General features: G+C 45.4%; 2 protein-coding genes and 1 pseudogene across 5 annotated transcripts; 1 reads left to right on the top strand and 2 right to left on the bottom strand.

Annotated features, from left to right (window-relative positions):
- Positions 1 to 5,378: 5,378 nt before the first annotated feature.
- SCRN1 (secernin 1) lies at positions 5,379 to 41,597 on the top strand (the record flags this gene model as incomplete). The annotated part of the gene is made up of 7 exons (XM_080932458.1): positions 5,379 to 5,537; positions 15,728 to 15,909; positions 24,743 to 24,945; positions 27,397 to 27,591; positions 29,855 to 30,020; positions 37,790 to 37,970; positions 41,439 to 41,597. 7 exons carry the CDS (start codon positions 5,379 to 5,381, stop codon positions 41,595 to 41,597), a joined length of 1,245 nt encoding a protein of 414 aa, XP_080788584.1.
- Positions 41,598 to 47,044: 5,447 nt separating this feature from the next.
- On the bottom strand, positions 47,045 to 112,645 carry WIPF3 (WAS/WASL interacting protein family member 3). 3 transcript variants are annotated; one of them, XM_080932234.1, is made up of 9 exons: positions 112,505 to 112,645; positions 94,292 to 94,498; positions 67,328 to 67,460; positions 65,578 to 65,715; positions 63,741 to 64,499; positions 61,459 to 61,569; positions 60,404 to 60,505; positions 54,332 to 54,408; positions 47,045 to 49,898 (listed from the first exon to the last, which is right to left on the bottom strand). In XM_080932234.1, the coding sequence occupies exons 2-9, from the start codon at positions 94,439 to 94,441 to the stop codon at positions 49,875 to 49,877; spliced, it is 1,494 nt and encodes a 497-aa protein (XP_080788360.1). In that variant the 5' UTR covers positions 94,442 to 94,498; positions 112,505 to 112,645; the 3' UTR covers positions 47,045 to 49,874. The 3 variants fall into 3 exon arrangements, with proteins under 3 accessions (XP_080788360.1, XP_080788361.1, XP_080788362.1); XM_080932235.1 differs by having other exon boundaries at positions 112,522 to 112,618; XM_080932236.1 differs by lacking the exon at positions 60,404 to 60,505.
- On the bottom strand, positions 92,254 to 93,116 carry LOC308432481 (prohibitin 1-like; annotated as a pseudogene). Its single transcript has one exon. The product of its transcript is annotated as a prohibitin 1-like (transcript).
- Positions 112,646 to 144,179: the final 31,534 nt, after the last annotated feature.

A 144,179-nucleotide genomic window follows, 5' to 3' on the forward strand; every position in this document is an offset into this window, starting at 1 on the left:
ACTACTCATGGCCCAGACAGAGGCTTCCAACTGCTCAGAAAGCAGTAAGTGGACAGAAAGCTGCTGGCTTCCTGGTAGGGAGTGTGAGTGGGAGAAGACAGACCGGATATTTTTTCAAACTGTGTCAGCTAAGAAACAATCAGACTTCCTTTCTCTACCTGTCACAAGGCATTTGCATATTTCTGAATGAGATACTTATCCCTGCTTCCTCTCTTTTAATGGCCCCTCTCCTCCAGTGTATGGCCAGCCACTAAATAATTAAAGATTTTTTTTTTTTAGGGAACCTAGAGAGCACAAATGCACTTTAAAATGTTCCCAGAGTAGACTTGGGAAATGCCTGTTTAGCATCACCATTGATGGGAGTTAAATTAGAGTGTTCCATTAATTAGAACTGAATTGCTAAGCTGGCAAGCGTCCTAATTAGCTTGTGCCACAAAGCAGCCGAATTCACAGGCTTACCCCTGGGCCTGCTGCTTTTAAGGCTTTTTTTTCCTTAACACCCACAGTGAATGTGGAATGCTGTGTCAATCCAGTATCCACACGAATGTCTCTGTGTGGATATATACAGCCCAACTTTGCCTATGGCGGTAGTGACCCTTACTCTGTGAGATGCACACGTTCCACTCTGTCACCCACAAGAGAACTGAAGCCATGGGTTTGGAGAGTGCTGCCTTGGTGGTAATGTCTCTACCACCAATGAGTGTCCCCTACCCCATCATCATCACACAAGCACACAACTTTTCATTCTTTTGAGATTATAATTAGAATGTTTCTCCCTTCCCTTTCCTCCCTCCAATCCTGATCCTCCCCATGTAGTCCTCCTTGCTCCTCTTCAAAGTCATGGCCTCTGTTTTCACTAATTGATATTGTGTGTGTATATGTATATATATATACATATATATATTATACATACATATATATTCCTAAATATGGCCTGTTGAGCCCATGTAATGTTACTTTATGTATGTTTTCAGGGCTGATAACTTGGCACTGGACAGCCTGTTGGTGTTCTCTTCCCTGGAGGACCATCTCTCCTGCTCCCAGCTTTGCTCAGTTGCTACAGGAGACTTCATGGGTCCCCTCACCCCCGTGCCCCACGTGCCTCCCCCTCCCGCCCTACGTGCCTCCCCCCTCCCTCCACCATGCCCTTTAAACTCTGGGCTAGGAAGCCATGCCTGCTCGGGGGAGATGAGTGGAAGCTGGAAGGAAAAAAAAAAGGAAGGCATCAAAGATTTCCAGAGAGAAGAAGTAAGAAAGACATTCCAGGTTAAGATGATACTGCCTTCCTGGTGGATTCTGCCTTACCACCATGATACTCACATCTAATTAAAAAGAATGCAGATTTGGAATGTCAGCTTTGGTGCCTTCCTCAGAGCTCCTGTAACCAGGCCAGTTTCTATAAGCATCCTGTTCATCTTTGCTAATGTTAGGGGTTTTGTTGTTGTTTTTCTTTATTTGTTTGTTTCGCTTTGTTTGGAAACAGAGTTTCACTCTCTGGTCCTGGCTGACTTAGAATTTCTTACATAGATGACACTGGCCATCAACTCATAGAGTTCCTCCTTGCTTCAGCGTGCTAGGGCTAACGGGGTGGCTGCTATGGCACCCTACAACTGGTAACTAGTTCAGTTTGGGTGGCTGATTAAATATCGAGTCACTAGGCTAAATGGGCATGTCCCCAAAGCACTTGGGAATTAGCAGGAACCTTGATGTAGAAATCTTCATTTCCACCTTTCTTTGAGAAATGCTACGGCCACTCCACCCAGCAGAGTTCCTAGACGCCACATATGGCAACTGAAATGTCAATTGTTAAGCTTTTGCTCTTTTTAAAAACAGAGCTGACGGTTCAGTTCTGTGGCCAAACTGAGCATGCTCCAGTGGCCGCATAAGGCGAGCGGTTACCACGCTAGAGTGAGGAGACGTGACATTTCCATCATCAGCTGGTCCAGGAGTCTTGCTGAGTTATCTCTGAGGCTTGTGGATGGGACTCACGCAAATTAAGTTGACGCTTACTTCAGCTGATGGTTGTGAGGTAGTTTACTCATTCTTCCAGTGCACACGCAGGCACACACATGGCGGGGGTTGGGAGTGAAAGAGAACTATTGGGTGATTGATTCCACCACCGTCGAGCATTTCTGCTTATCCACAAAACCCAATGAAAAGGCCAGAGTCACTGATTTCTCCCTGGGCTTCTCTTGTCTGTGCTCTCTTCATGTTTACTTGACCGAGCAACCCAACTGACTTGCTGAGCAGGCAGAAGCCCTGGCTGAAAACTAGGTGCGTCCTAAAAAACACCTCGGGTCTTGTGTATTCTGCAAATACCTCTCATAAATGTAAGGCCTGTACTTGGCTTAGCCTGCGCACGGACTTGGTAAGGAAGTTTCTAAACATGGCTGACTCTGAGACTTGACAGCTGCTGACGGTGTGAATGAAGCTAGCCAACTTTGACTGGCGGGGGGGGGGGGCGGCGCGGGGGAGTTTGCTCTATTTCAAAAGTCAACCCCAAGTTATCTTCTACTTACACAGCCTCCAACATGTATAAAATATGTCTTCTGGGTCATTTAATTTGCCACTTGTAAGGGGAAGTGTGTGGGCAAAGACAAAGTATCTGTGAAGAGACTGGGGGTGGTAGAGGGCCTTGCCTGTGGTCATACAGCTGGTAGCTGGCAGAGCTGAGCTTTGAGTCAGCCTAGAGCAGTGGCTCTTTACCTTCCTAATGCTGTGGCCCTTCAAGACAGTTCCTCATGTTATGGTGGCTCTCAACCGTAAAATTATTTCCAATACTAGTTTATATCTATAATTTTGCTATTTTATGAATCATAATGTAAATCTGTGTTTTCCCATAGCCTTAGGTGACGTCTGTGAAAAGGTCATTTGATGTCTAAAGGGGTCATGACCCACAGATTCAGAACCACTGCTGTAGAAAGTGGACTCTGAGTGTTTTTAATGCTGGACTTGGAGAAGGGGCCATTGTAGTTGGGTGGCATGGGACCTGCCCTCAAGGGCTTACTGGCTTGCTTATTTGCTTCCTTTCTTTTTTTTTTCTTTGTTTCCTTCATTCCTTCTTTCTTCCTTCCTTCTTTTTCCCTTTCTTTCTTTCTTTTTTTCTTTCTTTCTTCCTTCCTTCTTTCCTTCCTTTCTTCCTTTCTTCCTTTCTTCCTTCCTTCCTTTCTTTCTTTCTTTCTTTCTTTCTTTCTTTCTTTCTTTCTTTCTTTCTTTCTGTCTTTCTTGGAAGCAGATGAAGATATATAGTTGCAAGCAACCATGTGTGTTATTCTAGACCAATGCATTAGTGCTCATGGATACTGAATAGCTGGCGGGGTCCTTTCCAGTTCTCCAACATCCTGGGGCTTTGCTCCACCCCTCCCTCCACCCCTACTCTGCCCCTGCTTCTGCTCAAGTTCAAAGAGAGTTCCAACTCAAGAATGATGGTAAAAGCCTGTCCTCTGCTTTTGAAGGACAAGTACAGTCTGACCTCCATAATCCCCTCTTGTCAACAGCTTTGAATCAGATCACAATATGCCAAAAGACTAAGGCTCTCAGGGCAGGTGCAGGGGTCACAGCAAAGGAGACACTTGTAGATAGAAACTTCAGTTCGTAGAATGTTAGAAAACAAGATGATGCTTGTCTTTTGAAAACACACTGTGCATAAGCTATGGTGCGGATCCAGGTTCCCAGTGGTGTGCTAAGGAGACTGGATCCACACAGTTACCTTGTGGGGTCTTTGGATGGGGAGACTATTGAATTTTGGTATTGGGATGATTACAGAGGTGTTTCAGACTGTGGCTGTCACTTCAAAAGCCAAGGATGGGCTTTTATGAGAGGTGTAACATGGTCACACAAGCTGAAGGGTGTTGGAACTCGAGCGGAAGCTGTTAGAGTTACAGCTACACAGAAAGCAGGGAGGGAATTGTGGTGGAGGTGAGAGCGGAGCTAAGCCTAGGGTGTGGGAGAACTGGGAAGAGGCCTGTGTGCTGCTTCCGGTGAAGGGGTGAGTAGGGTTGGGTGTAGCTGAGGCAGGGAGACACAGGCTGATTAGACGTCATTTACCACGCCTTTGTTTTAAGCTGTCCTCAGCTTTAAAAGTGTTTAAAGCAGAGATTACGTTATTGAATGCATTCTTTAAAAAAAAAAAGGTTGTTATGGCAGCAGTGTGGAGAATGTTTCGAAGCAGGAAATGGGGTTTTTAGAAGTTCTTGGCTAGAAATGGTGGTACACAGGGGCAACAGTTGGGATGAAAGGGAAGGCTAAGTCCCAGAGGGTTGTAGGAGATGGTGAAGCAGCCAGTAAGGACAGCTTCTGAATGCTTCTGCTTTAATGGGATGGATGGTAGAGCTAGCCTTGAGGTCTGGAACTATGAGAAATGGCTCATCTTGAGAAAGTTCAACCCTGGACATCAGACAGGTAGCAGGGTAGAGGGCTTGGAGACTCAAGTTGAGAACTGAGCTAGGCTTAGCTGTCAAAGGTATTGGTGTACAGAATCCCTGGGTATATGTGAATCCTACCCCTGCTCAGGGAGAAGAGAGCAAGCCAGCCCAGAAACCAACAGAGAGGTTGAGGAACATCCAAAGTACTGGCATATTATGCCACTGTGACTGAGTGAAAATTATTTTAAAAGATTGGCCCATCCTTTATACCTCTAAATCATTTTCCATATAATGCCCAAATCGATTAAGTGGTGGCCCCCATCCATCTATGGTCCAAGGGACAGTGGCTCACAGCATCATTGCTGGTTAGAGATGTATAGCTTCAGACAACTGAGTGTCAGAAATCACACGTGGGAATTACATTTAAACCAAACACACATGGGCTATTTTATCTTGTTATTCCCCAAACAATATAATATATGCATTATTTATGCAGGATTTACATGGGGTTAGTCATTCGAAACAATCTAGAGATGATTTCTATATACAAGAAATGTGTATAGGATACAAACAAATACTTTTATGGGAGGGTCTGAGGATTCAGCAGGGTCCTGGTATCAATCCCCTGTGAATACCAAAGGATGCCATTTATTCATGTCATTGTGGTGTGTGTGTGTGTGTGTGTGTGTGTGTGTGTGCGGTGTATTGTGATATCAGCAACAGCAACCTCTTTTCCTCTCTCCTATGTCACTGCCCCCCTTTGACTGCCACTATGGCCAGCTGCTAATTTGGGTTTCCTTAACCCAGGAAGGACTGAGCCTGTGCGGTCTCCACAACTGTCCAGTTCTACATCAGCATCTCCAGACTGATGCTAGCGGGTACTGTTCTGAGTTAACCACACGCGGTTCACTAGTTAGCCCGCATCGGCGGCTGCTGTGTGAGTCAAGCACCAATAGCTGACGTGCGTCCTGTCTAACCTGCTGCCGTGTCCCTCGCTGCTGTTCTTGTTACAGGATGTCTGGCGCTCCTCCAAGTTACTCTTTTGTGGCTTTGCCACCTCGAGCCAAGGATGGTTTGGTGGTATTTGGGAAAAATTCAGCTCGGCCCCGAGATGAAGTACAGGAGGTTGTGTATTTCCCAGCCATTGAGCATGAAGCCGAGAGCAAAGTTGAGGTAAGTGGTAAGATGTGGTCCCTTTGTTCCTTCCAGTGTCTTCTTCCGGCTTCATCTCTAACCACAGACTTCTTCCCTGGAAGCCTGCTTACCTTTCAGCTGGTCCTGCCATTTTGACTTCTTCTGTCTTTTCATGCAGATGTGCTCAGAGCCTTAACAACAAGGGCACCTGGAGAATTCCGTATTCACAATTGTCTTATGGTTAAGGAAGACACTTAACATAATTCCACAGGCAAATCTGGAAAATAAGAGAGATCCATCCAAGTCTATCTTGCCTTCTTACTCTTTTCTCTCCATAAGAAACCTTGAATGCAGGGCCTCCTGGGTGCTGGGATTATGGGGTTACATGAGTCCACCACTACAGCTGGGCTAACCCTAACCCTCTTCTGACTTCTACGGCACCAGGGTCACATATGATACACAAGCACACGATGGCAAAACACCCGTGTGCGTAAAATAAAAATGAACCTAAAATTTATCTTTTATATCACCATTTAATAAAATCAACATCTCGCCCATCTCATGCTAGTTAAGGACATGAATCCTGAAGTTTCTAAGCACACGGGATCCTGAAGTTTGCTTAGAAACACCCACGAGGGTGTTAAAATGGCCTCTTGCCTTGTTTGCTAATGCCTCCTCCATGATGCCTGGCCTTGTTTGTCCACCTGTCCTTCTGTCTCCCCAGCCATCCTTCCTCTCCCCTGCAGTCTTCCCCATTTACCTGTCCCTGGGCTTAGGATGCTATGAAGAAGAAATGGGTTCCACAGCACAAAATTCTCAGTTCTAAATTTACACTGAACATCTCTGTGTATGCATAATGTCTGCAGACACACATTTATTCTTATATGGGCAGACTTTCTATTTAGGAAAGCATTGTACCAACATTAGAATACTGTTTCATTAAAAAATGAGTTTTTAGTAAAGTCCATACTTATATGTGGTTCATACCTATATTTATTTATATTAACAATGAATGTTAATAGCAAAGTTAGATTCAACACCTAATACATCCTGAAAGGATCTAGTGCTGCTTGATAATGAATCTCAGTCTCCGGAACTTTGCTGTTTCTGGTTTCCCTGGTTTATTTTTTGAAGACCCATTTTCATTTATGTGCATTTTTTAAACGTGGAGTACTTGCAAGGCACAGTAGCCTCAGTGAGGCTATTTAACCTCCATGATTTGGGATGAGCTTTTGGTAAATTGTTTCTCTTCCTTCCCCAGAGAAAATATTTATGAGAAGAGCAGACATTTTTAAAAAATGGATGGTAACTCGTGTATTGTTAGGAAATTTGTTTAGATGGAGATCGTAATTTCTGTTAGGTGTGTGGATGCAAAAAACACAGCTCTCATCTTAAAGGGAACAAGAGACAGTTTATCCTGGAGCCAAAAATCTGAATGACATGACCCGGGAAGCCCCAAATTCCATGTTCCAATGTTTTATAGTTTCATGAAGTTTTATAGTTTCACATAAAAAAGAAAGTCATGAATCAAGGCAAGTTTAAAATACATTGGTGGGTGCATCAGAGAGGTGCTTGCAGCAAGATGGAGAAGCTTTTCTGTAGTCTCAGGATGCTATGTGATGACATTCTTAACTTTTGGATTGGTGGAAGCTAGGGGCCTGCTAAGCTAATAGAGTCTAAAAGGTAGCTATGGGTTATTTACAAGATGTTAGTTCCAACTCAGAGGTGGGCAAGAGATGGCTGTTCTGGAAGGCAAGAACTAGCCCAAGATCAGGTAATTAGTCTCTGGATCTGCAACATTCCAACCTCTCCACAGTGCTGAAGTTCTCATAGTCAGTTAATCTCTGCAGACATAGCTTCATTCCAGGAATTCTCTTTAGCAGGTGTGTGTGTGTGTGTGTGTGTGTGTGTGTGTGTGTGTGTGTGTGTGTAGAAGTATGAATTTTAATTTTGTAGGTAATTTTTTACAACAGGTGAACACGGTTCATTGCAGCATTAGACTAACTGGACAGAGTTTCATGGCCACTGACTTTCATGTCTTTGTGTTTCCTTCTCTGCAGCTGTAAGACCAAGGCCAGCTCTGAGTTGTCATGGCTTTGACAGCACGTCCTAGTTGAGGGCTTCTTGCTGGCATGCTTCCCTTCCCAAACCCAGTCCTGAGGCCAGGCTTCCACACCGACAATCCCAGAGATCTGTCACAGTTTCAGGGAAATGCCAGACAGTTCTGAAATGCGACCAAGAGTGTTCCTCTGTGCCCTTAGTACCTTCTTTAGAACCCTTGATAAGTCAAATAGCAGATGTGACTCTGGGCTAAAACCAGCCCCTGCCCTAAGCCTCGGGATCAGGATAATGCTGCTTTCCAGAGGCAAGCCTCTTCGTGTCCTTTCACAAGCAGGCCAGCCTGTCTCCATCCTTTTCTCTCCTGCCCCTAGAGTCGGGCTGACTCATCAGCTCTTTCACAAAGGTCCTCCCTGGTGGTGTCAGGGCTATCGTCCCTATCTGAGTACAGTAGGGTAGATACAATGGTTGCATTTCACAAGCTGAAATGCCTATTGTGTGAGTCTGCGTTGGCCTTTCTCTGGGTGATGTCCAGAAATAGCGTGCTCTGGAGCGTGGGTGGCGTAGGCACCCATGAAGCTGGGCTTGGCTTTCAGTTTTCATCCAGACCCATAGGACAGTGGAGGGCTTGCTCTACACAGGGGTGGTGTCTGTCATTGTATGGGGTTTACTGAAGGCCTATTTTCTCTGCCCCCCCTTCAGGTGTCCCCCTGAAACCACGTAAAAGAATGAGACCTCAGGAAAGGCAAGTGTTGACAGGCAACGGAAAGTGTCCTATTCTTGTGGCTTTGGCACCAGAAGTCACACTTACTGGCAGACTGTTTAATGGAAGGCAGGGGAGGTAGGGCTGTGGAACAAGCTGTTCATTCCTTTCCTTAGATTCTTCTAAGTGGTGTAAACTTTTCTTTTGTGTGTGCGTGTATTCATGTGTATGCAGTGTGTGTGTGTGTGTGTGTGTGTGTGTGCGAGTGTGTGTGCACATGTGTATGTGTGTATGCATGTGCACATGTGTATGTGTGTGCATGTACACATGTGTATGTATGTGTATGTGTGTACATGTGCACATGTGTATGTGTGTGCATGTGCACATGTGTATGTATATGTGTGCATGTGCACATGTGTATGCGTGTGCATGTGCACATGTGTATGTGTGTGCATGTGCATATGTGTATGTGTGTGTATGTGCACACGTGTATGTGTGTGAATGTGCACATGTGTATGTGTGTGTATGTGTGTACATGTGCACATGCATATGTGTGTGCATGTGCACATGTGTATGTATGTATATTTGTGTACATGTGCACATTCGTATGTGTGTGCATGTGCACATGTGTTTGTATGTGTATGTGTGTACATGTGTATGTGTGTGCATGTGCACATGTGGACACTTGGGGTTGGTGTCAGGTGCTTCCACTTAAGTGTTGGAGACAGGGTTTCTCACTGAACCTGGAGCCTACCAGTTGGACAAGACTAGCAGGCGTCCCCTTGTTTCTCCCTCACCAGTATTGGTGTTACACGTGTGCTCTGTTGCAGAGACTTTCCCTGGTGCTGAGGATAGACTCACATCCTCACACTTGAGAGGCAAACAATGTTCTGAGACCTCTCCCTACCCTCTGACCTTTTTGCTCTCCTCGCTGCTTGTTTTACTGTAGATTTAATTAGGAATTTTGTCTTGGGGCACTCTCTTGTCTCGATCTGTTTTCCTTGCTGGGGGTTGGGAGGAGCCTCTGTAGCTCACTTCTGCCTCTTCTTCCCCTTACTGATTCTAGCATAGTTGCCAAGGTCCATGGATTTTATTTATAAAACACAACTTCTTCAGAGCCTAAGTTCTAGATGGCTGGCTGCGGAGAGTCTAGCTAATCCCATCTGTTGTGAGTGGCCCTTGTTTTGTGAGATTCACTTTCCCACTGGCACAGTGAAGAAACAAGCTGTGTGAGTTTGTGATGTTCACTCCTTCCCAGCTCTGCTCCATCCTCAGAAGTGCTTGTGATTAGCTGTGTCTAACTGACAGTGAGGCAGAGGGTCCTTGTCAGGTCAGGGCTCCTGTGGCCTGTGACAAAGAGGACTCTGGAGACACGGGTTACAGGCTCCTGGAGGCTCCCCTATGGGGTGGATTTGGGGCACTCGGAAGGAGTTGATTCAACCCATCTGGCCACTTGGGGATCCCGTTCCTTCCTCACCATGTTAATTTGGCCTGCACAGTGTCGGGTTGGCTGCATGGATTTTTAATTCCCACAAACACCATCTGGTCCTTCTGATTCAGTGTGGGACACACTTACCATTCAGCCCTTTCTGAGCCCTTGCAGTTCTGGGCTGTGGTGTGACACAGAAGCTTCTGTCACTCCGCTGAGGGGGTCTTCTTGAACCTTGGACATATGAGGAACATAGGGTTTTCTGTTCTCAGTTCTACATGAAATCTCTGCTGCTCAGACCACTTTAAGATGACTTCAAATGTCCCACACTTGGCCAGGTCAGCTAGATGCATTCTCTCTTATACTCTCTGAGACCTTTCTTCTCTCTCTCTCTCTCTCTCTCTCTCTCTCTCTCTGAAAAAAATTCATTGACAGGTCTGGAGAGATAACTCAGAGTTACGCACTTGCTGCTCTAATAGAGGACCTGGGTTCAGTTCCCAGCACCCACATGATGGCTTACAACCATCTATAACTCCAGTGGCAGGGGATCGGACACCTTCTGCTGGCACATACATGCCTGTGGACAAAAGAGTCATGCACATTAAATAAAAATAAATCCTTAGAAAAAGCTCTTTGATGATTACTAAGTCCAACCTTAGGATGTGTTAATATGCTAGGCAACAGAGACATCTTTACTAATGGAACTGACATCCTCGCTGAGGGAGGCAACATCTGTGTAAATTGCACATATAATTAAAACATCACTTATACGGAACAGAATAGGGACCATGGTAAAGCTGGTCACAAGGTACCTGTGTGTATGAAAGGCCACTGTGACATGTCCTGAAGTCATCCTGATGGTGTTCACCCTCTTTGCATGTTCCTTCTTCCCAGTCACAGAGCAGGGACTGGCCTCCATGATGTCATCCAATAGTCATCCATATGATGTAAATGCTCTTGAGGCAGGACAGAAATGAAAAACTAAAGGCAATATGGGGAGGGATTCTAGTTGAAGCCTCTTGCCAACCGAAAGTCAGAAATTCCAGTGTAATTGATGTAATTCGCTGTAAAGGCAGTCTACATGGCGACAATACTCCACATATGGATACATTTCAAATATACAGATAAGATAGCAATGGGTCATGTTTGAGGACCACAATAGTTAATATCAATTCTCAAACTTGAAAGGATCTAGAATCACCCAGGAGACAACCATCTGCCCATGCCTGTGAGGAAATATCTAGAGAGTACCTAGGTTGGGTTAGCCTCTGACCATGCCTGTGAGAGAATACCTAGGTTGGGTTAGCCGCTTGCGAGAGAGTATCTAAGTTCATTTAGCCTCTGACCATGGATTATCTGCATTGGGTTAGCCTCTGACTATGCCTGTGACAGGTTATCTGGATTAGATGAGTGGGCAGAATGCCCCAGGTCTGCGGTTCTCTGATTTCCAACTGTGGACGCAGTGTAAGCAGTGGCCTCTGGCGTCTGAACCAGGACTTTCCTGCTGGGACGGACTGGACCTTATAACTGTGAGTCCAGATAAACCCTTTGTTTATTTGTCTCCAAAGTTGCTTTTTTGTCAGGATACAAAGTTGCTTTTGTTGGTCAGGATACTCTGTCACAGGGATGAAAAACTAAGGCAAAGAGCAAGATGAACACCTCTGGCTTGAGCAAAGCTGTTCCTCTGCGGCCCACTGCAATCTGCGGTTTCCAGGGACGCGCAGTGCCGGTGTCTCTTAGCCTCCTTGAGCGGCTCATGAGATCGGGTTTTACCTTTCAGGCTGACATCCTCTGCTACACACCCGAGACACCCTATAATCCCACTTAGAGGAAATAGGAAGGAAACAAATGCTTCTTAGCAGCCTTTTGAGATGCACCTTGACAGCAACACAGTGCTCCATCTGGCTCCTGATGTAGGAGTCTCCCTGGAGAATCTAAACCCCACACTTGAGTATGTCTTCAGTTCTCCACGAGCACTTCTATACTAACCTCTTAAGTCTCTGCTAAGATCTCTCCATTAACTCCAGCTCTGCTGTAACCTGATTTGTCCTGAAATTCTTTTCCGTCCTCAAATCAAGAAATCCCCTGCATAGAGGTCACTGGAAAGAACTCCCTGGGTCTCTGGCCCATGCCCCACTGCTGCTGGCTCTGTCTCTGAGAGTCCTGGGTGCTCTGTAAATAGTTGGAAACAAGTGTGTAAAAATCAACCGAGGACAAACTAATAAAATCATTTTATATTTTGACTTTTCGTCTGTCTCAAAAAAAAAAAAAAGCAATGACTCTGTGTAATTAAGATGTCATGGCTCCCTCCAGACGCACTCATTCTTTTCAAGATAAAATTTGTCACTGTGTGTGTGTTTGGGGAAGGAGTTGTGAGGAGTCTGGGCCAGTGCCTGAGTTAGTCAGGCTTTAATCAGCAAAAAGCTGCTCCAGGTAGGTAAGCTTTCCAGGGAAGAGATCTATTCTTGCTCCCAGTTTGGCCTTCCAGTTGTGACTGTTGGGTCTGTGGGAAGGCATCCCATCAAGGCGAAAGTGTATGGTTGAGAAACACCTACATCAAGACCCAGGGATCAAGGTAGAAAGAGGCCAGAGTCTATAGTCACCCTGAGAACACCTCTGAGGATCCAAAGCTCTTACAAGGTTGCACTGCTTAGGGACTCCATGACAAGTTTGGAAGCTCTTGCTACAAAATGTCAACTCCTCTTCTGGACCCACAAGCACCAAAAGCAGAAGAGAGACCTTTGCCTTGTTTTCATATCTGCCTTTTTACTTTGTGTCAGATGCCTGCCTAGGAGGAGAGAGACCTTTGTCTTGGTCTCTCTGTCTTTCCACTTGGTGTCAGATTCCAATGCACATTGGCCTGGCCTGTCAGTCACTCCAGGTGTGTCTGTCGGTGGGGGTGCCACCAACAGCCCCAGCTCAGGTACTGCTGGTACTGGACTCTGCCATACAAAGGAGTTTCAGGATGAGCCAGAGTAAGGCAGAGTTAGGAAGTTTAGTAGGCATTTGGGCAGGGATTTGTCCAGGAAATGGGTAGGTAGTGCCTAGTGGCCACAGAGAACACAGGGAGACATTAGATGCTCTGGAACTGGAGTTACAAACAGGTGTGGGCTGGTGGTGAGCCACGATGTGGGTGCTGGGAATTGAGTCCGGGGCCTTTGGAAGAGAGGCGGGTGCTCTTAACCGCAGAGCTGCTTCTACCCTCTCATTTGTCATCTTGCAAATTCTTGTTTGAGATGCATCTTGGAATGTACACAGGTAATTTTGGCCTTACCAGTTATGTTGAAGTTTCTGGGCTCTCACAAGGCAAATCAATCCCAGAGTGAGGGGCTTTTCCCATTCTCCTCTCTATCTAAGTTTCTCTGCCTTTCTATTTTGCCTAGTGCTGCTTAGCCTATCTTAATTCCTGACAAGGATGAGTGCACAGAGGCCATTTATTGTCTTAAACCTGCAGTCACTTTGAATTCCAGGAACAGCAGCACTTCACTGGATGGCCACCTCCCAGAAGAAGGCAGTGCTGAAGCCTTGGACAGAAGTGATCATTTCCTGAGAACCAACTTGTCCCATAAGCAACAAGGCTTTCCTAGAGCACCATCCAGAATCAGCTCAGACAGTGACCAGCAGACTGTACCTCGACTTTGTGTGTACCCTATGCTCATGTACCCGGACCATCTCCCTCTTCCTTCCCTAGAGCTCATCACTGGTAACCTGAAGACAAAGTTAGGTCACTGCACTCTTCCTGATGCCTACTAGCTCCCTGTCATTCTCTTTCACCGTGGCTGCTCTTTCTAATTGGCACATTGCATAGGCAGCCTAGTCTGCTGGGGGGCCTGGCACTGGGGACACTACCCTAAGTGTCTGGTGACAGATCCACCATCTCCCAGTAAAACCACTCTGGGGATCAAGCTTTAAACACATGGGTACCAGGGGACATTCCGCATGAAGCCATGGTGATACAGAACTGCTTGTTTTGTGCACTGTAGTAAATACATTTTGAAGATGGAGATTTCAGTTCCATTTAGAGAGGCATGGAGAGATATAGTTGTGAGCCCTGCTGGGTCAGCTTTTTGTTCTGCAAGAATTCTTTACAAAAAAAAAAAAAAAGGTTTTCAGCAAGTCAATCAGGGAAAACATTTCAAGAGTGTTTTATTGTCAGTTGAATACACACACATGAATACACCTTAAGGGTTTCTTGGCAACCTCTGGGATTAATTAACTTTCAGTTTCCAAAGATGTATCAGGCGAAATAATAATTATCCCAGTGCTGAGAAACACCTGGTGCAGAGGCTGAAGCCATGGCTGCAGCAATGGAGTGCGGGTACCGCCTGTGTTTCTAGACCAGACAGATCTAGGGACCACAGGGAGTCAGTGCAGAATGACTATATGGGCTGCAGCTATCTCAGGCTGTCTCAGGCTGTCTCAGGCTGTCTCAGACTGTCTCAGGCTGTCTAAGACTGTCTCAGGCTGTCTAAGACTGTCTCAGGCTGTCTCAGGCTGTCTCAGGCTGTCTCAGGCTGTCTCAGACGGTCTCAGGCTGTCTAAGACTGTCTCAGGCTGTCTCAGGCTGTCTCAGGCTGTCTAAAACTGTCTCAGGCTGTCTAAGACTGTCTCAGGCTGTCTCAGACTGTCTCAGGCTGTCTAAGACTGTCGCAGGCTGTCTCAGGCTGTCTCAGGCTGTCTAAAACTGTCTCAGGCTGTCTAAGACTGTCTCAGGCTGTCTCAGGCTGTCTCAGGCTGTCTCAGGCTGTTTCAGGCTGTCTTAGGCTGTCTCAGGCTGTCTCAGGCTGTCTAAGACTGTCTCAGGCTGTCTCAAGCTATCTCAGGGTGTCTCAGGCTGTCTCAGGCTGCCTTGGATCCAGTGCTTTCAGCCTCCCAATTTGAAATGTAGATGGAGCCCAAAGCTATCTTAGTGCTTCCACACCACAGACACCATACAAAGGGCACATTATGGGCTTACAGAAGGCAATCATGAGGCTCTATGGATAACTGAGTGCCACAGCCCAGTACCCTGAGTGGAGGTATAGGATGGAGTGTGGCATGATGCGGGAAGAGGGAAGGAATGTTTTTTCACATCCAGTGACCCCCACCATGGTCTCATGCCCCTTCTCACTTCTGTTGGACCAACTCTATTGTGTTCTCCTTTTTGTGCAACTCTTTGAAGAAAAGATGCTTTATTTTTGTTGCTGTTTTGCTTATTAATTTACTTACTGAAGCAGAGTCTCGCATAGCCCAAGCTGGCCTTGAACTTACAATGTAGCCAAGGCTGGCTTTGAACTTCAGATCCTCTCCCTCCACCTCCCAAGTGCCACTTACCCATCGAGCCCATGGCAGAAGGATACCTTACAAGTTGTTGATTAGGGTCAGGTTCTTGGAGTAGTGGGAACTGTGGCTCTGTCAATGGTGAAGGACACCTCTCCAGAAAGTTTTTCTGTTGGTGGCTTCACTAGTAGGCAGGAGATCGAGTGTGTGAGAGGAATCCTTGTCACAGGGAAACACAATGGTAGCACGGTTCCAAGCTCCCCTTAACTACACTTCGGAGAGCATAGGTTGTCAAATGTTCCACAAATCCCAGGGAGGGATTGTCTTAAGGGGCCCAGAAGTCCTGTTTCAGTTTGCTTTAGACAAAGCATCTGCTTACCTGCTTTCTGGGCCAGGTTTCTGGGTAAAGTTTCATTTGAAGCTAGAGATCCGTGATTTCTATCTAGAAAGCTTGAAAACCACTGAGATAGCTGGGGTTTTGAATGTGAGGAGGAGGTTTTTCTAGGGGCCACATGGGTCTGTGAGCAGAGAAGGGAGGTACAGTGGTCAGCTCGACACCTGGCTGAGGGTGATGCTGTGGGAGAGAGCAAATCTCCCTAAATAAAGCACAGTGGTGCCCACCACAGGAGCCCTGGGCTGCCCCGGGGTATCTGGAGGCTGTATTTCAGGTCTTTTGCTCTCTGCTCTGTAACTAATACGATGGTTCAACGTAGGTACCAAGGTGGAAACTAAGAGGTTTCTGACAGATGACAGCACCTTCTTGCTCGTTTTCTTTTGCAGTGCACTTACATCTCAATTGACCAAGTTCCCAGGACCCACGCCATAGTGATAAGCAGACCTGCCTGGCTCTGGGGGGCTGAAATGGGAGCCAATGAACATGGAGTCTGCATAGCCAATGAAGCCATCAATGCCAGAGAACCGGCTGCTGAGACGGAAGCCTTACTGGGGATGGATCTGGTCAGGTACAGAATGGTGATTCTTTAAAACAGCTGTCAATGGAAGTGGGGGCTAATGCTTTCCTGTTCCTGGTGTACTGTAAGAAGTTATATTTAATAGAATTCTAAAATGATGGGGGGAGAAAGAAGAGATAGTAACAAACTATTATTTGCCAATAAAAAATAATTAAATACTGCTGTGTGTTACTTATAGGATCTTGAGAGCTTGATAAATGCTAAGTGAAAGACATCGGGTACAAAAGCCACTTGAGTGAGTCATAGAAGTTACAGAGGCAGAAAGCAGAGAAATGCTTCTCTGGGGTTGGGATAGGGTTTGGGGAGTGGGTAGGAAGGTGTCTTTGTGGATAATAAAAATGTTTTGGGTTTAGGCTGTGGTAGTGGTTATACAACTTTTTGATTTAAACTGTTTTAATAGAGACCCTGAAAATGAACAATGATATCTTTAAAACATGTCTTAAAAATTCCTCACTTATAAGCTCATGTTTTGCACCATTATAAATAATATTTTAAATAGAGTTCTAGAGTTAGAAATTATAATAACATAAAAGAAAACAATAAATATAATGCATAAAATATTAAAAGAACAAAGAACACAGATGGAGCACTCCCTCTTCTGTCCGCCCCTTGGTGGTCTTTCCCCCTCTATTCTCAAATACACGGACCAGAAGACCCTAGATGTGGAGCTGGGATCTTGGTATCTGCTTACCCCTGTGGCACAGGTACAGGGGAGTGGGCCTGGCACATGAGGGTGATAGGTAGCTGAGTGCTGAGTGGATGAGGAGAACAGAGTGTGGGAGAGGACAGGACGCCTCTGAAATGGAATCGTAATGAAGGAAGGAAAGAAGGAAGGAAGGAAGGAAGGAAGGAAGGAAGGGAGGAAGGAAGATGGGGCTGGGGGTGTGGCTTTCAGGGGGAGTAGATAGAGGGCGTGACTTTCAGGGGGAGTGGATGGAAAGACCTAGTAATGTTCTCTGTGCTAAGTCTCTTCTGGCTTTCAATAAGGGGCCTATCCTTCCTAAAGCTAATTTCCTAAGAAAAATAGTTGAGGTTTGGACAATTTTTTTGTCTAGAGAAAAATTGCTCATTTACCCAGAAGCTCCTATGACCCATGGCTTCTGCCAACCCCAAGTAGATCTGCTAGGGACAGCCCTGGGGAAGCGTTTCTGGGTCATGTTCTTTTCTTTTGTTGTTTTCTTTCCCTCCCTCCCTCCTTCCCTCCCTCCATCCCTCTCTCCCTCTCCCTCTTCCTCCCTTCTCCCTCCCTCTCTTCCTTGGAGTAACCCATGCCTCGCAGGCCCAGTACTGATGACCCATCCTGTCTCAGCCTCCTGAGTGCTGAGATGTTAGTCTGGGTGAAATAAACGTTTTATATGTTCAATCAGTTTTTCTCTCCAGCAGACATGAGGAAACCAAGTTTTGGGTTTGTTTTTTGCAGCTCCCTTAGTAGATTTTTTATTTTTAAATAAACCTCTACATTTAGTAGAAACCCCAAAATGAAGAATCAGCAACAAAAATCACCCCTAAACCCCTTGACTATGGCTTTTCGATAGTTTTGCAGTTTGGGACCTAGGGAGTTGGCAGAAATCTTAATCCTAAGAAGTTAACTTTTGAGTGTTGGCAGAGAGCACCTTCCTCCCTGAGAGTGCCTCATCTTCCGGAGATTCTCCACCCTGTGGGCAGTGTAGCCTGATCAGTATCAGTGTGGCCTTCACTCTGCTGCACATGAGAAGCTCATAGCTACAAAGCGATTATAGTCTGCTTACCAGGAGAGGATAGCAAACTGGACAGCGCAGGTTCTTATACAAAACCAAATCAACTCAAGAGAAACAATTATTTTTAAAGCTTTATTACAAAAAGCTTTGCAAATAAATAATAATACCACACACACACACACACACACACACACACACACACACACACACACAGTTTAATCTGACCAAACATCTATAAAACCTAAGGAATGTATATACCAGTTGTTCTGAAGCTTCTTAATGCTGAGACCCTTTGATACAGTTCTTCATGTTGTGATGGACCCCTCCTCCCACCATAAAATTATTTTAGTTACTACTTCATAACTGCAATGTTGCTATTGTTATAAAATTTGATGCAGATATCTTATATGCAGGATATTTGAAAGGGCCATTTGACCTCAGAGGGATCGAGGTTGAAAACCACTGCTATATTGTTAGGAATAAGTTATAAATGAGAACATCCATCTGTTTTATTTCAGTTATGATTCTTCCATGGATTGTTTCTGGTTTCTGGTTTCGGTGGTGGACCAGTGTGTAAAATATAAACAATACTGAAAGCGTAAAATTTAATAGGAAGGGTCATAGCATCCATTTGAATGTCAATTTTAACTGAACGGCACAAACCTAAGGGCGACTGAGGTGACAGAGAGGAAGCAGAGAGATCTGGGATATGATGGCACAGAAGTGGTACAAAATTCCAGAGCTAGCCCTCCACAGACAGGGCAGGGTGTGGATTCCAGAGCTAGCTCTCCAAAACACTAGCATTCCATAGACCCTGGCCTGGGGCACTTGAGATGTTCAGGGGAGATGTGTTCCAGGTAGGTGTACAGGACTAAAGGGTAGGGACAGAGAAGCTATATTTGGTGGCTTAATTATTGCTGTGAGAGTCATCAAGGTCTGGGATAATAGCAAATGCGGGAGAAGATAATGACTGATCCTAAGCCATCTCTTTGCCGTCTGCCCTGGCTCACACATGGGTAACTATTGCAATAAGACTGCTATGACAAGTCCTGTGACCCTGGCCATTTCTTGGCGGGGCACACAGTCTGTACCTAGAGTAGACTTCTAAGTTCAGGGTCAAGTTCGGAGTCTGGTCCCAGCTTTAGACTGGCTAAACCTAATCTTTCATACCAAGTAAGTCCTAGGCATGACTCCCAAGCCTCACTGGTAACAGGGAAGCTGTGGGTACTGCAGATCAAACCCACAGCTCTGCACGGTTCTAGAGCAGCAGTTCTCAAAGCATGGCCTCCACAGAAACACTGCCCAGGAGCCTTCTGGAGAGGCAAATTTCACCCCCATCACACTTGCACACGCGCGCACACACACACACACACACACACAAACACACACACACACACTGTACATGGGGTTGGCCCTCAGCAAGGTAGGAGGAGCAAATAGCAAGAATAGGCTACTGCACAGCTAGAGATGGCCTTGCTCACGGTGCGCTGGCTCTTCCAGCGGTTAGCAGCATCATGTCATTTCTTGCGCTGTCCTTGCTTGTCCTCTGTGCTTGGCTGCCAGCTTCTGGAAGAGCAGGCTATCCTATTTATATTTCACATGCTACCTCAAGTGTCTGAAAGACTGTGGCTGATTGTTCAGAGAATAGAGCTGCTCCCCATCTGCATACTCCCCTCCTCTGTGCCTTCCATCCACACGTCAGCTCTAGGGACATAGCTGAGTGACAGCCTCCGTTTAATAGGCACTGTCTTCAGGGTAAAGGTATAATTTGTCTGTGCTTCTTAGAGGAGTGCAAGCATTAAGCAACATTTGTTATAATTCATTCTTAGTGGTAAAAGCCAAGCTTGGTCTCTTCCCTTGCCTCTTCTCCTCCCTCTCTCCTCTTTCCTTTCCTTTCCTTTCCTTTCCTTTCCTTTCCTTTCCTTTCCTTTCCTTTCCTTTCCTTTCCTTTCCTTTCCTTTTCTTTCCTTTCCTTTCCTTTCCTTTCCCTCCCTTTCCTTTCCTTTCCTTTCCCTCCCTTTCCTTTCTTTTCCTTTCCTTTCCTTTCCTTCCTTTCTTCCTTATGTTTCTCTGAATAGTCCTCATCACAGTACTCCCAACACCAAGAAACACACACACACACACACACACACACACACACACACACACACACACCTAGTTTTGCTTCTTAGTGACTGTGGATCCAAGTACCAAACAGCTGGCAGAAGCTAACATTAAAATAAGGGATCATTTTTGGAAGTCAAGGTGTCTCTTACCCCTGGAGTCCATTAATTCTGAGGTCTATTTGTCCTGATGATGCCTCTTGGCCTCTATCATGATGAGGCCCAAGAGGCATTTGGATCCCATTAATTAGACAGAGTAGGCTGGGAATACCTAATAATCACCTAGAAGTGGGGCTGAGGTGGCAGCCCTAAATTGTGGCTTTCCCAACACCCGTGGTATAAAGAAAATGAAGGATTAGCTGCTAGCTCAAAAATCCAGCAAGTTTAACCTCTGTCCTCAGAGTAGCTGGGTCGGGAGAGCTCTTCTTTCTAGTTATGTGCTGTGTCTGACCCTTACCCTCAGGTTTCATTCTCTTCTTTTTCTGCAGACTCCCCTGCCCTTCCTTTCATGTGTCTGTGTGCACAGTGTGCTTGCATGTGGAGGCCCAAGGTCCAGAATTTCCCTATATTCCTATGGTCCCTCATTCTTTTAGGGAGGGTCTCTCAACAAGATCCAGAGCTCTCTGGAATAGCTATCCTTACCAGCCAGCTTGCTCTGGCTGCTCCTCTGTCTCTGAATTCCCGGGGAGCTGAAATCATTGGTGAGCAGCCAGCACTATATGGTATCTGAACTCTGGTCTTCTGTGACATCATCCTGCAGATGGACTTTTCCTACTTTTAATTGAGTTGGGCATTGGCACTAAACCTGGCCCGTCTCATTGTTTCCAAGCATCTTGTCATTCTAAACATAAAACCTCATCATGCCATAAGTTCCTCATGTGGAAGTCTCAGATCTTGAAAGAAAATTGAGGAAAAGGTGTGTGGATATTTACTTTTTCGGGGGGGGGGACTGGTAGGTTCTTAGTGAACATGGGAGATCACAGATAATGGGTACAGTTAAAGTCATTATTTCCCTAACTGTCTCAGGAAACTGGCTGTATATGTGCTATTTCATTGAACACTCATAACAACCCAAAGTGCTAGGTTTGCTAATTCCTTATGGTAGTTGAGCAAACTGGAAATTAGGGAAGTTAAGTGGCTTGCCTAACACCCTAGGGCTAGAAGGTGGCTGAAATCGGAATACTGGGGTACCACTTCTCTCCAGATTAAATCCTGCTTTACAGTGAGACAGAAGATTGAAATGGAAATGAGTCAAAAGGTCTCAAATCCCTCTCCCCTGTTAGAAGGTGATGACAGCACATTCAGTTTTAGACTGAGTTGGCGTTTGTTCGTGATGCAGGATCCCGGGCAGCCTTCACTCTGCAAAGCAGAAAGCTCCCAGCAGGCAAGAGTGGGCCCCTAGCTTTCACAGAGTGAAGATGGAGAAACAGAATAACGCAGGGAAGAAAAAAAAAAAAGAAACCCATTAGCATTAGGTGTCTTCAGGTTACTTTTCTGTAAGGGTTATAGCTACAAGGACGTTCTTATCCTGACTTGGGCAGACTAGAATCTATTGGTCATTAGAGAGCAGTAAAAGAGGAATATTACTGTCCCTAGAAATTCCAGTTATTCGATCTTTAGCATATACAACTCCAGTTTAGTCTGGGCTGGTCAGCTGAGGCCTGTTGCAGGAGCTCGAAACAAAACAGCGACCTTCCATAAATTTTAAAGTTCAAGCCTACACAGCACATAATGTCTACTTACTACTTTTTTTAGTCCATGTGGAATTCTGTAACAAAGTCATTACAGCCCGGAAGGTTTAAATGACATATATTTTATAATGCAGTTCTAGAGGTCTGGAAGCTTGAGATCACGGTGCCAACAGGTCCCATCTGAGGCACAGAAGGCCAGAGCAGAGAGAACAACCTCTTGTGTCTCTTCTCTAAGGACCCTGATCTCATCACAGACTCCACCCCCATGGTCTAACCACTTCCCAAAGCTCTAGTTGCCCACACAGGGGAAGTGGCTTCAGCACTTGAAAACGGGCACAAATTTTCTGTTCTTAGCATCATCCTGAGTAGTCCAGCCCTTGCCAAAGGCTGAGAATCTTTTGAATCTCCAAAAGACTACAAACCAGAGGGACCATGAGAATGTGCTGGTAGGAAGTGGTAGGGTAATTTGCAAGAGAGTCCTCTGAGAACAGAGTCCTCTAGGGTTGGTCTATCAGTGGTTTCCAGTACTGCTCCACAGAGCAGTGGTTTTCCAAACTTGATCCAGTTTCCACCTAGGTTTTCTTATTTGGGGTGTAGACGGGGGCCTCTTATAATCTACAGAGTCACAGATACAGCAAGGCTAAGCGGTCAGATTTCTAAACCAAAGTGTGGGTGCTGTCTGACGAGGTCTTCCAGGCCACAAGCCTCATTTTTTCCCCCTCTCACAAGACCAAGAATTGAATTCAGGAGCATCTAACTCTCAGAGCCACAACAACTTATTCAAAGCACTTGGGAAGGTTGTAGATGTTTGAATGAGACTAACTTGGGTCCTTCCAACACATCTCTGTCCTGGTCTTTATTAGGCTAAGGCACAGCCACTAAGTCAACTCAGTCATTGGGTCAGAGACATTCTCTTTTCATCTGGAAAATGTGTACCGAATCCATCCAGGATGTGAGAATGGGCAGGGATGGCTGGAAAGTGTGCCTTAGGATGCTGAGTGATGTCCTTCTGCCCATGACTTGGGATTCATCTGTACCTTGTGAGCTCAGGAGGAGTATGTGAAGTCCCAGTGTCCTTGCCTGCCTCTGTACTGTGGGGTATGCAATTCTAGCCTCACCCCATGGCCAGGAGGTCAGCTGGGAGTGGTCATGTTAAACGCACAGATAGCATTTAACCTGTAATGCTGATCTGAGGAGCAGTGAAGTCAGAATCCTACCTGCATTTCTGAATGGAGGAAAAGAATAGAGCTTGGGTGGGATGCCAGCAGTCACAAACACTAGAATCTACAGAACAGGAGTTCTCCAAAGATCACTGCACCAGCCACTGTCCCATGCTTCTGAAATACGCTCCTGTGGGTCAGTTTAGGCCTGCAGAGGCCTGGGGTCACATGAGGCAAAGACCAAAGACCCTGCAAAAGACTTAGCTCCAAATCTTTGATGTGTTCCTTCTTTTAGGAAGTGGCGGCTTTGGCACAAGGAAATCTACCTAGTGTAGATTTCAACGAGAATATTCTCTTTATTCATGCTCGAGCCTTTGAGAGAGGGTGTTCTTAGAAAATAGTTTGAAGCCCAGTCACACCGTTTGTGAATTTCCATGGCTCGGGATTTTCCTCTTACTACTCTTTTAAGGCTCAATGTTATAAATTATGGCTCTGTTAATAAGCCTAAAAGGGCCCTGTCAAGTGAATTGGTATATGATGCTCTGACCGTGAACATAAGCTAATTACGGGGCTCAGTCTACAGCTTACAGTTGTATTATCCTTTCTTCTCCGTGACAGCACAGTGGGACATGCCTAAAGACACATTCAGTTAAGAGGTTTTTAACAGTCACTATTTCTCAAGTCGTGAATTTATCAAGGACAGGTTACATCTCCACCTAAGTAGCTTTGTCGCCTGCTCTAAGATGTGAGCGCCTATGAGCACAGTCCAACTGAAAGGATGAAGACACGAATGACATGCAACTCATGTGCCATCTTCTGTCCCCTCAGCTTGAGGAGGTGGTAGTGCATGCATATTGCCAGGATGAGGACAAACAGCTATAAAGGTCACGTGACGGAGGTCATATTGCCCTTGAGAAGCATAAGAGGAGCTGGAGTTAGGTCCCCTGCTCTCTGAGTTTCTGGGCCACAGCATTCCGTCTGCTGAAGATGATGTTCAATAGCATGGCTCCATCATTTAGGGGTGTGTGTTTTCATGTGTATTATCTTATAACACCCTGGTGACCTTGACACTTCTTATAGATGGTAAAAAGCTGAAGTTCACATCTATTGTGCACACTGTCCAAGGTCATGCAGAAGGAAGTGTCTGTGCTCTCCTTGGCAGGCTTATTTGCTGATAACCTGGGGAAAGAAGATGTTTGGCTCACTTTAGTCGGAGTCTATGTTCTTTTGATAGTTATGCTGTAAAGAGCAACAGTGGATACAACCTGATGTATAGGAGGGAGATACATAGGAAAGGAATCAGTCGTATATAACCTGTTCCTAATGAGATCTCTGAGCAAATTATATGCCCAGAGGACAATGGCTGGCAACCGGACACTTAGAACCAGTTTTCTCAGTATACTACAGAATGCTGTAACAAAACACTTTAAATAGAAGCATTATAAACAACAGAAATGTATGTGCATAGTGTTTGAAATAAGGAAGTCCAAGATCAAGGTACCAGTATTCAATGTCTAATGTGGATACATTCTGATTCATACATTGTACCTATTTACTATGTCCCCCAATGGTGGAAGGAGGTAAGGAAGCTCTCCAAGGCGGCCCCTTTTATAAAGAATACAATTGGCACTCATGAAGGTGCCACTCCCACAACTTCATCATCTTCCAGAAGACCCACCGCCTAATAGCATCTCATTGGTGCTAGGTTTTCAACGTGAACTTCGAAGACACACAAATTAGGCTATAACAAAATACCCACTGTAGAATAACCATTGATCCAAGCTAGGGAGATTTTCTTTTCTTAGGGCAGTAGTCAGGAGGAAAAATCCAAGCTAGAGCTGAGCTGGACAGTTATATGGGACATATAGTCAGCCAAGAGCAAGAAGGGGCTGAAACTACAGAGAGTGCAGCCCCTGGCTCCTGGCATTTCTATTCTTATGAAAGGCGATCAAATCTAAAGACGGAAGAACACATCTCTCCACTTTTTAATTGGATGTGTCAAGAGAGGCATGCTGAGTTAAAGTACTCTTAAGTAGTTCGTATATTGGTCTGAATATTTAACATGTTTGCACATATTGGCATGTTACCCGACTTAACCTTGTCCCAGCCTTCCTTTGCTATGGTAATGACCACGTGTCCTGAAATGGCAGAGCTGTCCTTATGGTTTCCTTCAGGCTTGGTTTAGAACGAGGGACAACAGCTAAAGAAGCCTTAGACATCATCGTCTCCTTACTGGATGAGCACGGACAAGGTGGGAATTATTATGAAGACGCGCTCTCCTGCCACAGCTTCCAAAGCGCATATCTGCTGGTGGATCGAGATGAGGCCTGGGTGCTGGAGACCGTGGGGAAGTATTGGGCTGCTGAGAGAATCACAGGTGAGGGGGTGCAGGGTATGGAGTTTTGATGATAGCACTGGCAGAGGTGACGCTGGTCAGATATGCTGGGCTGACCCAGAAGAGCTGAGCTGCTATGTGGCACTCTCTGTGCACCCCCCTTCCGGCTTAGGCATGCCTTTCACTTCCAGGCATCCTAATTTATTTTACACCTCCTGTTTGCTTTTTGGACATATCTAGTTGTAACTGTAAAGTATGACTATGGGTTAGGCAAGAGAATGAGGAAGTCTTAGATTATAATAAGTCAACAAAAATCCCTTGTCACTCCCATAGCTGCTTAAGCTTAGACTCATTCCTCTAAAATAGAAATTTGCGTCTGTGAGGACTATTGAGTGCCACTGGATGCCAACCCGGTCACATGTCTGAGACTCCATTCCTAGGAGGGCATCAAGGACGTGGCCATCTACGTGAAAAGTGTCCCTCTAGTTCATGCTGCCTCTTTGCTCAGTGCCAAGGCAGTGTACTTACTACCTCTCCAGGGCTCTCCCTCGACTTCCAATGGGATTGAGTCCTAGAACTGGTTAAAGGGCTTCTAAAAGTCAAAAGAAAACTGGCCATTGGCGGTCCCCTCGCTTTCCTTTCGGGAAGATAATAAATACATACCACGTGCATCAACATCCTCCCTTACCAAATTCCAGACATGTCCGGCTAATGGATCAATATATTGCCATCTTCTTGAACCTTTACACCTCTGCATGCTTTTGTTCATCTGAGGTTACTATGAAGTTTTTAACCAGCTAATTATAAATGACCTTAAGTATGCAATCTGTTTGCTACCCCAGTTTTTAGATAATCAGAGCTAAATCTGACCTTAGCTAGATCTTGACAGTCACTGGGAGTCACACCTGGTTTTGTGCACAGCTTCCAGTGACAAAGGCTAAACCATGATTAGTGCATGCTCCATGCACAAAGTTACCCTGCCGAGAACAAGAGGGTGGGCCAGTTCTCTGTGAGCATGAAGATTGTGTCCTCTTCTGCTCACATGCTGTTGCAGAGGCTGGCAGAGCCATCAGGGGGTTTCCCTACCTCCACTTGCCCAGTGTATATCTCTCAGGGTCTGTGTACAATCTGATCTTAGAGTGTCTGCAGAACACAAGGTTCCCCCCTCCCCACCCTCAGACACCCAGCTCCCCTTCTCCTACAGGAACTTGAAACTCCTTTACACAAACCCTCCTGAGATAAAGTGATGCCATCAAATGGCACTGTCAGGAAAGCAGATGGGCCGGTGCTTCAAAGCAGCCCAGCTGCTTTAAAGTAGACTCGAAGACCCTTTGATCTGTAACCGCATTCAGAATCAGGGCTTCCTTCAAAGCATCCCTTGTGAAGGTCCATCTCTACAAAACGAGGACTGTTTTCCACTAGACGTTTTCTTTTCAGACAACCATTGGTTCAACGCCCCCCCCCCCCCATGGCTCTCGTGTTCTCTGACCCCAGCCGCACTAGACTGATGGCGGTGGGAATTACTGAACTCCATCCTCTTCGTTCTGATTCTTAAAGAACAAGTGTCTACTATAAACCAGCCCTCTCGGAAAACAACCTCTGGAATGCTCAAGAACGTTTCTCTCTTTGAATGGCTTAGTATGAATGGTCGCCACATCACCTTTTTGGGATCTTAACTGTTTTCTATTGCTTAATTAGAATTTTACATTAGCGATACTCTATGGGGTTGGGGGTGGGGAAGAATGGTTGATGACCAGAGACTCTCCTCTCAGTCAGGAGTGCATAGTTTGGAGGTATAAATCATCAAAGCAAGGCATCCTGGGAAAACGGTCCAGCTGACCTGGTTTCAAGACACCCAGATTCAGGCCGAAAGGGCTCGACTGTAGTGGGATTTAGGCACTAAGAGCTCTAAGGTAGTTTTTCTTACATTGTTCTTTAAAAATTTGGAAGCTCAACATGCTCCTTGGGAGCCACCTCTGTGAACAGTCCTTTTGAGTTTGCAACAGTAACCTAGCCTGTGCAGTCAAGACGACATCTTGAAGCTTAGGGACCAAGTTGCCCTTTGTATGCCTGGTTGTATGGGGTTGGGGGTAGTAGAAGTGTTCCTCCAGGTAGGAGAGAATGTTTCTGGGGAGGAGGAGTCTGTGAATGTTGTGGAGTATCCCTGTAGAGGAGTCAGATATAGACAGCGAGTCTCCTGAGATCCTTCCAAAGACCTGTTCAATTTCCCTGTGACCATGCATGCTATGCATGCTTGGAGTTTATAGTCAGAATGAAGGGGCCTCGAGTGTTTTCATTTTGTTTGTGAACTTAAGATCAGTCAACCTGACATTCATCTGAGCTATAATAATGTCCCATGGAGACAGGCCAAATCTTTTCGGATGCCTCCTGGAGTGAGGATCGGGGATTTTGTGTTTCTCTCCTCAGAAACAGAACTGATTCTTCCCTGTAGTCCTGGGTGCCTTCCACTAACAGACATTGTGCTCTTTGCAGAGGGAGTGAGGTGCATTTGCAACCATCTTTCACTCACCACTAAGATGGACGAAGAACACCCGGAACTCAGGTCTTATGCTCAGAGTCAAGGCTGGTGGACAGGAGAGGATGAATTCAATTTTGCCCAGGTTTTTGCTCCAGCTGATGACCATTTGGACTGCTGTGCAGGCAAAGACAGCTTAGAAAAGCAAGAAGGTAAGTTAACCTGCTCCACACTTTGGGATGGACAAAGAGGAGGGTATAGAATGAGCCTTGCATGTTAATCACAAACTTGCACCTTACGTTCCTGGTGTGCTGGCAAGGAGACAGCCTGCATGTGGTCACATGTAGCAACTACACTTGCAGGAACTTATAAGCGTTTCTTATTTCTACTAATACGGAACACTGCTGTTATTATGTGATCCTTTGTGATACTGAAGTCATCTCTGTAACTTCAGAAACTTGGAAGAACCCCTCTTCTCCTACTAAGCCTGCAGGATAAGGCTTTTGCTCATTTTGAGATCTGCTCCTTGTGCCCGAATACCACTTTCTTCCATGAATTTCTACATTGGATCATTGAACTGAGTTCTCTTTATAACCTGTTTGCAGTATACAGCAAGACCACACATTACTAAATTCTGATTAAGAATCCATATTTAGGTAAATGTGTTGAATGAATTGCTCCTTGTTGATATGCATCAATATTCACCCCTCAGGCCTATAATGGTCACATTTTCTCTTTGTTATTTTTACATATATATCTGTCAATCAAACTGGATCATTTAGAATTAATGACTACAACGTATATTCTCTAGCCGTGGCTTCATTTGTAAATGAAGCTTTGTTGGAAAATAGCCGCATTATGTTAGTCAGTTTTCTTATCATTGTAATACAATTCCTAAGATTAAAAATACTTACCAGGTGGAAACGTTTACTTTGAGTTATAGATTCAGAAAATTCTGAATCAGTTGCTCTGTTGCTTTTGGGTCTGAAATGGGAACAGGTATCATGGTGTCTGAAGCATGTTGACAAAGTTACTTACCTTATGATGGCCAGGAAGCAATGGGGGTTGGGCAGAGTCCCAATATCTCCCCAAGGCCACACCCCTAACAAGCTCATCTTCCTTGTGTTATTAGACCCTCCCAATAGCATCATAGCCCGTGGACCAAACCTTCAGCATGGGCTTTGGAATACATGCCAGGTTCAAACCACAGCACAAACTAGTTTTACTGTGAACTGCCTGTGGCCACCAAAGGTGAAGCCGAGAAGCTGCTGTGGGAAGAGTTGTAATGGAGAACCACTGTCCAACACACTGTCCAACACACGGTCCAACACACGGTCCAACACACTGTCCAAGGCATAAAATATCTTCTATATGGTTCTTTAAGAAAATGTTTTCTGATCCTTGAAGAAGAATCATGCCTTGAGACTTTTGCCTAGAGCAAAACCAAACAAACCAAACAACAACCAAAGACCCAAAAGAACAAACAAAACATAAAGGCTTGTTATATAGACAGGTGTAGAAGTATTCATTTTTAAGTGGAAACTTCATGGAAGAGTTACAAAAGTTTTAAGCTGAAACAAAAGGAATGGTGCTCAAGCATCAACAAATATCTGGTTAGCAGGAAGCGGAGGGTGGAGGAACATGTTATAACTCCAGGGGGCGCCACTTGCACATTCCAGCCTGGGAAAATGCAGGGCGAGGCAAAGGGAAGAAATAAAACAGACGACAGACATATTGCCAACGTGTTAGCCTCCTGAATAAAGTGATTATGGGCTTGCACGACCACCTTCAGCTGAATACAATTTATAGAATTGTAACCGGAGGAGAACCTGTCGGAACAGGCTTGTGTGCGATCAGGGACATAATTCACTCCTCTGAATTTAGAATGAGGAGCCCTGAAGACTCGAAGTACTGCTGCGAGTCATTCATACTGCAGAGTGGTCATACTCAGTACACTTACTCTAGATGACAAGGAGACATGAGGGTGACAGTGTGGAGGGCCACATACAGGGCTCACACCGTTTCGGGCTTGTGTCTATTCAGGTGAGGTAAAGATTAAGTTATAACAAGGAGATCTGAATAAACATGGCTGAAGGAAACAGAAGCTACTTCTTCCCACATCAGCATCTATGTGGAAAGATTCTTCTGCTCAACACTGGGCTGCCGTGTGTGGACCACCTGCTGGTCAGCCAGCAGGAAGGCAGAAGGAAACAAAGTGAAGAACAGAACACGGATGTGCCCAGAGATGTGCATATAACATTTCTGTGAATCTCCCATTGGCCAGAGTTTATCACATGGCCAAACGTAGTCACCTGAGCAACTGGGAATCACTCAGTAGTTATGTTCTCATGTATGATTTCAGGGGGTTTCTTAGTAAAAAGTGACAAGAACTGAATCAGTTTTGGTTGGCAGTCTTCACAGTTATATATGGTCATATTTACACACATGCTCTTTCCCTCTCTCCCTCTCTCCCAGAAAGCATCACTGTGCAGACAATGATTAACATCTTACGAGATAAAGCCAGTGGAGTTTGCATAGATTCTGAGTCTTTCCTCACCACAGCCAGTATAGTGTCTGTCCTGCCTCAGAACAGAAGCTCGCCGTGTATCCACTACTTCACCGGGACCCCGGATCCTTCCAGGTTTGTCTAAAACATGTTGTATAGTTGGAAAGTACACACTCCTGACCAAGCCTGTCACTTGGATACTTGAGTGACATTTCTCAGTTCTTAAGCCTGGGCTGCTTGGCTGACACCATAGAATGTTCATTCCAGGAATGGAACCCAGTTATCGCTGCGGAGTATAGACCATGGGCCGAGCATTGTGTTATAGGTAAAGATGCAAAGATGCATAAAGAGGCAGATACAGGGATAACCAAGGTTTACACAGAGCCAGTTCTTATGAGTTAACAGGAAAAGTGGTCCAGGCATGATACAGATGGAAGCACCTGCCATTCTTTTGACACGGTGTTTGGGGAGCTGCTTTGTGCCCACGTCAGCAGGGAGGGGGTACTGCACAGTACTGTGGGCACATCCTCTAGGAGGGACAGCCAGGTTTGGAATACTCTCTCTACCACTTAGCATTTGCAAGTACTTTGCCTCACTAACTGTTGTAGTTACAGTGGGATAACCCTGTCCCTGCCTTTGTATTGTTGAGAAGATGAAATGAGACACACTAATAACTCACAGTAGGCTTAGCAATTATTTATAAAGAGCATCCTTTTGTGACAGGCAGGCAGCAGTCCTTCTTCTTGTCAGCATTCGGGTATACAGTCACAGGTCATGTCGCTTAGAGAGGCTTCTAAGCCTGCGCACTTGAGGACAGTCTGAAAAATACCGATACCTTGACCCAAACCTACCCTGGCAGAATGTGGGAGGTGAACCCCAGAACCTGTCATCCTGGGAAAACTTCGCGGTGACTCTCTAGTGTTTTCAGGTGTCACGTTAGTGGAAACACTGAGCATTGTTTGAATGGCAGTTGTTATGTCGTTTAGATTTGCTCCTGAAGAACCTACTGCTATCAATTTCCAGGCCTTTTGTGGCTAAGATGTTTTCCCCACAGTGTCAGGAATATGACGCAGTGGTTGAACCTTGCTCCTTTCCGAGAAACTGTCCCAGATAACTGAAGCACGTCTTTGACTACTTAGCTTTATTTTTAAACTATTATTAACGCCAATAGACACTTCTGACAATACACAGACCGAGTAGTTCTTTTACCTCCCATCGACAAGCTGCCCGGCAATTACTACATATCAAATATTGTGCTTGCTGAGTAATTCGGGACCATGGAAAAAGATGGTATAAATGAGGTGCTGAGGGCCAGAACCTCACAGGGGGAAGAAACAAAGCCTTAGACATGGTGGAAAAGTGGCATTTAGTAGGCACAGAAACAAAAATAACACTCTAAGTAGGCATGGTCTTTTCTTCCCTCTCTCCCTTCCCCTCTACTCTCTTCCCTCCCTTCCTTCTTCCTTCCCTTCCCTACCTTTCTTTCCATCCTTCTCTTGTCCCTTCCCTTCTCTTCCCTCACTTTGTCTTCCCTTCCCTCTTCTCCTCTTCCCTAACCCTCCTCTTTCCTCTCCATCAGTCTCCCACATCACAGGCCTGGAGCACCAGAACTGGCTGGGTGTGCAGCTTCTTGTATACAAGGCGATTAGGTTTCTTTCGGTCCCTCCCTGACTTCCCACTCACAGAGCCCAGCCTTCCTCATGGTCTGCTGGTCCTTCCTGGTGTCTTTCACTCTGCAGTGTTCCTGACTCCCTCTCTGGATGATCCTCCCCAACTCCATCTGCTCAGTCGTGTTTTATTTTTTTTTTAATCTCCACCTTCCTCCATGTCTTGGCCTAGCAGATTCAGTTTTTCACATCTAGACCCCCTCCTATAGGCTGAGACTGGCCTCCCAAGCACTCTGTGGGCCCGTAGGAGCAGGAACAGTTCTGTTTCAGTCTGGAGTGTTCTGCCAAGGTGGACAGACATTACTCTTTAAGGAAACTGGAGTTTTCCCAAGTAGTGGGTCTGGCTGGACCATGCTCCATTGCCCTGTCTGGAGGTCCCACTCTAGCTTTGCCTAGGATGTGAGATGACTTATCGTCACCAGAACACTCAGAGAAAGGAATACAACCGCCCCAGGTTGAAGCAGGCCGCTTAATCCAATTATAGAAATGAATTGTGAAATTGCCTCCTGGTACTAAATGGAAACTTGCAAGTAGTTTTAAAAGAAAATTATTTCATGGTTAAATTTAATTGGAAAGACCTTGTAGAAGATGACAGTCCTTTGAGGAGATAGTTCGGTTTTGTCTTGCGTGGTGAAATGGCCCATGTCGCTCTCTGTGACTCAGAGCCACAGTTAGCTCTCGTTCTGCGCGTCTCTGTAATTGGGCACGCTGAACATTCTGTCTTTTGTCAGCAGGCGGTGTAATTATCTGCTCCTGGGATTTTTTTTCAGGTCATAAATCAGGGCGATCTCAGCTGACTTATACTACTAGAGACATGTAGAACGGTTCCAGGATTGCTGAAGCAGTGTTTCTGAGCAGTGGCCTCTGGTTATGACACACATTGCTCCTCCTAATCCATAGCACGAAGTGCAGCCTTGGGTGTTTCTCTAGCATGTCTCACACATTGATTTACAGACCTTGGGAAGCCAGCTTTCACACCTGGCTCTTCACTTCATCCCTTCATTCTTTGTGCCTCCTCCTCTCACGTGCCAGCCACCATACTAATTTGAGAGGCTCCTCTCGTACTAGTAGAGTGGCGCTGGTTGGCTTTAGGGACAGGCTCTGACCTGCAGGAGCCATTTCCCGAGATAGTAGTACTTGTCGATGCTCCATTGATGAGACAGGTTTGGAGGGAAAGGATATTTAGAGAGGAACCTTGATTCTTTCAGACTGTCAAGTATAGAGTTTTGGGGTGTGTAGCAGCCAGAGTACTCAGGTTCATCTCTGCCAGCCCATTTGCTGTGATGTTTTTGGGGGGTTCTAAATTGGCTAAAGAGAGGGTGTTCACACCACAGAAATGGGCAAACATCACAAATCAGAGTTCACTCATTTCTCAGATAGGGGTGTAGTGGTTAGACAGGGACGGCACTGAGAGGCCCTCCCATGTCAGCAAACCTACACAGACTCAAGTTATAGGATGAGGAAGCCGATGGGGAGAAGAAGAGTCACATTAACTGAGAGATCAGCTGAGAGAGAGAAGGAACAGAGTGCTCCTCGTGGACTGGCTCAGACTGCACCATGTGGGTATCTGTCAGCGGCATAGGGTGCCATTTGTTCTTAAAGGAAGTCGGTACAAGAGGCCTTTAGTGCACAGGGCACATCAGCATAGATATAAACAGACTAGAGGGCACTGGACCAAATGGCCCCCGCGCCTTGCCAGTTTCATTCTTAGTCCCTCCTATGCCAATCTTTCCTTCTTTCGATCTTTCACTTCTGACCTGCCAAAATGCCAAGCTTCTGGCTCTAGACCACTGTCTGCAGGGTCGTTCTGTGCTCCACAAGTGCAGCTCTCCTTCCCAGTGCTCCTCCTGTACAATGTCCCTTTCCAGTTCTCCTGTACAGTGCTCTTCCCCAGTGCTCCTGTACAGTGCTCTTCCCCAGTGCTCCTGTACAGTGCTCTTCCCCAGTGCTCCTGTACTGTGCTCTTTCTCAGTGCTCCTGTACCGTGCTCTTCCCCAGTGCTCCTGTACTGTGCTCTTTCTCAGTGCTCCTGTACAGTGCTCTTTCTCAGTGCTCCTGTACAGTGCTCTTTCTCAGTGCTCCTGTACTGTGCTCTTTCTCAGTGCTCCTGTACAGTGCTTTTTCTCAGTGCTCCTGTACAGTGCTCTTTCTCAGTGCTCCTGTACTGTACTCTTTCTCAGTGCTCCTGTACAGTGCTCTTCCCCAGTGCTTCTGTACAGTGAGTGCTCTTCCCCAGTGCTCCTGTACTGTGCTCTTTCCCAGTGCTCCTGTACTGTACTCTTTCTCAGTGCTCCTGTACAGTGCTCTTCCCCAGTGCTCCTGTACAGTGGTCTTCCCCAGTGCTCCTGTACAGTGGTCTTCCCCAGTGCTCCTGTACAGTGCTCTTTCTCAGTGCTCCTGTACAGTGCTCTTTCTCAGTACTCCTGTACAGTGCTCTTTCTCAGTGCTCCTGTACAGTGCTCTTTCTCAGTGCTCCTGTACTGTACTCTTTCTCAGTGCTCCTGTACAGTGCTCTTCCCCAGTGCTCCTGTACAGTGAGTGCTCTTCCCCAGTGCTCCTGTACTGTGCTCTTTCCCAGTGCTCCTGTACAGTGCTCTTCTCCAGTGCTCCTGTACAGTGCTCTTCCCCAGTGCTCCTGTATGGTGCTCTTCCCCAGTGCTCCTGTACAGTGCTCTTTCTCAGTGCTCCTGTACTGTGCTCTTCCCCAGTGCTCCTGTACAGTGCTCTTTCTCAGTGCTCCTGTACTGTGCTCTTTCCCAGTGCTCCTGTATGGTGCTCTTTCTCAGTGCTCCTGTACTGTGCTCTTCCCCAGTGCTCCTGTACAGTGCTCTTTCTCAGTGCTCCTGTACTGTGCTCTTTCCCAGTGCTCCTGTACAGTGCTCTTTCTCAGTGCTCCTGTACAGTGCTCTTTCCCAGTGCTCCTGTATGGTGCTCTTTCCCAGTTCTCCTGTACTGTGCTCTTCCCCAGTGCTCCTGTACAGTGCTCTTTCCCAGTGCTCCTGTATGGTACAAGCTCCTTCACTAAGTGGCTCTGCTCTCAGTTGAAATAAGATTAGAATGAGGTTGCCACACAACCACAGATGAGCCATTCAGGAAGATGCCTTCATTTTTGGAGAAACTGGTTATTCTAGCTAGCCTCTCCTTTCCCCCTCTACTGTGGGTTCATGGTTGAAAAGATTCATCTGGGCTACAGTAGCCTTTGCATTGTTCCTTTCTGTGTCTCCTGTCCCTCAGAGAGTTTGGTCACAAGATCCTCCCAATATAGCTGCTTGGGGAGTGTCTTATCTTCAGCAAGAATAGGAGGGTGTTTGAGGTCAGACTGTTCTCTGGCTAGATGTGTATAAAAGCACATATGCACAAGAGCCAAACAGAAGATTAAGAATGGGAAGCGATGGGGGAAGCTGACTTACACATTTATTTAGAAGACACGAATTTAACCACTTAGTTGGAATCTAACTTTGGACAAAGCACTAGCTTCTATAAGCCTCAGAAATCTCATGTGTAAAATGGAACCATTCCCTCCTACCTGGAGCAATGTGTCCCCCAGGAACACTAGAGTAATATGGCCTGGACCAGAGGCTGGGAGGAATGGCCGTGACTCGGAGAAACAGTTTCAGCTTTGACACCACTTAGATGTATGACCTTGGTCAAGTCATTTCTTGTCTGTGGACATTAATTAACACTCAAATAAGTACACTAAAGAAGGAAGTTGCTGTCTGAGATTCAGTTGTGGAAAGATGCTTGGGTGTGCCCTTATTTATTTAGAATCATAGATGTGCTTTGCACTAAAGATTGGCAAAGACATTAGACTACAAGCTTCTAAGTGCCCCACATTTCCTCTGTAGAACACAGGCCAGAGGTACAAATGATGTAACAGATTTAACAGATATTCCTTCAGTCATTGTTTAAACAATCATTTAGTTTCAATTTATTAGCAACAATTCTTGCCATTTTATAATAACTATCTTTATATATTTTATTATTTACATAATTTTTACAGTCAAGTTTACCCTCAGCCACAAATTGATATCTCACTTTTTTTTTTTTTTTTTTTGGCAGTTGAGGATGCTAACTTTTTCTCCCCACAAACCATAAAAGGAATCTGGGAAGCTTTAGCTGTATCAAATATAATGAGCACTTGCTCAAATTTAGTGTTAAATTTTCAAATAGAAAGGGTAATTGAGAAGACTGAAAAGATGCTGCCCTTTGCCATAGAAAGGCTACCTGGCACCTGGTGTCACTGTTAGAGAACTTTACATGCAGCAGGTAGTGAGGGAGAATGACATCACACCGAACTCCTACACATCACCCCATTTTTTCCCGGGCTATCTGTCACCTGGGCTCCACATGGTACTGTCCTGAGCAGAGAGTTTGACTGTGTGTGCAGAAGGGTCCCTGTGCCAGCCAGAGAGGGCTGCTGTAGCATGTGCACCGACTACGGTGGGACAGGGCAGTGCTTACTGAGATGACAACCGTATGGAACCCGAAGACAGCGATCTGATGCCTGTGGTGTTGTACACATATTTCTTCCTTCATCTCCCTCTCTTTTCTCCTGTGAAGTAATCGAAATCGGTCTAGCCGGTGGGCAGCTTTGTAGCAGCTCCTCTTTCATGCTCAGTGATCAGCAGTAGAGAAAAGCAGAGATCTATTTGCAAAAGGATGCAGGAAGTGGAAGTGTGTTCCTTCTGTCCACGGTTAGCTCCCTCTCTTCTGGGATTTTCTTTAGTAATGGCTGAGGAATGGGGAACAAGGGCCCCTGGGGACAGCCTAGTCTGACATGTGTTGCACTATCTGGCAGATAGGGCTGAAGAGTGGGACTGATTTTGTTTGTGTGTGTGTGTTTTACATTTTATACGTTCTTTGAAAATTTGTTTTATCATATATGTATATGATGTATGTATATATATATGAATGATGTATTTGTATATATACATCACCTGGGACAAGAAAGTTCCAGACACCTGGACTTAATTCGGCACCACTGGCTCTCCTGGCTCCGGTGCCTTACTTTTTCATGTCTTGATCAATGTTTCTCCCTCGTGTTCTCTTTTCTACCATGGCCTCAGAAAATGAACTAGAGGCCATTTATCAGCACAATGTCTACACAGTGTCCCTCAATCTTAGATAGTATGAGTTCCCCCAGGCCACACTAAATTCGGACTCTGATTCAACAGGACAGGGCTGAGTCTGGGGCTCTGAGAGATGTTGGTGCTGAGAGTCCAGGGACATATGTCATTTCTTGGAAGCAAGGGTGGCTGTTTCATGTTTATTTTCAAGTCATGGCATCCATAACTTGTGTGGCACATGGCAAGGGACATGCTTATACCCCATATATTCCAGAGCTAAGGAAGTCAGTGTTCTAACTCACTTTTAACTTTCTCATGGCTTCTTGAAGTGGGCCCATCGAGAACAGAAGGAATATGTAAACCACACAGACCCATCCAAGTCCCATAGAGCATGAAGGGTCCATTTTCTCCTGTTATGATTATAAGTGGCCACATGGTGTGTACTGGAATTGCCCCTCTGTCCAAACAGTGTGTTCTTTGGTGTGGAGAGTGGAGGGAAGGATAAGGCTTTCTTCCAGCTGTCAGTTAGTTGTGAGTGTCTCCCACTTAGCATGGCTCTTCATTTGCCTGACCGCTTTGCAGTGTATACGTGTATTTGTGTGATGTGCACCCACTGTACACAGGTATATATGTGCATATGCCTGGACTCAGCATTTCCTCTGAGGTATAGAGTCATTCTGCCAGGAGAATGGGAGTCAAACAGAGTAGGAGGCATCAGCCACTGGCTCTGGTCAGCACTAGCTCTCAGACAACCAGGCTTCTGTTGATCTGGTCATGTCCCCTCAGAGGCCTCTGAGCTTAGCTGACATGATCTCAGTCTATGAGACACTTCAAAGAGTTTTCAAGATGATAGACCCTTAAGATCAAAAGCAAAAACCACTGTCTTCCCCAGGGGAGAAATGGGCAGTACTCTTTTTGACTCAAATACATGGCTTGTTCTGCCCTGTCCTGGAAAACTGTGTCTACCCGCCCCTCTTTGCGAACAAAAAGAGGCTTCTCCGATCACCTTCCTAGAGCAGCAAAAGCGTTTCAACATCAGCCTTCATACACGGCTGTCAGTGTTACTGGAATGGTAACTGAACTTGCAGCTGTGTGTCTCCTGGCTGACTCATCCCTGGGCACCCCAGGCACCAAGCCCGGCCTGCCTGACACAGCTCTCCTTTCCCTGCAGGTCTATATTCAAGCCTTTCATCTTTGTGGATGATGTAAAACTTGTCCCCAAAGCACAGTCGCCCTGTTTTGGTGACGATGACCCAGCCAAAAAGGAACCTCGGTTCCAGGAGAAGCCAGACCGCCGGCACGAGCTGTACAAGGCACATGAGTGGGCGCGCGCTGTCATCGAGAGTGACCAGGTGAGCCGAAGGAAGTCAAGGGACGATGGTGGTGCTCAGTGACAAAGGAGACAGTGAGGTGGTTGGCACACGAACCTCTCTCCTCTCTAGCTTGACTGGTCTCTTTCAGAAAAACAATGCAGCCGTTAACTTTCCAACCAACCCCACCCCTCCAAAACCAAAGAAAAGGAAGCCTCTGCTTTTACTGTTACTCTGAATTCAGAAGGCTGACAATCTCTTTCTTATCCTGCTGTTAATCCTGCAGTGTCAAAAACACACAATCTAACATCTCATAATACCGCGCTCAAATGTGTTTAAAAAAAAAAAAAAAAGTAGGTCCTATGCTAAGAATATTCTATCGGGATCCAACAACAAGATTTTCAAGTTCAAGTTTTTTTTTTTTTTTTTTTTTTTTTTTTTTTTTTTTAAATAATCCCAAAGAGTACAACTTTTATACCTAAAAAGCTTTGGTTAATAAAGTTAGAAGACATGAATTCAATGGAAAAATCCTTAGTGTTCTGTAGCAGCCAGTAAATGCTCTCAGGAGCCATTAGTGGTGAGTCTTCACAGAATGTGGCTGTCAGATACTCCTCTGCTTCCCTGTTTGCATCACAACTCTTCATAGGTCTAAGCCATCCTGAAGGAAAGAACCCTCTCCAGCCTCCAGGTAAGTTGTTGTACAAACCTCACTTTCATTTTTAGATTTATATTTATCCTCACGTCTTTATGTACCTGGCTGCAGGTGCCCAAGGAAGTCTGAGGTGTCAGGCATCCCCCTGTTGCTGGAGTTACAGGCAGTTGTAAGAAGCTCAACATGGGTGTTTGCAAGAGCACTACGCACCCCTAACTGCTGAGCCATCTCTGTACCCTGATTTTCTTTTATTTAGCATTGTGGTTATCTAAGAAGGATTTTAAAAGGCAATGACTTGGGCTAGAGGAATGGCTAGGGAGGCTTGCTGAGCCAGCATGGGATCCGAGCTGGGATCTTCAGCACCTACAAAAAAGGCTGCTCATGGCTATGCAAGCATGCAGCTACAGACATAGTGCTGTGGGATACAGAGAAGAAAGAAGATTGTTTGGGCTTCTTAGTCACCAGTCTAGCTCCAGACCTGGTGAGAGGCCATGTTTTGAGGTCATAAGGTGGAGCAGGACACCTGACATCCTCTTCTGGCCTCTGCTTGTGTGCATATAACATGCATATGTACAGGTATGTACATTTGTACATGTGTACATGTGTTGTGGTAAATATTAAAAAGTGGAAACCTTTTATCCCTCACTTTGTCAGCTCCTGTGAGGCCATTTGGCACTGTGGGAATCTCTAACTTGGCGGCTTTATGCCACCTCTAAGAACTCAGATGTGATTCACTCCATTTTCTCTGCTGCTTCTGTCCTGGGTGGATATGACAGCTTCGGTGTGTTGTTTTAATCACTTTCCTCCATAGCCTGGGTAAAATCATGACTCCACAACCATTAGCTTATCAAATAACTTTATATGTTAAATTCTCAACCCACAAATGCTCTATGCAAATAAGCTTACAACCAATGGAAAAAGATATAAACTGCCCATCTATATGAGCTAAATTAGACCCATAGAAACCCTTAGAAATAATCATGACAACCTCATCAAGCTAGAGATGTGCCCAGAGGAACATACACTTCAGCTTCCATCCTTTCCTCCATCACCCCCAGCCTCCCACTTCCTCTTCCATTCCTCCAGCCTCTTTCCCTGCCTACCTCTCTACTGTCCAATCATGTATTGCCTTAACATAAACCTACATACATGCACCATACAGACATAAGCCATACTGTTCTAATTTGTTTTCTGTTGCTGTGGTAGATATCATGACCAAAAACAGCTTTAGAGGAAAGCTTTTATTTGGCTTATATCTGGATCACAATCCATCATTGAGGGAAGCCATGGCAGGAGCTCACAGTAAGAGCCGTGAGGCAGAAACCAAAGCAGAGGCTGTGAAGGAACGCTGCTTACTTACTTCCCATGCTTGCTCAGCCTGCTTTACTCCATGACCATTTACCCAAGGGTATTGTGGACTTGTTCATAGTAATCTGGGCCTTCCAAGGTCAACTATTAATCAAGAGACTCCCCTCCACAGACTTCCTACCTCCCAGATTGACTGAACCATTTTCTCAAGTGAAGCTTAGTCTTAAGATTTCATCTAAATGTAACACTATAAAACACAGTATACCTTCACAAGTCCTAAAGTCTTTATAAATTTTAATACTTTAGCCAAATGTGGTGGTTCACACCTTTAATTCCAGCATTCAATAGACAGAGGCAGGTGGATCTCTGTGAGTTAAAGGTCAGCCTTCTCTACATAGCAAGTTCCAAGACAGCCAAGACTAGGACTAAAGAGACCCTGTCTCAGAACAAATTCGCTTTAAAAACCCCACATCTCTTAACTTAGGGTCCTTAAAATGAAGAATAAGTTATATCTTATATTTAAAAGTGAAGAACCAGGATACAGTTACAATCAAATCAGAGCAAAATTGACATCCAGCAGTGTAAATCAAATTTGGTGTGGCATCTGGAACTAACTATTTTCTGAACTCCAAAGAGATGGGCAACTCCATTTCTCGGGCTTGGCCATCTTTAACACACCCAGCATGTCACAGGCTCAGACCAACTCCATTCTGCATCTGCTACTGATCCCAGTGTCTCCAGTATGCCCCACTCTCCACTGAAACTGAGGTTGAAACTTCACCCAGGGCCTCTCACGGTGCTGAACCTCAGCCACTCTTCATAACCCCTTCCATCCTGCCTAAGTCAGGATCCCACAGGAGACTCTTAGACATTACCAAGCTTGGCTGCCACCTTGAGATGGAGCCTGGACCCCCAGTCAACCACCATCACAGAAAAAGAATGACTAGAAGATATAGTGGCATTTATTTATGAATTGAACCATGTATTCCTTCAGTGAGCTATCTTATGGAGAATGCCTACTGTGCTCCAGTCATTGGAAGGCAGACACAAGCCTAGCTCTTCCTCTCTGAGAGGTCATGATGTGATGGGAGACACAGCCATGTTGGCCAGTTATAACAGCACAGATGATGGTAATTATGGCCAGAAGAAGCTATTGCATTCTGAGGAAAGGCCTCCCACAGAGCTCTGAGGATGGGCACGTAGTGTTGAGGAAAGAGCTTCCAGGGGACAGAGTCACTTGAGCAATGGGGAGAGAATATCATGGAGTATAGCCACACACATATGGCGGAAGGGGATGGACACACAAAGCAAGAGGCCAGTGCATTCCGACTGACTCTTAGTAGTGAGGATTTATTCTGAATTTGGACAGCTGGTGGCTGTGGAAGTGTTCTCAGCAGGATGGTGATACACCCATATCTAAAGCAGCCCCAGTGGTGGTGGGTTAGTGGAGTGGGGGATGGGATGGAGGGCAGGAAGTCAGCTGGACCCTGGTCTGTCAGTGTCTGTTGCCATGACACATGCTTTTCTGCATGGCGGTGTCCTTTCCTCAGGAGCAAGGCCGTACACTGAGGAAGACCATGCTGGAGCTGGAGAAGCAAGGCTTGGAGGCTATGGAAGAGATTCTGAGCAGCCCTGAGCCCCCGGACCCTGCTGAGGTTGGGGATCTTTTCTATGACTGTGTGGACACAGAGATGAAATTCTTTAAGTGACGTAAGCACCCTCGCCCTTACTTAAAACTTCCCACCTGACTGAATTACCAGCAGATAAACAGTCTTCTGTTTAAGTAAACTGAGAATTACCATGTGGCCTCCTTGTGTCTAAATGTTCCCTCTGTTCAGCTTAGCAACCCCCCCTTTGCTATGTAACATGATCCCCCTGCCTCTTGCTCCATTTTGTGATAAGCTATGGTCTTGAAGATGTTCTTGTATTTCAGTGACAATGGGCACCTTAGCTTCTTATGAGAAACTAGAGTTCCCTCCACCTCGGACAAGGCTGCAGGGCCACACTGGTGGGAAAGACAAGAGTGTCTTTAAGAGTGGCTTCTTTAAGGTTAACAAAAGGCTTTTGTTCACACCAAAGGCTCTTGTGTGTGTAGATGGGGGAGGGTCCCCCAGCTTCCCTCCACTGAACACAGGCCTGTATGCAGCTCACAGTCCCCACAAGTATGTCCAGGAAAACACAGCCAATGGGATGGAACAACAGACTCCTGGGTACAATTCCAGCTCTGTTCCAGTGTATGTGACTTTTGAAAGACCTGTCTTCTGTGACCTGAGATCATATGCAATGGGCCAGACCTGCTTCCCCCTGCAGGAGAGCTGGGCATCCGTGTTAGCAGCACCTGTCCCCCCCCCCTGGCCCTGTGTAGAAATTGATTGGGATTTATTTGTCAATGACTTGTATGTGATTCACCAACTGGCCCAGGCAGAGCAGCCACACACAGCTGCAAGTCTCAGGCAATGAGGGGAAGGAAAGGGTCGATCTTGACGGCTGAACCCACAGGGTTTCAGGATCTGAGCAGCCACAGTATCAGCAGAGGTTGAAATTAAACGCATTTGTTTCCAGCATCGGTGTGTTTGCACAAAGGATTTGACACCACAGGAGTGTGTGAGGAAGACAGGGCAGACTGAGGGCAGAAGGCGGTGAGACATTTCTCCACAGAACAGTCAGCCTCGCCCCACTCATTGCCTGGGTAACTAGATTCCCACAAACCAGTGTGCTGGGCACCTGGCCTCCAGAATCTTCTCCACTTCATTCTCTTGCCCCACTGCCCAACAGATGACTTTGGACAATGTCTGGAATGGGAGAGAGGTATGGGTGCCTAGCCACTGCCAGTCTTCATGACTGAAGGGGATGGGGGCGTAAAGGTGACTGGCAGAAGTATATATTAGAGGAGGATGTAGTGGGTGTGTGCTGCGGGGCCTAATTGTAGGTCCTCATTCTCGACAGACTGAGCAAACAGAAACTGTCCATTAGAGATCCCAAGCATGGCTCAGGGTCCTCAGCTCCTTCTTAGCTGCAGTATCATGGGCTGTGTGAGCTAGCAGGGACCTGAGCCCTTATTTCACAGTGTGCATGCAGGCTACAGGTTTTATTGGGACAAATCTTGTCTCTCTTCCAACTCTCATTTGGGGGGGGGGGGACGTGTGAGCTGAGAGCCCTTTTCTTCTGTTTTGTGGTTTCTGCATATAAACAAATGGCAAAACATGGGAGATGGGACAACTTCATGACAACCTGGCATCTTTGGCTGATGAACAGAGGGTCACAGGTAGAGCACCTAAGCTGATAGTGCCCAGCAGGTGCAAAGGGGAAAGGGGTGAGGCTTGAGGAGGAAGCAGTTGCCTGTCCAACCTCACCTGCTGAACTATTTAGAGAAGGTGATGCAGAAAACCGTCCCGTGGTTTCCCTGTGTGGTCTCCCCTCTGCCTCTGAGGCCAGCTCATCAGATCTGACCCGCCCGAGACAGCCCAGGTGATTGATCAGAAGTCTAGTGATAGCAAACGACAAGGCCACCTTCTTTCATTACTTTAGTCAAGGTCACAGATGGCCGTGACAACTCGATGTCGTTACCCGGGTGTGCACTGGAAAACACAGTGGCTGGTTTTATTATTGACTGTAGTTCAGCATCACAGACAAAGGCCAGCCCTCTTTTTGGGAGCATTGTATAGCTCAACCATGTTGTCATCTTACCACCAGAGGGTGCCGCAGCCCTCTATGAGCAACCTGGCAGATATTAAATGGTTTTCTCCTCAAGCAATGGATAAGAGCTGAGATAGGAAAGCTTTGCTCACTGGGATGGATGGGAACAGACAAGAGGAGAGGAGGGGATCTGGTGAGGTGCCTGCACGTACGTCAGTGAGTTTATCAAAAATAACTGGATTTTGAGTAAGCAGGAGTAAGAGAATAATTTGTTGTAAAATGTATCTAACAGATTGCTCTTTGAAGAGACACTTCTTACATGGGTAATGTCTCAACCAGGGGTCACTTTTATGAACAACATGGAGAACATGGATAATCAGGATCACCATATAACTATTAAGCCTTGAGGGTGGGGCGATCCTGAGCACACTTCGGGCAGAAATAAGCGATGATCATTAAGGACAGACTGCCTGCCCACCTGCCCCACAGAACCTAAAGGAAGCTACCTAGTGTTGTGGAGATGAGAACTCCAGTAAAAGAGAATGGCAGCCTAGCTGGGGACAGACACTTGAGTGGACATGAGGTAGCGAAGCGGAAGTAGTCTTTTGTCATTCTTGGGGTATCTGGAAACTATGGTAGGATAAGCATCTGATAAACGCTGTGGAGTCTTAGCCCAACACACGTGTTTGTAGGAGTCGGCCTCCTGAGCTAATGGAGCAGGTGTACTCCTAGTAGAGCCCAGTGGTGATGTCCCTTACACTCAGGTGAATCAGTAGCTATAAAAATAATTGTCACCACAAAATTACTGTCATCTCACATTGATACAGGTGACCCCACTCTGGAAGGGCCACAGGTCACCCAGGTGTGCATGCCTTGAATATTCTTGTATCGAAACCATCTCCAGCCAAGAGCTCAGCTTTGGGAGAAAGCATACACACCATGGAGGGAGAGGTGTGGCAGGTGTGGGGTGAGCATCCTGGCTCTCCTGTGCCTCCTGAGGCTGTGGCGTTTCGTTCCACGTGGCGCTGATCCCCAGCTCTTGTCCTGTGGTTGTGTCAGATGTGTTTCATTGGACTGAAGCCAACCATCCTAAACTGTCCTGTGGAGAATTCTTGCAGGAATCAATAAGTGCTGTCTCTAATCATGTTGTGAGAACCAAGACACCACAGCTGGAACAGTATAGCAGAAAGCCTTTGTTTCATGTGGGGGAACTGACCATGAGGTCTTAACAGCCTTTTGTACAAATATCTACAAATCAAATGATGTCTCTTTCCAGTGCTTGCCCTCAGAGTGTCTTTAAATGCACCAAGTGTACAATAAAAACATTGAAGTCAATACCTAGGAGCTTTTTTTTTTGTTTGCATTTTATGAACATAGTCGGCACCAGTCACACACATATGTGTGAGGGACTGTGCTTTTGCGATTGTAGTCTTTAGAAAACTCAGTCACCTCTTCAGGGCCCTATACTATGGTTCTCTATGAACACAACTTCACCGCTTAAGAATGAACCCCAGCTGGGCGTGGTAGGAAACCCTTCTAATCCCAGTACTTGGGAGGTAGAGAAGCAGGCAGATCTCTGAGTTCGAGGATAGCCTGGTCTACAACGAGAATCCCAAGACACTAGGGCTACACAGAGAAACCCTGTCTACAACAACAACATCCCAAACTATAACCATATGCCACTCAGCTCTGTCAGAACAGCAGCTGTGGGAACAGCAGCCGAAATGTAGGGAGTTGGAAACATCACAGATTGCTGGCAGAAATGAAGATGGTTGTCATTGTAAAATATGGAGATTTTATTTCATTAACTGCCATGTGACCCAGAAATTCTACCACCTAGTATGTACTAAAGGAATTGAAATCGAGGCCCGTGAAGATGGCCGTTCAGCCAGCTTCCTAGCTTATTTACCCTAACCCTATAGATAAATGGATGATGGATGAATACATAACGGGGTGTATCTATGCAATGAAGTATTAGACACCTTTAAAAGAAGGCAATTCTGATACATGCTACATATAATATGTATGAATTCTGACAATTGTGTTGGACGAACTGAATGTCATAAGCACACACACACACACACACACACACACACACACACACACACACACACCACTGTTTACATGTAGCATTTAGAAGAGTCAAATACGAAGGCTGTTTGCTTTCCAAGGTGTGGAGTGTGTCCTATCTTAGCTATGGGACCCAAGTGTCTTTATCACTTTACATCCTAGCTACACATTTACCCCAATTTGGCTGATGAAGAAACTGAGATGGACCTAAGTAATTTAATCCCCCAAACTCAAGAGATTCATATCCTGCTTTTCCTTTCAGCTCTGTTCTCAGTCAGCTCCCCCAGCAGATGAGCTTTATCTCCCTTTCCCCGGGCTTTGGTGTTCACTAGAAACACAGCTGCGGAGGGAAGAGGACCCTGCTTAACGGAGGAGGCTCTACAATGGGCTTGCTGAGGCGCAGGGGAGAGAATAAGGGTTTTAGGTTGGAGCTTTCCTTGGTGGTAGAGATCTTGCCTATATATGTGTGTGTGTGTGTGTGTGTGTGTGTGTGTGTGTGTGTGTGTGTGTGTGTGTGTATCCCTGTATTCAATCCCCAGGACTGCAAATTAAATAGTTACAAAATAAACTTCTCTCATTTCAACACATTGGCTGAATTTATAAGCAACATTTTTAACCCATTGTATAGTAATAAAACTGGTAAGTATGTTGGGTTTTTCTGTTTTAAATGCATATGGGAGGCACCCTCCACCCTGGCATTTTTGGTGTTTCAGGCTAGAGGGATGGCACAGTAATGACTTTTTAATGCTTTGAGGACAAATATCATCAACAAAGATGGGAGACTTGGGCATGGACCTGGAGAGAGAGGAAAGTGGCTTCAGCCAGACCCAGCTTGGTTCCTGGGGTGATGAGCCAAGTAAGGTAGATAAATGCAGGCCAAGGTAGATAAATGCAGGCCAGGAGACACACGGCCGCATGTTTCAGTTCCAGCCATTTACAAAGACTGGTGTCAAAATAGGATTTTGATGCTCTGGGAAGGCCTCTTTTCCTTGGCAAAGAGAGACAAGTAGACACAGTGCCCTGGGACAATGCAGAACAGGACCAGAAGACTCAAATTCAGTTCCCAACATGGTTGTTGGGAAGCTCACAACCACCTGTCACTCAAGCTCCAGGGGATCTGACACCCCCACTTCTAGCCTCTGTGGGCACCCTCACACATGTCCTATCCTGTACACATACACATAAATAAAAATAGATATAAATTAAAGGGTTCTATTCCTGATGTTCCAGAAATCACCGTCCTATGTTTAAGGCCTCCTGATCCTTACAGATGTGACTTAGTACTTAAGCTGGACGGTTACACGTTGCACTCCCACACCACAGCCTCACACCGTATCCCAGAATCCTGCGTATTCATCACACGTCCATCAAAAAGGCTAAGATCATTACTGATGATCACGGAGGAGTTTTCACAGGGAAATAAACCACACACATTTTCCACTTATTAAAGTTTATTAGGTACAAAGGAATGACTTTGCAGCAGGGGACACACCAAAATATATATATAAAATAGAGGTGAGACACTGGGGGAGTCACAGTCTGCAATGTTGAGTGTAGGCAAGGATTGCAGGGACGTCTCCATGTGTGAGTTCACGGTCAAGGGCCTAACCTGTACACTTCTGGTGGGAGCCCAATGTACCCACTTGAACTTGGAGGGGGTAGGCTCTGGGACAGGTCTTGAGGAGAGCTCCTAGGCCAGATCCCTGAGATTGCTCCTTGCTTGCTATTTTTGGTTTCTGCTTGTTCCTTCCTTATGTCCTTAAATAACTCTGTAAAAAAAATTTATGTGTCATATATACATGTGTGTGTGTGTGTGTGTGTGTGTGTGTGTGTGTGTGTATGAACAAGGGCACATGTATGTGGAGGCCCAAAGGCCATCATCCATAGGGTTTTTGTTTGTTTTGGTCTATCTCCACCTTACTATTAGTTTCTCACTAAACCTGCAGCTTGCAACTGGCTAGTTTTGTTAGGTTGGCTGACCAGTGGCCTAGGATCAGCCGCCTCTATCCATCTTCTAGGATTACGGACATGCATCCCCCATGCCTGGCTTTCATGTAGGTCCTGGGGATGTAAACTCAGGTCCTCATGCTCCTGTGCCATCTGTGTAGAACATGGTGTTCTACAGTGCACGTGAATGTTCACACAGTATGTGAACAACTCATCGGGCAAACCGATGGGGTTAAAGGCAGGGCTGCCTTCCTGATGGCCCTCGTCATAGTCATTAAAGCTTTTTCATAACTATTACTTTCATGGCTGGGGGGAGAGTAGAATGGCTCCTGACCTTGCTGCACACTTCCAGAACCAACCCAACAACTCAGCGACAGAGAAGCTTCATGTCTGTTAATGTGGCTGTTGCTATGGCTTGAGTCATTGCCCCAGAGATTTTGGAAACTTAACCTTGGCCCAGTTTCTCCTATCTAGAAGGAGAAAGCACAATGCTAATGTAGGACATTTGCTCCCAACAATGGTCAGGTGTGTGCAGACACATCCATTGGCCCTGGCTGGCCTGACCTGGGCTAATGTTCTTGCGGTGTGAGTACCTGAGTGTGGCACTCCAAAACACACCATTGCTCACTCCCCTCTCCTTTGTCTGTAGCTACCCTGAGCACAGTGAGAGATTAGACTGTTTTCTACCGTTCCCCTCCTCGGCTACAGCCTCCCCTCTCCAGTGGACGAGGGAGAGAGCATTTGCCACCCCGCCCCAGGAAGCAAAAACATACTCCACTCCCTTGAGAATCAAAGAAGGGTGCAAAGAGCAGCCCCAGCCTGGCATGGCCCCCATCTATTCAGGGCAGCTGAACTTGCTGCGTATGTCTGCCAGGCATCTCAGGCACATACCACAGGACAAGAGAGCCCTCTGTGCATTTCGGCCCAGAGGGAAGGTCCTTTGGGCTGATGGGTGCTCTGAGATTCCTACCAATGGGGCCTGATATTTGAGATACACTCCAAGAGCTGCTCTGCTCTTTTGTGTATGTTTGTGTGTGGGTGTGTATGTTCCTGCATGAGATGTGTGCACACATGCGATGCGTGAGCCTGTAAGAGGCCAGAGGTCAACTTCGGGTGTTGTGGCCTCGGGAGTTGCCACCTTCTAATTTGAGACGATGTCACTTTCTGGAACCTTCAGCTCCCTGATTTGCTTGGCTGGCCTGTGAGTCTCAAGGATCTGCCTGCCTCTGCTTCCCCAGGGATGGAATGACAAGTGTGTGCTACTACAACTGGCTTTGTGCATGTATCCTTAGGCTTTTGGGGCAGGCATGTTACCAGTGGACCCATTTCTCCAGCCATATATATATATATATTGTATTTTCCACATAAATCTTACACTCTGAGTAGAGTTTGGGGAGGGAGACCTTTGAGGTAAAAATAAACTTATCCTAATCATGATATACATGTATAGTCTACAGGGATGGGAGGATATCAAAATCTCATAAAGCTTAACTTTACCCTGGCCACCAGCCTGGAGCTGGGAACATAGAGGGGCTGCAGGAAGGTCGTAGAGACCGGGCGCTAGGGGTGCTGTAAACAGTAAGAGCATTGGCTTCTTGTAAAAGAATTCAGTTACAAAAGGGGCCCTGCGGAAGGCATGGGAGGGCCCATGCCCACTCTAGCCTTTGCATTGATATATATATATATATATGTATATGTATGTGTGTGTATATATATGTATATATGTATATATGTATATATACACACACACACATATATATATATACACATTAGACAGCAAAAACGACATCCCTGTACCGCTAAAAGGAAGCGAGACATGGCATCTCGCTCACTGGAAGCTGCGTGGCCACACCTGGACCTGGGGACACACGACTTCCTCTGAACTGCATGGTTTATAAGGCATTATTTGGTTTGATTTTTGCAGTCGGTGTGCTGAGAGTCATGCCAATAAGAAGCTGTTGTGGATAGTTAGGACTTTTGGACTACTTGAAAACTAAGGATGCTCTGGAAAAGGTTTCAGAATCCTCGAAGGACCAGCCCGCAAGTGTTAGTTCTAGTCACAGTGGACACTACAGGGCAGGACAGGGATAGGGTGCCATCTGTACAAGACACACAAATGCCAGGATGCTTATTTTAGAAATATTAAAATATGACTCAAATAAAAGTCGACTAAAATGGTGCTCTAGGGGTTCGTGCAAACCATTATTTACAATGAATAGATGCTCAGTTCAGAGCCTATGTCTAATGCACAGAGCTTGAGGACAGTAGAGTCTCAAGGAGTTGTCCTGGTGTCCAGCCATCCAGAACCCCAGGACCTTGACTTCACCATCTTCTCACCGGAGTGCCTTTAGAGATAACTGCAGAAACGTGACAGAATGTTACCACAAAAAACAAAACAAAACAAAAAAGATTCCCATGAAGACACATCGCTTACATAAGATCCCATGGCTGGGATCTCAGATTTTCAGATTTTCCTTGTAGGCGAGATGACTCCATCCTGTATAAGAAACTGGGGTGGGTTGTTTTTTTTTTTTTTTTTTTTTTTTTTTTTTTTTTTTTTTTTTTTTCTTTCTTTTTTTTAATGTTTTTTTTTCCCCAAGAAATTAAGAATGGGAAGGGGTAAAGAGAACCTGAAGTTGGTGGTATGTGGAAACCTGATACGGTCTTATAAACATTTCTGGAAGGAAGCATAGGCGACTCACTCAGCACAGGGCTCAGGAAAAGCAAACAGCGTGTTGGAGAAGCCAAATGAAGGCAACAGAAAGGAGGGAGGGGGACCGACATCCTCCGAGTTCCAGTCTGGGCCACTGTTCCCATATCCATACTACTCCCCGGCTCTGTCTACTGTGTCAAGCCCAGTGGTTCTCCTGTGTGCTGCTTTGTGTCCCCATGTCGTGCAAATCAATTAAGACAATTTCCAATGAGACATAAAATACCTTGACTTGGGGATGCCTAAAGACATCATTACAACCTCTCCATGACTGAACTGAGGTCTCCTTTACAGATATCATGGTCAACCCATGGCTGGGAGCTTGAGCTAGAAGCCTGAAGGTCTAGGTCCAGAGAGATGAAAACCATCATTGGGGATGATTTGGACATGTGCTTGTCCTGAGGCTGGGGACAATGGCCTCGCTGCAGTCTTGCTGTGGGAATGCAGAAGACAAGTCGCTGTTCATAATTCTAGTAGATTAGAGAAGCAGTGGGAACACCAGACAGAAGTAAGAAAGTCACCCTGGGTCACTCCTTGACCTTCTGTGTCAAGTTCCCCTCTGTGGAAATAGATGAGCGTCTCTCTTTAGCTTGATCATCTGGTTATTGTGAAGGGTCAGATGAGAACCCATACCAGTTAACAGAAAAATGGGGAAAGCATTGTGAATGTAGGCATTAGGGTTGTGGTGATTCTTTCAATTTTTTGACCATAAAATATTATCTATTCATTTCAGAAAATATAGGACAGGAGAGATGGCTCAGAGGATAAGAGCCCTGACTGCTCTTTCCAGACCTGGGTTCAGTTCCCAGCACCTACCTAGCAGCTTACAGCTATAACTGTATCTATAACTCCAGTTCCAGGGGATCTGGCGTCCTCTCTGACTCCCATGGGCACTGCACACATGTGGTACACAGACACACATGCAGGGAAAAAAACACCCATCCACATAAAACAAAAATAAATTTAAAACATTCATTTTAAGGAAAAAAAAAACCCCAGAAATCCCAGAGATACATTATGAACAGAGTAAAATTCAGTGATAATTTTCTAGAGTCAAAAGTCTAAATGGGGCCATTATTTGATTTTACGTGTCAAGAGAAAGTGACTCAGGGAGGACTGTATCCCTGAGACAGGAAGCAGGAAGGCAGGTCTACAACTCGCCTGTAAGTGTGTGGTTTCTCTCTCACCCTTGAAGAACAGGTAGGTACAGTACTCTCGTTGGGCTTGTCTTTCTTCTGAATGCTGTGTCACTCCTGTCTCGCCTCCTTACTAGAAGACTGTGGCTAGCCCCATGAGGGTCCTGTGCATGTGACAGGTTATTCTTGATGCTCTCAAGGTTTCCTTTGTCTTTCCGGTGGTGCTCACAGTGGCTTTTGGCAGGGGGGTGGGGGATGAGAGGGTGGGGGATGAGGGGGTGGGGGGTGGGAGTCTCTCACATTTATCTTCCTGGAGCTTACTAAATTTTTAGGTACTTTCAATCAAGATTCTCAACCAACTTGAGTTCTCATTATTTCTTCAAATTGCCTTTCTACTCCTTTCTCTCCCTCCCCTTCACAAAGTCCAGCAAATCACACCTTGGCCCACCAGATGGTCCCCAGCAAACTCTCTGGGCTCTGTTCCCTTTTCACTGTTTCTTCCTGTTCCTTAGACTAAGCAATTGTCTTGTCCAAGTTCACAGATTCTTTTAATTAATTTATTATATATAAGTACACTGTAGCTGTTTTCAGACACACCAGAAGAGGGGCATCAGATCCCATTACAGATGGTTGTGAGCCACCATGTGGCTGCTGGGATTTGAACTCAGGACCTCTGGAAAGATTAGTCAGTGCTCTTGACCGCTGAGCCATCTCTCCAACCCCGATTCTTTTCTATCTGCCTTACATTTTCTTTACTCCCCCGTTATTTCAGTTGTATCTGTCAGCTTCTATCTACAGATGCTTCCATTTTGTTCACACACAATTCTCTGGAATTTAGCTGAACACTTCTAGGGCATCTATAATAAAGTCTGCAGCAAATCTACCCCAAGTTCTTTTTTGGGGGATAATTCACGTTTCCTACTCCCCCTGCCACCCTGGAAGTGGCTGTGCCCTCCCATTCCTCTGTGTGATCTGTGTATTGTTTTCGCTGGAGACTACACATTTGGATGAGGCAATGGAGCAGCAATACTGAAGATTAGATTCTCCACGCTTTCCTGGTTTTGCTTCTTGGTTGTTATTGTCTTACTGATCTTAATTTTTTATGGTTGCAAATGATCTCAGTGCCAAGAATCTTTCTAAGGCAGATCCTCCAGTGCCTTCCTGTGCGTCTCCTTTCTTCTATTTATTTTTTCCCATACATAAGTTTACTTTTGAGTTTCCTTGAGAGAGTTGACATTTTCAGCTTGCCATGATCCAGAAACCCCTAGGTAATAGGGCTCTGAGCATTTAGTTATCCAACCTTTGCATTCTTATGAGAATTTCTTTAATCAGGTAAATGTGTAAAGCCTTCCTCCCTGAAGTCGGTCTTGTAAGGTATTTTGATCACTATAAAAGGAAAAGTGACTAATGGAGATCCACCTAGTCAATAGTGTTTGAATTCCCAAATGGGAAACAGAAAAAAAAAAAACGAAGAGGAGAATCTCCCAGCAAGCACTTCAGCCAGAAGGGGAGGGGCCTGCAACAATCTAGGGGGCGGGGCCAGAAAATGATGGACCCTGAAATCAGTATGAACCTCTGTGATCTAAAATAGTGAGAAGACACTGGAGCATGGATTCCCCAACATCTCAACAAATGGGCAGTTGCTCCATGAGTATGCACATGACTGCTTGTTCGGGGGTTATGGGCAGGAAATGGCTAAATGCTGATGTCTCATGAGCTGAAACTGAGCAAAAATCAACTGTAGGTTATGGCTCAAGTCTTTCCTGGACATAGTAAGCCTTCAGCAGACACCAGAATTCCAAGACAACTGCAACAGACAAGTGCCAGGACCACCACCACCCAGGCAGAGTGGCAGACTGTGGTGCCTTCTACATTGCCATCTTCCCAGAATCCTCTCTTCCACCTGTCAATCATCTCACATAACTCTGTCGTTTCTCCCTCCCCCCTTTTACCATTATGCACTTGCTTTTGAATCTGTGATCTCTTGCGTCGTCTGTGTTTAGAAAGTGGGGGAGGGGATGTGTGGCCCATCAGGTAGAGGAGACGTCTCTCTCCATTGGGCAACTGCAGCTTTCAGGACTCTTGGACCCTCCCAGCCAGGACACTTCTGTAACGTAGCATACAATTGCCGAATGTCATCAACAGCTAGCCTGGCCTCTGTTTCACAGAACTTGGAAACAGACATAGGCCATGACAGGACCAAATCCACGTGTTCAGAGAAACAAAGGATTTCTAAAGAGGAACCCGTATCACAAGCAGTGAGAGATGTCACCTCTATCCAGGTTAGAAAACTCTATATGAGTTCTTCTGAGTGAGAACAGGGGTGTTTATGTGGTTTTTACCTCAAGACTTGACAATTAATTACATGTAGCCGAGAGCATTAAAATTGTGATTAAATTTTGGTCAAAATCAATTATAATATTGATGAAAGAGAAAGCCCCAAAGACTTGTCTATTCTATAGTTGAGTGAGAACACAAAATTATATGTCACAGATGTTATGAGGCTTTCCTCTGGCTTCTGGAATGATCAGAGTCAGGACCAAATGAGACTGCAGGGATCTGACATGGCTCTAAGGAAAGCCCCTACCCACAGGGCATTGTGTGAAACTGTAGGTGTGTCATTCTGGCCTTTAACAAGGGTACAGAAAATGGCCTTCTGTAGAAGATCCAGAGAGGAAAGCTTCTGCAGAGAAGAAATCCCAGCAGAGCAGTGGTTCTTGACCTTCCTAATGCTGAAACGCTTTAGTACAGTTCCTCCTAATGAGGTGCCACACCCCCAAACAACATTACCTTGTTGCTATTTCATAACTTTAATCTCACGACTGTTAGGAATCATACTGTAAATATCTGATCTGCAGGGTATCTGACATGACCCCAAAGGGATCACCACCCACAGGCAGAGACCCCCTAGAGAATTCTTATGCAGGGCCCAGGGAGGCGTTACCTGAGAATTTCTAGGTTTGATGTCATCAGAGCTCTGCCCAGCTGCCTCAGCTTGGAGCCAGGAACCGGGTGTGCGGCCTGAGAGAAACAAGAGTGATCTCACCATCTATTGGCCCAGGGCCTCTGTACCCTGTGGACACACTTCTGTTAACCCAGCACTCAGAATACCAGCAGAGGATCTCCAGGTAACATGAGCCCAGCATGAAACCTTCTGCCTTCTGGCCCTGGACTGTGTGTTTCCACCCGTCTTCTGTGTCACACACCGTGGGCTCAGGGAGCCACAGGCAGTGATGTGGGAGAAGGCCTTCCCGACTGGCATGGACCAGGCCTCCAGGCTCACTTCTCTGTCTGCCACTGAGACCAGTCAAGTCCAGTGCAGGGTCTGCTAAAAATGGAGCAAGATTACTATTGGCTGCCACAACCCAGGCTTCCATTTAATGAAGCGCCAACAATGTCTCCACGATGTACTGGAGCCACTGTTGTGCAAGTTGCACAGGACAGAACGCCATAGTTAGGAATTAAGAGAATGTAGAAGAAAACGGGGGAGGAGACCCCAAATAACTCTTACCCTGCATGTTCCACATTCCATTCCAGTTTCCTGCCCCTCTGTCATCACAACAAAAACTCTGAGTGTTTTTTTTTTAAAATGATTTACTTTTAAAGTCACATCTCTAGGTGCTCCCCAAATTTCCCTTCAGCCAGAGCTTCTGGACCTTGTCTCCTGGTGTCTTTTCCTCTGAGGTGTTTAGCTGGAAACCCCTGCCAACTGTCCCTTGTCCTGCTGCTGTTGGGGACTAGGGATTGATTACACAGCCGTGTCTCTATAATCTGCATTTCTGAGCTACTTAAAAAGTAACGTGGTTACTGAGAACCATCTCTGGCCAAAGTCTCTGGGTGTTGGGAGCTTTAGGGAGAGACATTAGGAAGACATTATTTAGGGAGACATTATTTAGGGAGACATTATTTGGGGAGCAGCAAGCAGCTGCTTGAATGTTTGTGAAGATGATTGGGGGGGGGGTGAAACTAACTGTATGAAAAGAAAAATCCAGGCTTTTAAAATCCACAAAACACGTAAAAAGCAAATTTCCCTCTTGGGTGGTAAAATTACTATTAAAAAAAAAAATCTCCGACACTCTTGAAGTGTTCTGCAGTCTTATATTTGGCACCATGATAGTCTCGCAAGTAAGGCATAATTTTCAACGAACCATCACAAAGTGCTCTGGAACTCACAAAGCACTAATCAAGATCCAAACCGAGGACTGTGTTTGTTCAGTAATGAAGATGCTTTGGAGTAAGTCACAGAGAGACTGTTAGTTTTCAGCTAGCTTGAGTGAAAAGTACCAAGATACTGACAGGCAGCCTCGCTGTACCTCCACATGGGAGAGAAGCCTTGCAGACTGTGGTCCCCAGCTTTGGGGTCTTTAACTTTATAGATGGCCTGTCTGCCTCAGGAAAACCTGTCACTGGGCATAGATTTCATGGCCAGGCCCTCACTACGATTTGGTATCCCCTGTGGGTTGCACGCGTGACACTTGCCACATCGGTCAGCACTACTTAGTGCCTTGCCTGAGCGCCGGCCGGCTGGTAACCACCACCAAAGACTCTGGGAACAGTTGCCTCGGGGAACAACATCTGCCCCCATCTGAAAAGGAATGTGTGGTAACACAAGCTTCATGAGTAGGCAGTTCTCACCAGCTTCCACAAGCTGGTCAGAACGCACAGGCTGGAGGGTAATTAGTTTCTCTGTGAAAAAGGAGGGCCAACCTCATGTCTGGTTGCAAGATGAACTTCACCGCTGTTGGAAGTGAGTGGCTGGGACATCCTCGGGGATGGTCAGGATGCTCTGAGTTGACAGAGCAGCTTAGGGGGATTTTTCCCTGTGAGGTGATACTAGCTTCCCTGGTGTCACTCTATACACACAGGACTTGCCACCTGCTGTCTCTGCAGAGACCCTGTGATGACAGGGTCCCCACTTTTGTTTCTGTAGCTCATTGATATGAAATGCATCTCACCCCTCTTCCTTGTCTCATGTCCCTGTTGTACAGAGAGCCGTACACTGTCATCCTCTGTGTCAGTCATGGACATGACTGTGGATAAAAGGCTTTCGTGTCATTCGTTTTTTCCATTTGTCGAGATTGCAAAGTCCTTTAAAAAGTAAATGTTGGGCTGTGAGCACCGCCGCTGTGGTGGGCGTCAGCCACATTCCCGCTGAACTAACTGTGCTGGACTTACTGGGAACATGGCAATAAGATGGCACCTGTGGCATTCCCCCCCCAAGCTCCACCGTGGTGTGGTTCTCGTGGGTATGTGCTGCTCTCACCGGGGGTAAATCTTTGTGGGCAAGTATTGGTCACATAACAATGGCCTTTCTTCCTGCTATAGTGACAATAAGCATTTGTGAGCTAAGAATCCTAACTGATAAGGTTTTGGGGTTTTATTTGGTTTTGTCACCTGAATACACATTAGTAAAATAAAATTTGCTGTTAGTGAGATTGTGTGTGTGTGGGGGGGGGGGGGATGGGGAATGACAGCCCTAACCTGACCACACTGTGCTTAGAATTGAACTGTGCTATCCCACTCACTAGAGTGCTCAGAGCTGAGTGATAATTACCCAGGCCCTGTGTTGACTAAAGAAACTTAATATGGAGCCCGGCATCCTTCCCTTAAGCTGTTGACCTTTACCCTGGAATGCCTGGGCGATTCCAGGAGCCTTCGAGGCTGTGAGGTGTTAGCAGCTGCCTTTGCAGTTTGCACAGACTGCTTACTGCTGGGGGAAGGGACATGGTGGCCTTTTCATTACTCTGTAGTGGGAGAGTAAGAAACAGCCATCGGCTCCACTGTACCACACACCTTTCTTATGTCTGCCTTAAAACCCAACCTTAACCCCATCTTCTGCACAACCTGCTGTATTAGATCCAAGGCTGCTGTCCCTTTGTTAGCAGTTAGAATTGTAAAAATTACTCAAGCCCAATCCAGGGCTTCTACCTTATCTCTGAACATTCAGTTCCCAGATAAAAGACACACAACTTCTACTGTTTTCAGTAAGCCTTAATCATCACTAGAACTGGGCAGGTATCTACCCTCTATGCCATCAGAATCAACTTTCCTATTGATAGCCTGAGTTATTATTTCTACATTTAATCTGGGCTGCCTTAACTCTAACTGGCTCATGTTTTCTTGACTTCTAACCCATGGCATCTTTCTCCCCTCTCCACTTCCTTTCTCTCCGAGTGGTCTCCTCCCATCCCCAGGCCTGAAACACCAAGGCCCACCTATCCCAATTCTGCCCATCTATTGGCTGTAGACATTTTTATTCACCAACCAGAAATAACTTGGGAGCAAGATCACATAGAGTCACCTGGGGACCTGCGTTTGGCATTACAACATATAACAATAGACCAAACCTCAAAGAATAAATGTATTTAGTCTAAATTTGAGTTGGGTCTAGATCTCTGGTTTCTCCCAGTGGATACAAAGGCCACGGCATGTGCATTTATAAAGTGTAACCACCACCAGTAGCTGCAGAATATTTTCATCACCCTGAAAGGAAACCCCAGACCAGTCACACCTGTCACTCCCTGATAGCCAATGTTTTAACCACCTCTGTGGTCTTACTCAGTTTTGACATTTCATATAAGTGGAATGTGGTCTTGGGGATGGTTTTTTTCACTGAGCCAAGTGAGTTTAAGTCCACCCAGGTTGTATGCCTTAGCACTGACTCCTCATAAGAGCCGAACTGTATCTCAATGTGTGTCTATACCCAGCTGCGTTGATCAACTCATTAGCTGTTTGTGACTCTTGATTATTATCAATTATTAGGCTATAAATACTTACATTCCATGGTTTCATTTGACTATTAGTTTAAAATTCTTTGGAGTCTAACTAGTGCAAGGAACTGATGGGCCTTTAGTTTGGATTCAGACTGTCTCCAAGGGCTTTGTGGCACTATTGGAGGTGGTGGTGCCTTTAAGAGGTGGGGCTTAGGAGGTCTTAAGTCACTAAAGAACTTCCCCTTGAAACAGACTGACATCTGAGCCTTGCTGTGTCTTTAAGAAACACTCAAATGTTCATCCATCTGAGACCTGTGCACACTTTGCAAGGTGACTCTGTGAGCACAGGCTTACAGCTGCTATTTACTGACATTTCCAAGTCTGAACCCCAGGCCACCTGCATGGCCGCACCGGAGCCAGGCGCACACCAGGCCCTGATGATTGTGAGATATCATGTGCTCCTGGTCTGTGCTGTCCCTGGCCTGGATGTTTTCCTGCCCATGTGGAAATGGGGCTTTCTCCCTAGGGATCTCTGACTCTGCCACCCTGCCCATGACCTACGTGGTTTCCTCGATGGCCAAATCCCAAACCCCACACCAGTTATCTGAGGACTGCTGTAAATAACCGTCCGTGCTCTTATGCATCAATTCCACTCATCTGATTAGTTTTATGTCAACTGACACAGGTTGGAGTCATCTGAGACTAGGGAATCTGTAAGACTGAGCTCTAGGCAAGCCTGTTGGCATTTCCTTAATTAGTGATTGACCAGGAAGAACTCAACCCATTCTGAGTGGTGTTATCTCTTGACTGGTGGTTCCGGGTTCTCTCAGAAACAGTCTGAGCAAGCCAGGAAGAGCAAGTGAGAAAGCAGCATCCCTTCATGACCTGACTCAGCTCCTGCCTCCAGGCTCCTGGCCTGCCTGAGTTTCTGCTCTGACTTCCTTCAGTAGTGGACAGCCTCTGGATGCATAAATGAGATAAACCCTTTCATTCCAAGTTGATTTTAGATCCTGAGGTTCCCTCAGCAATAGAGACCCTCACTAAGATATCCATCCACTAGAGAGTATGAGGTGAGCCTGGGCCCCTGGCTTCTCTTTGTGGTATCTGATGCTCACACTGTACCTGCCAGTTCATGTGCATCTACTGCCCTGCAAAGGGATGCCAGGCAGACACACGTCCAGTTCCACCCACGGCTGGGTGTCCCTGTCCATCAGAACTGGAGGAGGCTTAGCTTCCCAGGCCTTTCCAGCTCTTTTCTTATTCCTATTTAGAGGGCACATCAGGCTCCTCTGCCTGAAGTGAGGTCCCACCGCCAGCATAGAGAGTTGGGTGTATGCTGATGCTGGGATGCTGGCAGCTTCTCTGCATTGAGCAGAACAGACATTCCCCATTCTCCTCCCAGGGAGCTGAGCCCCATGGAAGGGGTTTTGCCAGACCCTCTGCAGGGACAAGTACCATTGTTCCTGGACTCTGATTTGGGGCCAACCTCAAACATGTAATATTTCCTTTTGAGTGCATAGACAAGTGGGATTAAGGCCCCACTTTGGTAGGCTAAGAACACCTCCAACCTCACGTAGCTGCTTCTGTGGTCTCCTGCCTTCTGCCACACGGCAGGACCTGGTGCTGGACAAGAACTGCACAGGACTGACGAGCAGCCATGCAGCCGTCTCTCCAACCCTGTTTTCTTTGGCTTTCCTGCCATTTGGCCCCCAGTGGCATCGCCCAGCCTCCTCCCCTCTAGACTGCACAAAGTGGAGGTGCCTTTTGGAGCCTGCCTGTATAGTGACCTTAGGAGGAAGGGCCCCGGGCTATGTGTGTCTACTTCAGCTGTGCATCTGAGATGGCGGGCAGCTTCCAGAAACACTGCCACCGGGTCTCACTCTTGACTGCGTGCAGGAGTAAAAAGGGCTGCTGGGTCATCGTCACATGTAGGTGAGGTGGAGAACCAATTGGCCTCTGATCGTTTTCCATTTTGTAGTTTGGCAGAATCTGATGAGATTCTTCTCCCAGCTATGAATGCAAAGAACCCATGTCCCATTCTCTGTTGTTTGGGTGTCAAGTCTCCCAGCCAAAGGCCCTGGGTAGGGAAGGATGCATGGTTCATTTTGGCATTTCCAAGGTGATGCCAGTGAACTCTGGCATTCTATAGAAACGTTTCAGTGAACCATTGGGCATCAAGACAAATACACCTCCTTAAGCTAATGGAAGTCTGCGCACTCAGCATCCTTGCTCAGGGACAGTAAAGGCACAGTGCTATCTGCAGGCGCCTTGATTGTGGAGGGTCTTGGTAAAGCAGTACTTACTTCTGGGGACCTTGCTGGGGTAAATCTTCTGACATGGTTTGTATTCATCTGGAGGGGGAAAGTCTTCCATGGAGTGGAACGTGAATTTAGACTCGAAGTCATCTGCACATGTGAGAAATAGGGGGATTGGAGTTTACTTAGATTCCTACTGTGACCCAAGTGTGACCGTTTCCAGAGGCACACAGGTCACTCTGGCTGGATGCCCCGCTTGCCTGCACCGGGCAAGGGGTTTGATGGCAGGGTTATTTCTCCAAGAGTCCACCTGCTTTGCGAGTGTTCCTGGCTGGACAAGGGGATGAAGCAGAGGCCAAGGGCAGTAATTCCCCATCACCCTGCCCAAGATCCTCAGCCCACCTAGGGGACACACTGAAGGAACGGAAAAGGGCTCCAGGCAGGGGGAAGACCCTAGCAAAGAACCTGGTACAAGCCTAGCCTTCAGTAAAAGTACCGACTGCATTTCCAAAGGAGAACTTTGAGGGGAAGGAGACAGAGCTTGACTATGTCCAGTGTGAGGCCTGAGCTTCCCAAAACAAGTGGGTTCTGCCCCGGGGGCTGCTCTGGTGAGGAGGGAAGTGGTCCCGCTCCCTTCTTGACTGACAATCCCTGTTCTGATCTGACAGTAGGTAAGCACACAGACCGGATGCAGAGGGTTTCTGAGGAGCCTAAGTGTCTTTCTTTGGATCTCTTCTCTTTCAGTCTCCCTCCTGCCTGTCAAGAAGTCAAGTCAGTCTTCCCTCTCTCCAAACCACTCTCCATGGCTGTGTGCATACATGTGCATGTACGGTTTTAGTTCTGAATGCCTTCCTTTCCTCTGTCTGAGTCACATGACCACAGTGGGTCTCAGACCTCTATCCAGACGACGTGGATGGAAAAGGCCCCATTTCACACATCCTGAAGGCTGGTCTGTGTGTCTCTCTTCACTGTTCACTGAGAAACTGATACCACAGTGGCAGCAGGGGGAAGCTGGCCAACTGTCTGCCCCACTCGGATGGGCAGGGAAATCTTGCCCTGTCTTTGGGGGGCAGGAAGCCTGCACTGCAAGTGGGGGTCCTTACCAATCACATGCTGGCTTCCATCCCGCAGCGGCTGGCTTTTGCTGGAAAGCTCTGTGGTGGGCGACCTTGCAGGTGGAGCTGGAGGTGGGTTTAGCTTCCCCCCACTGGTTCCTTAACAGAGAAGAGGACGGCTACTGAGGTACGGAAGTGGGACAGTAGATCTTAATTTCATGTGAGAGGTTAGGTGGTTAGCCCCTTCGATGATGAGGGATAAGAGGACAATAACTGGAGTCCACCTGTTTCCGATGGAGTCCCAGTTTCTGTAACTGGCACAAGTTGCATACCCTCTTGGTACCTCAGTTTGCCCATCTCTACAATGGGAGTAATAGCAGCAAGCATTTCCCAGAGTGGTTGAGAAGCTTACGTAAGTTAAAATGCACTATACAGGAAATGTGCCAACCTCAGCTGCCACTATACCATCAAGGATGTAATAAGCCCCATGGTCACATGGCACAGCCCTGGAAAGGGACCCACTGCAGAGTGACAGGAACCGGAAGGAAAACCTACAGGCCAGTGCAGCAGAGGGTGTTCCTGTCCTGCACACTGCCCACTCCAGTTCTTCCTATGTGACAAACCTTGCTTCTCTGTCCAGCCTCAGTGAAACCTTCTTGCCTGCCAGGGTCTCTCTCACACCAGCCTCCTTCCTCACACCTTTTCCAGTTAGCTCCGGAGGTGAGAGGCTCTCTTTCCTCTGCAGTGTTTTTGCTTGCTGCCTCCTGTGATGTCTCTAACCCTCACCCTGGCACCTCACTAAAAGTGTCCTGAACCTACCATGGCTCCCTGCTCCTCAGAAGGAAAACACTGGCCTGGCAGGTAGTTCCTGTTGGTGGAACACAAACAACCTCTTCTTTCACCACCCCCCATGTGTTAGACTGAAACAAGAGTACCCTAATTTTGTAGACTTTCAAAAAAATAAAGAGAAAGGCCAGGTAAGTGCCCGCTGTTTGGGGCTCAGAGTCTGGTATGCAGGAAAATTCCTGCAAGTCCTTAAGGTCCAACCCGCAGGGCTTCTAAGCCTGCCACCTTCCTTAACCACAGCCTCCTCCCCCTCCCAGCCTCTTTTCTCAAACCCTGTCATCCCTCTCCCCAGTCTCCTTTATCCCCCCCCTTCCCCAGCCTCCTTCCTCTCCCTTTCTCCTTTCCCCTTCCTGGGTACCAGAGGAAAGCACTCGGGATGTGCTGGCCCCTGACAAGCCTGCTGCAGGAGGTGAGGGAATTCAGGCTCCTACAGATCCCAAGATACCTGCAAGAGCCCAAGGAACTGCACACTTTCTGTGCCTGTATATTTGTATGTAGTGTGCCAACGTGTATGGTGTGCATGTGATATATGTATCTATGTCTGACAGCATGTGTGTACATGTGTATGTGGTGTACATGTGCGGGGAACATGTTTATGTGTATATTTGCTGTGTGGAGTGTGTTTATGTATATGTATATAGTGTGTGTTATATGTGTGTGTGTGTGACGGATGGACCTGTATATATGTGCATGTATGTGGTATATATAGTGTGTGTGAGAGAGATGGACTGGTATGTGTGAGCGACAGGTATCTCAGTGTACTTGTGTGAACAGATGTGTGTATTCCTGGGCATGTGCTGAGCGATTCTGCATGTCTGCATGCATGCACTGGAGTATGGCTGCACTGGTCTCTGCTGCACGAAGCCCTCGAATGCTCTCTCCCTTACAGCGTATGCTTCATTCACAATCCTCTCTGTGAAGGAATTGTTCTCATGTTGGCTCAGTGCACAAGCCTGTTTTCTTGAGTTGGCTGGAGAATCTGCAGAATGCAGACTGTGTTCCAGTGGAATGTCACTGTGTTCCAGCTGTCACTTCAGCCGGAAGCCAGATTGGTGTCACTCAGGTAACTAAACCAGAAACCCGGTTCTGGACACTGGCTGTACCCAACCCAGGGAGAAGGTCCAGAGCCAGACGGAATAAACACCACATCTCTAGCCTTCACCATTGCTGGATCCAGACCAGTGACAATCATCCTATATACTGTGAGAGGAACATCTGCCTGTCACCCTGTTTGACAGACAAGAAAGCACAGAGAGGCTAAGTGCTTGGCCCATGACACGAAGCTAGCAATGGCAAGAGGATCAAGATCAGAATCTCTGGTAAGGTCTGTGGTTCTGAGATAGGGCTCCCAACCTCCCTCTACAGTGTTGTCCATCTTGAAACAAACAGTAAGGTCCCACAGAAGGGCCGGGTTTTTGTGGTCTGATGGAGACTGGGTGTGAACCCTGCCATGGCATACACGGGGCTCAGAGGAGCTGCTTTACCTGGGCCTCGACGCTTCTTCTGCAGGATGGTCTGAGCGCCAGGAGCACCCGGAGGTGTGGGCAAGGCTTTCTGCGTCTGGAAGCTGGGGGACTTGGGGGGCAGCGGGGGAGGAGTCTCACTGCCGCTGTTGTTTGAACAGGGCAAAAGGGGTGGGGCCACAGCGGCCCTTGGGGAGCAAGAGGCGTAGATGGGGAGCGGTGGTGGCGGTGGGGGTGGCGGCGGCGGCGGCGGTGGAGGTGCCGGAGCTGGAGGCTCTCGTACCTCCTGTGCGGGGCTGTTGGGCTCTGAGTGGAGAGCCAGGAACCCACAGGGTGGGAGGAGAGGAAGTGGGGGTGGGATGGGTGGCAGGTGCAGCGGGGCTAGTTGGGGTCTCACTGCCTTGTCACTGAGCGCTGAGGCTGGGGGCAGCGGGGGCGGAGTCGGGGGAGGAGGCGGAAGGGGAGGTGCGCAGGGTATAGGGGGTGGTACCGCAGATGTATTCGCCTTGGTCGGAGGGACAGATGGGGACACCAGCGGGGCTTTGATAGAGGAGGCTGGAGGGAGGGGCGGAGCTGGAGGCGGAGGCGGGGGTGGGGGCGCAGTGGGAGGCGGTGGGGCAGGCACACTGGGGCGAGGAGGGACAGGCCGTGCAGAGCCGTGCGTCTCTGAGGCATTGCCTAGCCTGGGGGATGCAGGAGAGGGAAGAGAGCCGCCGATGGCTTTGGTGGGGAGCCGGGGAGAAGGCGCTCGGGAGCCCGGGCCCTGCCCGGTCTTGCCACCTGGAAGTGAAGCACGTTCTAGGTTAGCCCTGCAATATGGGAGGAAAAGAGTTCAGGTGATCGGGTGGTACACAGGACTAGTAGACTATGCAGGTCCACTGTGAGGCTGCGTACATCTGCAGCACCCACAAGGCCCCTATCAGCGGATCTGTCCTCCTTTAAGGCAATAACAAACTGAACACTTTTTTTTTTATCGCTTACAACAGCAGTGTACTTTTTAATACAACGATTTAAAAAAAGAAAGAAAAAAAAAAAAAAAAAAAACACCGAATGCTCACTGAAGCATAAATTAATGCTATGGTCTGCTAATGGTCTCAGTGACCAGATCAGGCTCTCCTGTGTCATCTTTGTGTGTGACTGTCCAGGTCTTCTGTCAAGGGCTTACGTTCACTCCCTGTCCTGGCTGGGCTTGTCCCTTGCTGTGACTGACCTGGATGAAGGAGCAGGAAGTAACACTTGGTGGACTTCTACGTTAGCTCCTGACAAGCTTCCAGGATAGAGACTATTTAAGTCTTACTTCTCTCTTGATACCCAACACGGTGATAAGCTCAAGGTGGCCTTGCAGGTGGCCTGCTGCAGATTTGCAGATCATATGGCTCTGAGGGCTGGACTGAGGCTCTGGAAATAAGGGGAGGAAGCCACCTCTCCAATTTGCAGCTATTTGCAGATGTTAAGGAGCCTAGGTAAGACCGCCTTAGATTTCTAGTAGCGGCATTACAGTCCCTTCCTATATTTTCACCCTTCGCTACACAGTGTCTAATTGACACACTGTTACAGTTACAACACCAGCAACCCAAGCTGGTAGAGCCACAGCATTGTCTTGTCCGTTATGAATGGCACTCTGTCCAACAGGACACCGCTGCTGAACAAGTCATTCTCCAGTTATGATGGCACAATTTAAATAGATGAGATTTCAAACCATTCCCAGAGAACAAGCCTGTGATTTGGGAGTTTCCGGGATTAAACTTCTCAAATGCACCGCGTCCTGCTATGTCACTACTTATGAACCATGTAACCCGTATGTTGGGGGACATGAAGAAAGACCACCAGGCCACCACCAGGTTGGACCCTTCCTTACCTGCCACATCCCTCTGGCCTGCAGGTCTTAACACAGGAAATCCACCAGCAAAGAGATCTCCCAGGGCAGGGGGTGTGTTTCCTCCCCCACGAGCATTGCTGCCAGCAGCTCCTCCCTCTTTGCTGGTTCCTTTTGAACCTGCAGAGGCAGGAAGATGAGTAGGACGTGCCAGCGGGTGCTTCCCACTCCAGCCCAATGCTACCTTTGTTCACTAAGTGTGTTCTCATGACTGTGACTGGCTCCTGCCCAGTCTAGTCCCATCAAAGTGCTGATCATCTGTGGCTCAAATAAACAACTCAACTTGATATAGAAGTTGACCCCTATATCAACTAGATAGGACTCAACTAGAATCCTCCCTTCCCCAACGAAGTCCAAGCTTAACTCACGCAGACATTTTAACTTCATATATATATGAAGTTATATATATATTCAGATATATATATATCTGAATGTCCAGGCATGTGACATCAGTAACCCTGCCTTCCATATACCATAGACACCCAGAAGACACTCAACTTAGACAAGAATTCCTGGTTTGAATGAGGACTCAGGTATCTAGACACTTGGTCTCCAGGTGGTGTCACTCTTTGGAGAGGGTTAGGAGGGGAGTGGCTTTGCTGGAGAAAGTATGTCAGTGGGGGTGGCTTTGAGAGTTTAAGAATTTGACCATTGCCAGTTTGCTTTCTGCTTCTTCACAGTGTCTAGAAGATCTCAACTCCCAGCTTCCAGCTCCATCTGCCATGTTTCTACTCTGCCAGCCCGGCCTCTCATCTCTCTGGAATAGTAGGCCCACAAAAACCTTTTCTTCTATAACTTGTCTTGGTCATAGTGTTTTGTAATAGCAATAGAATAAGACACAAGCTAAGGCTAACACATGCAGTTAGGGCATGGTGCCCACTGCTGGATAAGCGGTCAGATTACTCTTAATATTACATATACTCCTTGATGTGGTTAGACGGTAGGTATGACAAGATTACGCATCAGTCTGCTAACTGAGCTTAAATGATTGGATAACAAGTCCAATCAGAAATAGATTATTATATAATCACTGTTGCACTGTTGAACATTTTTTTTAATGTGTCCATCTTTGGGACTAGAGAGTTGGCTCAGCTTTTAAGTGCATACACTGCTCTTCAAGAAGACCTGAATTCAGTTCTCAGTACCTACATTGAGCAGCTTATAACCTATTTTAACACCAGTCTCAGAGGATCTGGTGCCTCTGGCCTCTCCGGGCACTTGTACTAGTTACAGGACCATTTTTGAGAACTGTCATCATTTTGAAATAAATGAAATCATAATACCTTGCATTATGAAATGTTTCTGGATGTTACCATTTTGCAATCTTGACCAAACAAAAAAAGAGGGTTTTTATTTGTATAATTTTCATATTGCATTCACATTTCAATGGCATTGTGGATGTATCTGATGACACTCAATGGGACAGTTAAAAATGGTGAAATCCGTATATATGTATTTTATCACAATTTAAAAATGATACTTATCATAAAGGGGTTTTGTTATTGTTTCATCATTGAAAAGTAACAAAAGATACTGCAGACGCTGCCACCTGTGGCCATTCAGAAAAGAAGGATCGGAATTTCTCGCCTGCTGGCCTGCAGGTCTGAGGCGATTTGAGAGAGCATGGGTCACAAATGCAGACCAGCTAGTGTTGAGTCTGACCAAGCTCTATGTGTCCCGGTCCTGGACCCCCCCCCCCCCGCCCGCAGGCTCCACTGAGCTGCTCACTTACTCTCGATTTGCGGGGCACTTCTGTCATTGATCTGGGTGACTTTCCGCAGGCGTGTCCCTTGCTGGATATCAGCCAACAGTGCACTCCGACCTTTCAGCTCAGTCTTCCTTAAGCTGGGGGTGTCTGTGCTGGTCTGCAAGGGAATTGGGATTTAATTGTTACCAAAAGAAAAAATGAAGAAAAAAAAAACATAGCATTTGCAGAAAAACAAAATGCCCGTCAGCTGCAGCTCTTCCTATGGAGTTCTGCTTTTCCTGCCCCATTTCCAAGGCCAAGAACACTACACCATTATCTACAATCTCAGTTCATGCCCATGCTTCTCTCCCCGGGCATCAAATGGACTCTGTATTAGATGGTCTATACAGGTTCCCATCTTGAGTATAAGGTCCTGGTGGTCTCAAGGAGCACTAAATCAGATCCCTTTCACACACCTGGGCTCCCATTTTTGCATCCCTGACTGCTCTCAGATTCTGAATAGACCTATTATAGGCCACTGTGCCTTTTAGCTGCAGTGGATTCAGGCTCTGGGAGCTGGCTTTATGGGAGGTACAATGATCTTTGTATGGCGCCCATTGGAGAACTAGGAAGCTTGAGAGAAATGGGGTTCTCAAGGGTCAGAAAATTAGGAAGACAGGGGGTCAGAGGTCACAGTGTATTTTAGTGACTATTTACTGGGTGAGTGAATGATTAGTGAGTGAATGAATGATTGAATTGGATCCTACAGGTATAAGACACCGTGTGAATTCTCCTGAAGATACACTTGTGCCAGGGACACAGGCATTCCTCTAATTCCTCTGTATCACAGTGCATGGCTTAGCATCTATGAACAGTCACAGAGAGGACCACAGAATGCCCAGAAAGGACCACGGGGACCAGGTAAATCAGGCTTCTGGGAAGATATGAAGCCTCACACAGTTCCTGATGGGGTAATGGGCTTTGAAAATCCTTGCTCTAGTCAGAAAAGTGGGGTGACACAACATTGCAAACTCTTTCATACATTCTAAGAGACTGGAGGTTAGGCTGACCCACAGCTGAGTTAGGTTAGGCTGACCCACAGCTGAGTTAATGATACACCCTGAGGTCGCTGCTATCCTACTGTGGGCTCAGCCTGTCTTTTAAACCCACCTTTAAGAAAGCAACAAACAAGCAACCTCACCTGCCTTGGGTTTCCTAAGATTTATTTATTTTACTTATATAAGTACACACTGTAGCTGTCTTCAGACACACCAGAAGATCCCATTACAGATGGTTGTGAGCCACCATGTGGTTTCATGGGAATTGAACTCTGGACCTCTGGAAGAGCAGTCAGTGCTCTTATCCACTGAGCCGTCTCTCCAGCCTGCCCCCATGTGACAAAGTTTTACAGCCTAAGCTAAGGTATAGCTTTAACCTTGTTATGTAGTCTTCCATATTCCTGACCCATGAGTAATTTACGCATGCACGTCGGTTACCATAATAGATGTTGAAAATGGCAAATAGCGTTAATGTAAAGTCATACAATAAACATCTGCATTAGCAATGGAAGCAACATAGGGACATTGCTGCTTGTTAGCTGGGTCAGTTGGAGGAAATAAAGCTTCAGCCCTTGTAAAATCCTGCTAAAGATTTCTGTATGGAATCTCCCATCCCTTCTTTATATGATTCTTTCGTGCTGTCCAATAAATACAGAACAAAAGCCCTTTGTTAATTAAGGACACACACACACACACACACACATACATACACACAGTTTTACAAGACAGCATTCAGGCAGGCACAGATTCAGGCTCATACCACAGACAGATTAGAGACAGGAGAGAGATCCTGGCTTGCTCTTGGTTAAATGACTCCAAGATTTCTTTTCTTAATTGGACACGGACATACACTGTGATTCTGGGGTTATAACTAATGGATTTAATCCAATGCAGAAAAGAAGATTAGTTCACCTGACAGAAACTCCTGGGCTGTGCAGCACCAGAGACACTGATTTCTGAGCTAAACGTAAGGAGTCCCTATTTCCATCGGTGACCATGGCTTGACTTAGACCCTCAAAAAGTTTGAAAGGCAAAAACTCCAAAGCCTGATTCATGTTGCCTGGAAACACACTTCCTTTAGGAGAGGCTTATGGGTGATAATCAGTAACATAGCTGTGGACCGGGGTCTCCAGTTCTAAATGGTTCAATACATTTAGATACAGCTCAAATGCTTTTATGATACATGTACAACAGGGTTACTTCTTACACAACATGGTTTTGAACTATTCGGTATAAGCCATTAAATTCGAAGTCATCTAAAAACAGAAAGAGTAAAGGCATCAGGACCCCAGGCAAGAGGGATACAGCCATCCTTGTAAAAATGAACTTACGCTCTCCAGTGTGCATTTTGGCTAGGGATGCAGGGCAAGAAGCCTTCCGTAGTTCTCTGAGTATAGGCCAAACAGCAATGGAAGTCCTATTCAGATATTGGTTTATAGGGGAAGGCTTGTAACTAATGCCCGAGAAGCACTCATATTCTCTGAGAAGTCCCTATCCTCACCACTCCTCAGAGAAGGAGCATCTCGCTCACTTCAGACTCAAGTCTTTAAAATTTTATTTTATGTGTGTGGGTGTTTTGCCTGGTTATGTACCATATGCTTACCTGTACCCTCAGAGGTCAGAAGAGGGCGCTATATCCTCTGGAACTGGAGTTACAAAGGGTGGTAAACCACCGTGTGCTCACCGGAATCAAACCAGGGCCTTCTGGAATATGTGTCAGTGTGTTCTTAACTGCTAAACCACCTCTCTCCAGCCCCTCAATTTTTTTTTATTGCCTGAAGACATCCCTACTCTCTGATTTTGCCCATTACAGATGTTTCTGGCGAGGGCCGTGAAGAATGATGCATTGAAATCATTATTTTAATTTTGCTACCTATTCTGCACATGCCTCAGTATGTGCCTGGTGATTTCTACATGACGGATTGACAAATGAACACATTCTCCTGCAGGCTGGTGAACATTCCCTTTCTCTTGACTCTCCTGCTCCCGAGTTTGCCCTGGCACTCGTTTCCCACTAGAGGGCGCTCCTGCACCTGCCACCAAAAGGCACCTGCCAATCTTTTCTCTGGGAGGCACCTGGGGAAGAATTACTAATTTCCACTTTAAAAAAAAAGATTTTATATATATATATATATATATATATATATATATATATATATATATATATATATATATATATATATATATATATATATAGAGAGAGAGAGAGAGAGAGAGAGAGAGAGAGAGACTTACTTGGTTTCAGACAAAAGGATGCATTCATTCATGTGTTGAAGATTGTATTACACATAGACAGTCATTTCTACTCAAGATACAATATTTGTCAATCTTCCAACTATAGTGGTTTAAAAAAAAATACAACCCTAAGAATCCTTGTTACCATGGTGACAGGATAATGAAGCAGGAAGAAAAAGTTCCTAAATACCAACTTAGTGTTTTCCTCTGTGCCAATCCTCATGGTGCACAGGAAAGGAAGCAACCCTGGGGAAAACAAGCCCCCAAATTGTCTGAGACACACGTCCATCGTAACATCACTGTGAAGACTAGTCTTGTTTTTTCCTGATAACCATGTGATTGTGAACAAACATCTGTGTGCTCCCACACAAAGCCCTGGTTCACACAGCTGGCTACTGTAAGCTGCAAAAGGAATCATCTAGAAACCAAAAAGGACGTGGAGTCACAGAAAAGATGGGCGCATGAGCGCTTCCCTTTGGATAAGGAGGCTGAAAGCCAGAGGTGAGCCATTAAACGGAAATACCAAAATCAAGTGACCGCGGCACAGAGCCAGGGGTAGCAGCACAGGTGGCCGCTCTGACTTGAACACATTATGAAAGCCATTTGTGTCCCTTTGCTGTTCCAGTGCATGAAGCAGCAGAGCTGCAGCTGTCATCTGGGGAGGGGTGACATTCTCAACTGGAACATCGACGTGTTCCCTGTTGCACCTCTTCCTTTCCTCTTCCATCTGTATCACACTGTCTTCTGTGAGGAAGGTTCACACCAACATCACTGGTCCTCTCTCCTCTCATTTGAAAAGCTGCTTCTTTAGGAATAGAAATTTATGTCTTTTTTTATTTTATTTTGCGTGCATGGGTATTTTATGGACATGCCAGCAAATCTGTAGACCAAATATGTGCCTAGTGCCCAAGGAGACCAGAAGAGCATGTCAGATCCTCTGGAACTGGAGTTACAGAGGGCTGTGAGTGGTTATGTAGATCCTGGGAATTGAACCCAGATCCTCTGGAGGCATAACCAGTGCCTGAGAAGCTTCCTTCTGCGGTGGATGGAGGTTTGCTGAGGCAAAACAGAGATCAAAAGGGCAGTTGTGGATGCTACACAAGACCTTTTCAGGATCAATCTGGTTAACATTCTGGCATGCATGGAGTGTGCGTGTGTATTTATATGCCCACACAGCCCCAGTTGTAGTTGAGAAGCTACAGGTAGTCCATGGATAACAGAAGAAAGAAGTCAGATTTCTCAGAAGTGGGGGTAGGCCCCAAGCTATAAAGGAAACAGTAATCAGACTCAACTGGCAATCTATCTATCTATCTATCTATCTATCTATCTATCTATCTATCTATCTATCTATCCATCTTCTATCTATCATCTATCTATCTATCATTCATCTATCATTACCAGTCATCTCTAGAGTGTGGAAGGACATACTACTGAAAGGAAGATGGAGTGGGAAAAGGTAGAGAAAAGCTTAGGAGGGGAGTGACAGATAAATTTCATAAAAATAATATACACTCATGTATGAAGGACAAAAAGGGCCAGTGGTTGACCCGAACCCAGCCAGGAACTTCTTTCAAAGCTGATCTAAACCTGGTCCCTCTATTTGTTGGTTTTTAAAGCTAGCATGTAAACTAACAGGTTTAATTCTTACACATCCACACACATTTTGTTCTTTATTCACCCGTCTCCTATTTCTCCTCCCTGTCCTGTCTCTTGCTGGTCCCACCACACCCCAGAGCCTCCTTTCTGCTTTCGGGTCACAGGCATTTATTCATCCCCCCTTCCTCTTCCCTTAAAGTTTCTACCTCCTTCTAATAAAGTCTTTTTGTAGTTTCTTAACCCACCATCACATGCATATTTAAATCTAGGTTCTGCATCTGAAAGAAACCACACACTATTGGTGTTTCTGCATCTGACCCTATCCCCGTTAGCACAATTCCAGTTCCATTCACCCTCCTGCCGATGTCAGATTTATTCTTTTTCTTTATGGATGTTAGACTGAAAAGGACTGCACAGGTTCCTGCGGATGTGGGGCCTGCGCATTACCCACGCCCTAGGCTACCCCAGCATATACTCAGACTTGTGGGCAGACAGGTCTCAGCAGTTTCAGTAATTCATTGCGGACGCTGGATCACAAGGATAGCTGGAATAGCCTCCCACCTGCTGCTGTGCTTTTTGTGTAGAAGAACACAGGGAACTTTGAATCCAGGAGAGAGACTGAAATATCCTGTGGAGGAGGGGTGGGGACCCACTCTTCCCCATCAGACCCGACACAATGTTCTCTGCACTCCAAATGGTACCTAAGTCATGCTGTTCAAGAACGAGGCTTTTTTGCCATACACAGTCTTCTGTGTCATTTTTAGAATTCCGAAATTGCAATTCAAATTCATGAATAGAATCAATGTCCTGTCTAACCTCTGTGAAAGCCAGATATCCACGCCAAGGCTGCACGAACGCATGCGCAGAAGCGTACGTGCGCACTCCTCACTTGCAGAGTGAGCAGCCCCTTCGCTGGTGCTGCAGGAGGGTGAAGCCGGGCCTTTTTGTTACCCCATAAAAGGTTATCTCGTGTAATGGTGTAACTCTGATGTTTAGATGGGGCACTCTCGGCTTCTCACCCTGCCCCATTCCTTCACAAACTCCTGCATTGTCCTTTTGGGGCTGTGTCATAAAGAAAGCTCTCCACATAGCAGCGAGCTTGACCTTTTCAGGGGACATGCCGTTTCCTCCATAAAGTTCTTTTCTGTCTCTGCTCTTCTGGATCTACCTCAAAATTCCCTATAGCACAAGGCCCTTAGGGACCAGTTTAGATTTTTCCATTTCACCAGGGAGCTTACCTCTAGACCTTGACTTGAGCTATCGCTTTGATCTCTTTACACTTGTGTCTTGGCACCCTTCCAAGGAACCTCAAAATCCTGGAAGGCTCTGTGCTCCCAGAACAGCGCTCCTACCTCCAACAGAGCACCTGCCACCCAGATCATGTCACTCCACGAATACTTGCAATGGCCTTCCGTCTCATACAGAATAAAACATTCATGCCCCTGTCTGAGCTCCGATGTTCACCCGTAAGCAGCGGCATCAACAGCAGCATTCCAAGACGTCAAAAAACACATTAGTTTAGATGTTACATTAGTAACCGAGGTCTTTTCTCTTGAACCTCAAGTCTTGGGAACTATTTATAAATCCGTTCATCAGTGACAGCGGCTGTATGTTTTGGTTGGAAATCCAATCTCTTTACATGTCTAATGTCCTTTTGAACTTGTGACTCCGGGGCAGTTGGACTTCCAGTTCTCTATGGATGTGCCTAAGTCTTCCTCTCCCCACAGTTACTGCTGCTCTTCTTTAGCTCCCAACGTTTTCAAACGATTTCCTATTGAAGGGACTTAAAGTTCTCAAGACTTGTTAACCGAGAATACAGTTCTTCTGTTTCTTTATTTGCTTAGCTGTAGCCATTTTGTAATGATCTCTGCATATCGCAAATCCCCGATCCTGACTCGTTTCCAGAAAGCACTCGAATGTGGGAGAAACAGCAGACGCCCAAGGTTATCTCAAGACTGATCCCCCACAATATCCTCTCTTAAATCCTGTGGTGCTTTGAGTATGGCTCCCGTAGCCTCAGACATTTGAATGCTCATCATTACCAGAGCATGGCACCATCTGAAAGGATTAGAAGGGTCAGGAGGTGTGGCCTTGGAGGAAATTTGTCACTGAGGGGTGGGAGTGGGGTCAGGTTGAAGTTTCAAAAGACACTGCCAGGCCTTGGTTCTCTGCTTCTTTGCCTCCAGATCAGCTCTCAGATACTGCTTCATTGCCTGTCTGCATGCTCCCCACCATGCCCCCCACCATGACCCCCACCATGATGATAATGGACTAAACCTCTGAAACTGTAAGCCAGCCCCAACTAAATGCTCAGTTTTATAAGAGTTGTCTGGGTCATGGTATCTCTTCACAGTAATAGAACACTGACATATTCCTAAGCTGTTGTTTTGTTGTTGTTGTTGTTGTTGTTGTTGTTGTTGTTGTTGTTGTGTGTGTGTGTGTGTGTGTGGGTGGGTAGGTGTATGTGTGTTTGTTTTGTTTTCTGCTAGAAACACAAATGCAATTTAAAATCACTCTTTTTCAACGTGTCAACATTCCTGAAATTTAGGAGTAAACTTTAAGTTTTGAGAAACTATGATTTTAAAACCCATGTTGGATCTGGAAGGATAATTTAATAACTACTAAGAGAACCAGACTTCCCTGGGCAAGAGTCTAAAGCTAATGAACAGTCTGTGCTGTGCGCAGTACCTGTCTTCTCTAAGGATGGAAGTGCAAAACCAGCTCCTGCCTCAAAGAGAATAGGGTTTTTTTTCTGGAGCCAAACATGAGCAGCCATGACTCTAGAACACAGATAAAGTCATCCCCAAAAGTCACAGTCCAAAGTGACGACAGTTTCACAATGTTCTCCTAACAGCAGGACAAAGAAAACCCTCTTCTAACAGCAGTACTAAGACAAAGCTATGGCGGGGGGGGGGGGACACTAGTGGGTGACAGCAGAGTAGGGACTCTCAGAAGCAGGCTTCTAATACTGTCTGATGGCATTCTATCTAATCCTTTGGGTTGGTGGAAACTCGGGATCTGTTTGTATATCCCTCTAAAGCATCTTTCCTGGTAGCCATAAAGATATTAGGTCAGGTACAGAGGCAGAGAGCAAATGACCTTAAGGCACCAAAGGTAGCCAGAAATGCTCTCCAAGCTGTAACGTTCCAGCTCTACACAGTCACAGACATCTCAGCAACCTCCCCATCCCCCATTAGCCTGGTAGAATGTACAGGTGTGCCTTAAACGAAACAAAAAACAAACAAACAAACAAACAACAAAAACCTAGGAGCTTCATGTCACAAATACCTCCAAAGAGAAACATGGCCCCTTCAATTATTTGCAAATTCTACGATCTTCAGCCCTAGCTCACCACTCCAGCATTTCTCCTCCTGGCAGAGGCGATTCTTTCTCCACTCGCCCAAAACCAAAGCTCAAGGCTATTTGTGGCTCCTTTCTCTTTCTTGTGCTATAACAAAGCTTCCACAGAGACCTGGCTCACTCTCATGAATTCCAGGCATTACCTTGAGGCCTCTGTGTGTCTCCACCCATCTCAGGGGCCTTTGAGCAACTTGAATTGGCAATCTGTAGTGACTGTGGACACAAAGCCCAGTTTTTGAGTGAAGCCCAAACATGAAACAGGCTCTACTTCCTGGAAGCACAGAACCACTGGAGAGATAAGCCCAGGGAAGTCTTTTCATAATGACACAACTCAAGAAATGCAAGGCAGGCCTACAGTTGGGACAATTGCCCTCTGGCCTGGGATCAAGGGGGTGGATGTTGCTTCGCAGCAATGAGAGGGGAGAGGTAAGAGGTATCATGAGGAAAAGGGAAGGCCCAAGGAGGGAGGGCAAACTTTAGAGAAGGTTGGGGCCACAGGAGCTAAGTCCTAGGACTCTGCCATTGCCAGAAAGAAGTCAAGGCTGAGCGCTGGCTCTGAGAACTGCCCAGCATGTGCACCAAATGCCTTGGCGTGGGAGGGGGTGGAGGCTAAGGGGTGGGAGGACTGTAAATACTGGATGGAAAGTACCTAGTAACCCTACGCTATTCGGGCTGCAGATGGCCAATACCCTGCGCTGTAAGTTACCTGCACCTGACACTCCCTTGTCAAGTAACCCTCAGCCCTTACGTGCCAGCCTTGCTGGTCTTCTTTCTAGCTCTCCTCTCGTGCCTTCTTGCTGGTTGCAGGCGAGATGCAGTGTTTATATGGCTTCTAGACTGAGAAACAAACGGTGGAGTTTCTGAATATCACTCACACACCAAGAGTCAGAAGTAAAAAAAAAAAAAAAAAAAAAGAATAAGCAAGGGGAGGAGGAAAATGGCAAAATTTAAGTTCAACAATCCGGATGTATTATGATAATGTAGATAGATTTAGACCCACTCCACCCCAATTACCTTTTCTTTGCACAGAACCCAAAAGAAGCTTCTAGGTCTTGCCATAAACTGGATTCTTGAGAAACAATGACTGAGATTTGCTTAAAGAGAGACCAATGTGCTTTCCCCCAATTCTAGAGCCTTTGTGGGTCATGAGGTCTCTGCTCTATAAATGCACTGGCATCCTTACCTCTCACCTCTCAGTTGAGTCTCAGGGCCCCTGCCAATGAAGCATGGAGCTCCTTCCTTCATGAGGTGGTACCCAAAGCATCCTCTCTTGGCTTTAATTGGTCATCAACCTTCCCTCTTCCCTACAACCTTTTCCTACACTCATGTGTTTCTGTCTTGTTTGGTAATCACTGAGTTTAAAGTCCCAACATCCTCAATGGGATCCAGATCCACTCTGTATTATGATGATAACCTCGGCAACTTACCTGACTTCTTCAAGTCTCCATTTTCTTACCTGAAAACTCGGGAGAAGAATATCAACCACTACATACCCTGTGGTGAGGATTCAATCAAGTAATCATTTTCATCTTAAAAAAAACATTTTAAAAACAGCGAGTGGTGCTTATGAATTACTCAGTAGATGTTGGCTACTAATATCTGCACTCTCTAATAGTTTCCAACAGACTCCCACCTTTTCCTGTTTTAAAGCTTGTGACTCCCGGCAGAAAGCCAGAGATAAAAAAGAAGGTCCCAGATGACAGCTATGGCAGCCTCTGGAATAACCAGTTCAAACTAGAAAAGAATGGGGTCATCTGAGAAAGGGAGCCTGGGAAAAGTTAGATGGTGACCATCAACAAAAGAAGAGTATGTCTCTGAAAAATCCAAAGAGAACCTCAGACTATAGGAAAAGGGGGGCACCGGCTAAGGTAGGCACTGACTTGGAACAATTTAAAAGAAGGGAGGAGGTCTGAGTTGAGTTATATGTGAAGCAGATGCTGATCTCAAAACGAGACAAATGCAGTCATACAATCCTAATGGGCCCCGTAAGAATCATGTTTATACCTCATAATCCTGAACTTAGATTTTCAAACTCCCAGAGACAGTTTTAGAATCAAAGCAGGAAACACTCAAATATGACCACACAACAGAAGGCAGAATTTTTAATCCCCCCCCCCACATCTCAAACCTGGGTCAAATGGAAGGGCATACTTAAACACATCAAAGCAGAACTGGCCCCTGGTTCTCCCAGCATCCCTCAGTAACCCTACCTGTTACAGGCATACATATATACATATCCTGGCCAACATATCCCACTCCCTGTCCTAAATATCTCCAACCCAGGTACTGGGCTAGGCTGCCCTTTCCTCAGCCGTACTTCCCTGTATCTATTTTGGCTGCCTGGCCATTTTGTCTACCCTTTGGCCTTTTGGTTCGGCTCTCCCCTCTCCCCTTCCCCCTTTCTCTTCACATGATCCAGCTCAGGGTCCCGTCCACTCTGAACTCTCCCAGATGTCTCCTTTTGTCTACAATAAACCTTCTCCTCCACCATACCTAAGAGCAGTCATATCCTTTCCTTTCTTTGTTCATTATCTATCTATCTATCTATCTATCTATCTATCTATCTATCTATCTATCTATCACCTATCTATCTATCTATCATCTATCTATTTATCTATCATCTATCTATCTATCTATCTGTGTGTATATACATATACACACATATATGTGTGTATGCATTGCCAATCAATCAAACAAACTCATATTAACACAGTGTAAAAATAAAGAAAAATCACGGGATCACATCAATTGATTAAGAAAAGGCATCAAAACAACACAATTTAACAACTCTTCAGACAGGATGGAAGGGAGCTTCATTCTCATTGGCCAACAATGAACACAGTGGTGAACTAGCTTCCTGCTGTCAGGAACAAAGCTAGGCTTGTCCCCTCTCATCCATTCAAGATCATAATGGCAATCCTGGGAGAGCTGGGAGAGTGCAGTAGGAAAGAAAGAGATAAAACACCTGTTCACAGGCTGCAAACCTTCTATGCAGGAAGAACCTAGAGCTAGAAAGTGAGTCAGGAAGGTCATGGTGTACTGGGTCAGCACACCAAAACCAAGCTCCACCCCTTAAACAGGGTGGAGGGTGGGAGTGAATGGGGGGGGGGGATAAACAACTCAAAACCAAATAGTTAAAGACCTTTTAAAATACTTCCAAGTATAAAAGAACTACACAAAATCCACCAAGTATGCACAAGTTTGGGGTCTACAGAACATGGAATTCCGATGAAAGCAGATCTGGCCCTTAGATCTAGCCTCCTTTGGTAAGCCTTACCTGCAACCTCCAACATATTCTGCCCCCTAGCCTAAGCCAATAAAGATGTCCGATGTGTCCACTGGAGGACACAATGTAGCAAAGAGGTCAATGTATCGATTAGGTGCAATTCCAGTCAAAAGCTGGGTTAGATTTAAAAAGACATTGGCATAGTGAGTCTTAAGTTTATACAGAGGAGAAAAGGAACTGGGGTGGTAGAAACAACTGGAAATTTCCAGAACACCCTTCAGCGGGGGACTGGATCCACAAAACCCAGGAAAGACTGAAGCGACAGAGAGGAGGGTCAGAGTCTGCTAGGGACTGATGGAAGCAAGGTGTGACTACACAGGTAGTAGGGGAAGCTCTGGCAAGGGTGGGACCCGAACTGTGGCCTGCCGGTGGTGAGCACACAAATCTATGTGTCATCACAGAGCCATGGCCGCCCCTGTGAAAGTCAGTCTTACTACTTAAAACTTGAAATGTATAAACGAAATAAAAAACGTAGCAGATGCAAACCACCAAACAAGAGACACAGGAGAGACAGAACAATGGTGAAGGCTGCAGGGGCTGTACTCTGCACATGAGTCAAGGCACAGTGTCAAATTCGCGCAGGAACAGCACAGGTTTAAGAGTTATTACTGAAGCTGGGCCCCTAGTCCTAACAATAGTTTCAGGCAAGAAATTTGGAAAGTAACCTGGGCCCGAGGCCTCTGACCTTATGAATAGGTTAATCCATCAAGATTCTAAGTTTGATAGTGTCTCTGGGAGCCCGTGGAAGTGTCAGGAGCTCAGTCCTGTTTGCAGAAAGCAACCTGGGAGTTTTGCCTATACGGACTACGTTATCCCTGGCCACTTCATATTCCCACCTCCTCTTCCTGGTCACCATGATGTGAGCAGCGTTCCTTTGCCATATGCTCCTCCCACCATGATGCCAAGCAAGGGCTGGAGCCTCTGAAGGTGTTTGAGTCAGGTACTATACCATAGCAACAATGGCTGACACTACAGTGCGTAAACATTGGAGTACCACAGAAGAAGAAAAGAGCAGAGCAGTAAGAACCATACATAAGGAAGAAGATGCAAGGGAGAGATGTGAGGTATAAGAGATGGAGATTCTCTTAGCAGCAAGTCAATAGATGATCATAGATGATGCTTCAATATAATAAAAGCCAGGCTAGTGAGGGGCTCAGCAAGTAAATCCACTTGCTTGATGACTAGAGTTCAGGCCCTGGGATTTATATAGCAGGAGAAAACTGATCCCTGAAAGTTTTTCTTTGGCCTCCACATGAATACACACACACACATACACACATACACACACATATACTCACACATATACACACATATACACACACATACACATGCTGCCAACTTTCTGCATTATTTATTTTCAGTCACTGGAACATATTAGAGATGCCCATGAGTGACCCTATGTTGTCAAAAGGCCAGGCTCTTCCTGGCCCCAATGACATCTTGATATGATGTTCAAGGGTCGCCCTGACTCATTATCACGTCATGATAACACCTACAATACAAGAAAGTTTCAATATTCAAAGCAGCCATACTTGGTATTTTCATAAAGAGAAAGAATAGCATTCTTGGTAGCCCCACCTTCAAACCAGCTCTGGTTGTCAAACAATGCAGTTTGTCTACTGGTGGTACCTGAAGCCAATGTGACATGCTGTGGTGGCAGTAAGCCTACTGCAAGATTTTACAAACCCTAAGCACCCATTATTCGACAAGGCATACTAGAATGACACCACCCCCTTCAGCAGCCATTCCAGGCCCTTCCCAACTCTTCATATACTTTTACCTCACTTGTAATATGCACCTGAGGAATATCCTTCAAGTCAATCAGACTCAATGCAAAACCTCTCTCCCCTATAGTTATTTTACTTAACAGTCTTTTTATTTCTGCCTTTGGTCACTCAGACCGGGACTGTGGCCTTGACAATAGGAGCAAGTCCTCTTTCAGAGTGGGGGCGGAAGTGGGGTGTCCAGAAGTCATGAGTTTAAATGATGTGCTGGCTGGTTTTGTGTCACCTTGACACCGGCTGGAGTTATCCCAGAGAAAGGAGCCTCCCTTGAGGAAATGCCTCCATGAGATGCAGCTACATGTAAGGCATTTACTCAACTAGTGATCAAGGGTGGGATGGCCCAGTGCATTGTGGGTGGTACCATCCCTAGGCTGGTGGACCTGGGTTCTATAAGAAAGCAAGCTGAACAAGCCAGGGGAAGCAAGCCAGTAAGTAACATCCCTCCATGGCCTCTGCATCAGTTCCTGCCTCCAAGTTCCTACCCTGTTTGAGTTCCAGTCCTGACTTCCTTTGGTTATGAACAGCGATATGGAAGTGAAAGTTGAATAAACCCTTTCCTCCCCAACATGCTTCTTGGTCATGATGTTTGTGCAGGAATAGAAAACCTGACTATGACCATCGGTTTCCCAAAGAACGCTTGTTTTCAACCCTTTCCTTCCCAGTTAAGACTTCATGCTATTTCCCCTATATTCTTCTTGAGCTTAAGTGACCCACACATAGAATTGTGACAAGTCTTCACAAGCATAGTGTTGAGGGGCTTCCAGATGTGACTATGCAGCCTGATACCATCAACCTTCAATATATCAGCAGCACTTGCCAAGCTCCTTGTTCTCATGTGTTCCCTCTGCCTCTGGGGTGTCCTTCCCTGCTTCCCTCTGCCTCTTCCTACTGAAAGCCGATCTCCTCCCTATGCCCAGCTGGCAGGCTTTCTCGAGGAACCTACTCAAGAGTCAGAATTACTCAAGAGTTCTTTCCTCGTGAATGTTTGTTATATAACATTAAAGACTTTGGTCTGGTGAGGCTGGCTTTTCCTGAGCGTGAGGTAAGAAGAATCTTAGTCGGATGGTCAACTGTGACCCACAAGAGCCCACTGCCTTCTGAAGATTTCTGCAACTTCAGGGCGTCTTGTGTCTTCACTGTCTGTGTGGTACTTCTGCTGCCCAAACTAAGGCAACATCACACATACACACGCACATGCACTCATTCACACCCTTATTTACACACATACATATACACACACCATACACATACACACACCATATACACACACACACCATACACACATACACACACATACACATACACTATACACACACACACACAAACATACACACACACCATACACACACACACAAACATACACCACACACACACCATATACACATGCATACCATACACACACACAAATGCACACACACCATACATACACACACACACACACACACACACACACACACACACACCATTCATAAGCACAGCAGCTTATGCTGTGTCAGATGTGGGAGGAAAACTGAAAGACTTTTTAGCCTGTCTGTCATCCACAACTTCACATAGCTCACGGGGCTTCCCTGGCCTCAGGTGGTCTTTGACCATCCTGACATCAGATAAGGATATCCAGGCCAACATCCTACCCATGACCTGAAGCCAATGTTTAGAACCCTTACCCATTCTGACATACTTCTGTCATCTCAAGTGTGTCCCTTAAGATCAAACTGGTGTCTGATCACCACCCTACTAGTACTTAGTACAATGTCTTATACATGCTACATTCTAAAATTCACCAAAAGAAAACTTATTCTTCAATGTGATAAACACAGTGTGAATTAAATAGAAAAATAAATATTTTTTGTCATGATAACAGCACAATAGGTACCCCTGAGATATGTCCTACAAAACATGCTCTAATCATGCTGCGCCTTTATTTATTATTTTTTTAACAAACTAGAGCCACTGCAAACCCTCTTGAAAATACAACAACATGGGTTCCACTGGATGTCAGCACTTCCAGAGGGCAGAAGTGGAAAGTCACAACAGCTGCAGTGACTCACAACAGAATGCTGGCCCCTCGGCTCCCCATGAGGTCACCACGCCAGCCATGACAAGGACCTCCCTTGCTTGGACGGAACACATTCAGACTGAGGGTGTAAAGTGCAGGGAAGAGAGGGGACTTATTTTTAGTTCATTCCTCTCAACTGTATTTCTGTCTTGCACCTCCTAAAATTAGGTCTGCTGACTGAGCCTCTCTGGAACTGGCATGGTGTGGGCTGATGCACCCTTCACTTCCGTAACCTCAGATCTACCGCTGTGCTGTCCTTTCTGTAGGCAGACAGGTCTCTGCCCAGTGGGGTTCACCCTGAAGGAAGCAGGTACAGCTCTGGTCCCATGTGAAGACCAAGAAGCATCCAGCTGCACTAGAACATTAATTCTGTCAGGTCTCAGCTGCCCTTGCCAGTCAGCTACTCCTCTGATCTACAGGATAGTTATTTTCATTTTAATAACCACCCCGTGGTGGCATGAAATAAGGCCATGTTATAATATAGTTGTCAGACACTCATTGTAGAAGAACATCATGTAAACATCTTTAAGAATCATAATTTTTGCTAATTTTCCCTTTTATTCTGAGTAATGACACCATCAAGAGGATGATTTGAAAAATGAAAACTCTTTACACACTGATGAAAATTTTGCTTTTTATTGTGGGCGAATATGCTTGGTGGGGGGGCAATGAGTATGTGGGAGCATTCCTTTCTGTTCAGTTTTGCTAAGTACTAAAGCTGCTGTGCAAGATTAAGGCTACTGGAAATGAAATTGCATGCATGGTGTGGTGGATTCTGGCAACTGGGAGGCAAAGACAAGGAATCTCTGAGAGTTTGAAATAAGCCTGGTCTGGATAGATAGCTCCAGAAAGACAAGGAATCTCTAAGAGTTTGAAACAAGCCTGGTCTGGATAGATAGCTCCAGAAAGGCAGGGTTATATAGTGAGTGAAACCTTGTCTCAAACAAACAAGAAAAAAAAACAGCAAAAGACCACAACCAAACAACAAGCCCCACCCCCCACCAACAAACCAACAAACCCCACAAAGCTAAGTATGAAAGAGGGTTAGGAAGGCTTTGTGGAAGTCACATCCAAGACTCGGCATTTCAGAAACCATCTTCGGGAACTGGGAGATATGGAAGAGGAAGTCAGCAGAGACCGCACCGCAGGTGAGCAGGGCCAACTACTCTGCACTTGCTCAGAGATCATCTATAATGGATGCTAAGACTTCCAGGGTTGCCAGGAATTGATCGGACTCTCCATATAAGCTTTCAGAAATGGCAGGAATCTGTCCATCGACTCTGAAATCCATTACTGCTGAAGCACCTTCAACATCTGTTTCATCAGAGTTGGAGGCCTTAAGCTCCTGGAGGCAACCTCTCTTTGGATACAGAAAATGCTAAAAGAGGGAATTTGTTCATATTTAGTGACCTTGATATTCTGAAGAGTCACAGACCGGGAGGAATTTGTTATGATAATTACCACATTGCCCTCTGTGCTTTGTCTGAGAGAAAACAGCCCAGTGGGGTTCACCCTGAAGGAAAGATGCCCTTGGACCAGGACTGAGAATAGCAAGTGCCCGTTTATCAAAGCACACTGCTTATCTGGTGTCCTCTTGTTCCATGTTCACGTGACTGGGAAGCAGCCAGGGAGATAATGATGGTGCGCCAACTGCTATTTGGACATTCCCCTCGAAAGTCACTCGAAGACTAATGTCTAGAAGCTACTATTCATCTTCACCAACAGCTGTCCCTTCGCCATCAATCTCATCTCCATTTCAATTAGCTATTCACCTCCAAATCCTTCATACATATACATATACGTATACACATATACGTATACACATACACATATACATATACATCATATATGTAATCAATTCTAATATGTAAAATAAACCAGAACTAATTATAATATTAACTCTCACTTTTTACAAAAGATTTATTTATTTATTTTATATATGTGAGTACACTGTTGCTGTCTTCAGACACAGCAGAAGAGGGCATCGGATCCCATTACAGATGGTTGGGAGCCACCATGTGGTTGCTGGAAATTGAACTCAGGACCTCTGGAAGAACAGTCAGTTTTCCTAACCTCTGAGCCATCTCTCCAGCCCTCACTTTCTTTTATAATAATCAACGCAAAGAACATATTCCAGTTTCCCTGACAGTAGAATTTTAATACATTTTCAGCTCAGACAGAGACAGACCAGGTCACAGCATTTGATCTCAGCTTCCTGCAGCTGCTACAGAACCCCAGGAGCTATTCTTGCTCTTGTTGTAGAGAGGGCTTACAGCGAAGTCATCTAGAATCTCACACTGGTATGGCTGGTGATTCATACATCGAGACAGGGGGCTTCCCTTCAGCTAGACTGTTGGTCCACCACTGCTGCTGTCCAACATCAAACCTCTTCTAATGTCCAAAGCATTTAACTGTGCTCCGATTCCCTGGAGTGGGAGGGACACTCCCTGATGAGCAGCAGAGACAAGGCCCCAGCAAAGGTCATGTGGCTCTAATCTGTTGTTCCAGGTCTTCCTGCTAGATATGGACCCAGCCCCATTCAGCTCAGTGTGACCAAAAGGGAAGGCTACCCATTGGTTCCATGGAATCCATGAACAGGGCAACCCCGGCAGAGTGAGTCAGGAGCTACAGGCAACCTCACTAATACCCTTTGTTTCCTGTTTTTGGATTCCTTTCAGCACCCCCAGATTGGTGGCTCTCATTTTGGAGTTCCAACCTTGATGTTAACTCCTGCTGTGTGTCCTGACCACTTTGCACCAACACGGACCTTTGACTGGCATTGTTGTGGCTATTCATAAAAAGGCACTTGGCACGCTGTCATCCTTGGATTGGATCCTCACTGCAAGCCTTGCAGTTATTCATTCATTCATTCATTCATTCATTCATTCATTCAATGCATGTTTACAGGTTTCACTGTGTGCATGCAATCCATAAAGCGCTAGAAACACACTGTAGGGAAACAAGACAAAACCAAACAGACCAATTCCTCCTGGAAGCTTCCATTCTAGGGGCAATAGAACCTCAGAAAGCGGCCATTATTATCCCAATAAAATACACGGGGAAACGTGGCTCAGAGTTGTTATGTAATTCTCCTACCCCACAGCTTGGAACCAGCTCCTGAGGTTCACTTTCCAATCTGCCCTTTTTCGTTTTTCTTTTTTTTTTTTTTTGACGTTTTTATACAGCAAGCTGTGTCATTGCCAGATCCCCGCTGTAGCACACAGCTTCCCACAATGCCTTCAGAACTAAGGCTAAAAGACACAGACCCATTTTCACACCTTTGTGTTCTGACACCCCACTGGTGCAAGTGGAGCCCTGCTGGCAGCATCCCGAAACACAGTCAACTCCCCCACTCTGAGCGGATCTTATTAACATGCTAATCTATTGCCACTATCTATAAAACAGGTGCACCGTGTGCTTTCTCTGAGCTTTAAAATACCTCAGTGGAAAGCAGAGACCCAGGGTCTGTTCTCCGGGAAAACAATAACAAATTAGAACAGAGAAGGTGGTGCTGAAGGATTAGTTGGGGCTTCTAAATAATTTCCCATATGTTAACGGCTGCTGTTCCTAAGTTTGTTTTTCTGATATAATCACGTTTGCTTTATGTATCGTTCTTATCAGTCTGGAGGTATTGGTGGTGTTCTTAAACACCGAAGCAGAGAACCTGCTCTTGGCTCTCAGGGCAAAGGCAGGTGGAAGGTGTGAGGCAGGTGACTAGTCAGCTCACAGCAGCCTTGCCTTTGACCTTAGTGCCAACTCAGAAGATAAAGCTAGGAGCTAGGAGGTGTCTGCTGAGTGCCTGGCCTTGGCCTTGGCATAGCCGTCTGTCTCTGACTCACTCACTGCATGATCACTGGCCCCAAGACCCTCTTTCATTCCTCAGCCCATTCTGTTGAAAATGATGGGATGGGGAAGGTTGGGAAGATGAGAGTGACTCTTCGGGCACAGAAAGGCTCTTGGAAAGCTGGTGCCATTCTACCAGAGTTTAACCCTAATGGATTCGTAGCTGTGAACCCCTGGATAAGTTCTCACCCCCTCTGTGCTTCTTAAAACTAAGAATAACGTTATTTGGAACAGAAGAGATGGCATTGTGGTTAAGAGCGCCTATTGTGGGCTGGAGAGATGGCTCAGCGGTTAAGAGCACCGACTGTTCTTCCAAAGGTCCTGAGTTCAATTCCCGGCACCCACATGGTTGCTCACAACCATCTCTAACAAAATCTGATGCCCCCTTCTGGTGTGTCTGAAGACAGCAACAGTGTACTCACGTGTATAAAATAAATAATAATAATAATAAGAAGAAGAGCACTTGTTGCTTTTGAAGAAGATCTGGATTCCATTCCCAGCACCCACTTGGTGGCTAACAACAGCCTGTAACCTGAATTCCAGGGAGTTCACCACCCTCTGCTGGTCTCCTATGCTGCTGCATACACATGGTACACAGACAGACACGCAGGCAAAACACTCGCACTCATAAACTATTAAATCTTTAGAAAAGAATGACATCACTTGCTAAGGCGGAACCATCACGAAGAACAACCCAGTGAGTAGGTTGCTTCGGAGCATCACTCGAAGCTTGTTGGCGCTGTTCCCCATAGCTGGTGTCACGAGTGTGCAAGGCAGAGCATACTGGTACACACCCCGCGGCTGTAAGTGGGTCTGTGACACTGGATCTGTCAGAACCTCCCCCTGTACCCCAGCTTCCTCACCTGGTCCGACCAGAGCCGCCCTTACTGAATTCTAACCGTAACAGCAAGTCATCCATGTTGGGTGTTTGGCGTACTTCCCAGGCCTGGCAGCCGTCCAGGAGGGTGCCCGCCGCTACTGTCCCACACCATCGTCTTTAAACAGTCTCACTCAGCCCACCGGCAAGCCATTGCTCATCCTTTTCTTTTTATAAAGGCACATTTCTTGGAATTATAACCATAATTCCATAACAACGAGGATGGGGACGCAGATCAATCTCTTGCCACGTGCACTAGAGGTCCATCTGTGATACCACAAGGAAATAAGCAGCGTGTCCTGTAGATGGCTGAGGGGGTGGGGGAGTCATTCAAAGATAGGTAGAATTTGTCCAGGCCCGTTCCCTTCCTGAAAACCCAGTGATGACAGGTGACATTGGTGGCTTTGTCTGCACTCAGTCGAGTGGCAGTCCCCAGTACGGTTTGCCCCTGAGTCTCCACAGAGCTGGAACCCTGCCTCAGACTTTCACACTTGGTCAAGCTGGGTGTCTATCACATGAACTTGGAAAGATTTTGGTTTTTTATTCTTCTTTTATGACAGCAGTTAGGACAAGAGATTCGAGGCCGAAAGGGCTCTAGGACGTCGGCCGGGTCCTTCTAGTCACCTGGCTCAGAGGAAGACCTGGGAGGGAGAAATGGCTGGCTTGTGGTTTTCTAATGATTGTGGAATTTCAGGTTCCTCGAGGCCAAAGCCAGCAGTCTGAGGTGTGAATAATGCTCCAGCAAGGAGTCTCTGGCTTTAGTAACTGGCTAGATCCTGGCATTGAATCTTGGTATAAAGCAATTTTCCTTTCATTCCTCTTAGATATTTTATGGGTGGCTCCTGCTCAGGACAGGTCTGTCTGTGTAATGAAGGCCTTTCTGGCTTGTGGTAGGCCCCAGGCATCATTATCTGGGTGTAACTGTGAACCATGCAAACTTCTCCTTTCTGTGCCTGCCACCCACCCACCCACAGCTGTGACAGAACAAACATGTTTGAGTGTCATCCTGAATGGTCCCTTGCAGTTGTGAGTGGCAGGTCCAGATACACTGCCTCTGGAGCAGACAGGAAATCTGACACACACACACACACACACACACACACACACACACACACACACACACACACCAAAACCAAAACCAAAACAAACAAACAAACAAAAACAAACAAACCAATACCACTGAGTTTCCAAAGAAAATAACTTGACCAACAGGGTAGAGAAGAGAGAGGGCACACTACAATTTCCGTTCTGCAGGAGTTAATAAACAGTCGTTCAGAACAGGTAGGTGACGTGCCTGGCGCTGCAGCATCTTCTGCATCAGTGTGTAAAGCAGGGACAGCCAAGCCTGTTCCTCCTTGATGTTTAAATAACAAGGTATGTACCCAGCTCTGGAGCAACTGTTTCTCTTTGAGGATGTTCTAGTTTGAATGGTAACAATGAAATGAAGGTCCAGAAAATCTATTTGATGAATGAACACGCAGGCTACAACCATGACTGTTACCAGATGGTCAGTGATGCCTACATCTGACTCTGTGAGGGAACAAGGCCGGCAGATAAGGTTCATGCACCTTTATGAAGTTTGGTCTCTCACTACATCTAATATAATTGGATACAAAGATACAAGAGGATTTGAAAATCAAACTTCAGTACAATTTTGCTGCTCAAACCCAAATCCATTGTGGATTAAAAATAAAACTGCAGATAATTTTTAAAAACCCATATCCTATAAACCAAACAATAACACTTTAGCTATAAGTGAACCAACACATGCCTTCCACAGGCAGTTTACATGGCTTATGGATTTTAAAGGGAGGAAGGAAAAGGAGGAGAGCCAAAAAGATGAAGGGGGTGGTTTCAGAAAAAAGATGAGAGAAGGGAGGGTAGAGCTGCCTGGCTGAGCAGACGGCTATCCCAAAGCCCCCGAAGCATCCTCCACCCTTCAGCCACACCAGACATGCACATGTCTAGAGTTGGGGGTGGGGAAAGAGGGAAAAGTCTTTGCAATCAATCAAGTTCTGGTTAGGCATCAGAAACTTCTAGGCCCATCTGTACAGAATAATCCTGTTTTGAAAAAGAACCTCATTGAATAAGTTTATCAAGAATGCTGAACTTGGCTGGATGGTCGTGGCATGCCTTTAATGCCAGCACTGCAGAGGCAGGCAGATCTCTGTGAGTTCGAGGCAAGCTTGTTCTACAGAGCTAGTTCTAGGATGGCCAAGGCTACACAGAGGAACCATGTCTCTAAAAACAAAAATTAAAAAACAACAACAAACCCCACCGCCAACACCCCCTCCCCCAGAACTCTAGATATCTGATTGTCCTGGTTTTGATCAACACCCCCTCCCCCAGAACTCTAGATATCTGATTGTCCTGGTTTTGATCAGGTTTTCATCAAACTCTACCATGTCGGATCACATTTGGGTTGGCTAGGGATGTGGCTAACTATTGAAGTGCTTTCCAAGCATGCGTAAAGTTCCAGGTTACTACAGCAAACAGATAAACAATGGCAGATAGGTTTATCCACAGTGTGCTGGAGCACCCCGCCCACTACTGCTGCTACCCTCTTAGTAATTCTTCTTTACAGGTTCTTGGCTACAAATTCCCATTCGCCATGCTATATTCAGAGCTGGGTCTGGTCTCCCACTCCTCACCATCCCTGGGGTCCTGAATAATGTCTTGTTTATTATGGATTTTATTGGGCTTACAGTCCTGGCCACTAGTTATGAAAAACTGTTTCTCAACCCTGTTTACTCAGTCATTAGTTTCCTGCCTCATTCATTCATTCTTTTCCTACTTTCCTTCCTGTCTCCTCTTCTTCCCTCTTCTTCACCTCGTTCCCTGTCCCTTTTTCTCTTCCTTTCTTTCCTTCTTTCATAACATGCATGCCTATTTCAAATCAGACACAAAAAATATAAGATTAAAGGCAGACACTAATAAAATAAAAACATAATTAGAAAAATTACCATTTTGAAGGAGGGCTTTTAAAAATAAGTACCAAAGCCAGCTGGGTCAGTGTACTGGAACTCTACTTGGATTTTAGTTTGAAGTTCCTTCCAGACAGAAGGAACAGATACATAAAAGCCATGGTTGAACATAGCCTGAGAGAGGGGCTCAGGAGGAGCCAGAGCGGGAGCAGGCCCCAAACTGTGAATGCTGGGGTGAGCCCTGTTAAAAGGTCATGGGAAGTCCCTGAGAGGAAAAGCAGAGGCTAGTGATGAGACCACTGGTGACAGGTGCCACACAAGAGGCAGAAGAAGGCCAGGACTCTGGGGCAGATATTGGTGACTTGTCTCTGGAAAGGGCCAGAAAGTAAATATTTCAGAGATTTTGGGCCAAGGGGACAAGTGAGAGATAGCCTGTAGAAAATGGGAAATGATTTCCACAAAAACAGCTATCTCCCAAACTGAAAATGTAGTAATGAGAATTAAGCCAATTATTAGAATACAGGTCTACATGTGGGAAGGGCGTTCTTTTGGGTAGGATAACCTTTTTTCTTGGTTGTTCTGCCGGCTCTACTGCAGAGAGCCAGCCACCGAGTAAGCAAGCATTTCCATGTCTCACGAAATATTTTTCCTGCGATTCTTTGCCCTAGCTATGTGTCCAGAAAGCACATTGGTCACAGCCCGGGTTTGGGCCACAGGCTCTAGCTTGCCAGGTTCCCAGCAGCTCTGCCTGTATTCCCCTCTTGTGCGAGTGCTGCTTAGGCAGATCTTAGGTGTGCCCTTAAGTGTGTTTGTGTGCCCTGGGAGACTCCCTTGGAGAAAACTGAGTTTTCCTTTGGGAGCTGCTCTCTGTTGGAGACAGGGAATTAGGGATGGGGACTTGTACTGCTCTCAGGAGCCACCTGGCTTAGATTTCTGCATGCTGCCACAGTCTCTTTGAGTCCACATGTGCCTCAGCTCTGCTGTGTCTGACGGGCCATGTTTCTTTGCTATCTTCTATCCCCACTGCCTTCCATTATTAATTTTCTAAAGAAAGAATGTCTGGAGTGAACCTCGAAATCATTCACTGATTTGTTTAAGGATTGATCACTATTAAAAAATTGTCTCTCAGGAAATCACAATTTTGTTCCCACAAAGGACCTTCAAGACCTGGTTCCAACACCCTGGCCCATTTTGGAACCTTCAAGGTCAAACACTCCGACTAATTATGGTTTTTTTTGTTTTTTTGTTTTTTTTTCACTTCAGGTGGACCATTTCTTACCAGAAACCACGAGAAGGGGTGTCTAACTTGGTATTTTTAAGTCCTAGAAGTTATACTTTTACTGATTTTACAGAATGAGTAACCCTAATTCAAAAATTTGAAATTCAGAATGCTCCAGATTTGAAAATCTTCCCTTCCATCTGTTTTCCCATCATCCTCTCCATGTTGGTCCATAAGATCTCTGTAAACACCAATGACATGAACTATTTTGCCTTTAATATGTAGGGTGACTATTTTTCCAGATTGCAATAATATATTTTTAATATATTAAGATTTACATCGTTATCTTCTGTTCCACATGACCTGTTCCTTCATGAGCAGACATTGCAAAAATAATAATAATAATGAGGAAGGTGTTGCAAAAACTTTACCAAAGGATTTTCTAATGAAATATTAGCTTTTATATTAGTCTATCAAATTTCCTTATGCTTCCTTTCTATTTATGGTGTGAATTATACAACAGATTTCACTGTGTGTACTATGCATGTTGGCAAGACCCTATAAATAATTGTAGTTCTTAACTAACACTGTGACATGGCACAGTTTTTTAATTTAGAGTGTAACATTAAAAATGTAGTTTCCATCACTATTATTTTCATTAGTCATATTATCTTCACTAGAACATATTTCTGTTCATATCTTTGTGTGCATCTTTTTGGTTCCTTTAGGGTTAAATTCTTTACTTTTTCTTTCTTTTTTTCTTTTTTTGAAGTGATTTTACCTTTATTTCTTTCACTTTAAGACAATCATTCAATTTCACAGTGATTTCTGGGGTGGGGCAGAAGGAAGGCATCACTCAGAATGCTCCAGGCCGTGACCTGGTTGGCCTCACTGGGGAAGCTGGAGGAGCAGGGACTGCCCTGCTGGCAGGTAGGTGATGTTCCCAGAGCAGGAGAGCTGGTATGCCAGGTCCTCAGCGGCTTTCTGCTTCCACAGCTCAATCAGGCTGTGGCCTGTGAGTTGGCGATCAGCTCAGCTGCCTTGGAGTCCCCCTCAGCAGGGACGATGGCTGCCTCCTTCTGCTGCTCAGCCTTTCCCACCACAAATCTGGCCCTCTCCGCTTCCTGCTGAGCCACCTGTTTGGCTTCCACTGCCTCTGTGAACTCCTTCCCGAAGGCCAGATGTGTCAGGGACACGTCATCCAGGATGAGCCCAAATGTTGCTGCTCGCTCTGTGAGGTCATCGCTCCCCTGTCTGGAGACCAGCTCTCTCTGGGTAATCAATGTCCCAGCATTGAGCCACCGGAAGAGGATGCGTAGTGTGATGTTGACGTTCTGAAGTCTTCACTACCAGTGATAACCAGAACATTTCGTGGCTGAGAGCGGCAGTCAAAGATAATTGGTGTCTGTACCCAAGGGATGAGAAAGTGAGTCCCTTCCCCTGCCACAGTGTCCCGTATGCCATGGAATCGGTCAAAGATGACAGCCCTGTGTCTAGCATCCATGTTATATAAAGCAGAGTTCACTGTGTCTCCTGCAACTGCTAACGCCAGGCTGAACTTTCCTTTCCGATGGACTCAAACACTTTGGCAGCCATGACTCCTCTGATCTCCACCTGAATCCCCCTAGAGTTAAATTCTTAACCATCCCTAAAAAGAAAAACCACTTGACTACATAGTGATGCACACGGGCACGCAGGATTGTTTCCTGTTTAGAACACCCTAGAAAGAACCGTTCACCATTTACGACGCTCTAGCTGTGAGCACCAGCAGGAGTGTTTGCACATGGTCATTCTTCAAGACCCACTAACTGCCTTTGATGCTTTTATGTCTACGGCTGTTGCATTTCTTCGGTGTCAGCAAACTGAGGATCTGTGAACAGTTTCCCATTTGCTCTCTTTATTTGTGAACTGTTTGCCCCCCTGTGGTGATGATCTTGAACTTGAGCACGTGGAGGCAAGCTCAGCAGTGAAACTTCAACACTTATTACTAGTCTGCCCTCGTAATTTTCCTGTCAGGCAGGACCTGAGGACATTAATCATTGCCACACTTGAAGGGTGTCACTGGCATTGCATAGGTAAAGGCTGAGGGTGATGTTAGATATCTTAAAAATGTACAGCTCGGTGACTCCCTACCCCAGTTAGTTGGTTCCAGTGTCACTGGTGCTGAGGCTGACTCTATTTCCGAACAGACCAGCCACCCTCTGTGGCCCTCTTTTGGCACAAATCAAAGGACTAAACTAAGAAAACATGCCTGGAATAGCAGTAGACTAGATTTATTGGTGCAGACACTGGGAGCTTCTATCAGCGAGTCCCATTTCCCCGGGGCTTTCACTTAACATGTAACGTGGCTGGACAGAGAACAGGGTGCTGAAGCCAGGGTACCATCATCTCCTGCATAATACCCGACGTGCAAATTAACTCTCCAGTGTCTCATGGGCCTGACCTCTCACCAGACCCTCCGGTGACGGAAAGTCACTCAGGGAGACTGGGAAAGCCTGTACCATGTGGACCTGATGGGGACATCACAGAGACTGAAAAAGGTGCAATGATATTTGCACAGGAGTCAGGGAGGCGAACATTTAGTCCAGACTGGTTAGGAATCAAACCCCAAAGCAGCCGGAGACAACATCCCAAGGTGCACCTGTCATCTGGGTGCCCAAGGCAGCTGCACCAAACATCAAACTCCTTCCTTTCTGGCTCATTCAAAGTGCACTGTGCACGAAGGTCTGTGCTCCACAGCAAAACACAGAGAAAAAACAAACAGGTCTTACCGGGGGTCCTGGTGGAGGGGGAGGGGGAGGAGCCCCCAGAGGTGGAGGGGGAGGAGCCCCCAGAGGTGGAGGGGGTGGAGCCCCCAGAGGTGGAGGGAGTGGAGGCAGAGGAGGTGGTGGTGGTGGCGGCGGTGGAGGCGGCACCGGCATATGTCACAGTGTTGGTCTCTCTTGCTTAGGAATGGTTCCAAGAGAGTCGTTTCTGGTCTGCAAAAGAGGAAAAGGGATTGTTTTTAACATGGATGTGCTTTGTACACGGCTGATGCAGGTCTCCCTGACACGGGCATTTGTAGCCAGCTCCACTCTCCCTGCCTCCTTAGCTCGTCTGATCAGCCAATCACTGAGCACTCACGGGGAGGCCAGCCTGGGCTATGTGCTGGCAGCGAGAGAAGTAGATAATTTGGTGATAAGACCGATAGAATGTACCCTTGATTCTCCACAGAAAGGGAATATTTAAGCACACACCTCCCTCATTCTAAATTGATTTTCCCATGACTCCTGCATCATTAACCTGCGGTTTTATCAGTTTTAATGTGTTGGGCACAATCGCCATCTTCATAAACAGAATGGCATCCAGCCATTTTAATGCTTCACGTTCAGCTTCACACAGGATGCTGGCCTTAAGCAAGGCTTACGAGGGTGCTCTGATCTTCTTGTGCCTTTCCAGTATGTCAGCTATCCCTCTCCCTTATTGATGTTTCTGCATAACTGTCTTGGTGCTGTGTCCTTGATTAGACTTTCTACCTGGTGTTTGTGACACACAGAACTTCTGGCAAGGTTCTACAAACACAGTTCTCTTTCTAATGGTTAATATTATAAGGTATCTGATCTCCAGATACATGCATTTTTTTTGCAACCCCTAATGTGTGTGTGTGTGTGTGTGTGTGTGTGTGTGTGTGTGTGTACACCTGTGCATATATATTTCTTCACTGCTACAGAGGCGAACCCAACCAAGCAACAGAATACCTTTCTGCAACCACTGGTATGTCTCTACCTTTTCCATAGTGCAGACTTTGTAACCAGCTAGCCACAGTTCCCACAATAAACCTTGACAAACAGCAGGACCGTGCTGGCTTCTATAGGTGTACGCCACAACAGGCACAGCTTAGGGCACAGACACAGGCACGGAAGAGCTGGGATCGGGTGGTCTGTCTATTCTGATAGAGGTGTACCACCAGCAGCCGGGAAAGTCAGGGCATTCATTACAGGTCACTGAATGAGGAGACAGGTGATTGTATCCAGCCGAAAGAGGAGGCCGATTTAGCTAATCTTTGCAGGAGGCCACTGTGAAGGGGGTTCAGCTCGGCTTTACCACATCTTTCAGTAAATTAACCAGTTTCTGCTACTTAGGTTGCTTTGGTTTGCAAAGGTTTTAAAATGCTTTTCAGGCCAAGAAAGGATCAAGTGCCCACAGCGTGAGAATAGTTCTTTGTCTCTCTCTCTGTTCCTTACCTAGCTTTGTCCCAAGAAACCGAGGAGAGCAATTAGGTACCCCTGGAATTACGCCTTGCTGAAATCACAGGGCATAATTTTCCAAAGTTTGGGATTAAAGATATTTTCGTGTGTATGCTTCATGGCTGTGGAAGCATTTTCTCCCTTGACAGATATAATCACTAAATGATTTTTTAGAGAGGTACTTTTTAGAATCTGGTGGTTAAGCATACCAACCCCCAGGAAGTCCCGGGCTGCACCAGCAAGCTCTTTGATGCCTTCTGCTCTCTTCAACCATTAAGAACCATTTTTGCGTTGCTCTGAAATTTATTCAAAATGCCTAAGATATTTGAAAAGCCAGCTATCCAAAAGCTTTTATACTTCCCCGCAACCTGTGAAATATTCAAAAAGCAGCATTTGCACAAACACTAGCTACTTAAACAGAAGGGAGAATTTAAACAGACTGGCACCCAGGTCTGCTTGGCTTCTTCACCAGGTACATTTTATCTGGAAAAAAGATTGAGTGCTCTAAGGCATCAAGTTGATACCAGACAGAGTCCACAGGACGGGTCCTCTATACAACGAATCCCACACAGGTCCCAGGACACAGTGGCTGTGCTTAGCGTCACCATGGGTAACTAGAATAATCATCATGAAAGGAAGAGGGTAAACACCCCCCATGGAAGCTGGGGCAGCAAGGAGGGTAACAGTATCCCAGTCTGGAGGGGCTGCAGTCCTGACCCGGGGCCCAGCACTAAGCTGGTCTCAGTTGTCTGTCTGCAGGTGGCTTTTATAGCTTTTAGAATACCCACAGACCACCTGAGCTTACGGTTTCAGCATTTTCTATAAATCAAATCATGTACATAGTCAGGTAAAAACGCTTACCATTAATGGAAATTAGTAGTAAGAATAAACACAGTCATGATCAAGCCAATGATGTTTATCCACATGCCCTCGAAACCCATCTCCAATTTCTCAGGGGAACCTAAGCCGAATTCTTGGTCACTTATTTTTTCAGAGAAGTTGAACATATGCTTTCCTCCACACTCCCCCAGAACAGGCCAACACTGATCCCTGGGGACCACATTCTGAGAGACTCTGGTGGAAGCTCATAAGAAAGGCAGCGTCTCTGCTGGACACGGGCTCAGCGTACAGGGTAGTATCTTCTAGTAAGGGATGCACATGCCAGCTAAGGCCTCCTGAGTTTAGGAGGCTAAACACTGCCTCACAGCCACACGCTTTGTCCTTCCCGAGAAAACTGAGTTTTGCACAGATTCACTGACTTTTAGCAGGGCAAGCCTACGTGAATGGCAGGCTGTGCTTAGAGCCGGAAGTGACTAAGAAAGGTAGGGATGCCTCTCTCATTTCAGAAAGGTCCCCAGGAAGGACTGCTGCACCCGAGAAACACCCGTTTCCGGAAACTCTGGAACTCTGTCCTGTTCAGATGTTCCAGTCAGTTGCTAGCTGAACAGTTACAGGGTCATCTCTGCGGATTCTAAAAAAACTCATTCCTTAACCACTGTCATTACAAAACTCAGTGTCATGCCTCCAATGAGCTCATAAATCAGTTTTCGTTTATTAGGCTCTTGCTAAAGTGCAAATTGGCTACTAGCTCATTCACTGAATTCTTTATAATGGCTGAACAGCACTTGGTGAAGGGAAAACCAGAGATATTGATAATATTCACTATGACTCAAACGCATAATATCCACTGTGTGTGTGTTTCCCCAGGGTGAGAGTAGACTGTTGGTTTTCTTGTCTTTTCTTTTTTCTACCACTGGGGTGACACCTGTAAGGAATCATCACACACCTGTAAGGAAGCATCACTTTATGTAATAGTTTCATTTCTAAAAAGCATGTCTCTACTTTTGAAAAACAGAATCCACCTTATCCGTGAACACAATCAGATCATCCAGTGTAATGTAACAAGCCACTTTCTAAAATGAAGGCTACCTCTTTAATTTATGGTGTTAGATTTTACCAGGAGGGTGTTTTTTAACTTAACAGCTGGGTGGTACCTCTTCTCTGGGAACTAGGAATTATGCAGAAATGCTGTCCTTTGGGGTAACATCATCTGGACTAGAGATGGCAATGAGCCACCTGCCAGACACAGGGTCAGCATCCTTAGCAGTATCTTCCCAGTAAGGAAGGCATGTGCTGACTAAGGTCTCCTGTGCCTGGGATGCTCACTGGATAAGGTGGAGTCTGATGTTCAAAAGAAGAGGTGCATTTTTTTAAGAAATGTAACTATTACATAAGGTGACACTTGCTGGAATTACAGATGATTAGAACTGCCCCATGTGGGTCCTCAAGAGTGCTCTTAACCACTGAGACATCTTTCCTGGCATGCCTTATTATTGCGAAGAAAAGCAATGCTGGTTTTTTGTGATAACTAAGGGAGACTGACACAGCTTTAGAGACATTATCCACATCACAGAATTCCAGAGAGATAATGTAAGACCCAACAGTTTATACCCAGCCTCACTGCCATTGCAATAAAAAGGCAAGTGTAAATGTTTTTAATGCCAAATTCAAGTTCCTGGATGTGCACTGATGATAGCACAGGAAATCTGGTTCTACAGTTAGCAAGCATGGCTGCCATTTATTTGGGCCTACTTTCTCTTCCTAGCTCTCGGTTTTCCCTATATACATTGCATGTTTTCCCTTATATGTGGAATGTGTGTGTGTATATGCATGTGTATATGTGTGTGTGCATGTGCATATGTGCATGTGTGTGTGTGTGCTTGTGTTTATGTATGTGTGCATGTGTGTGTATATGTATGTGTGTATGATGGGAATAGACATGGGGGGGGAGATCTTAAAAGTGAGAAGGGGACAGCAGGGAGCACCATTTGGAGGAAGTAGGAGAGTAAGAGATTAGGAGAGGAGGGTGGGGGTGAATTAAAACAAGGCATCCTAACTTTGAAAATCATGAAAAGAAAGAAATACAGCTAATATCCAAAACAGCAATCCCACTACAGAAGCTATCAACCCAGAGGGATGTAACCAGCAAGAATCATCAAGTAAAAAGGGCCACAAAGTGGAGAATACATGCATATTGATTTTTTAGCTACTACAGAGAGAGTCAAATACTTTTGAAGTATTGACATACATTCAAGAATAAAAGTATATTAAAAGATGTAACTGTAAATACAAGAAAAATTAAGGGAAGTGATTCTATCAGCCAAAACTGAATGGCAGAAAAGAGATTTCAAAAGGAACAGTGTGGGGTGTGTGTGTGTGTGCACGCTTGCGTGCGCACATAGGCACACGTGTGTGTGTGTGTGTCAGTATTTGGCATTGATTATGTTTTTCACCACATGAAAAACACATACAAGCAAAACCATGGTCCAGAGGAATTCAGGGATTAGAATTAGCTATAGAGTCATTTGGAAAAAAATGAAAACAGTTTACTTTCAGGTAGAGTATGGAAACAAGACAAATTAAAATGGTTCATTAGTTAACACATTAAAAGGAAAAATTAGCAGTAAAACTCGAGCAGAACAGAATAAAAATAAACGCAGGCGTATCTGACCATTAGTTCATGAAAATAAGCTAAACTTGCAAGCTACTGAGGATGCTTTCAGATTGGACTGAAATCCACCTGTGTGCCGTCTAAATCATGCACACTGAATCAGGAAACGTTGAAATCAGTCCAAAACCATAAACAAGACAAATAAGAATTCTTTACAATGCCGATGCACCAGAAATATTAACTGCTGATTAGCACTGATCAAAGTAATAATGCAAACTTGCAAGGAGTCTGTGGTAGATCATTTCCACAACACCGGCACTCAGGAAGCAGAGGCAGGAAAGGTACATGTGTAAGACCAGCCTGAGCTCTACAATGAGCCTTTCAAGCAAGCAAACAAACAAACAATACCATTCTAGGCCACCCAAGAAGACGGGACAGAATTGGTGTTTTTATCGAGGAATTGCCCACCCATATCAGACCTATTAGACATGCTAAAGCTGGGAACATGGCTAAGTACCGAAGTGCCTGCCACAAAGGCACTAGGACCTGAGTCCACATCTCCAGAACCTGCATAAACGTTGAGCTCACATCTCTAGCTCTAGCAATGACCGGCTGTGGAGGGGATAGGCACATCCCTGGAGCTCGCTGGCCAGCTAGACTAGCAAAACTGAGGAACTGTAGGTTCAGTGAGAGCTTCTGTCTCAAAATAGAAGGTAGAGAGCAAACGAGGAGGACACCTGAAGCTGACCTCTGACCTCCAAGTGTGCTCACACCTGTGCAGGAACAATACATACACCAGGTATACAAACGGAAAGGCTTATATAAATGGAAGGTAGGAAAAAAATGATGGTATGCCCTGAGCATAAAAGATTTATTCTTTAAGTAGTTCTTAATATAGGCACAGAAGCACTGTACAATTGCTGCTGCTGTGCAGGGGCGGGGGTGGGGATGGGGGGGTTGGGTGATCGAATTAACCCAAAGGCAAAGGCAGGAACACAGCAGATCAGACTCTCTTTAGAATCCAATACAGGAAGACTCAGAGAACACCTTTCAAATGCTAGCCCGGAAAACTCTGGGGCACTAAATAAACAACTGAACGATCCTATGAAGGTTGTGACAAATGGAACATTGCCAAAGCACAGGTCAGAGCATATCACAGCTGTCAGCGATGACAATGACACAGACGGACGGGAGGACAGCTCCTGAGGACTCTAATGACAACGGCTGCTAAAGGGAGTAGAGAAAAAGAAACCAACTTTCATCTGTGAGTTTATAAACAGATATTTAGAAATTAGGAACATGATAAATGTTACAACTTATGAAGGCTCAAGGCTTCTCTGAAAATCAAACATCAAAATAAATCCTCCAAAGGATCAGAAAATACAAAAAGAACAAGGAAGGAAGGGAACCCGAGACAGTCAGGAAGACGCTAAATGTTTCTGCTCTAATCTGAAATCACATATTAAATTGGACAGCTTTCAATTAAAATACAGATTAGTAAAGTGACCAAGACAAGAAAGGATGGGGCACACTGAAAATGTCAAAGGTCTGCTGACAGTAAACAGAAAGGCCCTATAACCACCCAGCTGCTGGGGAAGAGGTTAACTATGGGTAGCAGACAGACCCAAAGCCGAGACAGACAGACCCCCCCAACTCCCACAGCACTGACCAATCTCACTCATGAGCAAGATCTGAGAAACATACATAAGCAGAAATCTGAAATATTTAAAGTAACACCCGTCAGCTAAGGCTAGTTCAAAGTCAAGGGCATTTCAGCCAGGTGTGGGGGTACACACCTTTAGTCCCAGAACCTGGGAGGTCGATGGAGGAGGATCTCTGAGTTGGAGGCTGGAGAGTGGGTTCCAGGACAGCCACAGCTACACTGGAAGACTCTTGTCTTGAAAAACCTAACGCAGGAATATTTCAAGGCAAAAGCCACCTACTGATCTAACTTCTCATAGTCAGAGCACTGACAAAGAAAGTCAGCATCTGCAGTATGGGCTCTGATGGTGAAAATGCTTGCTGCTCAAGCCTGAAAAGCTGAGCTTGAACCCTAGAACCCATGCAAAGGTAGAATGAGGAAACAGATTCTACAGCCCTGTCCTCTGACCTCCCCATGAGCGCTGTGTCACACAAGCCCCCACACATTTTATACTCCCCCACATACAGTGATCATAAATAGAATGATTTACATAGCTGTCTCTCGACTACAATACAAAACACGTCACAGTAAATGAGGAAAGACTCCAAACATTCCAGTTAAAGTCAGGAACAAATCAGGAATGAGTACACTGTCACTACCCCGTGTCATCACTCTAGAGGTGAGAGTCACTCGATTCAGTTATGAAGGAAATAAAACACATATTCGGCAGGGAAAACCTGAGAGAATCAGAGGGAAGATAACTTTGAATCACAAGGAAAGTTTTCAAGGTGACTCTTCAGAACCCGTAAGCAAAATCTCAGCATCCCTTCCGTGCATAGAAAACAGCTGCTCGAAAATACTGTCACCCTCAGAGACAACTGCTCTCGTAAGTCAGCCTGGAAATATGGAACAGAAGATTCAGAGATGAGATGAACCTGTAAGACACGGCTGAGAAACAGAGAGGACGCAGAGAAAACACACTTTACTTTCCAATGCCCGACAAAGGTCACACTGGGCTGTAAACCTCAGTGACCATGGTGGAAATACAGACTTGCTTGCTTTTCAGAGTGGGGCAAGACACTCTGAAGTTCACATGCAAAACTCAAGGCCTTGGATAATAAAATGATAAAGCCATAAGCCATACCATTAAGGAGAATAGAGAAGTACTTGGGCAGTGAATCTCAGAGCCCCAAACAAATATGTATATATATATATATATATATATATATATATATATATATATATATATATATATATATATATATATATATATATATAAAGGACACTGCACATGGGATGAGGTGAAAAAAGACTTATTATTCAATAAAAATTACTGAGAAAATCGAGGAGCAAACGAGAAACATAGATGTTAATGTAAGGATCCCATGCTGTGCCTTAAAAGAAAACCCAAAATACTAAAATTTTAACATCTAAAAAAGGGAAACTATTATCATATGAAAAATATAAAAGATTTTAAAAAATCCCTCAAGACAAAGTATGGGGGAGACTGTTTGGTGGGTAAGAGCTCCAAGTAACGGAGAAATGAAGACAAATTAGAGGGAAACTGTATCATATCAAAGTTATAGTAGGATCGCTTTTTAATTTTTATACAAAGACTTACACATTCATAATGAAAAGCAATAAGGAGATGATATAGATATAGATATAGATATAGATATATTGCCTAAACAGTTCATAGCTTTAAAAGAAAGAGTATAAGTGACATTAATGCACATTCAAAGATGCTCCATTTTATTCATGAAAAAATGTTGAGTCAAACCCACAAAATACTGTTCTGTGTCATCAGCTCATCCAGGCTCACAGTGTGCATAAACACGCACTGGAGAGAGTGGGGGGCTCACTTACTCTCCTGCACTGACAGAGAGCAGAAGTCACTCGCTCCCGTGTGCTGGGGAGCGTGTGGGGTCAAATGTATCAACTTTTACACGTGCTTTCCAATTTTAAGACTTTATCTTTGTGACATGCCCATACGTATGAGAAACAATATATTTTTTAAAATAGCTAAAGACCATAGAAATAGCTAAAGTCATAAAGCATATGACTTACTACCATTGGTGAACTAAGTTAATCCACACCCTATAATGGTTAACGAGATGGCTCTTTATAAAGAATATAGTAGACTTGGGTGTGACAACTGTCATGGTCTCTAGGTTACAGAAAGTAAAAAAAGAGAAAGAGCAGTCTGCAGCAAATGCACAGTCTGCGCATTTATAGCCACGCTTTGGCTTAGATATGCGGACGGCATCTAGAACACGGAGCAGCTAGGTAGCCTGAGAAGGGTTGGTACTACACACTCCTTACACGCTCAAAGCATCCGTGCACTGTTACCTGTTCCCAAATCAAAACGACGAATGAACAGATTCAACCAGGGCCTTGCTAGTTCTGGGTTCCTTATTTGGAACCGTGAAGTTTGCTTGTTTGTTTGTTTTAGGCTTCATACCACTCAAAGGAGATCTCTGTGCCAAAACAGGAAATGTAGATGAACGAGAAGCAAAGACATCAAAGCAGTATTGACCCTTCGCCAAGAGCTACCATTGAGCCTCTCCGTTTGCTCCTATGAGGATCCCCACACACAGCCACTCTCATCCACAGTGTCAGGGGTGGGGGTGGGGAGACTGGCCAAGTGTGCTAGGAGAACAGTCAGAGATGGAATAAATCACTCCCCAAGCACTGCTCACAGCTAACTTCTACAAACTTGAGGTGAGCTCACTGCTTTACCGCAGTCTTCCTAAACCTTGTTGCCGTTTTGACTTCTTTTCAATCAAGATGCTTTCACATCGCTGTGGCAAACAGATGTGTAAGATAGGTATAAAACCAACCATTCGTAACCAAAGCACATTGCATGACATTCTCAAGGAATTAATCACAACAGTACACAAGCAACTAAAACTCCTCGGGTCTTTGATAATAGTGTAAGGTTGCCATTGGTCAAGAATGGAAGCAAATGTGCTTTGCAATTTTTTCCATAAGAACCTAAATCTTGACTGGGTTTTGATACCTAGGATGTAGCCCATCTTCAATGTTTTTCAAAATTGCTTGACAAATTTGACTTTATAATAAATGCTGCTTTTGATCCTTTGTGTAGTATAAAACTCCAGATATGAATTAGAGCCTGTTCTAGTTTGGGTTTTGGTGCTCTGGTAAGTCTCTGGCTAAAAGCATCTGGTGGCAGAAAGGATTTATTTCATGCCACTGCTGCCAGCCCTTCAGGAACGGAAGTCAGGGCAGGAACCAACAGGCAGGAACTGAGAACCCACCGTGCGTCTAGAAACACCAGAAAGACACACACCAGGCACCAGCCCCACTACACTTTCCATCTTCTTTCTAGAACTCTGCTAGTGGGATTCTTGAGTGTAGAACACACACACTTGGGTAAAACTCAGAGCAACAACTCTTAAACCATGCAAGAGCTGTTGAAATGTGGGGAAGGCAAATTTCACACTCAAGATCATTGTCCATCTGTCCATCTGTGTTTAGTAGTTATGCCTGAGTGATTCAGCTTTCCCTCTGATTTACGGTAAAGCAGAACAGTGGGAACAAAGGTATTTTATCCAAATATCAGGCGAATAAACATCGGCTCTAAGTAGACACGTAACACCAATTTCTGCCATTCTTATTTTTGTTTTTCCCATATCTCTCTCATCTGTCTGTCTGTCTGTCTATGAGTACTTATATATGTATGTGTGTATAAACATCACCCACTCTGACAAGGCACATTCATTTTTCATTATAATTTTATTCTCTGATGGTCCTGGTTAGTCTCTCCTTGATGGAGCTCAGTCTGGGATGACGATTGCTTAGCATAGGCAAACTCCCTGAGTTCTGTCCCCAGCATGCCCAAAACAATGCTGAAAGGCATGGGTATTTGCTAATAATTTGCTATAATTTGTTAACAAAATGGCAGTTCACATGTTCTGATTGTAAGTAGCAATCTACCTGTTACCTATACAATCCACTTTCACCCTCCGCTCCCGCAAGAGAGACATAACCCAGCATGACACATAGTATCAGCCTCATTTTCAAGATGTGGAAAGTAATCACCCCGAGGAGCAACAGCTGCAGTTTTGCAAACCACAGGGCACCTAGGCCAGTGTGACACTAGGCCCATGTGCCTCTGTATCCAGCCTTTGCCAAGTTCATCCATCTCCCCTGAGTCTGCAAAGGATGACACATATGCACTGCTGATCACTGCCATACACTAACTGAACATACCTATGGGACATGCTAAAATTCCATATATGTGTAAACCAAGCATTAAGCATGCTTGATCATGCTTACTAATTTTCAGCATGGCTGGCACTGTTCTCCCTCCTCTCTGCTTCTCCTCCCCTTCCTGCTCCTCCTCTTCCTGCTCCTCCCCTTCCTGCTCCTCCTCTACCTGCTCCTCCCCTTCCTTCTCCTCCCCTTCCTGCTCCTCCTCTTCCTAGCCCTCTTAGTCCTTCATTGCAATGGGGGGGATCAAAGCCAGGCCTTGTGCATTCTAGGCAAGTGTTCAGTATACTGTTGGGCCACATCTCTAGACCAGCATCTTTCATAGTCAACCGTAGGTAGAAACATGTCTCATGGCCATCAATTTATGAATGCAATATAATGGACAATAAAAAGCCATGAAATTCACTTTGAATGTTATTGTGCAAGAAAAGGCAAACACACACACACACACACACACACACACACACATATACACACACAGACAACAACACCAAAAACAACAACACAGTTCCTCTATGTATCCACTGAGAAAAGGCCAGGATAGGTAAAGGTTGATTAATGGTGGGCAGAGCTGAAAGGAGAGGACATGGAGCTGGGTTTCTTTTGGATGATGCTGTGCGACTCTACATATTCTAGTAATCACTTAAATACTAAAAAGGATGACTTTAAGATGTGTAACTATCTCAGCGAGGCTGTAATTAAGAGATAGAGTGGTCTTCGCCACATACAGCAGGTGAGGCAGAACGCAGGGCACAGAGGATCAAGAGAAATAAAAGCACGTTGGAAACATGAATAAGAAGCCAAGGAAGGAACTCGGGGTGGGCCTCCCCTGAGCAAACGGTGCTGGGATGAAGCTGGCTGTGCCCGGTACAGGGTGTGGTATGATGCTCACCAGGACAGGCTTCCATGGAATTTGGCTATGGGCTTTATTTTGTAAGGTTTTAGATCAAATGCATGTGGCAACATCCCAGTGACTTTCACTGGTTTGTACAATGGTACGTTAATAATAAGGGGGAAAATTCAGGAAGGCAAGGAGGCATTAAGACATGGGGAGGCCTTTGTGGTTCAGTCCTGAGGGCTGTAAATGGTGTATAGTCCGCAGAGAGGAAGCAGCAACTGTCACACAGGAGTCAACGCTAGCAAGGGGGGACTGTTCATGCAGGATGAGTGACAGCAGTGGGAAATGCTGGGTGTTGGGATGGGGAGAAGGACACCTTGCCGAACAGATGACCTAGAGCTAAAGAGAAGCGTGGGGGAGGGACGCACAGGCAGAGAGAAAAGAGAGTTTAATTTGAAAGGACTCTGAAAATGCCCTGGCGAGAAGTAGCCTGAGATCCTGAGAGGGGCAGGGCTGGCTGAGAGGTCTAGGAATCTTCATGGAGACCTTGCTTCCTTTTCCAGCACGCTGGGAAGTGTGACATTTAAAATGACTGAGTCACCTTTGCAATTGCCAATTAAGTCAGGCCATGACTAATGGTGGCAGTGCTGGTCTCTGCCCATTAACCACCCCCTCTAATGGGGGAGGGGTCACCCAGCTGAAAAGATTTGCTTTCGCAGACTCTTACACTTAAGCATCTTCTGACATCATTCTGCCCAGTGAGGTGAGAGCAGACACCTGGGTGGGAGGTTGGGGTACCATTTTCTGAATAAAAAGGCAAAACCCCTCTAATAAGGCAATGCCAATCTTTAGCTACTGTGCTCTCCTCTTCTCTAGACTAGCCATGTAAACCCAGAGATACAGCAGCCTTCTTGTGACCATGAGGCAGATGTTTAGAATGAAGTATTACAAACTAGGAGGGGAGAAACAAAGACGGGAGGGAGCCTGGCTCTGTGGTGAGTGCTCCTTGCAGCAGCCCCAGATGACCTTTACTGAGAAGTTTACCTTTACACAACAGGCAATTTGCCTCTATCTAAGGTAGATCCAGATGTATACACGCTTCCTGTTTATTTTGGCTGTTAAATACAATCCTAGTTGAATCAAGTCATATCTGGGCATTATACACAGATACAGACAGACAGACACAGACACACACACACAGAGATGGGGTTGAAGGAAGAGGAGAGAGGGAAGAGAGAGAAACAATGTGACTATCAGTATTTTAGTTCGAAGTGTTTAAAATAGAACTTTATAGTATCTCCTTTTACATCTTAACAGTATTTCCCTTTTCCACAGTGTCTTTCTCCTTTCTCACCATTCTAAATTGGAAACTAAAAATGTTACCAGTATGGGGATGGGGAGCAGGTGGGGGGCGTGAGGTGGGAAGGTTCAGTGGTTAAACACCTGCCATACAAGCTTGAGAACCACAGTTCAGATCCCCAGAGCCTAAGAAAACGTGAGGTGGGATATTGAGCCTGTAATGCAGCTTGGGAGGTGGAGACAGGGATCCCCAGAGCAAGCTGGCAAATGAGTCTAGCCATCTTGGTGAGCTCTGGGCTTGATTGATAGACCCTGCCTCTGTTGATAAGATGGAAAGTCAACCAAGGATGATTCCCACCAACCTTGAGTCTCCCCTTGCATGTGCATCCGTATCTGTGCACATCCACAGACATGGTTCTACAAACATACAAAGACGAATGCACATACACCCACATGAAACATGGAAAATAATTTTCAGGTACAGCAAAGCACTGGCTGCTAGTATGAAGGAAAATCCGCAAACACGGTCATCTGTTGAAGGGGCTGCACTCGCAGACACCCTCCAGTCTTTTCTGGTTGATTGATTATAGTTCTTGCAAAAGCTTCAGCCAAACGTGTCCACCTGACTCTCCTAAGGATTACCATCTCTAGAAGGAGAAATCTTCCTCTCCCTCAGGAGCATGGCTGACAAAACAGCAAGTCACTGGACTGAAGTGCCCTGGCCCTTTACACAGGTGCCCTCCTGAGCTGTGGTCTGGCATGCTATCTCCAGAACCACAGTCACTAGAGTTCCAGAAAACATGTACTGTCCTCTGCCACAAAACTCCCATTGTCTGTAGGCAAGAATCATGCTGAAGACTTGGATCTCCATGGCAACAGTGCTGGTTTTAAAGGCCTGCCAGGGGAAAGTTATCCAAGGTTTCAGGACCAGGAAGAGCTGGTAAGTGATCTGTGTTTATCTCCTGGTTGCTGTAGATTGGGTCACAATTTGTGTTTCCCTTTTTGCTCTGGCTGTCGGGAAGCTCTGACCAGCTTTTGGTTCCCCTCTGGAAACTGCATTCACCTTATAATACATTCCTGCTCTATAGATTATCTCTATCTCTATGGACTGTAAGGTTTAGGGGTAATCTCCAGTTCTGCTCCGTGTGCTCCTTTTAGCTTAGCTCATTATGAATTTTCAGTTGCTTTCTACCTACTTCTGGCAAACTCAATAGTTTTATGGAATGGGGACCAAGGAAAGCCCATAGTTGTAAAAAGCACCAGGTTACCATTATAACAAAAGTATCCCTGTTTCATTGAAGATCACCGTGAATACAGCACAGTCCTATTTACCCATCTGTAAGGACTTTGAGCTATTCCCACTTTCACACAGAACGTAGGGGATTTGCCAAGAACCATGCAGCGAATCAATGATAAACTCAAGCCCATGAGTTCTGAAGTATACACCTCATAGCTAGTACCCGGTGCTTATTTGCACGAAGTGGAAGCATCCTGACTTCACAAGTTGAATCTAAAAATCTCCATGCCTGTGAGGGCTCTTGGAATGGTCTTACACCTCTTAGACTCTTAGCTTAGCTCTGACAGGAGTAAGCTGTTAGCTGTTAGGAACAGTAGCTAGCAGCCCGGGTGCCTTCCTCTGACAGCTTCATATACTGACCTAAAACCACCCATGCCACCCGCCCCCCCCCCCAGCTAACTCTGGAGCTGACCTGAACTTCCAGCCCAAAGATAAGTCTGACTGTCTCTTCTGGGTGCCACCATCTGAGACTTAGCCTGTCACCGGAATCCTACAAAGGACGGGATGTTCCTGAACATTTCCCAACAGTGTCTGGCTCACTCGGCACCCACAAGGCGTTTTTTTACCACATTGGCTCTGTTTCAGTAGATGACCCCTTGGTATGTGGACACTGTTGATCAAGATTCAATGTCTGGCTTCACATCTGGTGTGGGGAAAGCCCCTCCCCCCGCACTGCTCCCCACAAAAAGGAAAGAGCCAGATCAAATAGCAAGTGGAGGTTTCAAGTGCATTACTGGCTGCAGCCAAGGAGAGTAAGTATGGCGGTGTGTCTGTGAAGCATTAGCACAGGGGAGTTGCCCCCTTGGCAGTGGCCAAGGAACTAATGAATCTTTTTCTCAACCAGCCAGACTCCGATTTACTAGTTCCCTCTTCAAATCTGTCTTGTCATATGCTATGAGCCAAGTTCGTCAAATATTACAGTTCCTTTCTAAATATTTCATGCAGCCAGAGGCAGGCGTTCCACCATGAGAAGGCAGAACTCATCAGGAGATAACTGTGTGACAGGCTCGTTGCTGAGGGGACCCACACACAGATGTCTTGGTAGGGCTGCTCAGTGGTCTCTACCCCTAACCCTCACAGTCCCAAGAAGACAAAAGTTCAGTGTGCAGTCCAATGCTTGTGGAAAAAACAATCACATTTCTGTCTCTAAGTTCAGACTCAGAACAGAAATATAAGGCCATTAGGTCATATAACAGGGCAAATTTCAACAGGACATCATTCTTTTTTATAATGTGACTGTGTTCTGAAATGTTATTACATGTATAGAAAAAAAAGTATTTATTCCATTAAGTTATTTTTTGTAAGTTGATTTTACATTTTTGTTTCTGTTTTTGGTTGGGTTTTCTCTGTTTGTTTTGTTTTATTTTGGGTGTGTGTGTGTGTGTGTGTGTGTGTGTGTGTGTGTGTGTGTGTCACATTGAACTTGTGGAGGTCAGAGAACAATTTGCAGGGTCAGTTCTTTCCTTCCACCACATGAATTCTGGGGATTGAACTAAGGTTGTCAGGCTTAACACAAGCTTCTTTACCCACTGAGCCATCTTACCTCTCCTTTCTGTAGATTTTTAAACATTAGCCCCATAGATCTATTCTATCTGTCAAGCATAGAAGGCAGGAAAAGTTGAGGCTCCCCATGAAAACCCTCTCTGCTCTTCTGTGTTGATCTCATTCTGGTTGCAGCTCTCTCTCCCTGGCTCCATGATTCCTTTTTGTGTGTGTGTGTGTGTTGGAACTGACTGCAAAAATCTCAACCTGTACTCTACGGTTGCTGAACAATAATCGCCTAAAAAGAGCGTTGCCAGGCTGGGCCAGCTGGCTGTCTCCCATTCCTGAAACTGCATGTTCTTAGACACACACGCTCTCCTCCGCCCCTTCTGCTGCTGGCTGACTTACTGTAGCACCATGTCACACTCACAAGTGCCTGAAACCGGGGGCCCCTGGAAGGACTAAAAAGGGGGTATACAGCAGCCCTTCAGCTCTAGCAAGGCAGCCTGACATCTGCCCAGGTCAGGGCACCCGAAATTGCACCGAAATGGGTAGTGCGTTTGCAGTTTGAAGTGTCAGACCTGGGTTCTTATCCTCGGCACCCCTGTCTCTTTGTAGTTCGTAGCCGTGAAAAGGCACAATAGTTCCAGGAACCACAGGCTCTTGAGTTAATGCAGCTGGAGGCATCTACAGTGTCTGGCCATTTCCTGCAACTTCTGCACTGTTATTTTTTTTTTCCTCCCCTGTCCTTCCCCCTGTTTTCCTGATTTGGTTTCTCTGGGTCTAAAGTGCATCTCTAAAGTACATTAGTGGGGAGTCTGCAGCAGTCCATGAGCTGCCATGACGGGTGCCCTTCAGCATCAAATATCCACTTAAGTTGTTATTGAAGTAATAATAATAATAAAAAGCCACAAGTGATGTGCACAAGTCTAAAGCACATAACTTCCTGAGTTTCTAGTTACGGAAAGCCAGTCCAGATCCAAAGTGCCTTGAAGGTCTGTCTGCCCAGGTCAGCGGAAGAAAGCCCAAAGGCAGGCAGCCCGGTTCTGACAACTACCTCCACTTTATAGTTTAGAGAGGATAGCTTTCAGAGGAAGGCTGGGGCTGAACAGAGAGTTTATCGGTGAAAACCCTGGTCTGGTGGAAGAGCAGGATTCATTCCCAGTACCCACACAGTGGCTCACAAGGGGTACATCCACAACCCCAGTCCAGGGGATCCAATGCCCTCCTTTGACCTCTAGGGGCACCAGGCACACATGCCCAAAGAAGACTTACACAGAAAGTAAAAGGAGGGAATCTTAAAACCAAGGCTGTCTGATGATTACAACAATAACTGGTGTGGAGAAACCCTCTCCTGGCCCTCTCTGAGGTGTTGAGGGCTTCTAGCAAGAAGACTGAGGCACACAAGCTTTTAAAGCCACACAAGTCTGCCCAACAAATGCCTCGTTTATGTTCAAGGACCCCAGGCACAGAAGAAGAATGCCCATGTCCCATTGGAAACTTTCCTCAGAGTGTCTCCAGATTGTGTGTCAGAGATGCGTCTGGTTTGTCCTGATGCCATTAGACAGACTTTCTTCCTGGATTTCTATGCAGAAACATCTATCCAACTCAGATTCTCACACTCACGGCTGACACTCACACCACGTAGAAGACACTGTTCCCACAGGAGAACGGGTGCCTGCCATCCTACAAGAGAGTCCAGCATGTTCCTTTCCCAAGTTTGCTCCCCTTGAGCTCCTGGGTAGCTATTCAGGGGAATAGCCACAATTATTCAGTCCTGCACACCTCCAAAGGACTTTAAAGGCCATTTGTGGCCAGATGTAAATGGCTAGAGATAATGGACACCCCCCCCCCCCAACACACACACACTGGCTCCTGACCTCAGCAGGCTTGCAGAGAAGCCTCAGGGGAGTCAGGACACAAGCTCCTGGCCCAGCTCTGTCACCAGGAACTGTGTGACCTTGGATAAGTCACTTCTCCCTCAGGAATTGGCTTTCTTCCTGGGGATGGTCCAGTATCTTCAATCCTTGTTTGATTGCACAGGTTTCCAGATCTCTCCTAATCGCCAGGACCCTTCCTAGGTACACCCCCCCCCCACACACACACACCAACGAGCCCACCCTTTTGTTCTGGGGGGGGTGACTTGAGGAAGGGAAGCAGAGCCCCCTTGGGGCATCGGGCCTGAGAGGCCTCCGTGCCAGAAGCTGCTTACAGAACAGTACTGTCCTGGGAGATCACCAGGCAGCCCTGAAGTGACCTCGTGTCGCTATGGTCTCTTTCCGTCCCGTGGCGGGCGGGGAGCGAGTGGCTGCTGCTAGGGCTGGCACTGAGCAGCGCGGGGACATAGTCGCGGCTGGGAACTGCTGTCTGGAGGGGGGGAGGTCCTAGATACTCTCACTCGCCCAGCGTCCCCGACACCGCGGAGGCCATTTCACCTCGAGACTGTCCCCACCAGCCCCCGCGACAACCCGAATCGACCACTCCACTCAGGGCCCGGACGCAAGCGGAGCAGCTACCTGCAGCTGGTAGTAACCTGGTCTCCTGGACTTTAGCCGGCGTCGCCGTCCCCGCCGTCCCCGTCGCCTAGAGAATCCCAGTTAGTCTGGGGACAGTGCCTGGTGTTGCTTCTGCGCTCCTGGCTGAGCTGGGCTCTGCGCTCCTCGCTCGCTCCGGGCCGGGCTTAGGCGCTGCCGGGACGCGGAGGCGGAGCCGCCGCCCCCACCTGCTCTTGGCGGCCGCCCGGGAGCCTCGCCACCCGGCGCACGGGGACGCGGCCCAGAGGGCGGGGTCGCTCTGGCACCCAGGAGGCGGTCCTGGCCGCGCGGCGCAGCTACCAGGTACAGAGTCCCGAGTGTGTGAGCCTCGGGGACAATAGGACCAAGGGCTGGAGTACTCCTGCACGCCACCTCGTCTATATATTACAAACATTTCGGAGCCCTCGCTAAGCTCCATACAGCTCTATAAGCAAGGGGACAAAGGGAGAATGGGACAGCCGATGAGCAGGAGCAGGTACATACAATAAAGAGCCAAGGAGACATCCGGTGTACACAAGCAAAGGGGCACCCTATTCAGACTTGGGCTTCGGAGGGAGGGGTGGGTGTGTGGGTGGAGAGAACTGGGGACGCGGGAGGGGTGGGCAGAGAAGCTTATTCCCAGTGAAAGGTGAGCAAAAAAATCCTGGGAGGTAAGCAGCTTCCGGTGGGGCTGAAGGGGGAAAAAGGCAGTCTGAGATCTAGAGGAAGCCTTCTGAATGAAGTTGGGTGGCCAGCATGTTGATATCCGACTTCACTGTCTCACTGTCCAGAGCTTGGAGGATGCAGGAGATTTGTGCCTGAAGCTATGGTGTGCATTGTGCCTCTCCAGAAGGAGCAATTCAGGCTGGTATTTCCTGTCTCTCACATCTTAGGCATGCCTGCCAGATAAGGATGTCCTGCTGAAGTCTTGACTGGTCCTTGAGTGCCTGGGGTTCTTTTGTAAGCTTGTTGCTCTGTAGGGTCCTACAGTGCACTAGCTAAGGAGCCAAGCTCTCTCCCTTCAAAGCTCCGGCTCCAGACTTGAGGGAGTCAGTGCCAGCAGCTGGATACCACACCGGAAAGCAACCTATCTCTCCATTCACGCGGTCCCAGTTTATATCCCCATTGGACCTCAGCGACTTTCCTAATTACTTACGTTTATAGTCTGACAAACTTATGGTTAGAGTGCGGATTAAGAATACACTCGGGATGTCTTTTACTTTTGTGCTGACAAATATTCAGCATTCTGTTGATTTAGGTGAAGCGGGGGTTATGTGTAGAATGATAATACATATTCCTGGACATGAGACAATGAAGGCTCAAAATCACTAACGATTCTGTGTGAAGAATTACCAAGGGGCTGTTAGTCTCCCCCCCCCCATTAGTTAACTGTGCTCTGATTGGAAAAGGAAGGGAAGCTCAATCTGCAGAGAAGAATTATCTTCATGGTTATATAGAAGTCCCACCAGGTCTTCTATGGAGTCCCAAAACACAAACTATTTGCACAGACAGAGCCACTTATTTTGCAAGTGGCACAGTTTCTGAAGAATATTCCAATTCAGTATAATGCTTGATTCAAAGCAATGTTGTCTGTAGAGTGGGGTTGTTTGGGGTTGAAAACATGAAGTTTTTGTGCTCAAGAGTTCAGTGTCTCACGGAACATGTGGTACTCCCGGCATCCTTTTTCTCTGCACATTGCAAAAGGACTAAGTCCCTGGGAGCTATGTTCCAAATAGCTCAGCTGCTCTCCCCATCGTCTCTATGGACAGAATACAGAATGATAGACCAGTTAAAGACTGAAGGCAATGGTGTCAGTACCATGAGATCACCTAGACTTTCTTAGCATACTTGCCCAACTGAGTTCAATTCCCAGAACTACTAAAAATAAAACAAAGCAAGCCCTCCCAAACAACAACAACAGCCATAAAACTTATCAAAATTAACATAGTAGGGAGAGAGGAGATGGCTTGGCTACTAAAGGTTACCCGGCAGTTGGTTTGATTAATTGAAAGTGGGAGTTGTGTGTATCTGTGTGTCTGTCTGTCTGTCTGTCTCTGCCCTTTCATTCCCTATTCTCTTAATGCTTTGGTATCTAGTGATGCTACAACTAGATTTCAACCAAGAAACAACTAATGTGATACCACTACTATCTACAATAGATAAGAGTAGAAGATGGAGACAGTGTGGTGTTGCTAGGCACCCAAGACAATGCCAGCAGCTGTCCAACTCTGGACTATTTATTAGATGAAAATAAAATGCTGTTTGTGTAAACCACTGATATGGGGGTTTCTTTTTTTCTTTCCTTCCCCTGTGACCCTTCAAGAACACTAGTATTTACTTATTTACTGCCCATTTCTTTCCAAATAGGGGAGTCTTATTGGGAGAAGAACAATTTTTAGAGGTCCAGTCTTACAGGTAATGTATTTCTAATGAGAAGATGTAACCCAAGAGGAATAGACCTTCCCATATCCTCTCATCGCTCACCAGACACCTGCAGTAGCTCACTCTCAGGTGTCTGTTTATGACAGTTCTGCAACTTCATGGGGTCTTTAGGAAGAAAGTACCAAGGTGTTTGGCAGCGCGTGTTCACTTCGCCTTGTCAAATATTTACAAACCAGCTATGATGTGGTGAAACCGCTCTGGTGTTTAGAGAAGAAGATGGAATCGCAGCTCTGTCCTCTGGGAAGTAGTGGCTCAGCCATCAGGAATGTGAGAGGGGGCCCGAGATTGTGTGATGGGTGAGCACATCCTGGATGGAGAGCTGGTACAGAAGTGATAGACCTGCGGGAGGCAGCCTGGTGGAGGAGGGATGCTCTGACACCAAACTATGCCTTCCGGGATGCACAGACATTTCTACTGCCAGGGTCTGGGGAGGAGGCATTCAGGGAAGAGAAAGCCTGAAGGACCTTGGAATTCCACATGTCTAAAACCAAACTCAAGACCCTTATGGAGAAAAACAAATGTTTTTATATAAACAAATTACACTCATCTGGGGTTTAATGTGCATGCTGAGGTACCCACAATCTTGGTGAACAGATGAACCGTTTCGGTCAGCCAGGAAGATTCTCATGTGTAACTCTGCCACAGGTCATTTCCTCCAGCCCAAGGTAAGCCACAGATCTGGCAGTTGCTTTTGTCACTGCACGGCTTGTTTTGTTTGTTTTGTTTTTACTGCCAATTAGTGTTTCATTGTATGGAGAGGCCAGTGTTCGTTGGTGGACATTTGGGTTGTTTCCAGTTTGGGAATGGAACAAACTAAGCTGCTCCTGAATATTCCTGTCACAGTCCTTTCGAGAATAACTTTTAATTTATAAGTCATTAACGTTTACAATAAAATGACCTAAGGACCATAATGAGGCACCAAGTCACATTCACAAAGATGTCAGCAACTTGGAACCTTCACCCACTGTTCAGAAGAATATGCAGTGGTCCGGGCTCTATGATCATTCATGTGCTGGTTAGTTATGTTTCAACCTGACACCTGGGAAGAGGAATCTCAAGGGAGACAACGACTCCATCAGATTGGCCTGTCTGTGGAACATTTTCTTGAATAATGACTAAGGTGGGAGGGCCCTTCCCACTCTAAGCAGTGCCAGTCCTGGGAATGTGGCTCTGGGTTTTATAAGAAATCAAGCTATGAAGAGCAAGCCAGCAAGCAACATTCCTCCATGGCCTCTGCCTTCAGTTCCTACCTTGAGGTTCCTGGTTTGGTTTTTTATACAATGGACTTTAATATGTATGCTAAATAAACCCTTTACTTTCTAAGTGGCTTTAGCCAAGGTGTTTGTCACAGCAATAGAAAGCAAACTAAGATAGTTTGTCCATTCCCCTCAAATGTTAACAAGAGTAACCGTATAGCCCAGAAATTCTTCTCCAGGTCCTATAAGAAGAGGTGAATACAGGAACACAGACAGACATCTTGCACTTGTTCTTCCTGTGAGTAGAGTCTGAACCCCTAGGAGAGTCTGTGCTATCATCTCACTGATTTTTACCCCTGCCATCTGATTCACATTCTCCCTCCCACACACCTTCTGCTCCTTGCCAACTCCTGTGGCTGTTGTTGGAGTTCATGTCTGGTATCTTGTCACCATCTTCAACCTAGGCTTACAGGGTTCCAGGGCTCAGGGGTTCCAGGGTTCTGAAGCTATCACTCTTCTCCCTGAAATCACTCTAAGCCTTCGCAAGTGCAGCCTGCACCTTCTAACTTGTCTTCTTGCAAGCCTTAGTCATCCCCTTCTACTCTTGGGAAAAAGCCCAAAGAACTTAGTGCTGCCTATAATGTAGCCTCCAGATCCAGCCCCATCTCATCCTCTGACTCTTACTCCTATAACTACGCAGTGTCTCAGCTAAGCCCTTGGATTTACCATATGCTGACCACCTCCACCAAGACCATTTCTTTGTTCACATCTTCCTGCTCCTTATTTTTCCAAAAAACACCTTTCTCCTATGATATACCTTCCTTTGAGAAAACCTTCTGGACCCTCAGGGTAGATCAGAACTTTAGTATATAAAACTCCCCCCCTCTGTCCTATTTCAGCACCTAAAGCATGGATTTATTATTTTTTATAATTTTTTAAAATAAAATACATGGTAGGTGTTTTCTCATCTGCATTCTTGAAGGCAGAAATGCCACTTTAAGGCAATAGTACCTCGCATGTCAAAAACCACAGAATGAGCCAACACTTGATTCTTGAATTAGTAAGTTAACAAAACGAGCTTCATGCCTTTACTAACACATCCAGAGAAAGTTCTGTATAATCTCTGAGGTGTCAAGTCAGCTAATGTAGATGCTCTCTCTCTCTCTCTTAGTGAGACATGGCTCCAAATACACAGGAATGCTATGAAACCACAACAGGTTGAGAAGTTATGGACTCTCCCTTCTGCAGCCTTGAGTCAAATCTCTACTGTGTAACAATTTTCTTTATACTGGAGAAAACTTGCAAACAACATCGCACAGAAACCAAATGTTATGAAGCAGTAGTCCAAGGTTATACAAGCACACTCTAGATTGCTCATTCTTAGGACTTTCTGTACTCATACTCCCTAAACAGGCAGGCCGTTTGCAGGATCTCTGAGAACTGACTGTCCCCAGAAGCCTTGCGTGGCAGATAATAATGGCAGCATATAACGTGGCACTAAAGTGCCATTTATCAGCATCAATGGAGAAGGATGGCTCCCTTCTCAGAAACGCTGGTCCATTAGGTGCTACACCCAGATCTCCCTTAGTCGGCTCTTCAAAAGAAGGCCTTTGTCTCCCCTTTACACTTCTCACAGGTGGCAAATGCACATATAAGTTGAGCCATGTGTTTTCCTGTCACATTGCTGGTGCATGTTGGCGAGAGACAGGCTTGTAGGGACACAGGTACGGACAGAAACACTGAGCGCCAGTCCAGTGGAGAAACCCACCATTGTTCCACAGGGGAGCAAGAAGCCACTGTGTCGTGGATGGGTAAAGTCCTCCACAGTGATAATGATGGTGAGGGCCTAGACTTATCAGGTAGGTCTTACCTTCCCGGCCAGCCATGGTTCCTCATCACCATGTCCTGAGCATCTTGCAAAAATGAGCACCAAAACCTTCTGCTGTGCTCGAATGTTGATTGTTCCTAATGTTTCCTGGGATAAATGCTTGGTTCCCGGTGTAATGAGGTTTAAAAGGCAGCAGGCTCTCTTTAAAAGGTGGGGCTTGGTGGAAAGAGATTGGAGCAGGACTACCCAGGTGAGGAAATCAGAGTTAGCATCACAGAAGGGTTTGGAATGAATTCACAGAGCAAGCTGTTGTTAAAGAGCAAGAGACATACCACTTTCAACACGTGATTTCTCTGGTATGTATCTGTTCGAGAACATCCACCATGTCGTGACATAGCTCATGGGCCTCATTTGTCAGCTCCATGCTGTGTAGACTCCCCAGACACCAGGATCACGAGCCAAATGAACTTACCTCACTTATATGTTACCCAGTGTCGGCTCCATTCCACTAACACAAGAGAACTAACAACCTTTGTGGCGACTCCATCACCACAAGTCCTTTTTTTATTTTTCTTCATTCTCCCCAGAAAGGCAGACATCGTAGCTCCTGTTGCTTTAAATAGAAAAATTTGTACTTAAGGTATGCTTTGTTTTCAGTGAAGAAATGGTATCTGTGCCTTGACTCCTTCAGAAAAAAAAGAAGAAAATTACAAAGAAGAAAATTACAAATCATCCATAGTTATATTGTAACACAGATAACCATGAATCATATTTTGGTGTTTTTTTCTGGATCATACCTCCATCTACATAACATACATATACACACATGCACACCTCCATCTACATAACATACATATACACACATGCACACCTCCATCTACATAACATACATATATACACATGCACACCTCCATCTACATAACATACATATACACACATGCACACCTCCATCTACATAACATACATATACACACATGCACACCTCCATCTGTATAACATACATGTATACACATGCATGCCTCCATTTATATGAGTGTGCACAAACCTCCATCTGTATAGCATACATGTACACATATGTACACCTCCATCTATATCACATAGTGTAGACACATTACACCTCTATCTATATAACATACATGTACACACATACTCTGAACTTGTCACCTCACATTACATTTTAGGCAGATTTCCTTGTCATTAGTCAGTGGTAGGAATATGGGACTCAAGAATCAAAAGCTTTTTGCAGTCCACTCCTAGAAGTGACTTTGCTGTTGAGCTACTTTATTTTAAAATACAGTGTTAATTTTGGGTAAAGTTTGGGACTAGCACTCACTAGTAAATGAAAAAGTTTGTATTCATAAAATAAAATGGCGTGACATGGTGGCCCTCCTAGCAGGATGAGTTGCCCCTCCCTTTGGCTATCAGACTATTAAATCAACGGTACCCAAGGATTTGGCCTCTTCATAGGGGGCTGATGCTAGAGAAAGGGAAAGGCTGAAGCCTGCTGCCAGCCAGAGGAGGAACTTGTCTCCTGGAGAAATTTCACACAGTTCTGACAACCTGTCAGACCACCTTGAAAGACAGAGCTGTGCCAAGCCAATAAGTCAGCACTGGACGGGGCCATACCTTGACTAGAACTGCCTAGTACTAAGTATTTCTCTTACCCTCTGTTTCTCCCATATGGTGTGTGTGTGTGTGTGTGTGTGTGTGTGTGTGTGTGTGTGTGTGTGTGTGTGTGTACCATATCATGCATGTACATATGGAGGTCATAGAACAACCTGAAAAATCAGTTCTTCATGTTGGTCCTGGGGATTGCTACCTTAGGCCTGGTGGCAAGTGTCTTTACCTGCTAAGCCATGTCACTGGTCTACTCATAACTGTTTCAAGCCTAAATCTGTGTCATGAGTCCAGAAGATGGATGTGGGGACAGGGTCACTAGACCTTTTCCTTTCTCCACTTTTCTCAATGTGCTCACATCGACTAAATGGACTTTTCTCTGCTTTTCACATTTATACATCTGGTTAATTGGCTTATTTAGGATAGGTGGTTGAGCCTAACTTGTTAGGCCTCCCAGGGCCTCAGCTTTGACCCTTTCTATTAGGTAATAGCTCTAGATGTCAAGTTGCAAGCTGGCAAAAGAGAAAGGCTGTGGGGGCTCAATTATAATAGCAGAAGGAATCCTCTCTGTTCTTTCTCCTGATTGAGGCCAGCACAGGGCCCCAGATTAGCTTGTAAGGAGGGGAGAAGGGCTCTTAGGGTTTTACACACTTAAAAGGCTTGTTGTTTCTTCGGTTGCTTGAAAGGAGCGAATTCTTCCTAGGATTCTTCAATCAACTGTTCTTCAGGAAACAGCTGGCACAAAAGGAAACCCACAGTTCTTGGACAAGTGTGAAAGAATAAACCCAGGTGCTCTCGTCTTCCGTCAGCCAAGAAACAGACTTCTTTGAAGAAGTTTGGTTCGCAGTGACAACCTTGGATGTTGAGTTTCCAAAAACTGCCTGTCTCAGGCAAGATGTTACCTCAGCTGTCTCCTCCCCTCATTCAGAATGACAGATTCTTTCTCTCTACACGTACCTTATTAGCGCAACTGGGCCTTTCCCCCTCCTCTCATTCCCAGTTAAACTGGGTTTCTCAGGACCAGGAATTTAGCAGTCTGTGTTTAATAAGCTATTCCAAGGGATCTTAGATTCTGAAGCCTTCAAACTGAATCAGTAAAACTAGACAGAAATGTCTTCTGTGTGTGCTATACATGGATGTGCTCTCTCTCTCCCCCCTCTCCCCTCCCTTCCCCTCCCCACCCCCCTCTTCTCCCCACCCTGTGTGTGTATGTAACATACAGAGACAAAGACAGAGACACAGAGAGACAAAGACAGAGAGACAGAGAGAAATCCACTTTTCAAAGATAACAAAATAATTAAATAGGTGCTAAGATGGAAATTTCTAGAACCTATAGGATAAGCCCACGGGTGCCTTGATAGGTAAGCTTAGCTCAGGTGTGCCTGTTAGTGTTGTCTCATTCTTCCAGCCACAGAGGAGGGTGGGGCGGCTTTAGAGCAGTGTGGGTAAGCTGAGAGAAGAGCAGTCACATGGCTGTTTTCCTGGGGAGTTATTTCTCAAAGCAGAAGCACAGATACTGCACAAAGCTCTTCCGCATTTGTGGCTACTTGCAACTCTCAGGTTTTTAGTCTTTTATCTATATTCATATTTTTTCATATTTCAAAAATATGCATAAATTATGTTTCTTGGTTAATCAAACGTCCACCATCTTTTCATCGTTGTGACCTGGCATCTGAGGTCGCTGTTTCCTATACTTACTTAATATGTTTTGGCTCTGTGGCTAATTTGTTTTTACCCTCCTGAAGTTTCTCAGATCAGCTTGCGATACTCTGCGTTTTGTCCCCCGACACTAGGGAAGGGAAAACTAAGCTCCTGGGGTTCCCTCTCTTCCTCAGTGGGGCTCTCCTATCCCTGTGTCCTCTCATCTCTCATCTTTCTTGGCTACTCCCTCAGCACACTCTCCCGTAGCTGAACTTTGCTTACTTTGGGTGATGGTGCATCTTCAGATATGGAAGTCTAATAGCCTGATCACTAGCTACTTAAATATTGATATCTTTCCTTCTTTCGTAGAAGGACAACTCTTCTTGGTTGACTGTCATCAAATATCCAGCTAAGAAAGTCCGTTTCTGAGACCTTAATCACATTTGAAGCATCTTTGATTTGCTGCTGTTTTTGAGAAGCAGAATATTGGGTAAGCTTTTTCCTCTTACAAGTTGGACATTAACTGGGTGGAGGCTTGTCCCGGGGATACCCCTCCCTTTGTTCCAGTGCATATCAGGCCTCCTTTTAGTCTCTTTATCTATTTCAGCTCAAGCCTTGGCTCCAACCTTACATTTCCTGGTGCTCTTTGTTTGTTTGTTTGTTTGTAGCCCTTACTCTTTTTTGTTGTAGTCGGACATTAAAATAATTACTAGTAACTGAACCATAGATTCAATATTAGGCTGACGTGAAACCTTTTCTGCCAAGGAAAATAATCCAATACTTTTCAGTTTAGCGTCAGAAAAATTCTTAGCCCAATGGCAGAAGACAGCCACATTCTTTGTCAAAATAACACAAAAATGGTCTCTGGCCCAGTTGTTAATATTGTTTCTCTCTGAAGCCTTTTGTTTCGAGTGTTCAGAGTCTGCACTGCTTTAGCATTACTGTCTTCCAAGCTCCTCCTTGGAAACCTCAAAGTCCACCCTTAGTGACACACTTCCTCCAGCAAAGTCACAACTGTGCCCTAAAGAGCTGTCAGTTGAGAACAAAGTGGGGGATATCTCATTCAGGTGACCTTTCTTTGTCTTGTCCTCCTGGAGTTTGTGTGCTGGTTGGTCTGTGTGTGAGCTTTAATGATGGGCAAGGCTGCTCTGCCAGGGCCAGAAAAGTGTATCTGCTTACTCCTTAGTGGTTACACGTGAAAATATTTCCCTTTTTAGGTGTGAAGACTTTTTTTCAGAGAAGGCTGTAGAAAATGAAATTGAGTCAGATGAGTTGGAGGTAAGTTACTTTGTCTTCTACCATATGACTGGTTTTCTTTTTGCCTCTTTTTGGGTCTTCACTTGTCTCTCTTGTGGGGGAAAAGAGGAGGATGGATGAGGAAGCCAAAGTCTGCTTTGGCATTTCAGTCAGCTTACCATTGCAAATGCTGTTTCCTGTGGGGAGCCTCATGTTCATAGACATGAGGCCTGGGATACATGGCCACGAGAATGGTAGCGTTGGTTAAACATGGTGTGCTACGTACTCTATGCACATCGTTTTATTACCTAGTGACAACAGTTCCACAAAGCATACATTATGGTAACTCTTGCTTTTGTCCAGTGAAAGAACATGAGAAACAAAGGGATCAGGAGAATAACTTGACCCCCAGTCACTCTCAGAAAATGAGGACTTGGGATCTGGAAGTAAGTCTCTGCAGGCACTCACAGTGCACGGATGCTGCACTGTGGGTGGTTTTGTGTGTGTGTGTGTGTGTGTGTGTGTGTGTGCTTGCATTTGCACTTTTTTAATCTTGTTGAGGTTATCAAAATGTTGGTGTATATTTTCTACATCATTCTACATTATTTTTCTTCTACATGTTAATATTTATATATTTTGAAAGTAGAGTACAGTTCTGTGTGCAGACAACTGTTCTGGGTACACAAACTGGTCTCTGGGTAGAATAAACCTCACCATATCTCTTCTTAGTTGTTATTATAAATTTAATAATTGAAAGACATGTAACCAGAGGCCTCTGCCTGTTAAATCCAAGACTAATCAGCATGCTAAGAACTTAATCCTTTCAAAGGAGGCTTTACAACCTGTCAGTTTAGAATTTTAAGAAAAGCTAAAGACAGTGTCTTACTTTTCCAGTGTTAACAACAAAAATGTCCCATGTAAAATTTAATTGAAGTCAGTGCATACAGTTTTTCTCTGTGAACCTGCTACCCTGCTGCACTTTCCTGGGCCACCATGAGCTAGCCAGCTCCTATAATGGCACAGTAAAGAAATGAGAGGACTCATAGGGAAGGAGCCATGAGACAACACTGTGAGGTATGAGGAGAAGTGTCTCAGCAGGCAGTTATGAGGGAAAAGACAGGGTTCTTCTGGGAAAGCCAGGCTTCACTCCCTCACTGAAATTATGGGGAAGGGAAAAGCAAAAACAAACCCAAAAGAGGTGGGATGGAAATTCATGTCAAGTTCTATAGGTATTGGGAAAAGGTGTTCCTTGGAGGCTGAGCTTCAAGGGCTACCCAGTTCTGTGTCTACTGTCCCTCCAGGAACCTTCATCCTGTCTGGATTAAACTGTGTTGGAGAGTCCTCTTATTCATCTACACACCCATAGAACTTTACTGGCACCGTGTCCTGTGAATAAAAAAGAGAGACAGCCCTACCTCCCTGTTTGTCCTGGGTACCATTCTCCTTCTATCTCTGAAGACCCAGGCAGGCTCCTGGCTCTGACAGCCATCTGTACTGTCTTCTGCTGCTGCCCAGCTGCCCCTGAAGGCTGGAATCATGGCTCCCATTCAGAGTGAGGATCACAGGATTCACCAGTGTTTCCTCATAGGGTCAACCTCCCAGAGCTTCTAAGGGAACATTACAGGTTAGATAACCTCAGGCAGAACCCTTACTGCAGCTGCTTTTAACCTAGTCTAAGAAAGGAGTCCCGTGTCTCTGTCTGCAGAGGGCATGTGAGACGATGTTTCTTTATGGCCAGATACTGTTGACTTGTTATAGAGCTCAAGTGGGAAAGAATTTGTTCTAAAATTGAAAGCTTATTAGATTTAATAAACTTAAAAGGTGGGGGGAAAACGAAAAGAAAACCAATCTTTTCCTCTTTTTGCTCTGTCCTAGGAGGTAGTTAGAGTTACCCAAGGAATGAGGGCAAACTTAAGCAGCTTAGTGGCCAGGCATCAAGAAGCCCAGAACAGAGGAATAGGCCATAGAGTGTGCTACAGTCTTGGGATGGTCTTGGCCTAATTTTCCTTTTCGGTGTCCGATTACTGGGATAGAGGACAGCCACAGCACCTATTCATTTCCTAAGGCTGACAGTGACACCCATGCAGGCAGTGTCTGCTGGTTGATTACTGACCTGTCCCTTTGACATTTAGAGAGTTGCAGCAGAAACAGTCTGTTTTCTGACGGGGACTCCCAGATACAGGTACAGCTCCCCAATACAGCTCCCAGATACAGCTCTCCCCAAAGCTGCTCCTTGCTCCTCTGTAGGCCAGTCAGTGGGATGTGACTATCCAGAGACACAGAAAGGTCACAAAGTCTTGGTCTTGCCACTCGGTGTAAATGACCTTGACAACTGAAAGCCTGGCTTTGTTCTTCCTCCCTGTGTGTCTCTGTTGTCCTGCTCCCCAGGGCCCTGATGGCAAGGCTTATCTCTGACCCTTTAATCTGCACAGCCACCAGACTGGGCCCTGTTGGTTTGGCCTTCAACTTTTACTCTGACCCTGCCGGGTCCCCGTTCAGGGTTTGTCACTGTGTCCTGGCTCACTCTCAGCCTCCCACTGCTCTCCCCAGCTCCCCTTTTGGCTTCTGTCTGTTCCCACTACAGCTACAGTAGTAACCCTGGTGAAAGTTCAGAGGGATATAGTCACCCAGCACAAAGCCCTGAAGTACCTTTCAACTTCTTCCTCCAGGCCTATAAGGCCCACTTGTCCTGCCCAGCATGATGCTGGTGTGAGGGTTCTCAGTTGGTGCTTCACCTGCTTGGTTTCTTTGCCATCTTGTGAAACAGCATTGAAGGGGAAAGGTGTTGTGGTGTCTATAGTTGTAGAGACATCGGAATCCCACCTGCAAACTGCTGGTTTGGACCACTGGCTGCTTGCAAATTTTATCTTCAGCTTCTCCCAAGGAAATTATCTCCCTTCATCAGTGGAAGATACATTCTAAGGTTCCCTGATGGATTCTTACAGTGGCAGATAGTACTAGACCCTATCTGCACACACTGAGATAAGCTATTTACTATCAGTCTGATAATCAAGGTACTGACTAGTATATAACAGGCAGGTTAGTACAGGTGGATGTGCAGAACCAGGTCATGATGCATACAGGAAGGAGCAAGGAGAGAGATTCCATTACATTTGCTGGAAAAGTGCACAACTTAAAAACTATGAATTACTTCTGAAATTTTTTATGTGATTTTTTTTTTCAGATTGCTATAAGTAGGGGCAGAGGCTCAAAGAGGAGTCACCAAGACATTGGATAATGAAACTGAGGGTCAAATTTGGGGTCCCATGCTCAGAGAAGTAAAATAAATACTCTGTAAGTAAAATAAATCACCTCATAGTCATAAGTGACCTATTCTCCAAAAACAATCACCATAAAACATATTATTCAAAAATGAATTAATCATTACCCAAGTAATGTAGTACAACATAATTATTGATTATATATTTTTCTTTTGAAACCCATATCTAACTGGACATTTTCCCATCTGTCTTTCTACAAATCAATTCCCAAGGCAATGATGCTTTTGTCATTTGTTGGTAAAGTTTAATTTGTTATTGTACTGTAAAGTCTGTTTTAGCTGGTTTTCCCCAATGGTAGCGGACCACAGTTTGTGTTTACCAAGAAACAAATCATTTACCTTACACCTTACTTTTCGAAACCTTGTTTTGCTAAAGTGGCTAACCATCTGTCCCTTATTCTTACAGTCATAATAGGATCATTTACTCTTTGTTCATAACCCTGCCTTTTCAAGGTGCACATAAAACCTGTGACCACATCCTTGGATCGCAAGATCAAGGAACCCAACCCAACCTAGTATGAATGCTTTCTTTGATCTTTAGCCTGACTCAAGCCTATTTTCCTCTTCATGAGTACACCTATGTGCCCGTAATGCATGAGAGCTCACCGTGCTCCCTTTCTAGAATATGAAGCCCTCGCTACTCTACAAAGAGGGGCAATGCTACTCTTATGTCCTTGTTATATGTTCCTGGAAAAACAACCTTCACCATCTCCTTAAGCTTCCTTATCAACTATCCTAACTCCCCAAAACTAATCAAATAAAAATATTCACGAAGTCATCAATTCATCTAAGGAATATTATTCTATGAAAGTTGATCTTCATATTGATCTGCTTTCTCCCAGGAAGTGGGTTGTCCCCCAGGAAGCCATCACACCAGACTATAGGCAGTAAGGTCTCCCCATGCCCATCCACCCCATGATACATACAGGAGGAATATGACAATGACAAACAGGAGAAGGTACAGCAGCAGCAAAGAGCAATCCAGAGGCGAACTCCCAGGGCTGTGCCTCTCCGAGGTACATCCATCATATCTCTGCAAAATGATGGACCATCTCTGAGAAGCTCATTTGTCCACCATAGCTCCACCTGCATGGCGTCTGCTGAAGAAGGAGTGGTCACGGAGGAAAAAGGATACCAACAGACAAAAGGCAGTACCTGCTGGAAGCAAAATATCAAAGAAACTTCTGCTTTGTACTGCAAGTTCCACACATTGATAGAGACAGATGCAATGAATAGGACACAAAAAGTCATCAATAGATGTCCTAGAAGTGGCCTGTTCTTCTGAGTGGAAGCTCCGAGCAACCAAGCGTCAGACTCTGCTCAGGAAAATAATTGATGTAAACTTTAATGATCCATGAATTAAAGCTAAGGAAATAGTTCAGTTTATACTTACAGCATTACTCAATAAGACTGCACCTGTATGCAGGCATAGAACATACCTGTATTGGTTAGTTTTATGTCAACATGACACAAGCTGGTGTCATGAAAAAGGAAGTGGCCTCAGTTGAGAACATGCCTCTATAAGATGGGGCTATAGACAAGTCTGTAGGACATTTATTTACTTAGTGACTGATGGGGGAAAGTCCATCTCATTGTGGGTGGTACCATCTGTGGTTGATGGTCCTGGGTTCTATAAGAAAGATGAGCAAACCATGGGAAGCAAGCTAGAAAGCAGCACTCCTCCATGGCCTCTGCATCAGCTCCTGCCTTCAGGTTCCTGCCCTGATTAAGTTCCTGTCCCGGCTTCCTTTGGTGATGAACTGTGATATGGAAGTGTAAGCCAAATGAGCACTTTTCTCTCCACGTAGCTTTGTTTACGTTGTTTCACCACAGCAGTTGTAACCCTGACTAAGACAATGCCCACAAGCTGGGAAAGAGGGCTGTGATCCAGCATTTTCAATCGTCCCCATGACACCATTAGTTGAATGAGGGGTTCAACTCACTGTGAGCATTTGTAGGAGGTAAAGGTGGTAGTCAGAGGGAGGAGGAGGAACCACCATACAGAGCAGAGTAAAATAAGCAAATGATGTTTGAAAGGAACAATCAAGGATAATTTACTAATAAATCAATAATCATGAGTATTCTTACTCCAGAAAGCATAATTACAGTGAAATTACAGATCCAGAGTCTCTCTTGACAAAACATTGTGCAGCTCCGTTATCCAGATGTTTATTACTTTGTTTAAAGTCCTAAAAGCACTAAAGTGTGCTAGAAAACCAGAGGAAGGACTGTTAGCCTTGTAGGTGGACGTGGACCCAAACCAGTAAAATTAAGGGGAAGAGAAAAGTGTAACAAGGAGAGAATGGAGCTGAGCTGGAGTTTCCAGGTACAATATCCAATAGTTTCAGGTGGCCTTGAATGGTCTCCAAATTTAAGGGAGACTTGAAATCCAACTGTCAAACTGGCTTACAAAGAAAGGGGGGAGGGAGGAAGGGGCTTTAGAGGGCTCATTGGTTAAGAGCACTGGCTGCTCTTTTAGAGAATTCAGGTTTAATTCCCAGCACTCATGTGGGGCAGCCCTCCTATAATAAAAAACACAGAGTATGTTAGTTTAAACAATGAATATCTATTCCTTTCAGTTGTAAACTCTAAAAGTCTGAGACCAATGTGCTGTAAGATTTAGTGCCTGGTGATGACCTTATTCCTGATTTAGAGGAGGCCATCTTTAAGGTATATGCCTACATACTAAAGAGACAAGACATTTCATCTATGTCTAATAAAGGCATCTGTCCAATTATCTAGTGCTTCACTTCAACTTCTAATAATAGTAACAGTATTCCCTCCAGAGTCAGCAACAGGGTACTACCTTCAGAGCAGGGTCCTCTTCAACTGTGTTGACACAATTTCTGTTCTTTATAACCTAGTCTTTGGTGCTTTGTCACAGCAATGCACATCAACTAAGGCAGACACAAGATAGCCCCTCCAGACTCCTTCTAGAAGCTGATTTGTTTTGTTTTCACATGTAATTCTATGATATGTCTCAAATACATTATTCCATGACTCACCACAACTTCTCTTTCTAGCAAAAATCTGTCAAATGATTTAAAACATTATGCTATCTTCTAACTCAAGGATTTGTGGTAGAGTTTTCAAGTCAAGCTTCAGAAGGAAGCTCTCTGCTGTTTCTTTCCTTTGGGCGATGTCTCAGGCGCCCTTGGCTGGTAATCAGGAGGGCACTGATGCCTAGGCAGCATCTTTCTTGCTTTTCCGCCCAGTGTCCGGGGTCATTTCTTATTCACAGAAGTACCAGAAGCAGAGAGAAATGGAGATAAATAGCCACTCATTATGTTCTTCAAAGTCTCAGCCTTCCAGTTGAAAGTGGTTTTAAACGCTCTTCAGGGTAGAAATACAATTGTCTCCAGATTGCTTCCCCAGCAAGGGCTTCTTATTCTTGCTTGCAAGAAGACCTCTCCATCTCCTTGGCCCACAATTTCTCAGGTCTTCAAAGGCCCACCTTCCTGGGTGTTGAGAAAGGTGGATTACTCTGCAGCAGGCCAACACGGTTTTGTCAAGTGGGGCACTCAGCTAGGCAGGAGCCACTGGAAAAGCCTGGGAAAGGATGCTCATACTTGGATACAGCCAAAAAGCTCACCCTTGTGCTGAGGAGAAGCAGCGGCTATCAGAAGTCTCTTACTCTGAAGCAGAATGGCTTCAATACACTTCGGCTGGTGCATGCACATCTTTAATACAGGCTCATGGTACCACTGCCTACAAGTTAAGCAAGGTACCTAAGTGTACACCCTCATGACAGAGCTCACAGTGCTGTCCTTTGCCCTAAACCAGTGGTTCCCCAATGCTTTGTCCCTTTAATACTGTTCCTCGTGTGGTGGTGACTGCCCCAGCCATAAAATGATTTTCATTACTACTTCAAAACTGTAATTTAGTTACTGTTAGGAATTATAATATAAATATCTGATATGCAGGATATGGAGTCTGAGAAGGAGTCCACAATTTGAGAAACACTGCCCGAAACCATTTTGTTTCTCTAGACAAATCCAGACAATTTCTTGAAAATTATTCTTTCAGATTTTGATTAGATCAATAGTTTTTAAACCCAGAGTCTTCTTTTCTTGTACTTGGTCGCCCTGAGATCCCTCTCAAAGTTTGAGAAGACACCCACAGAGACCCTATGTTCCTTCCGATCTGAATAATCAAAAATTTTCATCAAAAATATCCCAGAGTCATAGCACCGGGTGGTGATAAAAGACAAGCCCCGTGGTGGCCTGCTGGCTGTGAGGCGTGGGCAGGTGGCAGCAGGCTAAGTGTGGAGGGAACATTCCACAGCGTTTGTCTCAGTCTTCATCAGCGTGACAGCCCTATTCCTGTGGTTTTCAAGCCCCTGGAACCAACCTCCCTCAACTTTGAAATGCTTTCTCCTCCTTTGTGATTACAGGAGAGAATAATGAAGCTCACAATAAATAATCAAGGCCCCTTGTAGGACATGAAGTCCAGGATGTCCTTTGATGGTTTCTTTTTCTTCCCACATTTTGTCTCTTGCTGGTGCATGAATCCCACAGCAGTGAGCAGCCTTCAGAGTGGTTAAATGTGTGTATATGGTTTTTTTTTTCCTTTTTAATAATCATAGGACGCTGAGGTAGCAAGAAACACATGCTGCCTTTGTGCAGGGTGGAGCCCCGCAGACAGAAACTGTGGTAAAGATTTTCAACTGCAGTTGTTATGGGTCCAAGGCAGATGGAGCAGAGGGGATGTGGGAGTCATTCTTATCTGAGACACGTTCTTGTCTGAGGCAGGCATGTTCTCAGATGCAATGACCTCCCAAAGCTGTGACGAGCACTGAGCCCTAGCTTACATTGCTTCAAATCTATTGCTTATATTTATCATTACTAAAGTTCTGCCTTTTCATTTAAAAAGCTATGTAGACTTTTGGCATGATTGAGTTCCAGCATCGCTGCTTGCACACCACGGGGCACTTTATGACATCAAATAAGCATTGTTTGAACACAAAGGCTGGGATAGCGACACGTTAGCATTCCATTTGATAAGTGAGATGGCCAATAAGGGACCAATAAGAGAGTTGCACATACTGAGAATATGCTGGTCAGTGGGGCAATGGCCCAGTTGAATAGGGACTTCATCACACTATTGGAAGGAAGCACAGTTTTCTTTTTGTTCCAGGCCACATCAGATACGGACAATGGAAACCTCAGAAAGACAAACCCCAGCTAAAGAGAAGGGTGGACGATGGAAGACATGGTAGAAGGAGGAAACAGGAATTAGAAGATGGAGGTGCGGGAATTTTGCAAACGAGAGGGTTAGTACAGTGTATCAGGGTAAACTTCAGCAGCCAGCCCCTGTACTACCTGGCAGAGAGGAAACAGAGCTGACATCTCCGTGACAAATCAGCATTGTGTTGCATTGGCTCAAAGTTTGGCCTGCTGACCAGCATCTTAGTATCGTGAGAGCCTGAGAGGAAGCCGGATTTGCAGGCCCTACCCAGACTGCCTTAGACAGAATTCTCAAATACCTTATGCTTGTCTGTGATGAAGAACCAGCAAACCAAATCAGCAAGTGGAAGGGGGCAGGCTGAGGGTCACGGTGAGGCATGGCAGGGGCCAAAAATACTCAGCCAGAGTATTTTTATTTTTGTTTTGTTTGTTTTTGTAGAAATAAAGATGGTTCAGCCTGATGGAAGATGTTATTGATCTGTTCAGAGAATCTTAAGGCATTATGCTTTAAAGGGTCTCTGTCGTTTTATATTAAAATAGATCTTTGTGTTTTGCCAATTGAACTCTCAGTACAGCTATCCAAACTTGCCTGTGGAGCCAATAAGGGTTTCTAAATACGGCTTGCCATGAACAGTCAGAGACAAAACATGGTAGGCAAATGGTGAGAACTGATGCTCTAATGTACTCCTGTTGTCTTACTCAAAGGGGATGAGATGGGGAAGGTGGGTGGGTCTCGGCACAGCTGAAGGAGAGGGGCTAGGTACAAAGAGCCAAGTATGCAAAGATATTTTCTGCTTATGCACAAACTCAGGGATGTTGAATAGCTTGGTTCCTTGGTCCCAGACTGTGGAGTGCATATTCTGTGTGACTTAAACAGCATCCATTTCTTTAACGCTTGGTGAGAGCGAGGTTGCATGAGACAACCAACTGCAACAGAGCAGTTAGGGATAGTGTGTTGGTTCAGATCCTGAGCCCGACTCTCAGCTGACTGGTCTTCTATAAGGTGATGAGTTCCATGGGCTTCAGGGTTTTTCTTTGTAGGACAGGGACAGCCACTTATCCACCAGTGGCTGTTTATTAAGAAAAACTGTGTTCTGGAGTAATGGACTCCCACAATTGCCTTTGTATAATTATCAATCAGTATGGTCGCCCTTTGGACGGAGAAGAGAAACTAAAACCGCAAACAATAGAAATAAGGAAAGCCATTCCCAGTTTCTGAGACTAGAGCGAACTGTTGGGAGTGGCAGCCATCCTTGGAACTTGCCCTATGAGAGGCAGTTGATTCCATCCAGTGTAAGCGGCTCTCCTGTTTACTCAGGACACTAATAATAGCCAGTCCCTGCATCTGTCCCACATGTCACCACTCCCTAGCTCATTCATACATCACTGTCCCTTGCATGTGCCCCATTCTTGTTCTCCCATCCCTGCAGTGGGTGTGGGCTCCAGATCAGTGCACTCTCAACAGGTGGGAGGGTCAGAGGAAGCCTTTGCCCTGGCCCGATACCCTGAGACACTGGGACTTTGTCAAACCAGCACTTGTCAGCTTTGACCAGCTGTGTCATCAGAGGAGAGGATCATGTGACAGGAGCTGCCCTTCCTGGCCCTGCCTGGACTGGAAGGGTCAGTGATTCCTGATCTGTTGCTCTCAGACATAAATCTGGAAGAATCCAAAAGGACTGACAATCTTTCCAAAGTTGTTTGCTCTGAGGACCTAGATGGTTACTTTTAAGACTGGAGGTAGGAAAATAGCAATAAGCAAAGAAACAACAACAATAAAAACTATCCCCCAATTATGCTAATTATAATAAATTTGCGTGCACCTTTACAAATGTAAATATCTGTTAAAAGTAAATGTAGAACTTACTTGTAATTTTTCCTTTATTATGAATTTAAGGACCATCTAATTTCCTGTTAGCAATAACATTAAGGAAGGCCAGTTCTTGGATAGAGGTGGCTAGAAAGAAGACTGCAGGATGGTTTCCTAGAAGAGAGAGCTGACTCTAGGGAGCAACTCTGAGTGGAGCCAGGGAGTCAGGAGCTTTGTTTAGAGAGCAAGAATCCTGAAGGGAAGCAGGCAGGAGGCAGGGTGCGGTCTTGTTGGGCTGAGCTGGGGCAGTGGTTGGAGGCAACATGGCTGCAACCTGAAGCCATTTTGGGCACCGAGTCAGTGTTAAACTCAAGGTACTTCACTGATGCACAGCCCACACTAGGCAAGTAGAGGTCTTTTCATGTTCAGTCCTCATTCCTACAGGGCTCCAAATGCGCTCCCAGCTCCAATCAGAGAGCTGCCCCCACTTTGTAAGCAGACTCTTCCTAGCCTCGGATATCTCGCCCCTTCCTCTTTCCCCACATGTACCTCTGAGCTCAGCAATAGACCCCTCTCCAGGGATGACTGAATAATCCTGTTTCTCAGGAGTAACTGTGTGTACTGGTTGGTTTTGTGTCAACTGACGCAAGCTGGAGTTATCACAGAGAAAGGAGCCTCAGTTGAGAAAATGCTTCCATAAGATCCTGCTGTAAGGCATTTTCTCAGCTAGTGATGGGGGGCAGGGGCAGACCATTGTGGGTGGTGCTGTCCCTGAGCTGGTAGACCTGAGTTCTATAAGAAAGAAAGCTGAGCAAGCCAATAAGCAAGCCAGTAAGTAACATACCTCCATGGCCTCTGCATCAGCTCTTGCTTCCTGATCTGCTTGAGTTCCAGTCCTGACTTCCTTTGGTGATGAACAGCAATGTGGAAGTGTAAGCTGAATAAACCCTTTCCTCCCCAACTTGCTTCTTGATGTTTTGTGTAAGAATACAAGCCCTAACTCAGACACTGTGTTTGCTGTTGTATTTATTTTCTTTTTTTAGCATCTACTCTCTTTTAGCAATCAGTTGCCCTTTATTTAAGAAAACAGAGTGTTTTCTTTACATTACAAATTAATGTGTGTTGCTATGTACAGAAAACGTGAAAAGCCAGAAGGCAGAAATTAAAGTATGCAATGACTATTCCAACCTGGGATGCTGTTCCAGTCACTGTTCTACTTAGTCATTTCTTCTTCATTTGGTTGTTATGGACACACATAGATTATGTGTATTGATTTTTGTAAGGATAACATTGGTTTTCTAGTGATTGCATGAAATGCTCGTTCAAAAATACAAAACAATAGGAAGAAGAAAATCTAGTCTTCTGTTATCACTGTAGTTAGATTGGGATCGATGGAGTTGATGTGAAAACAAACAGGAAAAACTGAAATCAATCTCAACAGAAACAGACTGGATCGTGCTGCTCTCAGGGGTCAGCGACTGCCCCATGGGAATGAAGGTTGTTAGTGATGGGAGTAAAGCCTGAGTTTTACAGGAGATGGAGTGGGTTATTTACCAGAGGGCCAGGTCTTCTCAGAGTAGGAGAGACTCCTTAGTTTAGGAGCCTCCTCTTCCTTTAACTGTGTGATGCCCTCGTCGTTATTTTTTTTTTGAGCTGGGAATACATGTAACAGTAAATTTTACTCAACACGTCCCTCACTTTAAAGTGGAAATGGAAATAAAAGGCTGCAATATGTCTGTCCCATTTCTTCAATTTCATCATTATTATATTTAATATGTAATGTGTGTCCGAGACTGCATTATCTTATTGTATGCTTCTTAAAGTTCCGTTAACCTGGGAATGTTTACAGAGATGAAGAAGTGTGCACTTAAAAAAGCTGGGGAAATGGTTCAGCTGTGCAAACCATCAGTATCCAAGTCTAAGCCTATCACTTGTAAAAGCCAGGCATAGCTCTGTATGCCGTGATCCTAGCCCTGCAGAGAAGGATTCCTGGAGTTTGCTTGCAAAAGCCTAGCTGAATTAATAAACTCCAAATTCAAAAATCCTGTCTCAAAAATAAAGTAGAAAGCAAATGAAGAAGACACTGGTGTTGACCGCAGGCCTCATGTGCACGTATGCCCACAAACATATGTACACACATTATACACATACACAGAGGAGGGGAGAGAAAGACAGACAGAGAGAGAAGGGGAGGAAGAGAGAAAGAGGGAGAGAGCAGGATAATAAAGATAGTTGTAGTTGATATCTACTTTTGTTCAGTTTATTAAATTTTCATAGTTAGTCTTAAAATGTTTTAAAGGAGCAAAATAGTATTATTTAAATTGCTCAGCCAGAGGCAGGAGGGGAGCTCAGTAGCTAAGAGTGTTTACTGCTCTCAGCAGAGGACCCAAGTTCTGTTCCCAGTACCCACATAAAGCCCCAGGGGATCTGAAGCCCTTTGCTGTTCTCTGTGGACATGTGAGAATGCGCATGCGTGCACAAACACACACACACACACACACACACACACACACACACACACACACACAGTGCATAAGCATGTGTGGGTTACAATGCAGTCATGATTAACCGAGTCACCAGTCATGCACTGGTGTCATATTAAAAAGACACAATAAAGCACTTCCTTTTGAAGTCCTTTAACCAGGAGCAAGTCCAGCTTCGAATTCTCTGCTTAATGTTCCCCGTGTCTTCTGTCCCCTGCCTGTCTGCTGTATGAATATCTTTCTCTGTCTAAAATGTGTCTGTCTGTTGTATGCCTATGTGTATGTTCCCGTGTGTATGTGTGTGTGTGTGTGCATGCGTGCATCTGTGGTAACAGCTGTCCATGAATGGTATGGCTGCCTGTGTATGTCACTGTCTATTGATTGTATGTGTGTCTGTCCCTAACTTCACTCTGTTTTTTGAACAGCACAGAAAGCATTACAAGCGGGAAGGAATGTGATACTTTTCAGAAATATTTAACAGAATTTGTTTCCAAGTGATTCCAACCTATCCAAGTATATCAAACATCATTGCTTATTAACAAATACCCTCAAATAGAGGCTTTCAACCCTTACTATAGATTATAGGAAGTGGCTTTCAACTTCTGTATGTGCTTCTTTTAGAAAACAATATGTGTGCATTGTCTGAGACTTGGCCTTGGGAAAGTCCATCAGTTCGGACCACTGCCATGATTTTTCTTAGGTCATAAAGACTGATTACAAGGGAAATCCAAGGCGAGTAAGGCTGACTGTTAGACTGTTCTATTAAAGGCATTTCTTATCCCAACAAGCCCATATTAAACACACAGCTCAGTTATTCTGTTTATAAGCTATATGCTTAGATTGGGCAGATCTATCACTGTACTAATCTATTCCCCAGCTATGAGACCCCCTAGTGTGTGCTGTGCATCAGTGAAGTACCTTGAGTTTAACACTGACTCGGTGCCCAAAATGGCTTCAGGTTGCAGCCATGTTGCCTCCAACCACTGCCCCAGCTCAGCCCAACAAGACCGCTGAGGCATCCTTTCCCCGCTGAGGTACCAGCTACAGGACAGTATATTATAAATTGAGTTTATTTAGGGCATGGGGAGGGGACTTGGGGGAGTAAAGACAGAGAAATGCAGAAATGCAGAAAGAGAGAAAAATAGAAGAGAGAGAGAAAAAAAGAAGAGTAGAGATTGGCCATGAGCATGCTAAGAGCAAAGGGTGGGGGGAGTGAGGAGAGAGGGGATGGGGTGGGGGATAGGGTAAGAGAGTAAGAGGAGCAAGGGAAAAGAGAGGAGGAGGCAAGCAGCCCCTTTTATAATGAATCAGGCATACCTGGCTGTTGCCAGGTAACTGTGGGGTAGAGCCTAGATGAAATGCCAACAAGAAGACCATGTAAAGAGACTCTCTGTGAAAAATTGTCTTGCAAGACCATGTAGGTGAGCAGTTTCCCAAATCTCTCCAAGGCCAGAGAAGCAGGTGGTATATAGCTCCCATCGAAATCTGAAGGCCAGAGATGCAGGGCAGTGAACAGCACACATCTTGGTCTGAAGGGCTGATGACCAGGAAGAAGACACCAGCAGTGGGAGATGTCTGTTCCTGCTTAAGCGGAGAACATCATCTTTTTGTCCTTTGCAGGTCCTGATGAAACAGTGCTCAGCTTCTTTACTTCATATGCACATCCAGGGTTCCTTCCTCCAGAAGACTGTGCACAGACACCCAGGCATGTTCTACTGGCTTCCTGGCCACTTTAAACTCTGCCTAGGCTCATGAGGTGTTCTTACAGGCCTTGCTGCATGATAGAGCCACCACATGACTCAGAGCTGAACTGTTAAGGACACAACATCTGAGGTGTCCCTGTCACAACAAATATAACTCAGCTATGAGCCAGATCTGTGCACATGTTCATGAGACATGATCACGTCCTAAATAAAATATTCACACACACACACACACACACACACACACACACACACACACACACACACACACACAAATCCATCAGGCCTAAGCAGTTCTTGTATCCACAGTGGCCTATTGAATCTATGTTTAATCTAATATGGCCAGTTATAAAACCACCATGAAGGATTCTGGCTCCATATGTATATTTTCATATACAAAAAAAAAAAATCTCTGTACATGAAGTTGGCGCTTCCTTTCACAGGGTCAAGAAATGCTGCAAGCTCCATCAAAAAAATGTCCAGCCTTATAGTGGCTCAGCAGAGAGGCAAGCTGGGGTCATGGCCCTCAAGGCTCATGAAGATTGATAGTACGACATCTCTGACTTGGCTAACTCAGTTTCCCTTGGGATTGGGTATCCTGCTTTCAACATCACATAGGTTGTCACATGTCGAATACCTGTCTATTTTAGTAAATTCTAAACCACTTGGCACCTACCTACACTGCAATAATTATTCCATATGTGAGGATCTGTTCTCATATTTGCATTGTAAAAAGCTGGAAGCACAAAAAGGTCTAGCTCAGCCTCCTCTCTAGCTATGAATGTGCAGCGTGCCCCAAGAGTGCCTTTCTTCAGCCAACGCTGGGACACATGTGATTGGTTCTTCGGTATTTGTGGGAGGACTGGTCTCAGGAATTCCACTGGTGTTCAAATTTGTGGATGCTCTGGTCCTTTATGTAAAACGTGTGTAGTGCTATATATGGATTAGAACCTTCACTTTTATATCTTAAGTTACCTCTAGATTAGTGATACTAAATACATTGGAAAGGTGACATAAGCAGTTGTTTAGAGACTCACATGTTTGTACATGTTTGCTACCATTGCACACTAATGCCCTACACACCATTTTGAGCCCATGCTTAACTGAGTCTGTGAATGTGGAGCGCAGAGGGCTCTGCTTCTGCTTTCATTCACGCTGTGCTCTTCTCATGACTTTACCAAAGGCCTCATTTTCTTCTATCCACCTTCAGGTATTCCCTGCTGAAACCGCAGAATCCAACTGAGCTGTACACTTTACATATGCTTTTATATCCAGGGGAGACACTGAAGACCTTTACTGCCTGGTTCTCTGATGAAACACACAAAGACACAATTCAGTAAGCATGGTCAGGAGTCCCTCTGGATGCCTCACAACTCTTGAACATTTATGCTTCCAAGGATGTCCTGTTTCCTTATGAAGCATCTCCACCTCTGCTGTTTGTGTATGTTCAGTGTCAAAGGGCATTTTAAAGACCAAGAGTCGGGGTAGGAGTGTGGTCCTCTCACCAAACCTGAAGGCAATATATACCTACTACACATCTGCCTATTGTCTCCAATTCTGCACCTCTGGTTTTTCTAACATAGGAGGGACGTTCTTCATGTGGCTGGGTCACTGCTTCCTACATAAATTTCAGGTTGACAAAGAGTCTCATTTCTAGAGGCACCATCACCGTTATCTTCAGTGATTTTGGAAAGTTTTGCTCTTTATTTGTACCCTGGGTTTGACTTTGTCTACACCTTCAGAGACAATTCAGTCAGGTGTCAACAGAGACCTTATTAGAGGGCATCACACCAGTACCAGAGACGGTGGAGATGTCCTGTTTCTGCATTTTTACACATATGCATCTTATTTCTCAGACAAGCTTTGGAAACATCTGGGGGGGAAACCCTACTTCTATGTATCCCTTGCATAGAGGAAACAGGCACTTTCAGTGGTCTGTTGATCAGCCTTTTATTGATTGTTCTTTGGTATGTATTTTTCTTCCCCCCTAGAGCTAAATAAAGTGAATCTTCAACACAATTACCAAAAGGGATTTTCAAAGGCAGAATTCAGAGGTTGATAGACCTCCAGTTTATGTCTCAACCTTCAGGCATATTTTCACTCTGGCCAAACAACAACATTAAAAGCAGCAACATTTGCTAGCAAACTCTGGGATCTCCTATTTGCTTCCTGTAAATATTTTAGTTTTAACATTCAGTTATTATAAATTCTAGAGCAATGTTATATTCGCTTGACTTCTAAAATTATTGGCATAGTAGATTTTCCTGACTATGCAATGCCACAATTTGGAGCACGCTCCTGCTGCAGCATCTGGAATATCTGTGCTTTAACTAATGCAAAATGCTTTGCTGGTAAAGCCGGATTCACGGGTCACGACACAGGGATGTTGTGTGGGACTGTGTTCTGTTTAGGCAGCTCATTTAAACTTTCTCAGTGTTGGGAATGCTAGCTTAACTTCCATCCTTCAATCAGAAGTAGAGTTCTGTGAGGTTCTGCACCAGCGCTGTCTGTTCCTGAGCTGTCAGAAAGAAGACACGTTACGGTCTAAAAATAAATATAATAAGTTTCCTTATTCAAAAAATGGCAGGACAGATTTTACACAACTGTTCCACCAAACTGATCACACGTCACTGGGTTTGGAAAGTTGTTTTTTTTTTTTTTTTCATGCATAATAAAATCATGGAAACTTTTGGGTACAAAAACAAGAGCTAGAATGGAAAATGTTTCCTCTTCTCCCTTCTGTGACGAGAGATAACGGTAGCTCTGTGCGCTGGCCAGGATGGGGGAGAATGCTCACAGTGCTTCTGGGTTCGCATGGGATCAAAACCAGACAAAAGACAATTAGCTTGCAAAGCGTACCTTGGAAGCGTACCTTGGCCAGTGTCCAGCTATGTCAAGAAGGACTTTTGCTCATTAGCAGCCAGACTCCCACTCTTATTATTTAAACCAGTGTTTTCTAAAGAGCATTCCAGAAAACTGCCAGCTTCTAAGTATTATGCGAGCAGAAGGATGCAGGGTCATGGAAAAGTTCAACAGTCCCAGACTTAAGAACTTACTGCCTTGCTGACGGCAGGCCCTCTCAATGCGCTGCTGGTCAGCCTCTGAGACTGAGTGATTACAGGATGCAGTTTGGAGCTCTGGTTTCCAGTGACATTGTAAGCAGGCATTCTGAACGTCTCCTCTTTAAAAACCACCGAGAAGTCTTGGCTGCATCCATAATTTTATATGCACAGTCTTCAAAAATTATGGAAATCATTTTTGGGAATGGAGATGAGAAATAGTACAATAAGTTACTGATGACATTGTACTGAACTAAAAGCATTTCCAGTCACAGAGACCCAGCGCTCTGAGTGTTAGCAGACTTTTGAAGGACATATTTGGGGCTGTGATCTGTATTGAACCTGGGTCCTCCAAAGGCTGCTCTGCCACGTAAAAGAGGTGATTAGAAGGAAAATTCATTCAAACAAAAAGGAGATGAAAGAAAATGTTTTTATCCCCTTCTATGTTATGGATACATGGAGAAGTCTACCACATGCATAATCAGAGCCTACCTTTATCATCTAAAAAACTATATGCCAAGAAAGTAAATGTCACACTTTCAGGCTGTGCAGCTGTAAGATATCTGAAGCAAAACCTAACAGTTTCTTTTGATCAAACTGATTTCTCACAAAATCTTCCCAGTACTTCCACACACAAAACCCATTGAACAATTGGCTGTTGCAGGTTGGCTGACTCCACCTTGGACTCTTCATGGTGCATTTGTTTTCCATGTTGCTTTCTTAGAGCATTGCTTGCTTGTTCAAATGATAGCAGTAATAGCAACCAGCTATTGAGTAGGAGGTCAAACCCCTCAACTACAAAACATTTAAGAGAACAAATTATCACAAGTTTGCAGATTTAAATAACATTTTTATCCTAATAATTTTATTCATTTAAATTACTGAGTATAAAATTTAAATGTAAGATTATTAAGTTATACAAAGAAAAAGAAAGGATATCCTGTGTGTGTGTTATGATATCATACAGATATAATAGGACCAATCAGATATTAATACACTGTAAACTAAGATGGAAGTATTTGGAGTTAAAGAAATACAACTTCTCAAATCTATCTGAGAACAGATCTTTAATTTGAAAGTATCCTGTGGGGTCAATTGCCAGAAAATGTACTTTGAATTTGGCTCAAAAGATAAGATTTCAATGAAAAACAAGCCTCTTGGCCTCCCAGATTCTTGAGCAGGTGAGATAGAGGTGTTGTTACCTCCTGTTCGAGAAGTGTGGAAGCTCTTGTGTTCATGATGGATTAGTGTAATAGTACCAGATTTTCAAAAAAAAAAAAATGAATTTCAGGTAACCATTTGTTTTAGTTAGGGCTTTATTATTGTGAAAAGATACCATGACCACGGCAACTCTTATAAAAGAAAACATGTAATTGGAGCTGGCTTACAATTTCAGAGATTCAGCCCATTGTTGTCATGGTGGGAATCATGGCAGCCTATAGGCAGAGATAGTGCTGGAGAAGGAGCTGAGAGTTCTACAGGCAGCAGAAGGAGACTGTGTGCCACATTAGGTGGAGCTTGAGCATAGGAGACATCAAAGCCTGCCCCCACAGTAACACACTTTCTCTAACAAGGCCACACCTCCTAATAGTGGCACTCCCTATGGGCCAAGCATTCAAACACAGAAGTCTATGGGGGTCATTCCTATTAAAGCCACAACATTCTGCTCCCTGGCCCCTATAGGCTTGTAGCCATAACCATGAGAAATGCATTTGTCCAAGTTCAAAAGTCCCGGTAGTCTATCACTGTCTCGATGATGTATAAAAGTCCAGAGTTCAAAGTGCCTTCTGAGACTCATGCAATCAGTATGCTATGATCCCCTATAAAAATCAAAATAAAAAGCAGATCACGTATTCCAACACACAATGGCACAGGATATACATTACTAACCAAAGCAAGAATGAAAAGCAGCTGGGCGATTTCCAAACTCTATCACCATGTCTGATGTTAAAATGCTCTTCAGATCTCCGACTCCTTCCAGCTCTTCTGACTCCAACATCCCTCTCTCTCCTGGCCTGGCTCCACTCTCAGCAGCTTTCCTTGGCAGGTACCCCATGGCTCTGACATCTCCAATGTCTTTGAGTCTCTAAGGCAATCCAGGCTTCACCTTCATAGCTTCATATAATGACCTCTGTGGCCCTCCATGCAGGGATACCCCACCATACACCTGGCCTTAGCAGCTTTCTTAAGTCACTAGGGGCAGGGAAGATTCCATAACCCCTTTCTCCTATCCTTGACTCCAAAGCCAGAACTACATGGCCACAGCTGCCAAGTTCTGCTGTTTGCTGGTGCTGGAACATGGCTTCCTTGTTCCATTAGATCCTCACCGGCTTTCTATTTGTAATGGTTTCCTTCACTGCCTAAGACTGTGACCATTCTAAAACTTGCTCTGCAGACTAGGTTGGACTTGAAGTCAGAGATCAGTACACCTCTGTCTCCTGAGTGCTGAGATTGAAGGTGTGAGCAACCACCTGGACCTAACCTTTTTTTAAATTTTTTTTCACAAAATGGAGGCTGAGCTGGATGAGCTCTTGCCCTGAGATCACAACTCCTTTAATTCAGTTTAATATCTTTAAGTTGTTTATCTTCACTAGCACAGGATTTGGCTCTATTATGTTTCCTGGTGCCCCTTTCGCCCTTGAGCCATGTTTTGCATTTCTTTCTCAGCTTGCTTCATTTCATCTAGAAGCTCTTCATAAGAGTGAATCTCAGGTCAGAGTCTATGCTAGGCTATCTTGAGATTTAGTTTGCCAATGCAGTTAATCTGAATTTCTTTAACTTAGGCTCAGACAGACTCTTTGGACTAGGGTAAAAATTGCATTCTTCACCAAAATTTTACAAACATGATCTCTAGACAATACACTAACATTCTTTTTCTCTGAACCTCTTGAGCCAGGCCCCCACAGTTCAAATCACCCTCAGCAGCACTTCTACTAGAATAACCCATTAAGCCCCACTTAAAGTGTTTAACTGCTTTTCTAATCCACAGTTCCAAGTGCACTTCCCCCCACTTCTGTCTTAGTTAGGGTTTTATTGCTCTAAAGAAACACCATGACTATGGCAACTCAGACAAAAGAAAACATTTAGTTGGGGCTGGCTTACCGTTTCAGAGATTTAGTCTATTATCACCATGGTAGAAAACATGGCAGCGTGCAGAGAGACATGATGATGGAGAAGGAGCTGAGAGTTCTACATCTTGGACCACAGGCGGCAGAAGGAGACTGTGTGCCACACTGGGTGGAGCTTGAGCATAGGAGACCTCAAAGCCTGCCCCACAGGAATGCACCTTTTTCACAGGCCAAAAATACTCTAACAAGGCCATACCTCTTAATAGTGTCACTCCCTATGGGCTAAACATTCAAACACAGGAGTCTATGGGGGACATACCTATTCAAATCACCATATTCATAAAACTTAATCACCATTTGCTAGAAATTCAAACTGAACTGGTGTCCTGTACTTTCATTCAGTAACTATGGCAACCCCAGGTAGATGAAGAAGTGGGAAAGAATGTGCGATAAGAAAGGTGGAGGGTTGGAAGGAGAAGGTGACTCATGATACTTGGACTATCTCTAAGCCATGAATCTAGTCAAGTAGAAGGGGCGGTCATATTAGCAGGCTCTTGCCTGGCCTTTTGCCTTCATAGATTAGCTTTGTTTGCTATGAACCATCACATGGTATTAGCCTTACAGATGTTCTGCTGCATGGTTATTCCAGAAAGGCAACGGAGTGGACCAAAAAAGTGACCAAGAAAAAAGGAGGAGGGCAACGCCTGTTCGGGTCTGTAGCCACTTCCAGAGGACTTTGAGTCTGCCCTGGGCAAGGGGAGTGTTTGGAAGCAGACCTAAACTTTATAAGTGAGATTGGCTACTAGGTGTGGTTTCCTGTATCTAAGAACTGAAGCCACGATGGACTCTAATAACATCACTTATCAGTACGTGCGTGGTCAGGATACCACCTCAGTGAGGCCCCTATCGGGTTATGTGTTGGTTGCTTGATCTCTAGTATTCGGGTGCCAAAAAATGGTGTGACCTATAAGAGGTAGGGCCTAGTGGAAGGTAAGTAGAACACTAGGCAGAGGTGTCTCAGGACAAATATTAGTCTCCTAGAGTGAATTATTTCTCATCAAAGTAGAAGGTTATAAAAGAGCAAAATTGACCCAAGAAGCTACTGTTACAACAGCAGCATCCCTCCCTTTCT

The sequence above is a fragment of the Micromys minutus genome, assembly GCF_963924665.1.
Source record: "Micromys minutus genome assembly, chromosome: 18".
Taxonomy (NCBI): Eukaryota; Metazoa; Chordata; class Mammalia; order Rodentia; family Muridae; genus Micromys; species Micromys minutus.

Bases quoted from the DNA above. Each gene is read 5' to 3' on its own strand.
- WIPF3 (XM_080932234.1), bottom strand. From the start codon at position 94,441: ATGCCGGTGCCGCCTCCACCGCCGCCACCACCACCACCTCCTCTGCCT. The intron at 60,506-61,458 runs GTAAGGACCCCC...TCACATGTGCAG, and splicing joins TGGAAGCCAGCATGTGATTG to ATGACTTCGAGTCTAAATTC. The intron at 54,409-60,403 runs GTAAGTACTGCT...TGTTTCTCTCAG, and splicing joins CCCCAGCAAGGTCCCCAGAA to GCCGCACACCCGGTTCCTGG.